The following is a 129,715-nucleotide window of genomic DNA, read 5'->3' on the forward strand; positions in this document are numbered from 1 at the left end:
TTGCTTGTCATCAGTATCTGTACATTTCTAAGAATTTAGATTAATAGAAAATCAAATAATATAAATAGTACAGCTAGAACTTGTCCTTGACTTTTGTTGCTCACTTCTGCAACAACTGTACTGCCTTTTCTATATTTCATCGTTGTTAATACATAAGTGTGTTATACAAGTGGATACAAACTCAAAACAGCAAGCATAAGGGGGACGCTAAGGGGTATTTTACTCACTAAAGCTGTCACATTAACTGTATGCAGTGCATGAAATTCTTCTTTATAATATTTAATCAGGCTAGGATTCTTCTATATTATTTAACAACTCTTTTTATTGGGTTCTTTTATTTGGGGTTAAGTACATTGTCAGAATAAGTGAGAAATAGATTTAACTTCTGTTAGACAGCTATCATACTGAATAAATATTTACTGTGAATGTATGCAAAAATGTATGGCATATGGCTGTCGAACAGAAGTTAAATTCATTCCTCACTTATTCTGACAATGTACTTAACCCCAAATAAAAGAACCCAATAAAAAGAGTTGTTAAATAATAGTGAAGTCACGTTGTAATAACAATAACTCATCTCTCTCGGTTTTTCTTTTTGAGCTTTGCTAAAAGCCACTGTGTCAAGTGTCCATCTGGTGTTGCCATCCGGAGTTGTCCAACATGGCGGACCCTCTCGCACATGCGCAGAACCGATCGGGCAGGGTGACGGATCGGGTAGTGACAGTGCACAACAACTTCTGGTTTTTCAGTATAAAACAGCATTTAAACTGACGGTATGTTTATGGTACTTTATGCCATCAAAACATTGATTTTAATTTCTAACAAGTCCCATTCAAATCCCCCGTGTTCCGCCACCTGCTGCACCTTTTAATTCTCCATTGTCCACTGTGATACTGCACTTTACAGCTAGAGTTTGCACTGTTTCAATAAATGAAACTAATTTTCTCACCACATCTTTTGATTAATTTTGTCCAGCATTTGCAAGCTGGAGACTCTCTGTCAGAGCCATATATTGTATAATGGATGCTTTCAGTTTTCAGTTGAATTAATTCAATCCAAGTCAATGGAACACTCACAAGATGTCACCAAAATCCCACTGTCCGTTTAAAATCTTTCAGAAAATGATATAAGTGTATCGAATTATATCGAATCGTATCGAATCGTATCGTTGGCTGAATATCGTGATATATATCGCATCGTTGGCTGAATATCGTGTATCGTATCGTATCGTGAGATTAGTGTATCGCCACAGCCCTACAAGGGACTGAGAGATGTCTCCTGGGGTTACACTCTTCTTGGGATCAGAGTGACGTTCCAATGTGAAGAAACAAGCTTATTCGTCAGCTGGTTGTGCAAACATTGCTTCTTTGTAGGCTGTGTTATGAAACGCCTGACTGTCATCTCAGTTTTCTGCATTTTACTCTGGTGATTGACTGTCTTTTTTTATTTCCACCAGCATGTCGAAATGTTCACTCAGAATCAATACATGGGCTGCACAGGTTGTCATGTCCGACTATCCCAAGTTGAATCATAATGAAAAATACGCCGGTAAAATGTGCCTGTAGAAAACAGCTTATGCCACAATAGGATTTAATAACAGCATGGTGATGCCAAACAGCGTCAATTCAGAGTGACACACATTCACATGGGGAATTGGGGATATGTATCAGCTGCTTGTGTGACAGTCAGACAGTGAATACTTCACAGCGGCCGCTGCCGTGTGAACTAACCCGGAGCTAATTAACGGAAGAATAAACTCCCATGGAAGAGCAGCACTGCAGCGGTCGGTGCCGCTGAAACACATTAATAAACAATGAACCACGGCACTCTGGAGAAAAGTATAAGGTTGGAGAAGTCGTTATTTAATTTAATCTGCTTCGTATGATTAAAAGCAACACGATCATCGACCCGACGCAGTCCCCCTTTGTTGCCCTATTAGAGATATCCTGCCCCTTAGCCTATCACCTACAATGTATTGGAGTGCTAGCCAGCGTGCATGATACATAGTGATGTTATTATGTCACAGAAAATACAAAGGAGTCCAATGGAGGCGTTTCATGCCGGGGGGGGGGGGGGGGGGGAAAGAGTCCCTTTTGGAATTTTAGTTTCAGAACATTTACATGCACACAAACCTACAACACACTACAGGAAAGGGAAAACCCCAAGAAGCATAATAGGGCCCCTGACTTTTACTCTAGCTCCTCCATGAGGTTGACATTTGTTGTTTCATATGAAACATCTCAACAAATATAGATGAATTGCCATAACATATGGCTCAGATATTTATGTCCACCTCAGGACACATTTTTAAGACAAACGTGCATTTTATTTCTCTTTATATAACCATTGTCAGTGTTAGTTTGTCTGATATTTGTTTCATGGCCAAACATATCTAAAATGATATTCTCATCAGGCAGTTTAATATCTTAACTATAAGCATCAATAACTGTTCGTCACTACAATAACATAAGATGGTTACTTTATACCTGATCAAAATCAGCATGTTAGCAATGACATTGTCACAAAAGAGGTTGCAGATTTAAATGCAGGTGTTGTTATGGCAACGTCAGTGGCCAAACAGCCAAATTTACTGCTGCAAATACGTTCAAACATGCTGTCGACACGTAAAGCAGTGGCAACTATGCCACCATTGCAGCTGACTTTTTCTCAGAAATACTGTCACATTTGCTCCTGTGGGTATTGTCCACAGTAGATGACCATTACATGTATGTATGATCTGTATGTGTAATGTGTATTTGTAACGCGCTTTGAGAGTCATTGATAAAGCGCTATAATAAATATAAGGATTATTATTATTATAACATCCATATATTTTAGTGCTAGGTTGATGCTTAGCTAAGCTAACTATGAAACACTTTAACTGACAGGACTCAGGATCAACTGTGTAATGTAAGGTAGCTTCTAGCTTCATGTCGAACACTTACGGCCCGTCTACACTACAGCGTCGAAAGCTCCAAGCAGCTCCAAGCTGCCCATTCATTTTCAATGGGATGACGTCACGTAGCCGCGCTTTTTCGCCGAACTGAATTGTGGGTAGCCGAGCGAGGCGTCTCAGGCGACCCAGGCGACCAGAAGTTGAACATTGTTCAACTTCTGGTCGCCTGGACGCCGGAGTAGCCAGCGCCAGCCAATCAAATCCCGTTTCCCAAAATCTGACAGCTGAAGCACTAGCCAATCAAACCGCGTCTAAGCTGGGAGAGATATCCCGCCGTTCATTTCTATATTTCAAAAAAATTCGGAGGAGAAACTAACTATCGCCGTAGCGAATCACCCGGTTTTGTATGACCAGACCCTCTTCACCTCCCGGGATACAAACCAGAGGAACCAGGCATGGAGGGAGGTGGCAGAGACAGTGGGGGAAACTGGTAGGTTTTCGCCTGTTTGGGGAGTTTATATATATATTGCTCGCATAAAATCCCCGGGGTTTTTTGCTTTGTATGTCGGGGGCGGGAGATTCATGTGATTGGTTGTTGGCCGTGTTGCTTGAATAAAATCCCCAAGCTCCAGACACGCCCAGCTCCAAGCTATTTTTGGAGCTGTAGTGTGGACGCTCCGTTACGGCCCGTCTACACTACAGCGTCGACAGCGTCGAAAGCTCCAATCTGCTCCAATCTGCCCATTCACTTTCAATGGGGTGACGTCACGTAGCCGCGCTTTTTCGCCAAAAACTGAATTGTGGGTAGCAGAGCGAGGCGTCTCAGGCGACAGAAGTTGAACAATGTTCAACTTCTGTCTCCTGAGACGCCGGAGTAGCCAGCGCCAGCCAATCAAATCCCGTTTCCCAAAATCTGACAGCTGAAGCCGTAGCCAATCAAACCGTGTCTAAGCTGGGAGAGATATCCCGCCGTTCATTTCTATATTTCAAAAAAAGTCGGAGGAGAAACTAACTATCGCCGTAGCAAATCTCCCGGTTTTGTATGACCAGACCCTCTTCACCTACCGGGATACAAACCGGAGGAACCAGGCATGGAGGGAGGTGGCAGAGACAGTGGGGGAAACTGGTAGGTTTTCGCCTGTTTGGGGAGTTTATATATATATTGCTCGCATAAAATCCCTGGGGGTTTTTGCTTTGTATGTCGGGGGCGGGAGATTCATGTGATTGGTTGTTGGTCGTGTTGCTTGAATAAAATCCCCAAGCTCCAGACACGCCCAGCTCCAAGCTATTTTTGGAGCTGTAGTGTGGACGCTCCGTAACGGAGCGTCCACACTACAGCTCCATGAATCTCCCGCCCCCGACATACAAAGCAAAACCCCCCGGGGATTTTATGCGAGCAATATATATATATATAACAGACAGCTAGTAATGTAGCATAATACCTTCGATCGCCTCCGACTCCCATATCTCTCGGCACTACAATATCATATATATTAATAAAAAAATATTATAAGTATAAGCATAATATATAACATAACATATAATACATGCACAGCTATCAAGCATAGGCAGTATATTTAGCCAGCTAGTAATGTAGCATAACATATAATATATATTAATATAATAATAAAAAAATATTATATATAAGTATAAGCATAATATATAATATAACATATAATACATGCAGAGGGTGTCGTTTTTCTCATACTGATATTCTGAACAATCTGTGTTGTTGTATTTGCTGTAAAGTGTCTCTACTGTAGGCTAATTTTATTATATGTACAGCACTTTGGCTCCACCAAAAATCGTTTATAAATGTGCTATATCAATAAAACTTGATTTGATTCACAGCTATCAAGCATAGACAGTATATTTAGCCAGCATGGAATGTAGCATAAAAATAGCATTCATTAATGGAGGAATAATTTAGTAAATTAACGAAATTCACTTTATTATTTATTAACTTTATTATTTCATTTCATTTCATTAGAGAACGTCTGCAAGAAAAGATGAAAGAAGTCTGCTGTGACCAATGGCCCAGCCAACCCCACCAGTGGTGGAGGAGGACGAGGACTTTCAATTCTTCAAGAGCCTCTTGCCCACCATGAGGCAGATGACAAAGGCACAGAGGGCAAGAGTCCGCCTCGGGGTACACCAGCTCATTTTTGCGGTGGACCAGGAGAACAATGTATAATTTTATAATTTGTTCACACATACTGATCCACATTACATTTTTTTACACTCATCACACACACTTCACTCATCACACACACTTCACTCACATTACCAAATAAAACATTATTTAAAGTATGTTATGGCTACACTGTGTCTTCACTTGTTCATGGGGTTTGTCAGTTGCAACATACCAGAAGCTTCATGTATGTCGGTATATATAATGTGCTTTCTTCTGTAATTGGTCAGTGAAAACCTGTTGAAGTTATGAGTGGTTTATCAGTAAAAACAGGGCTGAAAGAAAAAGGTTGTTAGTCATATCATAATATCATAATATCAATTAAAGAAACATGTTTATTAGCAATGTTTGATTTTAAAATGGCTCATTTGGAACATTTGCTCTTTAAAGAAAATGGGTAGCTCTTAAAAGAGCTTTTGGTTTGGAGGAGCCATGGCGACCCTACACCACGTTCTGCTGCCATGACACTACACCCTCCTCATTCAAATAGGAGCAGAAGGTCTCCCGCAGTTGGATGGATCGGCGTGTGGCGTTGTTGGAGCCCATCATAGGTGCATCGCGCAGGGTTGGAGCTTCATCACTCGACTCTGCGACGACAGGTGTGCATGATGACCTTCCTATTGTCTTCCTGCGGAGGACGTTGTGCAACACACAGGTGGCCTTCACACACAACTCTGTTACCTCCGGGCTGGTGGTGATGACACGCCGGAACATTCTCCACTGAGATGAGAGGATGCCAAACGCACATTCAACCACCAACCTGGCCGAGGTGGTAGTTGAACAGCCTCCTGTGATCTGGCGTCCAGGGAACGGACGCAGTAGGTTGTCCAGCAGCGGAAAAGCCTCATCTCCAACAAACACATGGGGGAGAAGGCCCAGCCGCTCTGCTCCTGGGATGACGGTGTCAGGCGGTAGCTGCAGACTGCCATCTCGGAGGTTCTCTCCAAATGCAGAATTCCAAAGGCTCCCACCGTCGCTGCTCCTTTCAAAACCTCCGACATCCACTACCCTGAAGAGGTACTGGGCATCCACTACCCTGAAGAGGTAATGGGCATCCACTACCCTGAAGAGGTAATGGGCGTCCACGACAGCCAGCAGTACCAAGGAGTGGGTGGACTTATAGTTGAAGTAGAGGGACCCAGAATGTGCCGGAGCCTGGATCACCACGTGCTTCCCATCAATGGCACCAGCGCTCCTGGAACCCAGCAGCGATGGCTCTCCAGTCCTCCGTCTGTGGTACCGGCATGGTCTCCTCGACCAGCGCGGTCCAGATGGCACCCGCAACCTCCTTCACGATGACAGCCACTGCTGCATGCCCGACCCGATAGCTGAATGCTATGGTCCTGTACGAGTCACCGGTTGCCAGGTACCTGAGAAAAAAGTAATATACATGATTTAAAAAAAAAAAAAGTTATACGCCACGCAGACACACACACCAGACACAGACAGACACATCACAGACAGACACACACACAGACACACATCACAGACACACATCACAGACACACAATTACACCACAGGCAGACACACACACCGCAGACACACACACATACCAACATACCACAGACACACACACCAACATACCACAGACACACAATTACACCACAGGCAGACACACACACATCACAGACACACCAACATACCACAGACACATCACAGACACACAATTATACCACAGGCAGACACATACACACCACAGACACACCAACATACCACAGACACACAATTACACCACCGGCAGACACATACACACCACAGACACACAATTACACCACAGGCAGACACACACACATCACAGACAAACACACACACCGCAGACACACACACAGACATACCACAGACACACACACACACACACCAACATACCACAGACACACAATTACACCACAGGCAGACACACACACACACACACACACCGCAGACACACAAACATACCACAGACACATCACAGACACACAATTACACCACAGGCAGACACACACACCGCAGACACACACACACCACAGACACACAATTACACCACAGGCAGACACACACACATCACAGACACACCAACATACCACAGACACATCACAGACACACAATTACACCACAGGCAGACACACACACACACACACACACACACACACACACACACACACACACACACACACACACACACACACACACACACACACACACAGGGGAGCAATACTGTGTTTACCTAGCTATCTTAATTAATGTCATCCATCTGAACTAAATCACAGACTTCATTCTTCATTCATCCATGGCATGCATTCTCTCTCTTTATATACAGAGTCATATTAAAGAAGTAGAAATACACAAAACGTACCGTAGGCAGATGGCGAGTCGCAGATGTGCTGAAACAGTACACCATCCAGGCGGATCTCTTGGACAAGAACGTGGTATTCCCCCCGTTGCAGACGTTTTCTGAGTATCGGATGTACCCAACAGCGACGCACTATACGTGGCCTCCTGCGAGACATTGAATAAACCAACGCTACCGTTGCTACAAAACCGGCATCCATTTTGGCAATAGTAAAGAAGAGCCGGGCTTTTTTTTGCTTTGTATGCCGGGGGCGGGCGGGAGATTCCTGATTGGTTGTTGGTCGCCTTGGGCGCGAGAAAGCGCCAAGCCTCGGACACGCCCAGCTTCAAGCTTTTCTGACGCCTGTAGTGTGTACGGGCCGTCAGGCGACCAGAAGTTGAACAATGTTCAACTTCTGGTCGCCTGAGACGCCTGAGACGCCTCGCTCTGCTACCCACAATTCAGTTCGGCGAAAAAGCGCGGCTACGTGACGTCACCCCATTGAAAGTGAATGGGCAGAGTGGAGCAGATTGGAGCTTTCGACGCTGTCGACGCTGTAGTGTAGACGGGCCGTAACAGACAGTAAGTCAACATTTCCCAGAGAGCTTTCTTTGAAATCACCAAGTAACGCTAAAAAACACAACATTTAGATTGTATGACAAAGTGTTTATTTAATATATCTGGCTAGCTAAAGCTACTTGCTAACGGTTTAGCTTACCCACGCGATTCAAAGTAACGTCAACGTGGCTATAATTTATGCTTTGCTTACATGTTGACATAACTTGTAAGTTTACTGACATTTACATACCTTGTTCACCTGGCTCAGGTGGTGGCTCTGGGGTTGTTGTGTGAGCCACCACCTGAGAATTGCCGTCTTTTTTATTAAAAAAAATGTCTAATGTCCATCTTCAGAAACTCCGCTTCCGCGGCTGAAAGTTTAAAGTTTAAACACTGTCACAGAGGAGAGGTCAGCCTGTCAGCCAATAAAACACGTTTATTTCCATGCAACTCTCTGATTGGTCTGGTGGTGTCTTGCCTCTGTTGCATTCACTGGACACGGGAAATTACATTCCTGCCGTCCTCGAGGTAAAGTACGGTTAATGTATTATATTATTGTGGGAGAATTTGTCCGGGGCTAAAGAAAAAACACATATGAGAAGCTTTTTCTACAACCAGTCAGGCACATCTTTATATGATCATTATATAGTTATTAAAAAATAAGAGAATAAAGTAAACAGGTATAAAATATTATATGACAGTAAAAAAAGGTTTGAAAGGGTAGTGATTTGTAAAATATCCATAAAGAAAAATAAAATCTTCTTACGGCCTGTCTACACTACAGGCATCGAAAAATGCTTTCAACGCTTCGCCCATTCACTTGAATGGGGTGACGTAGTTGATTTTGAATCTTCGCCGAACTGCATTGTGGGGAGCGGAGCGTGGCTTTGCTCGCATCGCGAGCATCAAAAGTTGAGCAATGTTCAACTTTTGAGGCTCGATGCTTGGCATCAGCCAATCAAATCATGCGTATGCAAATCTGACAGTACAAGCGCTAGCCAATCAAACCGCGTGTATGCTGGGAGAGTACCTAGGTCATTTCCTCATATTCAAAAAAATGGAGCGGTAGTGAATTTTTTCTTTTATTGCTCCACCTCTTACTTCTCTTTTTAACCTCTCCCTCAGCACAAATACAATTCCAAAAGTATGGAAGTCTGCTTATGTCTTGCCTTTACTGAAAGGAGGGGAGGCAACTATTTTAAATAACTATAGGCCAATCTCTAAATTGTCAGTTCTGGCTAAGGTGCTCGAACGACTTGTGAGTGAACAAGTAAAGGAGTTTTTATGTATAAATGATATCCTGTCTAAACATCAGTCAGGATTCAGAAAGAAACACAGCACCATCACTGCGACAATGAAAGTGGTAAATGACATTACTAGTATTTTAGATAATAAGCAGAGTTGTGCAGCTCTGTTTATTGACCTTTCCAAAGCGTTTGACACCGTCGATCATCGCATTTTAAAGCAGAGGCTACTCAGTATTGGCATATCCAGCCTTGCAGTGGGGTGGTTTGTGAACTACCTCTCTGAAAGGTCCCAATGTGTTCATTTTGATGGACTGTCTTCTGAGTGGTTAAACATTTCTAATGGTGTACCACAAGGTTCTGTTTTAGGACCACTTTTATTCTCCATATATATTAACAGCGTAGGTGATAATGTGGATGAAGCTACTTTACATTTTTATGCGGATGATACTGTGATGTATTGTGCAGGTCCCTCCATTAAGGAGGCTGGTGTTAAATTACAGGCTGTTTTTCACACTATTCAGACTCAGCTCTCTGAATTAAAGCTTCTTTTAAATGTGGATAAAACCAAGGTAATGCTCTTTTCAAAAGCAAAAAAGACACCAGAGCCTGTTTTAGATATTGTAACTATACGCAAGGAACAAAACTTGAAGTTGTTGCCTCTTACAAATGCCTTGGTATCTGGCTTGATGATTGTCTGTCTTTTAAACTTCATGTCAATAACCTGCTTAAAAAACTGAGGGTTAGGCTAGGGTTCTTTTTCAGATACAAATCCTGTTTCTCGCTTGAGGCCAGGAAAAGGCTAGTCACTGTGACCTTTTTACCTGTGCTGGACTATGGTGATTTGTTGTATATGAATGCACCTGCCAATTACCTGAGCAAATTGGATGCTGCGTATCACAGTGCTCTGAGATTTGTCACAAATTGTAAAGCACTTACACATCACTGTACACTGTATACCAAGGCAGGTTTACCATCACTCTCTGTACGGAGGCTCAGTCACTGGTACACTTTTATTTATAAAGCTATGTTGGGCAAACTCCCGTATTACATCTGTTCTCTGGTAAAGCAGAAAGTTGCGAGCAGCTATTGTCTGAGATCGCAGGATGTGGTCTTGTTAGATGTGCCAAGAGTGAGGACTGTCTTAGGTAAGACGGCTTTTATGTGCGCAGCTCCACTTGCTTGGAACAGCCTACAGTGCAAATTGAAATTGAGCAATTTTATTTCTCTGAATGTTTTTAAGGCACGTCTGCACGAGATGCTTTCTGACACTATGGGTGTTTGTAAGTGTTGGTGAATATGTAAATATGATGTCCTTTATTGTTTGTTTTTATGTTGTTTTTATGTTTCATGTGGAACTAAATTGATGCAGGTCTCCCTTGTAAAAGAGATCCATGATCTCAAGAGACCTATCTGTCTAAATAAAGGTTTGAAAATGAAAATGAATCACCCGGTGCTGTATGATCAGTCTCTGTTCATCTACCGGGATACAAACCGGAGGAGCGAGGCATGGAGGGAGGTGGCAGAGACAGTGGATGAAACTGGTAGGTTTTTGCCTGTTCTTGATTGGTTGTTGGTCGCCTTGGGCGCGAGAAATCGCCAAGCCTCAGACACGCCCAGCTTCAATATTTTTTGATGCCTGTAGTGTAGACGGGCCGTTACAGTTCTGTTTCATATGGATGTTGAGAGATGTATCCATAGATCTCCTAATGTTGCTCTCAAAGTGCACCAGATTGATGCTTTTAAAAAAAAATCTCTTCAGACCCCCCCACACTTAAATCATGTTCACACATTTGCACACATGTTGTGTCCAATATCTTTCTGTTTTGGTGGTCATGCCACAACCGTGCACGTGCATGCATGCGTGAGTCATGGTAAGATATGTGGATTAAGAGGTTGCTTTTTCTTTGCACAGCATGAAAGAAAGGCCAAATGAATGGGCTGTGATTTTAGTATTTTTAAGCAGAGGTCAATCATTTGTACGGCCCTCGGAGGAAGTTGGAAACATGTAAATGGCCCTTGAGAGGAAAAAGGTTCCCCACCCCTGATCTAGACGGAAGGGTGGGAATCAACTCAGTGAACAACAGATACGAAGGATGCTGGCTGATGAAGAAGACGAAGTAAGCTAAGTAGCCACTATAAGGCTTAGTCATCTTGCCAAATAGTGAGCCTGTGTTGATGTATGAAAAATATGTTAGAACTGGTTTATAAATGGTTCTTAATTATTAATAAAGTGTTTACAACCTAATTATAAACCCTTTATGAATCCTTTATAAGGCTAGTCTTATTGTAAAGTGGTACACCTTCTTTTCTGTAAAGTTACATTGCGCATCACACATAGGTATAGTCTTTTAACCCATGATATTTTGTATACTCCTTACCAGTGTTGTGCTAGTTACTGAAAACCAGTAACTAGTTACCATTACTAGTTACTTCATTTCAAAAGTAACTCAGTTACTTTACTGATTACTTAAGGCAAGTTTAGGCAAGGCAAGTTTATTTATATAGCACTTTTCAACGCAAGGCAATTCAAAGTGCTTTACAAAAAAAATGAAAGACATTAAGCATTCAAAAAAAAAGGTAATAAAATAAACATTAAGGAAAAATACATGGATAAAAGTTACAGTGCAGTCTAAAATATGAATAGTTCAATTAAACATTACAAGAAAAAGTACATGGATAAAAGTTACAGTGCAGTTTAAGATATGAATAGTTCAATTAAAAGCAGCGACAAAAAGAAAAGTCTTCAGCCTGGATTTAAAAGAAGTAAGAGTTGCAGCGGACCTGCAGGTTTCTGGGAGTTTGTTCCAGATATTTGGAGCATAATAACTGAACGCTGCTTTACCATGTTTAGTTCTGACTCTGGGGACAGAAAGCTGACCAGTCCCTGAAGACCTGAGAGATCTGGATGGTTCATAATTTAGCAGGATGTCAGTAATGTATTTTGGGCCTAAACCATTCAGTGCTTTATAAACCAGCAGCAGTATTTTGAAATCTATTCTTTGACACACAGGAAGCCAGTGTAAATACTTCAGAACAGGAGTGATGTGATCCACTTTCTTAGTGTTAGTGAGGACTCGAGCAGCGGCGTTCTGAATCAGCTGCAGCTTTCTAATAGATGTTTTAGTGAGACCTGTGAAGACACCATTGCAGTAGTCGAGTCTACTGAAGATAAAGGCATGGACAAGTTTTTCCAAATCCTGCTGTGACATTAGTCTTTTAATCCTAGATATATTCTTTAGGTGATAGTAGGCTGATTTAGTAACTGTTTTAATGTGACTGTTGAAACTCAGGTCAGAGTCCATGACTACACCTAGATTTCTGGCTTTATCTGTTGGTTTGAACATTGCAGACTGAAGCTCAGCGCTAACTTTTAAACGTTCTGCCTTGGCTCCAAAAACCATTACCTCAGTTTTATCTTTGTTTAATTGGAGAAAGTTCTGACACATCCAGTCATTGATTTGTTCAATGCACTTACTCAGTGTTTGAATTGGAGCATAGTCTCCTGGTGAAATTGTTACGTACATTTGTGTGTCATCTGCATAGCTATGGTAACTTATTTTGTTGTTCTTCATTATCTGAGCCAGTGGTAGCATGTAGATGTTAAAGAGAAGAGGCCCCAAGATGGAGCCTTGAGGAACCCCACATGTCATATTTGTCAACTCAGATGTGTATTTACCTATAGAAACAAAGTTGTTTCTGTCCTTTAAGTAGGATTCAAACCAATTTAGAACTGTTTCTGAAAGTCCCACCCAGTTTTCCAGTCGGTCTAGTAATATGCTGTGGTCAACAGTGTCAAACGCAGCACTGAGATCTAATAATACTAACACTGAAGTTCTGCCACTGTCTGTGTTTAAGTGGATGTCATTAAAGACCTTTACAAGAGCAGTCTCAGTGCTGTGGTTTGGACGAAAGCCTGACTGGAACACATCGAAACAACTATTTAAATGCAAGAAATTACTCAACTGTTGAAAAACAACTTTTTCAATGATTTTACCTAGAAATGGCAGGTTTGATATGGGCCTGTAATTGTTCATTACTGAAGCATCTAGATTATTCTTTTTTAAGAGCGGTTTAATGACTGCAGTTTTCAGGGCCTGTGGAAAAATACCTGAGTGAAGAGATTTGTTTACTATATGAAGTAGTTCTGAGGCCATGCAGGGCAAAACATCTTTGAAAAATCCTGTTGGAATAATATCAAGGCAGCAGGAGGAGGACTTCAGAAGTTGTATAATGTCCTCTAGGTTTTTATCATTAATCTGATGGAATTGTGTCATGATGTCTGAATTGATGTTAAGTGGACACAGAGACAACACATTTGCTGTTCCTGATGCAGAGGCACTGACTGCTTGTCTGATTTTCTGAATTTTGTCAGTGAAAAAGGAGGCAAAATCATTGCACGCCCTGGTGGTTAGAAATTCAGAGGCTACTGACACTGGGGGGTTAGTTAGTCTGTCGACGGTAGCAAACAAGGCACGTGCGTTGTTTTTGTTTTTGGTAATGATGTCAGAGAAGAATGATTGTCGTGCGTTTTTCAATTCCAAATTATAAAGGCCAAGTCTCTCTTTATAAATGTCAAAGTGAACCTGGAGATTTGTTTTTCGCCACCTGCGTTCAGCTTTTCTACACTCTTTTTTCTGTTTTAATGGTCATGGCCTTCTCCATGGAGATATTTTCTTCCCAGTCACTTCCTTTACCTTAATTGGAGCAATGGCATCTATAACATTTTTAATTTTTGAATTAAAATGATCTACTAGCTCATTTACTGAGGTGTTAGCAGGGGCAAGTGTGGAAGAAAAATTCTGAGTAAACATTTCCCTAGTATTTTCAGTTAAATATCGCTTTGTGGTTACCTCTTTTTGAACACTTGTGTGAACAGAAATAGAGCTCTCAAAGAAAACACAGGAATGGTCAGACAGTGCAACATCAGTCACCACAACCTTACGGCCCGTCTACACTACAGCGTCGACAGCGTCGAAAGCTCCAATCTGCCCATTCACTTTCAATGGGGTGACGTCACGTAGCCGCGCTTTTTCGCCGAACTGAATTGTGGGTAGCAGAGCGGTCCGTCTCAGGCGTCTCCGGCAACAGAAGTTGAACAATGTTCAACTTCTGACGAGTAGCCAGCGCCAGCCAATCAAATCCCGTTTCCCAAAATCTGACAGCTGAAGCCGTAGCCAATCAAACCGCGTCTAAGCTGGGAGAGATATCCCGCCGTTCATTTCTATATTTCAAAAAAAGTCGGAGGAGAAACTAACTATCGCCGTAGCAAATCACCCGGTTTTGTATGACCAGACCCTCTTCACCTACCGGGATACAAACCGGAGGAACCAGGCATGGAGGGAGGTGGCAGAGACAGTGGGGGAAACTGGTAGGTTTTCGCCTGTTTGGGGAGTTTATATATATATTGCTCGCATAAAATCCCCGGGGGTTTTTGCTTTGTATGTCGGGGGCGGGTGATTCATGTTGTTGGTCGTGTTGCTTGAATAAAATCCCCAAGCTCCAGACACGCCCAGCTCCAAGCTATTTTTGAAGCTGTAGTGTGGACGCTCCGTTAGAGATATTCAGACCCTTTGAGATAATTAAGTCCAGAGTGTGCCCCTTATTGTGCGTGGGCTCCGTCACATGCTGAGTCAGTCCATAGCTATCAAGAACACAAAACAGTTATTTTGCCCCTCTGTCCTGGGGGTTGTCAACATGGATGTTAAAATCACCAACAATGACTAGACGGTCAAAGTCAATACACACTATAGACAGCAGTTCAGTAAAGTCATCAAAAAAGCTTGCACAGTATTTGGGTGGCCTATAGATATTTAGGAACAGAGCTCGAGAGGAGCATTTCAGCTGAAGGGCCACATATTCAAAAGAATCAAAGTTTCCATACGATGTCTTCCTGCATTGAAGGGAATCATTGAACAGAATAGCAACTCCACCTCCTTTCTTATGCATTCTTTCCTGACTCATAAAACTAAAGTTGGGAGGGGTTGATTCGATAAGAACAGCTGCACTGTTATTTTGTTCAATCCAAGTTTCTGTTAAAAACATAAAATCAAGATTGTGCTCAGTGATAAAATCATTCATTAAAAATGTTTTTCCTGCCAAAGACCTGACATTTAATAAAGCTAGTTTAAGTTCGTTAAACACACTATCAGTCAGGTGTTTTGTAACTCGCTGTGGCTGACATGGAATCACTGCTAAATTAGATAAAGTGTTTCTAAGCTGATTCACCGCTCTTAATCTATGGGGGGGGGGGGGTGACGGGCGGTGGAGACTCCTCCGTGTGTCTCATAGGTCTCCCATAATCAGAACATTCCTCAGGCGGGTGCAGTGATACTTCTTCAGGGTTTTCTGCACGATGTGTTGTGTCTTTCCCCTGTTTTGATTCCTCTTACCGCTTGTCCTTGGCAGAGGGAACAGATTGATGACGCAGGCAGTTGAATATGTTAGAGATAAACAATTTCACTCCTGACTTGTTCAGGCAAACTCCATTTGCCTTGAAAAGATGTCTGCGGTCCCAGAAAAAGTTAAAATTGTCAATAAAATGAACAGAATGGTCAATACAGACAGTTGAAAGCCAGGTGTTCAGTGCAAACAATCTGCTGAATCTCTCCACTCCTCTTCTGACTGGCGGTAGAGGGCCACTGATGAACACCTCTGCATTTAGAGAGCTGGCAGTTTCCAACAGACATTTAAAGTCTTCTTTCAGCACTTCTGACTGTTGTTTCACAACATCATTTGTTCCAATGTGCAGTACCACATTCTTCACAGTCGGATGTTCAGCCCCAATATGCAGGATCTTCTCAGCCAAGTCAGAGACCGTATCCTTGGGCAAACAGAGTACTTTGGTGTTGTTCTTACTACACAGACCTTTTACATCTCTTACAGCAGAGTCACCCACAATCAGAGTTTCAGGCCCAGTCGTTAGCTTTCCCTCTAGCCTTTTACTTTTGGAGTAGCTATTGGTCCTTACCCTGCTGTGTGAAGAGGACGGGTTATGCAGGTCATCAGAAAGAGATCTCCGGCTCTCGGTCAGCGGAGCGTATCTGTTCTGGATTGGCACACTTGGTGGTTTAGGAGGATTTTTTGTAATTCTCCCTTTAGCAGCTGTCCACTGCTGTTTAGGGGTTGAAGAGGCGCTCTTCCTGGGTGATAACAATGCAGGCCAGCCGGTCGCATCACATATTTCAGAGTGTTGGGCTCTGCCTGTTATCCGTCCTCCCAAATCCCATGGAAATGATTTACTCTTCGGCTTTGCACCCAGAGAGTTCCAGGGAGGACTACCATTTGTAGATTTATTACCCGGTACACAGCCCTCCTGTTCCTTGGAATCCTTGTAGCTGCTAACTAGCTGTGAGTTAGCATACCCTTTTCCATTATTTTGCAACACTGGTAAAGTGGTATCATTCCCACGACATAGTCCATTCACTTCCACGTTAACTTCCAACCGTTGCATTTTCATTTCCAACACGGCCATCTTCTGTAGAAGTTTGTGGAAGTCATCTGTAGAGAACGGAGGCATTTTTCTACCAACTAGCTTAAGCTAAATAGCATGCAGTAGCCTACCAGGCTTTAGCTGTTGCTAGGCCACGCTACTGTAAGACTGGGGTCGTCGTAAAAATGTTGAAATATGGCTGAAAACCTCCGTCTATTTACGAAGATGAACTGTCCCAGTGATAAGTTAATGTCCAGGAGCCGCTGCTCGAAGTTTTCAGAGAATAAGAATAGGAAAATCAGCATAAAAAGTAAGCAGAGGCAGGAGCAAGCAGAAAAGCGTCTGCACTGTAAGAAAGATAAGACTTACTTACAGCAAAAAGTAACACGTTACTGTGAAAAGTAACGTTTTAGTTACTTAAAAAAGGGCTCCCATTAATGCCCTTATAGCCTTCATTTCAGTACTGTTATTGCATTGGAGAATAATACAATCTGTTGATCAACTTGACATGCATTGTGTGCAATCTGGATTGCATCGATATTAGCTGGCTTTCCATTTTTGTATATTCTTTCTCCAGGTAGTTGGAAAAAGTTTTCCGTCCCATATGCCGTGTGCCGCCCGGACATGGTATCATGCTAACTAGCTCCCTGAAAGCGGGTGACTCCACTGTAGCAATAGCCTGCATGTGTTCTACAACATACCGTGCAATGGCTTTATTGACTTTTCCCTGGCTAGCAGTCCCTTGGTTAAAATCTAGCCGCTGCTGCTTACGTAGGTGGAGGTGGAGTGGCGTTGGATGAGAAACAGTTCTCCTGTTTGTCCAGAAGTCTTCTCATCAGGGCTCTATAAATAAAGAATTACAGCAGATGTGTAATATTTAATGCAGCCGAACTGTGTATTACAATGCCGTTATGTGATGACTTCCAAAGAGAAAAGCAAGAACACTCGGAATAAAGTATTATTTTTTTTATTTTTTTCGGATATCATATCGCATTAACATCATATCCCAACATGCATTGCGGCTAAACATCCAATCAACGAGCATCAAGCTGAGGATCTTGGGTAATCTGTTCAGTGGGTTTGTGTGTATCCTCAAAATGTCCCTTATAGGCCTACGTCTGTTTCCGGTTACTTTATTTACAGCTAAAAAGCCCAAGATTATAGAATTAAACGAATAAATAAAAACAAGGATAATTGTGTGTTATTGTTGTGTAAATAAGGAAAAAAAGATTTTCAAAAATACAGATTTCAGTATTTTGAGGCTCGAAGCCCCATTTCTTTTCCTCACAGACGGGAAAAAAAGTCCGACATTAACACTTGCATGTAATTTACGTTAGAATAAATAGAATGGTTTTGAATAATAGATGAGAGTAAAAATCTACGTCACTTTACAGCCCCGCCCACTTTTGGCGAAACCAACGCTGTCATTTGAACGGCGATCAAGCCTGAAGCCACAGAGATCTTCTGTTACTGTCCTTTCTTCTTAGAGGAAGTACAGAAACACGTAACTCTGGATTTGTTTTAATGTTTGAGGTGCAATAAAAAACACAGCAGCTTTTCGGCATGTTAAAGCTATTATTTTCTGCCTCGCTCATGAGAGTAACAGCTGGAGAAATTACAGCCTCACCTACTGATTTAAAATGTGTGCTCTAAAATGATATTTATAAATGACTATTATCATTATTATAAGCAAGACAATAAATGGCAAAGATATGTAGAAAATAAACGTATTTAAGATACGTTCATAACGAATGTAACGTAGGAGAAAATATGCTTCTAGAAGATATGTAGAAAATAAACATATTTGAGATACGTTCATAACGAACGTAACGTAGGAGAAAATACGTTTCTTGCTAAACGTAATTGAGAATGCAGTTTAGTTCTGTGGGAACGTAATTTTTAGGAGACAGGGTTGGTTCAGAGCAGGTATTTCTCCTGCCGGATTTGGAACTCCCCCTATATCTTTCTCCAGGATAGTCACAACTTCATCAAAATCACACTGGTGCTTGCTGTCCCCTCTAGGTTGTGCTCACAAAAGCATTTTACTCTGGGCCCTGCAGGTGAAAAACTAAAGAGGAGCTTCAAAATCCGGCAGATCAGGTGTTGGTGCTGCCGGATTTGGAACCCCCCCTATATCTTTCTCCACGATAGTCACAACTTCACCAAAATCAAGTTTCTCTGAACTTTCGAAGCACCCTCGGGATACTTGCCTTTGGTTATGTTGTCAGCACCGTTTGTTAGCTTCATTACAACAGTAATGAAGTACAGGATCAAACAAAGATCCTTCCCATGTTCATATTTTATTATTCATTTGAGCCTGCTGCGCCTTTTACTCGCCGATTCTTCAACCCTCTCTTTCTTTTGGCTTCTCCCCTCACAAAGTCACAGCTGGCATCCATCAAACTGTTAGTGTAGGACACCGTGAGCTCAACACTTTTGTTTATACCCTCTGCTCCGGAGGATGTCACGTTGTGTGCTTTCGGGCTTTTATCCACACTGACTGCATAGAAGATTTCAGATTGGTGTGCGCAGGGTGTGGTGCCGGGTGCTGTTAAGATGCTGCTTTATGCCTTTTGAAAAGAGCTGCCTTTTTAAGTTTACGGACAAAGATAAATACAGACTCTTGTGGTTTTGTGCCAGAGCTCTCAGACTGATGTTGGATTAAGCCTAATGGGTTCTTCTGCCTTTTTCTGACTATTAAAGGCTTATTATGATAATCTGTCAGATGTAAAACACCACACTGTAGATATTTATATTCAGAAATTATGTGAGAATCAATTGGGTATAGTTGAAGTGTGTTTACTTCTGTTAAAAAATGTCAAATCTTTGCTCATTCCGTTAATTAAAACATGGCATCTTGGCTTCAAAGGAGTATAACCTTCTGGAGTTAATATTCATCAGCCAAGAAATTAATGGAAAATGACAAGTGACAAAGATTTTGGCTATTCACAGAGAAGTTTCACCAACCAGGGAAATGACATGGATTTTAAAATACAAACTTCTGGTGTCACTTTATAAGCTGCATCTGCAAGGGCAGAGATTAGCCCACGAAGGATTATAATGTCACCTGGGCCAAATGCACACTTTCATTTTGTAGCAACGATGACACGTTATCTGAAAAGGATGATGACATATAGGAATATGCCACAGAGAATTGTTTAATGATTTAATGTTACACAAAACATTTAAAAAAGAGTTAACAGTACAGATGAGAGAGTCTGTTGGGGGAAGAGATGATGCAAACATGACAACATTGTCCAATATATGGAGAACATTGGAGGCAGTGCTTCTGTTCTTTCTCTGTGTAGTGACAAAACAGAATCAGAAATGAAAATGCCTACTTGTTATGTTGGGAGTCAAGACGGGAGCTCCTGCATTGTTCCACAAAGCCACCAAGATTGTAAATGTTGTTGTTTTACCAGTTGCTTCTGGCATGCTGTCAAAGACTCGTTATATGTTAAGGGTTTGATTGTGCCAAAATGACTATTCTAAGTTGTTGCTATTCCCAAACCAGTAAGGATGCAATTTGTCATTCTTTTTAAGGTCATCTTTCTATGCAATATGGAAAAAACACTACATTCTCAGGAGTGTGTAAGAAGGGGTGGGCTATTTGATGCAGGGTCATTGGTGGCTCCTCATCCTGTCCATGTGTCCAAATGCCCTTAAGCAAAAATACAGAATCCAAAAATCGCTCACAATGTGTCTGTGGTAAGAATCTACAGCCATGTTAGTGTTTCTGTGTGGCTGTACTGAAGCACCACGTATGTGACAATGTCATTGCTAACATGCTGATTTTGATCAGGTATAAAGTAACCATCTTATGTTATTGTAGTGAAGAACAGTTATTGATGCTTATAGTTAAGATATTAAACTGCCTGATGAGAATATCATTTTAGATATGTTTGGCCATGAAACAAATATCAGACAAACTAACACTGACAATGGTTATATAAAGAGAAATAAAATGCACGTTTGTCTTAAAAATGTGTCCTGAGGTGGACATAAATATCTGAGCCATATGTTATGGCAATTCATCTATATTTGTTGAGACGTTTCATATGAAACAACAAATGTCAACCTCATGGAGGAGCTCGAGTAAAAGTCAGGGGCCCTATTATGCTTCTTGGGGTTTTCCCTTTCCTGTAGTGTGTCTGCAACTAAAATTCCAAAAGGGACTCTTTCCCCCCCCCCCCGGCATGAAACGCCTCCATTGGACTCCTTTGTATTTTTCTGTGACATAATAGGCTTGTTTGAGACACATTGCGGCTCGCCTCGAAAGTAGACGAGAGTAGCCGATCGCAGCCGGGGGAGGTGTCAAAAAGCTCGTCTTAAGTCGGACAGCTCGGACTCGGAGTCGGCTTGACTGGCTGGGTTTGCAATGGCGGAAATTCCATTTTACCCACTGTAGACAAAGGTGATCTCCATTGCTTTATATAGGTTTGTTAATTCAGTCATGATGATGAACCACACTAGTGACTGGGTTCCATAATTAGAAATGCTCCTCCCTCTTAATGTTTGCAAAAGCAAAACTGATAGGTGGACAGGCTACAAATGATCAGTCCCTTCAGATCCTCATACATGAAGCTTAATGAGCATGAATTGAACAGACCTGCTGCTGTGTTAATTCTTTAGCTGCCACTTTAAGCTTTATGATGTGTACAACATGGATGTAATTTGATTTAATCTTGCCATTTTAAATGATGTATTCAATAAATAAGGTTAAACCAAATCATTACATTACAATATATTTTATTTTAATGATTTGGTTTAACTTAAAGAGAAACTTTATTGTTATTGCACATATTACAGGTAGGCTACTGAGACAACGAAATGCAGTTTAGCTTCTAACCAGGTGCAACAACCAAAGTGGAAAGTAATGTCCACAATCTACAGAATAACATATCATGAATTGAATGATGAATAAACAGTGGGGTATGAATACACTAGATATCAGCCTGTGAGCAGTATGAACAGTGTGTATGAATATGCTAAGATATATAAAGTATGAAAACGGTAAGCAGTATAGTATAAAATATATAGATATTAATTTCATGATGATAAACATTGTGGAACAATGATGAAAAATGGGAATGGATGTGGCGACGTAAAACTGACACAAAACAACAACAAACTTTTGCCAGCCAATGGGAGAGTTTCATCAGCAGCACGTGGTAAAAACCACCAATGAGCGCTCAGCTCGAGATACCAGCGAGCCGTTTCCCATCAAGCATTTCGCTTCCGCAGCTCGTGGAGAGCAACTGCGCCAACTCGACTCGTCTCGCTCTTAAGGCTGCGGGCGTCTTTGTCCCGCGAGATTTCAAAGTCTCATGTGGGCGAGCCTCCAGAGCAAGTCGGACAAAATGACTAACCATCATGCAACGCACGAGCAAGACGTTGATCGCAACTGCGCAGGTCTTGCTTGTCTCAAACAAGCCTAATAACATCACTATGTATCATGCACGCTGGCTAGCACTCCAATAGGTGATAGGCTAAGGGGCAGGATATCTCTAATAGGGCAACAAAGGGGGACTGCGTCGGGTCGATGATCGTGTTGCTTTTAATCATACGAAGCAGATTAAATTAAATAACGACTTCTCCAACCTTATACTTTTCTCCAGAGTGCCGTGGTTCATTGTTTATTAATGTGTTTCAGCGGCATTTACCGACCGCTGCAGTGCTGCTCTTCCATGGGAGTTTATTCTTCCGTTAGCTCCGGGTTAGTTCACACGGCAGCGGCCGCTGTGAAGTATTCACTGTCTGACTGTCACACAAGCAGCTGATACATATCCCCAATTCCCCATGTGAATGTGTGTCACTCTGAATTGACGCTGTTTGGCATCACCATGCTGTTATTAAATCCTATTGTGGCATAAGCTGTTTTCTACAGGCACATTTTACCGGCGTATTTTTCATTATGATTCAACTTGGGATAGTCGGACATGACAACCTGTGCAGCCCATGTATTGATTCGATCTGATAGCTGCTATAATACAAAACAAAACGTCTGCCTGCTCTCCACAATGATCAATAACAGCGAACGGATGGTCAAAGTAAGGTACAAATAAACAGAATCACACTAAGCCTGGTTAGTGTTGCCTGACTTTATAAAGTGTGTTTATTTTGGGTGCTTGAAACTAACCGGATTCCGGAGCTTAGAGCGGCTCCGCTGCGGTGTAAACAGGATAAACCTTTTCAGGCTCTAGCTCCGAACCGGCCCTGGAACCGCGTTGGTGTGAAAGCCCCATAAGTGGTTGACATGTCACATCAGAGCCGGCCAGCTAACCAATCAGAGGAGACTGGGCTCTGGTTTCAGACAGAGGGTGGAAATAGGTGCTGCAGCACAGGCAATATGAGAAAAGAGCTTTGTTAACATGAAAGCATGTACACATTTCACAGTAGAGACACATAATACAAATATGAACCTGTAAATGAACATGATAGGGCCCTTTTTTTTTTTAAAAGATCCAGGAGCCATGTCTGTACAAGCTTTTAGATATTTCACTGGATAAGTGAACATTTCGACATGCTGGTGGAAATAAAAAAAGACAGTCAATCACCAGAGTAAAATGCATAAAACTGAGATGACAGTCCGGCGTTTCATAACACAGCCTACAAAGAAGCAATGTTTGCACAACCAGCTGACGAATAAGCTTGTTTCTTCACATTGGAACGTCACTCTGATCCCAAGAAGAGTGTAACCCCAGGAGACATCTCTCAGTCCCTTGTGTTTCCGAATATTTCCTAGTAAAGCTCCCACTGCAGCATGCCCGAGCTGGAAGTGAGAGCCTGATTAAATATTATAAAGAAGAATTTCATGCACTGCATACAGTTAATGTGACAGCTTTAGTGAGTAAAATACCCCTTAGCGTCCCCCTTATGCTTGCTGTTTTGAGTTTGTATCCACTTGTATAACACACTTATGTATTAACAACGATGAAAGATAGAAAAAGCAGTACAGTTGTTGCAGAAGTGAGCAACAAGAGTTAAGGACAAGTTCTAGCTGTACTATTTATATTATTTGATTTTCTATTAATCTAAATTCTTAGAAATGTACAGATACTGATGACAAGCAAAGCAGCAACATAGGAAAATATGTGTCTTTTGCCATATAGTTCTCATCATAGCCTGCTGTTTGTACGTCAACAGATTCCTTCTTCCTGCCTGGGGCTATGTCAATAAGATGGATACATTTAATGCAATTCAGACAATTATTCTGCTCTACAGACATTAGAAAAAGGTTGACAACACAAGTTGAACCAAGAGAACAAGAAACACACGCCCTGCCTTGCAAAAATCAAACACTGGTATGGCCTTGTTAGTGAGCTTGAATTGCTAATGGCTTATTTACATTTTGTCATTTAGACTCTAGAATCTGCATTTTCTCTTATTTATGCAGCCGTCTCTCCCAGACCGTCTTCAAAAAGTGCTTCCATTCTGTTCCCCATGAGGAAAACCCCCATTAATTAAATAGGAAAATATAGGCTGTGCTGCGACACTGATGTAATGAATCGGTAATGTTATGGTTCTCGTTAAATAATGCAGTATTCAGATGGTTCATTGAGAAAGATGTCATTAAAACATACATGTTTTCAATGATCGGTGAGGTGGCACAAATCCTCGATAGCTCAATTCTAATGCTAGCCAAGCTAATTATGCAACATCTATATTTTTTCATGACACTGCAAGAAAACAAGTTTTATCTGCGGAAGGCACCTTATGGAAGCATCATGAGTCAGCCAGAAGTTATCAGCCCTGCATAGGTGTACTTGATTAAACCAAACACATTTCAGTAAAGACGTTCTTCATTTTGATCAGCATAACGAATGAGTACACCATCTGATTGTTCTTATCCCCGTCCCCAACTGGGCATGAATCGGGCCAACTTCGGGCTAGAATCGTGCCAACATCGGGATATTGAGTGTCTGGGCTAACTGTTCCACCACCTACCTCAGTGGTTCTCAAAGTGGGGGGCGCGCCTCCCCTGGGGGGAGCAGAGGCATGCCAGGGGGGCACGAGAGACCAGGGGGAAAAATGGTTATACTTTTTTTATTTTGAACTTTTGAAGCGAGCAACGCCAGCAACGCTCCACGTCGCTTCCCAAAATGCAGTTCGGCTAAAAGTGACGTCACCCCATTCAAAGTGAATGGGCAGAAGCGTTGGAAGCTTCAACCCACGCCGCTGTGTGGACGGGCCGTAAAGGACTCTCTGAGTGTTATCTCAGTGGGTCTCAAACGTTTTGGTCACCATTAATGTAAACAATTATTTCCGAGGCACACATTTATATGATCATTATAGTTTTAAAAAAATAAGAGAATAAATGAAAAACAGCTATGAAATACTACTATATGACAGTAAAACAAGAATAAAGTTTAAAAGGGGAGTGATTTGTAAAATATCTATAAAGAAATAGAAAATCTGTTTCCAGTTCTGTTTCATATGGGTGTTGAGAGAGGTATTTAGATCTCTTCATTTTGCTCTCAAAGTGCACCAGATTAATGCTTTTAACTTCAAGATTGAAAAAAATATCTTCCCGGGGGAGCTTGCCCCCGGACCCCCCTAGGTTAGGTCCACACACCACCTATGAAAATAGCACTTTACCCCTGCTTACACCTATATGTCGTGAGCTGATTATCGAGCCTTCATTGTAACAGTCGCGGGTACACTGTGTATTTGTGTGGGAAGTGTTGCAGTAGAAAATTAAACTGTAGCGACCGGTACATTAATGGGAAACCCTAAATGTTTGAGCACCCTCTATGAATCGTCAAGCTACCCCACAGCACCCCAAAATACATCTCTGGCGACGCCAGTTGGGGGGGCCCGACCTTTTTTTTCTCCAAAGGGGGGGCCTGACAGAAAAAGTTTGAGAACCACTGACCTACCTGAACGTTTCATCCACAGAGGACAGTTTACAGCATGCCAGTCACTTGTGGATAGGACGGACCTAATTGTTGTTTTGCAATCAAAACACTCAGAAGTAAAACCGGAAGTCGTGAACATCTGTTATCAAAATAAAGGCTTAGAGCCAACCTGAATGGTGCGTGTGGAAAGAAACATGAGACAGTTGAGTCGGTTGCCACCTGAATTTGAGACAGAGAGAAGGAATAGACAGGGCTGGCTTGGTTTAGTGAAATTGCACCAAAACTATTGGTGCCAGAGTACCAGTTTCCCTAAATGTAAAAACACCTTGCTGGTGTAAACTGAAAACAGGTTACAAGAAAAATTGCTATACATAGGTCCTAGCATGAACAAAATCCTAGAATTTGTGTGCAACAGTGAGCATCAGCATGAACAAGCACCTTATATATTTATACATATAGTCTACACAATATGGGTGGAAAAAGAAAGTGTCAACAGAGTATTTACAGTTCCAACCTAAGCTATATTCTAACGTAGGAGCTGTTTATATGATGTTTACATAAGGTGTTTGCTTGTGTAAAGTATATAGTATTGAAAGTATGGATGGTCTACACATATTATTGGTGTTCTCCAGAGCAATATGGCAAACTCCCAAGCACTCAGGATGAGGTTTATTAACAGGAAGATGTTCACGTACAAGGGGATTTGCCTTAGTGTTTTGATATACAGAAAGAAACAAAGACAAATGAATGAAAAATTAAGAACATAAATAGCAAATAAAAAAACAATACAATTATGAAAAAGAGAATGTAAAAGAATAGCAAACCTATCGGACCTGTAGACATATTGTTAGTATGTATAGCCAACAGTCATAATCTTGGATTTGGAAAACAACATCTTTAAATTATTTAATATTGTTTTCAAATAATTTGTTTCAATGGATTTTATTTTGAAGCAGCCCTCCGGAAACCCTGTATCTTATCGCGTTCGCCTGACTCTGCTGCTATGGAAACGGTAGTGGGCGGAGCTTGCTGGTGCCACTGGACTCCGGGTTTGATGCGGAGATGAAGTCCTCGGTGACCAGAAGACAGTAGTCAACCCGACACGCTACTTTAGCGCACAACTTTTAGTGTCCGCTGCTCTTCCAGCCTGCTGTCATACCCGGCGAAAACACTAGACATTTTGCTCTACTTTCAGTCATTTTTTGCCTTTTTATCTGGGCCAGGCTAGACGTGTCGTGCGGTATCCCCAATACCTTTCGTGGATTTCCCCACCCGCAGCCCAAATACTGTGGTGCTTTGACGGGAAAAAAACCTACTTTGGTGGATTGTTTCCCTACCATGAAGAGGACATGTGGAAGAAGGTACGAACCGACTGAAGAGGAGTATTTCTGCGCCTAACACAGATGCAGTGAAGGTGCCCTGGTTGCGGTTCAGCCTGCTCGGTCACCGTGCATTTTTGGGAGAAGTCGTGTGGAGCACAAAGAGCTTTTTAAAGCCGAGGACACCACAAGTTTGGACCATGCACCCGCTGTGTTGACAGAAGACTGAGCTGAAACACTGACGCGTGTTTCTAACTGTTGTTTTCACCACAACACAAAGTTGGGCAATCCACAGAAGTTTCCAGGCTGTCCGCTTGCTATTTGCAGAACTGTACACGGGAAAAACGTGCTTTATACTCACATTAGTCTGAAACCGCTCTTAGCCAAAGTGTATTTTTACTGCAGTGATTTGACCACCGTGTGAGAGGCTCCTGAACTGAGGTCCACTTTAAATGCGGACTGGTTTGCGGTCGGTGAGAGCACCGCCAAGCTGCCAGTGCCGCTTGATTTTTAATCCAAGGCTAACCAGAAGTCGTTTATTGTTTTACTACTTAGCACCAACACTATGGAGCTGACATACACGAGCATTGTCCTGCTGGGGTGCTTCTTCCTGGACTGGTTTCTCCTGGCTTCTGCAGAGGAAGGTGAGTCTCCAGTTTCTCTTTTTAAATGCTGCCTGGACTTGTTTTCTGTGGTTACATGGCTGAGAGACATGTCCAATTGGTATTACATCCTGAACCTCACTTTAATGGAGTGCAGGAAAACCACACACATGTACAGTAGTGTATTCCATGCAAGGGTACGCAGGAACATTACCTAAATCTCAGGGGGGTAATCATAGACATATCATGGCAGGATGTGGTTGCAACCTCACTGATTAAAAGTACCTCATTTTACAGGCATAGTTTAATCCCAATATTAATGTCATCATGCAACTGTTGATACATTTATGATTGTTTCCCATGTATTCTTCTTCTGGATGTTGGCTTGTTTTTTTGAGTTTCTTCCACCCTGTTGCCAACAAATTGCTGCTATCTTCGGGAATTGGATTGTTAGACGTAGTCACTATTAGATTTCACTTTAGAGTCATCAAAGGATTGCACACTCACCCTTAATGAATACAACATTCAGTGCGTTTGGCTTGATGTGATTGTCTGTGGTTTGATGTAGAGATCTATGTGACACATTTAGCTTTTAGAAGAAAAAAAACATCACACACTTTGTATCAAATACACAATCTAGATCCTGAATTAATGTGTATTATTTTCTGGCAGCAGGCTTGACATTCACAGGAAATTTGTCCCGGATCAGCTTTGTGATCCCTGAAGGGGGGAAATAAGACAGTCGGAAATTAGCTGTCATAATGTTAAATAAAATGCTGCTTTTACAGGCGAGTATAGCTCGACATCATCAGCATAACAACAAGGCCGGTGTCTGGATGATTGGCTTAATGCAGCGTGGGAAGAATGAGTCCCAGTGACAATAAGTATCAACTAGAAGGCCTGGGTGTTTATTTTATTTGAATCTACTGTCACATATTTAGCTTTTCGCAACATTAATGGGAACATGTCAGTACTGGAGTGAACTAATTTGGCGTAGTTAAGAATACTGCTGACAGAGTCAACTTTCTGTAAATCCAGTGACAGAAAATGGCCTTTGGAAATAATAGGCCACTGTTTTACTGTGGATCAAAGGACCACAATTGGGTTTCTTGAAGAGCTGTTGAACAGTAGGCTTTGCAAAAGCACCTTGCTGCTGTGTAGGCCTGATGCTATTGTGTTCCTGTTAAGTCTACTCTTTATTCTCCATCATGCTATTCTTGGTCCCCACTGTTTGAGGCTTACCCACAGCTGCTAAAGGTGACATTGTAGGATTTTTTTTTTTAGATCATTATCCCTCACTTGTTAGCACCTCATTGTAAAAAAAAAAAAGGGAATTAACACATACACTTATTTCGACTCACATTGATAGAAAAGCCATTTCTCTGGCTACTGTCCAACTTGTAGGTATTCTGTGACTAGAAAAATAAATTCACCAAGAAAACATTGGGCTCTTTAACAATGAGACTATTCCCCCAGTATGTTCATACCAATCAATAGTTGCTGTAAACAGGAACACCATGAACATGCATGGTTTCACATACTCTGTGGCAGGAACGTGAATCTGTCAACTGCTCCTGGCTTGAGTCTGAACGTCATGTATCCGCTGGTACTAAATGCCTCTTCTTTGAGGGTGTTGGGGATGTTAAGTTACCGCAGACTGAGAGTCTGAATTGTTGCGGGAAGAACCTTGTTGACTCTGTATTTCAAGAGAGAAGTTTGGGATTTTTCCCAGACTTTAAACATTTAGTCTAACTTCTCAGGGAGCCAGGGATCAGACCATTAAAGGAACTGAAGCTTCTTCTTCATCTGGGGCTGCAGGATCCACAGCAGGGGCCCTACATCTGACCCAACTCTGAGTTTATCTCATTGGGACAAAAGAGATGCTTAGCCTTAGATTTAAGTGTGTGAAGCAAACAAATTAGCCGGTTTTTGGTGGCCGAATCATCAAACATGTCCCCTTTCTTTAGAATCAAGAGAAACCTCAGTTAAGATGGCTCCCATTCCGGTTTTTCTGAAGATGCTTGCTCCAAACCTGTGCAGCACACGCTCCATGTCGAGGACAGACATGTAGACGGGGGCTGAGGGGGTTGTATACGGTTTCGGAGACAGACTCCAGAACATCAGTGTGAACAAGATGTCTGGTTTCCATGTCTTGGGTAATGGCCCGCTCCACTGCCAGCACGCTCCGGATCATCCTCGCCCTTATTCTCCACCTAGTAGGGAATTCAGTAATGAACTGATGGGAGGGTAGATGAAGCTTACAGCCACCAAATCTCTCCTCCTTTCCCAACTAAAGGATAAAAGACTCACTTACACACACCACTTGCTCGTTCAGCCCTTGGATCTCTTATCCTTCTGTCTCCGTGAAGATTAAAACACAGACCTCCTTGATCAGATAATTACTTTGGCTGGAAATTAATAACAGGCTTTGGGTGAAAATTAGAAATGAGGATGCAGGCACATCTTCGCCACACACACACAGGAAAAACAAACACATTTTCGCCCCCGGAATTGGAAAATGTAGACCTATCATGAACCAATGCTTTAATCTGGAAAAAGGCATACGCTTTTATCCAGTATTAAATCCCACTAATGTAGTCCAATTGCGATTTTGAAAACACATTTTCTGACATTACAGATGTACGCTATAAATGTTTCTTATCCTCCCACACGCAGGCTCAACCTGTAAAGTACCCATTTTGTTTTCCTTCCGGCCCCTCGTTATTCCTAGCACATCCAGTTTTGCTCTCTTACCGATGGCACAATGCAGTCAGTGACAAAAGCACTGCAGTCTTTACCTGCTCAGTCCAGAGCCTAAATTATATTAACATCATTTTCTGTAGGGATGCAAAACTTGTCGGCTCTCATCTAAACTTAGAGGACAATTTTCCACCCTAGTGGGCGACGTACTCTCTCCTCTCCTGTCTATTGTCCACCACCCAAAGACATTTTATAAAAGCTAGTGCTACTGAATAACCTGTGTGATCATCTGAAGTCAAACAGCTTTGTAGACAGACACTCCTAACATATATGTTTAGATTTGTATCCGAATGTAGCCCACATTTCCACCTTGAATACATATACCCTGAAAGTGATAATTATAATTAATGTACATTTTCATCCACTTCTGTATAGCAAATAATAGATGACTGCATCAAAATAAACACTTATCATTGCGAGAAAATTATTTTTGAAACAAGCAAAACACAGAATGTTGCATCATCAGTCTAAGTTTAGACAACAGAAACAGGTTTTAGGACGCTTACAGTCTCCTAATGGCTCCAAAACCGATCTGATGTTTTCGTCTACCGCCATTTCCGTATAACTTCGATTGAGCTGAAGCTTCTGTGACGAATAAGTCAAACATTTTCTATATGTCCTGATTCAATACGTAAGTCTGTTTCCATTGCAGTTGGTTGCATTCTGTTTTTAATGAAACACCAATTCCTCCATCTCAAACAAGCATACACACTTTTCTGGTAATATTTCGATTTTCTTTATGTCCCATATTCCACTCTGTATTTTTCTCAGTGGAAATTGCTAAAAAGCACGTAAATTGAAATGCACCTTGTCTACATTCTATTACATGTGTTTGATTCAACATGACTCATCAGTTGTGTTGGATAAGTATCTTGATGTATGAGTGTCTGCTGAACATCGCTGTCATGTAAAGGCGCTGTCTCTTTAGCTAAATTGATTGTTTTTGGCCTGGAGGCTTTTACTGAGTGCTGTTTTTACAGCGTTGTAAATTCATCTTTCTGTATATTGGAAATCTCCTGCTACTGCAATATGTTACTGCAGCGGTTACCTCCCTCCATTTACAAATCATCTTTTCAAATAGCATGCAACAAGAGAGTGCAGCTGCCAGTGTGATTTGTTTAGCAGAACCCTGACTCGTTGAGAGGGTGAAAAACACTGAGAGCACTTTTTAGCCTCTGATGATGCATAGAGGGGTGTCATACTGTCTGTGGCAAAGTTTTACACACAGTAGGGGTTTGTCCCATTTCACCTTCTCCCAATCCGAAGCAAACCTAAAAAAAAAGAATTGACATTTACATATTTTGTTCTGCTGCCTTCATCCTGAGCACTAAGCTCACTCAGTAGATCTGCCAGCGGCCAAGTGGGAGGAATGAGATAACGGAGTAATAAATTCACACTTCCATTAGAGTTGCATGCTTTAAAACATATTGTAAATTTAAAAACAATATCTCCATACATATTTGATGCGGAGAAAGAATCATAAAAGCAGATGAATTTCCCTTCTGCAATGTGAGTGGGTTGACAGTGCACATTTCCCCACTAGCACAGGCTCACCGACATTTTCGTCAAGTGCTGGTGATTGGTCGGTCGGGTGGAAGCAGTGAGGAAAGCCAATCTGCAAAAAAGACTGCAACACTCACAGAAAAGCATGCTTGTTTACGTGGAATTTAAACATTGAAGGCTCATATTTACGTAACCGCTCTTATGTGGAAGGAAAGATCGACGTCAACCCACTAAAAACAAAAATAATCTTGCATTTCCTACACAATCTGTTTATTCTTTCGCCTCCTAAGCCCTCCGTGACATAACTAGCATGATGAATAGCATAATGCTTCTCAATCTAACTTAAAACTCAAACGCAGAAAGGATGTATCTGAGAGGCCTTCCTTGAGCCTCAATCCCTTCTTTCAGAGACATGTAGCCTTTTCTTTTGCTACTCTTTCCACGTCCTCTGTCTCCTTGATGTTTGACTGGTGCTATGCTGTTTTCTCTTGCTGACTGTCTCCCCTGCCGTGGAAATGTGGATCGTTTCCCAGAAATCCTTTTAAACGGAACCAAATTTTATAAGAAAGGGATTAGCATTTAAAGCAACCTCCCCCTCTCTGAAAGCCTGTAGCCCATCATCCTCAGTACCTCAATCCCATGATTAGCTTCCTCAAGAGTTAAACAGGCACCCAAGTGCCACAAGTACCCTCAGTCCGTGTCTTTTCTCCCTCACCCCCCCTCCTCTATCGCTGTGAAGGATGCATATGGCACCCGGGAATTGCAGGTGGATGATATTTTAGCTCGGTGAGAGGATTCAACCCGAGCCCATACATTCATGTCAGGCTTTCACTTTGGAGAGCCAGTCTCTCCTCCACCCACACGCTCCTCTCTGAGAGTGGGACACAATGGGGACAGGCTGCAGCAGAGAGGGAATGAGGCCACAGCCTATCAGCCAGAAGCACCAAGGAGAATGGCACTTTCAGAGGGATGGGGGCTCTCTTTGAAGTGAGTCAAGGAGAGATGGGGAGACCGGCGTGAGTCGACGAAATAGAATGAGCAAGTGCCGAGAGGGCAAGGAGGGTGCAAGTATGTGCACGCCTGCACACTGCATAATGAGAACAGTATGTATAGTGCCTATTTGCATTCAGTAATCAGACACACCTGGGGCCAGATATGCGAGATTTATGCGATGGGATGAATATGGGATTGTAAAAAAGGGATTAAAAAGGCGTTTAATTAGGAGACAACAAATGAGAAGGAGCTATTTATCGCCGGTCCATCTTTCTCATTTATCTCGCACGCCAATCACAGAGGAACACTGGGCATTGTGCGGCAAAACATCTTCAGTGAAGCGCCATTGTTGTCTTGTGCCGGTTTTTGTCGTTACATTCAAAAATAGAATGAAATCTTCAAGGGGAGTAAAAGCAAAACGGGGCCCAGCGACGAACCGTCAGAGGCTGGATGTGCGAGAATTGATTAGAAAAAAAGCAACCTTAATGTAAAATAAATCTCCGTTTGAAGCATCAGTGGGCTTGATTCGATTTCTTTGCGTATGGGACATTTTCATCCCTGCATCACAGGTTGACCTACATCTGGTGTTTGATATGCCCGTTTTAAGTTCAAATTCAATTCCCTTGGTTTCGACATCAACCGCAAGACCCTCGTGACTATTTTGCTTCCACCTTTATTCTGAATGTCTCCCAGGGCCTGCTTTCTTATACCAGCGGCAGAGACATTCCTGTGCGCTAGCTGCCCTCCTACTGCCTGCACGCAGCTCAGAGCTTTAAGGGGAGTCGTGCTCCAAATAGGAGTGGGTCAGTTCACATAAAGAAGCATTAAACACCTTTATTTGGCAGCTTGGTATCTTTATATATAAGTGGTGTTGCTCACACAATCTTCTTTCTGTCATGTTTTTACCATTTCTTCAATGATTACTGATTGCTTTCTCTGCTCGACTCCATCCAATCATTTGAAGTACAGTCTTTGTATAGTTGACTTCGGTCAATCTCTCAGAGACTGGACTAAAGTGTGGTTTTGAAATTCAGTGTCAGCGTGACCTACTGAATTCCCCTCCTTGCTTAAAACATAATGTAGCTTGCGGATGGAGGAAAATGATGCTCTATCACTGCTGAAGAGATGAATTCCTCTTTATCTGATATATATATATTGGTCACACAAACACCCAGTCGCAGGATATGGAAGAGCTATGCACAGACTGATGAAGAGAATTAGCTCTCAGTGCGCCTGTTCATGTTTGAATATTTAAAGGAATGGTATGCTCATGACACTCATTTTTTAAAAATTATCATCCGATAAAACAGACCAGTCTTTGCCAGTCTCTCTTTTTTTTTTTTTAATCCGATGACATTATCAGTGATTTTAAACTGATTGTATACCGAAATAACATCAACACTGTGGGCGCCGCCATTTCCCGGACGTGACGTAAACCATGCGTTTGGTTTTCGAAGACACGTTGATCTCCATGTTATTTACTGTAGTTTCTCTATTCAAATATGCCTCACTGTATCGCGAAATATTGCCATAATTCGGATAGGAACAATCCACGGAATGCTCGGTTCCATCTGTTGCCAAAAGGTAAGCATAAGAAGTACATTCGGAGGCAGTGGCTAGCGAAATGTGGCCGGCCCGAACCGAGAGATTTACAGGCTCATGTATGCAGCGAACATTTCACATTTCCGGACGACTACTCTGAGAGTATGATCAAACATAACATGGGATTTAAAGAACAACCATTACTCAATGGAGATGCAGTACCATCGGTCTTTCTGGTGTCATCACCGACCAGGACACCAGTTCGGCCAGTAGAGAAATCGCCCTCTGCAAGTGTGAAGCGACGGAGGAGCAGAAGTAGTGCTCGGAGTAAGAATAAGGTATGTTATAGCGCATTTCCATTGCAGCGGCTAGCCCCATTTTAACGTCCTTTAGCGTCCAGGCCAGGACAGTTTTTGGTGGCCTTTCCATATAGCGTAGTACCGGCTAGTGTGTATTTCCCCCCAGTTTTTCCGGCCCCATAAAATCGTGATTCTATGGCCAGGGACAACGAAGCTGAGTATGCTAAACTAGAGAGGGAATCGCTAGCAAGGGTGGTACTACATGCATACATATAGTATCTTATATCATCTTCCCATTATACACACATGCATTTCCAAACATTTGGACTACCTATGTTGCAAATGTATTATCTTTTCAATTTACACACGGCATCGATTGCACGTCTGTCCGTCCTGGGAGAGGGATCCCTCCTCTGTTGCTCTCCCTGAGGTTTCTCCCATGTTCCCTTTAAACTGTGGGTTTTCTTCTGAAGTTTTTCCTTGTACGATGTGAGGGTCTAAGGACAGAGGGTGTCGTATTGTCATACTGATATGTATGGCTGAATTCCCCCATCCAATCTCTTCACATTGGTCAAAACTTGTTCCTCTGCTGACGAGTCCGAACTGAAATACTCCACCATGTTTCCGTGTGTTGACAAAGTGAACGCATGGATGACGTCACGACCATCACGTGACTACTGAAAATGGCAAACATGGCGGCGGCCAGACGGAATATACAGGTCTTGATAAAAAAGAGCTATAAAATCATTATTTACCGGGGAATATCGCTGATTTCTTCAGGGTATGGTTTAAACATAACGTTTCACTAAATACTGAAGTTTTGATTAATTATCTAATGAGTGGACCATTCCTTTTAAAAGCGCGTCAGAACACAAGTGAAAAATTCTCGATGAGATTCTGTTTTCTTGTATCTCTACTAGATGTGTCAATCTTGAGATGGTTTATTTAGCTGGAGTCTGCACTGTTAGCTTCAAGCTGTCCACCACCCACTGCAGATTAGTCACTGAACGCTGTGTGTGTGCGTTTTCTGCTGAAAGATTTCCTTCCCCCCCCCCCCCCATTTGTATTATAGATTCTGCTTCAGTAAAGGCTTTGATAACACTGTTATAAACTACGGCAGTAGACATTTTTGGGGCTCATTGAGAGTTGTTAAATGCGTCGCAGTGATATATAGAGCTGTGTGGGTTTTTCATCAAGCCGGTATTGAAATAACATAGTTCACCTATAAGTTAATAAAATGTCTAGCTTTTCTGCTCTAATGGGAGTCAATTATACTGCTGCAACTCTATACCATATAATTCCAGCCCTGTATGTAAACACACTACTACGTATTGGAACTGATCCCAGTCCTTTCTGTTCATGATGAAGTGACACAAGACGTGCTAATAATTCATCTTTACGTGTCGTTTTCTAACTGGCAAACTATTTGGTGTGATGATTGGAAGACACGGTAAACACGGGGGTGGCAGAGTTCCCCGCTGCTTAGGAAGATCATCCCAGATTTCATCGCTGCGTGTTCCAGAAGTGTCCACCCTGCAGGGGTGCCAGTCTTTGACTCCCCCTGACCTCAGGCCCCTTCAGTGGACCGGAGAAAACAGGACGATGAATATATTCCTGAAGGATTGAGAAAGTGTTTGAAAACAACACATAACCTGCACTTTGTCATGGTGCTTGTGCTGCGGTGACACGGTTCTGCTCTCCGGCTTCACACACCATCAGCTTCCTTCAAGACTTCTTTGGAAGGGATGCAACTTGAGGCTAGTTGGTTTGTAGAGTGAGGGCAGGGCAGAGTGCAGCGAGATGATGTATGATGGCTCCCAGGCATGGAGCAGCGAAGAGTCTGAAGAAAGCTCTCAGACCTGCGTTTTGTTCAAGAGGGAAAACAAAACATATCGACAGCTTTCTATGTACGTTTTCTATCTATTTTAGTTCTATGGTATTTCCCTTCCACTTAATATGTATTTCACTGAAGGAGTTGCCTGATTTAGAGATATTTTTGAATTAGATGTATTTTAGTTTTGAGTTGCCTTATTTTCTCCTCAACTCTGTCAGCCTTTGACGGCATCTAAGAAAGTAAAGCATTTGACCAAAAGCATCAGCACAGAAATCCTCTTTTGAAATACTGAAAGTAGGGCTGCTCAATTAATCGTATTTGAATCGCAGTAAGTTGGACCCATTTCCGGTGAGGGTTGGCCTCCGCCAGGGCTGCGCTTTGTCACCAATCCTGTTTGTAATATACATGGATCGGATTTCGAGGCGTAGTCGTGGGGGGGGGGGGGGGGTCTGCAGTTCGGTGGACTAAGGATTGCACCACTGCTTTTTGCAGATGATGTGGTTCTGATGGCTTCATCGGTCTGCGACCTTCAGCACTCACTGGATCGGTTCGCAACCGAGTGTGAAGCGGCTGGGATGAGGATCAGCACCTCCAAATCTGAGGCCATGGTTCTCAGCAGGAAACCGATGGACTGTCCACTCCAAGTAGGGAATGAGTCCTTACCCCAAGTGAAGGAGTTCAAGTATCTCGGGGTCTTGTTCTCGAGTGAGGGAACAATGGAGCGTGAGATGGGCCGGAGAATCGGAGCAGCGGGAGCGGTACTGCAGTCGCTTTACCGCACCGTTGTGATGAAAAGGGAGCTGAGCCAGAAGGCAAAGCTCTCTGTCTACCGGGCCATTTTCGTTCCTACCCTCACCTATGGTCATGAAGGATGGGTCATGACCGGAAGAACGAGATCGCGGATACAAGCGGCCCAGATGGGTTTCCTCCGCCGGGTGGCTGGTGTCTCCCTTAGAGATAAGGTGAGAAGTTCGGTCATCAGGGAGGGACTCGGAGTTGAGCCGCTCCTCCTTCGCGTCGAAAGAAGCCAGTTGAGGTGGTTCGGGCACCTAGTTAGGATGCCACCTGGGCGCCTCCCTAGGGAGGTGTTCCAGGCACGTCCAGCTGGGAAGAGACCAAGGGGTAGACCTAGGACCAGGTGGAGGGATTATATCTCTTCGCTGGCCTGGGAGCGCCTTGGGATCCCCCAGTCAGAGCTGGTTGATGTCGCCAGGGAAAAGAAAGTTTGGGGCTCTCTGCTGGAACTGCTACCCCCGCGACCCGACCACGGATAAGCGGGAGAAGATGGATGGATGGATGGAATCGCAATTACGATTTTGGCTTGCAACGATTACGAAAACAACGTAATCGAAATAAAAATTATACTTAAAATTCAGGGAAATCAACTGTTAAAAATATACTGTTAAATTTTTTTTCAATAAATGGATGTTTTCAAAGTATTTCATAATCGTGATATCAATTATTGACCCAAATAATCGAGATTATGATTTTTGCCATAATCGAGCAGCCCTAACTGAAAGGCTACAATGTGTCTGTCCAATAAAGCACTTGCCTATCTATCTTGTAAAATCAAGGTTTCTCTAAAGGCCCTGTCACACTGTCCCGAAATTGACACCCAATGGACACACGAATATGGAATTGTGAATTTCGCACGAAGATGGCCCCGAACCACACACGAAGGCAACATTTACATTACATTTAAGACATACAACTGCAATGAAAGTACCAAGAACAATTATGTTACAGTACTATGATACTGTACTGATATCTTCAGACTTTGTTCTTTACTTTATCCGTCTTTATATGTAGAAAATATTACGCTTTCTCCGTAATGTTGTTTCCATAACAACAACAATTTCCTGTCAACTGTCCTTCAAAATAATATATTATATCCTTTTTAGTTTCACAGAACACAAATTGGGTTATTTACATAATATATTTACATGATTTTGTTGTGCAATAAAACAACACGATAAAGGAAATGTTCAAATTCGGCTGTGATCGTAGCAACATCGGGCCGTTCGTGAGGGCATCTTAAGCCTTCGTATGACCGCCGGTGGAGTTTCTCAGGCTCCGGCAGCAACTTCGTGAGCGGAGGCAAAATCTTTGGCATGCCAAAAAATTGCCGAAGGACCTTGCGAAGGTTCATTTTCGTGTTGAATTCGTGTGTCAATTTTGCCCTTCGTAAGGCTATCGTGAGGGCATCTTGTTATCCTCGGTGCCATCGGGCATTCGCCCCGATCAGAGTGAATGTGAATGCACCGATGATAACACGAAGATGCCACGATTTGACAAGATGCCCTCACGAGTGCCTTACGAAGTTGCCGCTCACGAAGTTGCTGCCGGAGCCTGAGAAACTCCACCGGCGGTCATACGATGGCTTAGATGCCCTCACGAATGGCCCGATGTTGCTACGATCACAGCCGAATTTGAACATTTCCTTTATCGTGTGTCCATCGGGTGTCAATTTCGGGACAGTGTGACAGGGCCTTAAAGAAATAATCCGTTTTTCAAGCTCATAAGTTTTATAATGATATATTCCCTTCGACTCAGACTCCAGCAGATGCATTTCTTTGCAGCTACATAATGATGAATATAGATGTGTCTGGTACTCCAATCAATGTGACCCACTTTTCTCCTCCTACGGAGCTACAGCAGCAGGTAAGAGAACTAGATGCATTAACACAAAAACATGTTGAATAAGGATTAAGGATAAGCAAAAGGATTGTTATAATTATCTAAAGAAACAAGTTTAAAAAATATATATATATGGAGGGCAGAGGAAAATAATTGTTTTAAAAGACGGAAGAATGAGACATGTAGGAGAGAGAATTTTAAAAGACAAAACAAGTCGTGGATAGATATGCTACAATTAATTAGTCGACGAATAAATCAGTAAATAACAGAAAACACCTCGTGGTTTCGGCCTCCCAAATGTGAGGATATAATCGCACACAATAGTAAATAAGATTGTGTTTAGGCTTCTTGGTCTGCATTATTTCCCATGTACTCTCTTTTTATATCCTTTATTTAAAGACGGCATATCTTGGGGAAAAGCAGAGGTCTTAAAAAGTGCGGTATACCCTGCTTAAAAATACACTGAGCTGATAAAAAGTCTTTTAAACTTTCCCTTTGTAATTCATTCCTCCTCCTCCCGCTCCTGATAGGATTCTGTATCAGGAAGCCACCAGGGAGTTGGTGTAGCCTGCAACAATGTTCTCAAGAAGCCTTTCACTTTTTCACAGAGTCGGGTTATTTTTGAAGGGGGATTGAGAAAGTGGTACCCGTAATTGGAAGTAGCGGGAGGTGAATTCACTCGGTGCCAGATCGATATTCCAAAGTAGCTGAAATGTGCTGTAAAGCAAGGCAAATGAATCAATCGCGCTGTATGAGAGATCCACCGAACGATGTGTTTAAGGCTCGGAGTTCTTAGAGGCGTCTACTTAGAACTGAATGATTAACAATTTAACAGGAATACGTTTTTGTCCTTCTTCCTGTCGTTAAATAAATAGTCAAATCTATTGCTTTCACTTCTTCTTGCCAATATTCGTCAGTTCCTGCTGAGCAGATGTCCAACAGAAAACACTTTCTATAATTACACGCTCATCTATTTCCAACCAGTCATAGATGTCACCTCCCTGAATATAATGATCATTTTTCATCCGCTGCAGTCTCTTTGGGAGTATCTGTGGCCTCTGAGATATGTTGTGGATTTTGTTTGTCCAAGGGAGGGAAGCAGTCCAAGATGCACGCAATGTTCAGCAGCTGACACTGGGTCAAGCCTCATTACTCCGAGGCAGTGATATAAAAAGCCACAGCACCAAGTCTTTGTCTCATATGCTCTGAACCTTCGTACTTCATTTTGTGCAAGGGTCAACACTTTTAATACCAGCGTGTTTAAAGTAAATATTCGCTTTGAACTTGTGCCACTTTAATAATGCGACCGTTTCCCCCCCACTTTACCGCATTTAATCAAAAGGGAATGGCAATGAATCGTGGATGTACCTTTGGGCCTGCTTTAATCAACATTTGTTTTGTGTTCCAACACCGGAGAGAAGCTTGTTTTGAAATCCTTACCTCTGTTGTGGTTCATGGATGTATTCATATTTAACACTGAGCTACAATTATAAAAGGTGATTAGCCGAGGGATCAGAACGCATGTTCGGCTTGAAAACGACTAACTCAAAAGAGTCTCAGTGCTGTAGTGAATTAATTATGAAGAGCTCCGCGACGGATTGGGGAAATCTGTGTCCAGTGAGTCTGTGATGAGTTGTACTTAATCCTGAGTGCTTTGGGTCAGTCGGTTTCCGTCTCAGCAGCGTCACATCTTTGGTTTCTGTCCAAATTGAAACTCCCTCCCTAACTGGGTCACATCCTGTCCTGGGACAGAGACCAACCACAACACTTATTGATATGCGTCCCTTCAGACAAGAAAGAAAACAGTGTCAAACATTAACAGCTTTTCTTCGTCTCACTCCTTTCATCTTACGTACTTCATGACAAGCAGTTAAAGTCGCTGAGCTCATCAGCAGGTCAGAAGGAGGCTTTTGTTATGCAGGAAACAAGGGGTTAAACAGTGTGCATGTGAGTGATGTGCTTGTTGGCAGCCGTCCCCCAACCAGAACAGGAGACGGGAAGGGGACAGGAACTACAGGAAGCCGAGGTCTAATCTCAGTAGACACAACTCTGTCAAAGACACACAAACGGAGCATAAGTTGTTATGTTCACGTGCAAACACCAAACCAACGCTGAAAAGATCGTGAAGGGAAATCATTTTTGCCATTTGCATTCTTCACGTGCTATTTAGTAGATAACCTGAGTGCCAAGGACGTCCCAAATTAGCATTTGTATAGATTAACCGGCGTTATTCTTTGTTACGTGTAGGGTTGGGTATCGTTTGAATTTCCACGATTCCGATTCTACTTTTCGATTCCGGTTCTTAACGGTTCTCAATTCCGATTATTTGAGGGGCAGGGTAAAAAAAATGATTAAGTTCTTGTTGAGAAAAACAAGCATATCTGCCTTCTCAGTTCTCAGGCAAACCAGGAAGAAATGTTTGAACATTTTAAAGCAAAATGCTTCAATCTGGTGCACTTTAAACATAATTACTAGAGACTAGATCTAGGGGGTACATAAACACCCATATGAAAAAGATCGGTTTACATTTGAATAATTAAATAAGTATGTGAGCATAACCAATAACCTACTATAGCCAATAACAAATACATGTAACGCATTTTATGTTTGTTGTTCATTCATATCTTATTTTACTATTTTATCTATGCATATTTTTTTATCTCTCCAGTTTAAAACGATATGTCTGGTTTACTGTCCTATAGTATACATTGGAATGATTTCAAACCTGTTTTATCCCAATAATTATAAAGGAGTGCCTTGGAAATATGTGTTTACATAAATTGTGATCAAAACGTTTGAGACCCACTGAGATAACTTGGACTAAAGTGAACTATCTAAACACTCAGAGTCCTTTACCTCGATGAGATGTAGTTATCAGCCTCAGTCTGACTAGAGAGGACTCTCCCTCCACATCATTGTAGACACATATTATTCTTCCGTTAGAGCAGCTAGCACCAGATGCTAATAACAACAGCGCCGGTTCCAGTGCACCCTCCCTTTCTCCCTCGCTCACTCGCACTTTGGCTGTGAGCTGCGGGTGCCAGATAAGCCAACATCCCCCATTTTCATCACTTGCAGCGCCCATCGTACAGGGCGAATGAAACGTGTAACCGGGGTGAAAAAGGGTGTTACATTTACTTAATTATGAATGTTGTTACATCAAGGCCAAAAATTAGGATGAGCACCAACAGTCAAAACATTTGTTTTCCCTCCCAGAGCTGTCAGCGCAGCGCCTCCACAGATCTGGCGCCCTAGGCAAACATAACGCCAGTGCAACGGGCCGACCCTGGTCTCAGGTTACACTGTAGAAAGTGTAGGTACAACGCTACATTTCCTCAGGCATCGAAAAGTGGAAGCGAAATTCACATTTCTAAATGATGCCGTTGGAATCGAAATGTTGGAACCGGTTCCAAACCTGGAGGACGATCACTCCTATCATATAATTAATGTGATAATCTTCAGGGAGGAGTGTTTGAATACTCCAACAAACCAAACAAACGCCACTGACTTTTCTAGCAGAATCCATCAAACTAATGTCAATACAGACAACCTCATTAATGATACCTAAAGTTAGCCCTGTGTGAATATTGGCCTCACTTGGAAACATCTGACTATGTTAATATGAAGAGAAAGTGACCTAAATGAAAGATTGTTATAAGAAATAGTTATTTATTTGTCTTCTCCCCAAGATGGAGAATCCTGTTTGTGTGATGAATATCAAGCTACCACAAACAGGCAGTTAGCTTAGCATGTAATAAAGACACTAACAAACCTAAGCCAACGGTCTTTCGGTGCTATAATTAGCTAACGGTACAGAAAAGGGAGAAGTATTGATATTCTCATCACTCTAGGCATGAGGCAAATGAGCACAATTCCCAACTTGTTGAACTACTCCTTTAATAAAATGGCGTATAACATGTGGGTATTAAATTGCCCGAGGCATCAGAACATCCAATAAGCATGTCAAATGTCAGGGTATTGACTTTGGAAATGTTCAAGCAGAACATGAGGTTCTGAGCTTTACCTGGAGGACATTACGTTTCCTCACGTTGTGACATATGAAGCGGCTTCAAGTCCCAAACCTCCAAACAAACGCACGCAGATGCTTTGCTAATCAATTCAGTAATACATTAAAATACTTTACATCCAAATATACCAGGCTAATTTACTGATAAGAAAACAATGTCAGTGTTGTTTAGGTTGAAATAAATAAGCCGAACATGTGGTTCATATAAATGGTTTCTTTGTATAGAAGTGTACAGAAATGCACACCATGTTTTTATCATGGCTTCATGTTAGCTGAGATTGAGTAGATAGCTGTAATATTGGCAAACACGCTCGTTTTTATACATTTGTAAATCCTTTTAACATATTTTCCCTTTTCACATCCCCCTTTTTCATTATCCCAGTTCTTCCCCTCTGTCTCCATTTCTCTCGGTGTATGAGGGTAATTGGCACTCTGTTTCTTTAATTAAAATGAGGTCTAATTGTAGCCGAAGCAGGGCAAACGTTCATAGGCCTGTAATTTCCCCATCTCACTCCAAAGCCACAGTGAAAGTGTAACAAGGGGCATATAGGGATGGAAATTAACACAGAAGTGTAAAATGGGTTTCAGTGAAAATGGGTCCTGGTCTCAAATTGGATGTCGGTTTTCTAGACCCTGAAGACAGCTCTAAAGAAAATAAAGGTGTCATATTTGTCATATAGCCACTCTTTGTGAAAAACACAGGGTCAGGTTTTACATTTCAAAGAAAAACCCTCCACTGTTGTCTGCCTTTCATACAGAAAACGCAATACCTTCCCATGGCGGTGTGTTTCTGACACGGTTAAAATATTTAAATAAAAACTAAACCAGGCTCATTTAAATCTTCGTTAGACATGCCTTTTTTGTGCTTCTCCCGTGGTAAAACAAGTCAGTGTCTATAACAAAATGATGTTTCAAATGTTCCATAATTGTAAATCCACGGATCAGTCCTAGTCTTCCTGCCAGCGCCACTATCAGTTCAGACGTGTCCACTGTCTCCTAATGTGGATGACTGTACTGTAATTACTGTACAATTGTTTGTTTTGGGTGTTAAATAAGGTTCATGACGAATTCTCATTGTTCCTTTGGGCAATTTCCCTGCCGCCGCTGCTGTAAGAATGTAGGGGAAAAGCCAGCTTCCTCCAGCAGGGCTTAAAGTCGGCACCTTCAGCAGGGGAAGGCAAGGCCGTGCACGCACATAATGCACACACTCGCCATCTCATCGAAACACTCACACATCCTGCCTCATAAACCCTAATGATAGAGCTGTGATTATCCAGCCTGGGGTGGTGGCGTTCCTCTTCCACTGCTTCAAAACGTAAAGAAAAAAAATCAGCATATGAAACGGAGGCAGGTGTGCATGTGATAGGTGGAGACATGGCGGCCTGCGTATTATGAAGGTGTTTCTTTTAATTATGCTGGAGTGAACTCGAGGTAGACTAAATTGCGGGGAAAGCACCGGCCTGAACTTTGTCATCCAATTATCCTCCTCAGCCACCTCTCTCCTTTCTTCCACTTTATCGCCTCCGATTGTTGTTGGAAAGCTGCTGGGCTCCTGTGGATTTTTGAAGTAGTAGAGGGAGAAATGGTATCTATGCGTGTGTGTGTGTTTCTTTACGAGGAGTTTGCACACAGAGAGCGTGAAATGAGTAGATTGTAAAATAGAAACGGGTAATTGAGTGAAGAGACATGTATCTCTCGGTGTAATTTCATGACAACCCTGCTGCATATGCAACCCCTAATAATAAGAGGTGTCAAGGCACACTGGAGGAGACCAGTAGAAAGATTTAAATAATGGGGCCGTTCGGCAGTGAGAGTGGGGTCCAGGAAGGGAGGAAGTGTGTGTGTGTGTGTGTGTGTGTGTGTGTGTGTGTGTGTGTGTGTGTGTGTGTGTGTGTGTGTGTGTGTGTGTGTGTGTGTGTGTGTGTGTGTGTGTGTGTGTGTGTGTGTGTGTGTGTGTGTGTGTGTGTGTGTGTGTGTGTGTGTGTGTGTGTGTGTGTGTGTGTGTGTGTGTGTGTGTGTGTGTGTGTGTGTGTGTGTGTGTGTGTGTGTGTGTGTGTGTGTGTGTGTGTGTGTGTGTTGTTCACAGTGGAAATATATTAAATTAAAAGGGGCTTTGTGAGCAGCAGTGGGCGTGATCGAGTGATCATTGAAATCATTATGAGAAAACGAGGATATAAAGAGGCAGATATTTATAGATGACACCGGACACTCGTTCTTTTTCTGACAATTAGTCTGTATTCGTATTTGTAATCTAAAGAAGAAGGAGGAGAAGTAGCAGTATCTTTTTAATCGCAAAATTAGGACTTCCCTGTAGATGTAGGATGTTTTATAAAAAATGTAAGGAACATTTATAATCGACTTTATCAATCATGGTTGAACAACAAACAGATTTAATGTGAGGCTGTATACTTATCATATCCAAATGTGTATCTATGTTTGTTTAAACATTGGCCGAAGTTGTTTAGTTTGACTTTGAAATCCAGAGTCGGACTCTGAGTTTTTGTGAATTTCAATGGGACGTGGGTTGCTAAGTGCTGAATGTGATTGCCTCTCACTTTACTCAGGTTCACAGAGATTAGTAACTGTAGGCGTTGCTGTTATTTTTGTAAAATACTACTAAGGTTGGTGTTCAAATATATTCATAGAGCACAGACAGCCTTTAGAACTTCATAATGTTCTCAACGAAATATATTCCAGACATCCTGTTCTCCTGTATTATTAGTCACAGTTGTTGAACAGACAATTAAAGTAACTTCAACAATTATATAATGTTCATGACTCTGGTGCTAAATGTCTAGAAATTGACATTTGAACTATGAGAGATGTGGTTACTTGTTTGTAGATAATGGTTTGTTTGCTGCAACTAACGGTTATTTAATATTGAATAATGAATTAAATTATTCCAAGTAGGGAATGAGTCCTTACCCCAAGTGAAGGAGTTCAAGTATCTCGGGGTCTTGTTCTCGAGTGAGGGAACAATGGAGCGTGAGATGGGCCGGAGAATCGGAGCAGCGGGAGCGGTACTGCAGTCGCTTTACCGCACCGTTGTGACGAAAAGGGAGCTGAGCCAGAAGGAAAAGCTCTCTGTCTACCGGGCCATTTTCGTTCCTACCCTCACCTATGGTCATGAAGGATGGGTCATGACCGAAAGAACGAGATCACGGATACAAGCGGCCGAGATGGGTTTCCTCCGCCGGGTGGCTGGTGTCTCCCTTAGGGATAAGGTGAGAAGTTCGGTCATCAGGCAGGGACTCGGAGTTGAGCCGCTCCTCCTTCGCGTTGAAAGGAGCCAGTTGAGGTGGTTCGGGCACCTAGTTAGGATGCCACCTGGGCGCCTCCCTAGGGAGGTGTTCCAGGCACGTCCAGCTGGGAAGAGACCAAGGGGTAGACCTAGGACCAGGTGGAGGGATTACATCTCTTCGCTGGCCTGGGAGCGCCTTGGGACCCCCCAGTCAGAGCTGGTTGATGTCGCCAGGGAAAAGAAAGTTTGGGGCTCTCTGCTGGAACTGCTACCCCCGCGACCCGACCACGGATAAGCGGGAGAAGATGGATGGATGGATGGATGGAATTTCATTGATACATGTCCATCACTATATCCCAGAACACACTCTGTCTTCAGGGTTGTTACATAGCCTAAATATGTTCACAATGGTATGAAGACATCAGGAGCATTTGTTGAATTTCAATGAAACAATTCATTAAGTTTAATTTCACTACTTCTCAAACTTTTCATTAAAATGAAGTGCCAGACAATGGGGAAACAAACATTTTCAGTCGAGGTTGTTTCATTCTGTTTAAAGCTCAGTTCAAAGAAGAAGAAGAATGAACAACTTGGTCTCTGAAAAGGAAGACCTGTAGCCATTATTAGAAGATAAGATAAGCAAGAGAAGTCTGATTTGAGATCAACAGGCGCATCTGATCCCACATATTGATAACTACAGACTGAACCACTGAATCTGTGTTTAAAAGGACTCTGAGACTTTATTTTGTCGGGTATGAATTTAGAGCAGATGTTTGGGACAACAAAGCTACATGTGAAGCGAGTAGGGAGTGGAAACAATAATGAACAGCTGAGAAAAGCAACACTTTGGCCTCATCCAGGCTTCATGCCAAAATAAATATGTGAATAAACAAACGTTTAAATGAATGACTGTTTTAATGCAGTTCAGGCGCCATCGCATTACTACTGAAATAATTATTGGAAAACTTGTAGAAACCAAAATTGTGGCTGGGTCATAGATTGTGTTTGAGAGTGTGTATTAGTGAGGTTATGGGCGGCCAGACTTTACTGCGGAGCCTTTATATGAGGAGCCTAATTCAACAAAACATCTTAATAACCCCAATGATGAATTCACCCTGAAACCCCCCGTTTCCACAGACTTCCATTTTCATGCAAGTGCTCGCCTTGATCATGGCACACAGGAGAGCCGCATTAAATCCTGTTTATTGGTAAAACCAAACGACCTCACCCTTGAGATGAGCCTCTGTGGAGAAAACACATGGCTCTAAAAACCCGGTCTGTGGCAGAAACCTCACCCCATCAGCATGAACACTAGTCACAATTCAGCAGAGACAATCTGCCAACACAGCTGGGGGGAGAGAGATGTCCTCGCATGAAAATAAATGTCTTCACCTTAACCAAACCCTGCGCCAAGTTGCGTGCAGTTCAAGTCAGGGGTTCTATTGCGATACTGAATCATAGCTCCGATTGTGTGTGTGCTGGCAGCGTGCCCCTCAAAAGATTACAAGAAAACCAATTCTATTGTAATCATAGATCGTGACTGGAAGGGCTTAAATCTTTTTATTTCTGTGAGTGTGTACCGAGTCTGGTCTGCTGCCTTGTTCACACTTCTTGTCTTTACTTCCTCTGGACAAAGACGGACTCTTTTGAGCAGGTTTAGGGTGACCACAGGCATGGTGTGTCTCCGAGAAACACAAGGGACGTGGCGTGGGTGGAATGAAAACAAACATGAGGAAAGACAATTTTAGGGTAGTGGGAATGTTTTTGAAGATGTAATTGACTGGTGAAACTCCTTCTTCTAGCGTAATCCCAATTTAAGCCATAGCTGATACTTAGCGGAGAGCTCGGACTCGAAATATGTTCACTCTTTGATTTTAAATTCACTTGTGTGTGTTTCCCTGAATGTAAATTAGTCGTATACGTGTCCTTTTTACTTTTCCTGCTGTGTGATATAATGTGTTTTATTTATTTTCCACAGAGGTCCTGATGAACACTAAGACGGAGACCTCTGATCTCAGATGGACCGTCTTCTCACATGCCAAACCCGAGGTATGTAACCCGAGCTCCACTATGTTATCTGTATTACTAACACAGACCGTGTGGTGACTGTGGATGTTGGGCTTCCAGCGGGTCCTTTGTTACTTTGCTTATAAAAGAGCTCCTTATATGGCAGGTAACTGACAGAATAAAGGAAACGCCACAGAGAATGTGGTTCTCTGGATTCAGAGTACATTGAAAGCAGATGCCTTCAAGATATCCCATTAACCTTGGAGTTGAAGTTAATGGCTGCCCACAATTTTGAATACTGCAGCCAGAAAAAGACATATTTGTAATTTGATCAGTTGAGGAGTAGTTGCTAGGGCATTTTTGCCAACAGCGTCAGTGACCAAAACTGCTCAACTTGCTGATTTCTCAGAAGGAAAATGGTTCCAGTGATGCTGGCAAGGACATTTCTGAAACCAGACCGAAATACTCAACAAATGTGTATGCGCCCTTTGATTAAGATGCAAGACTAAACAGGCGAACAGTCTCTATATAGCTTGCACGGAGACATTGTTTTTTAAAACTGCTTGTCAAAAGCTTTGCATTGTCAACGTATGGCAACACTAACTTAACTCTATACAACAAAAAACTGAGATTTTATCTGTAATGACATGCAGCAGCAGCGAGGAGCTGCCATGAGCTGTCTGCATCAAAATGACAGATGTAAAACAGTAAATATATAGCTATTTATTTTTAGCATTAAAGGATTATGATTCCCTTATAGTTGATGTTTGTGGGAAATTCTCCTCCTGTCAGGTATTAACGCTGGCTCCTCTATTCCAAAAACGCTGTTGTAAACTGTGAGTCGTTGCATTTACTTTAAAAAGAACAAGAAATAAAGCGTACATGTTATACACAGGATTAACCCTGCAATGTGTACTAAGTTAAATGTGTCTGCATAAAACACCATTTGTATGTGAATATTCATTTCAACCTTGCATTATGAATACTTCTGTGTATTTGGACAGCTCTCTGATTCGCTCTCATAACACATCTTTAGCAGATTATTTCAATATTTTTACTGACTATTTGCTGCCAGAGTCCATAGTATTTATTTAGTTTTGATGAAAAGAGAAATGTTCCCCTGCCTGAGATTCAAACCAGGCTCTCATTGCTTTGCTGCACTGTAATTCATTCAGACTGGTATCCAGCCTCACTCAACACATCATCTGTAAATGGGTTTTTAAAGATATTATATACATATTTACATAACTGAATTTCTGAGCCGCAAATCTGCTAAATTCTGCCCTGAGTATGTTAATGTCTTGCTTGTTTCCCGCTCTTGGAAGCACAGTGATGGTGAACATGTTTGCTGTTGACTCTGAAGTCAAAGATTAAAGCCTTTTCGGCTCCCCAACAAATATCATTTTCTTTGGAGGGTTTTTCGCTTCATACATATTTGTGATGTCCCCTCTGTTGTATTTTAGTCTAAAATAGTGTTTGAAGGGTGGAATCTGTGTCTGTCTCGGCTGCTGTGTTCGGCAGTGTGCTCAGTTTGACAATTGAGACTTGTATTCCCACTAGCCGGGCTGCAGCTCGGCAGGAGGAATGATTTAACAAACCACATTCAAATGTGGGCTGAATCTTAAATCCACAGCAGGCCGGATGTGTCCCCAGGGCCTCTGACAGGTGCAGTGCAGCAGAGGGCCAACAACAAATCTCAACATTATTATGATGAATAGGACTTTTAAAGGGATCCCTTTTTTAAAGACCTTAGTGGAAGCCTTTACAGGGGAATTTAAAAAGTTTTCTGGGTCAGGTGTCATTTTCACAACCTTTGACAACGCTTTGTTCTCTGCCCTCAGTGGGAGGAAGTAAGTGGTTTGGATGAGGAGAACAACAGCGTGAGGACCTATCAGATCTGTCAGACTGACAGCGCCTCCAGCCATTGGCTGCGCAGCGGCTTCATCCAGCGGAGAGGAGCTTCTCAGGTCTACGTGGAGCTGCGCTTCACCGTGATGGAGTGTTCCTCCAGGAGCATCCACCACCGCAGCTGTAAGGAGACCTTCAACTTGTACTACTACCAGGCCGACTCCGACGAGGCGACGTCCTCCTACCCGCCCTGGATGGAGAACCCATACACCAAGGTACGCCCCCCCCCCCCACTCTTTATGGGACACTTCAATCCCATAACAAAGAGTGCATAAATACTCTTTGTCACGGGATATCCTGTCAGTATTAAAGCACTTCTTTTCTCTCTGTGGTTGTTATTTACTGAAAACTACTCCACCTATTTTACACATGAAGATCAGTTCAATTGTTTAGAGTTTTAACATAATAAACTAAAGGGTCGTAACTAACAATTAATTTCATAGATGAATGCTGTTTATTTTCTCAATTAAGAGAACTCGAGTTTGGTTTAGAAGAAAAAGCTAACTAATTTGTGACTAATAATTTGTGCCTTCAGTAATGCTTTTAATTAGCTTTTTTAACAACCTTACAGTCAAGAGCATAACATATTCTTCTGGCTGCATTCTGATGTTCATTGTATTAACACAAAATTAAAAAAGCAAATCCTCTCAATTGAAAAAGCTGGAACCATAACCTGTTTTTCAGCTTGGAAACGTATCAGCTTTAATGAATAATTAATTGTAAGAACCTGGATGACATAATACGTCTTGGATTAAGCTTTTAATTGTAAAATTCTCAACAAAAAGTGTATCTTAAAAACTAGTGATATAGGTGTTAACCTTGCAAGAAGGGCGCAATGGAAACAGGTTATTTAATGGTAATAGTCAATTGCACTTTACAATTTCCCCTGATATACCCTTACAAAACATTCATACACCAATGGTCCCTTGCAAGGCTAGGGAATAAAACTGGTTGATTTTTATATTTATTTAACTTTTTTAAATGGGTTTGTACTCCATGTATGACTGAAGTATGTGTACTTTACTTTTACTGACTTCTGACAAAAGCCTACCTCCACACTATCCAGTAAACCACTGCCAAACATGTATAGGAGTGAGCTAGAGTTGAAGTTTTCAGACTGACCTCTATTTTGCAGTCTGCACTCAATTATATATTTACAGTCATCCGCTTGCAGAGGCATAAAGGTTGCTTTATGTAGTTATTACAGTCGACTATTAATCACTTTTATATTCTGTCCAAGTTTTGTTATCGTCTCATGCGATCAAGTACTCTCCTCGTAGCTGCATTCAATCTGTTTCTCAACCTGCATGTTTGCTCGGAGTTCATCTCCTGGCTTTCATTTTCCAAACGCACAGCTTATGATTGAAGTGCATTTCGGCAGCTCGTTGTCAAAGCTCAGATGTTGCAGCGTCCTTGAACACACCGCCAAAAAGAGGGTTTCAGAATAGTGCCTTCTACTCGACTTCATTACTAAATAATGTAACTTTGACAGAGAAATAAATGTGATGAACTGTTCATTGTGATAAATTGCCTTTCTCCCAAGCGTGTTTAAAGTCCCCGCAAGTCGAGGTTCAAAGTGTACTGTAACAAATGGGAAACAATGGCTGCCAGGAAGGTAGGAAATCAATCTGAAATCACAGTGGTATGCTTTGGAAAAGGTTGAATAATGTAAAGCATATGTGATGCTTGGTTAATGGGCTAAAATGTATAAAACATGCAAAACCGCCAGTCTGGTCCCTCTTAAGACTGAATCCAGAGCTGGAACCGGGCCATCACATAAAATCTGTTCTCTCTCTTCCCGTCCTAGGTGGACACAGTGGCTGCAGACTTTCTACGGAGGAAGGGCGGGGAGAGGAAATTCAATGTGAAGACCTTAAGGCTCGGCCCTCTGTCCAAGAGAGGTCTCTACTTGGCCTTCCAGGCTCAGGGCGCCTGCATGGCCCTGCTGTCCGTCAGGGTCTTCTTCAAGAAGTGTCCCCCCCTGGTCAGTGCTCTTTCCTCCTTCCCAGAGACCGTCCCCCGCACCCTGGTGCAGGAGGCCCAGGGTGTGTGTGTGGAGCACTCCGCCCAGCAGGGGCCTCGACCTCGGCCCCCGAAGCTCTTCTGCGGGGAAGACGGTCAGTGGGTGGGCCAGCCGACAACTTCCTGTGCCTGCATGCCAGGATATGAACCCTTCGAAGGACAAACCAGATGCACAGGTAAGAAGGAGGCAAGGCTAAGACGCTTGTACTAGTTTGTTTATAGACTACACCCGCGCAGGCAGCAGAGCAGGCAGACTAAACAAGAACAAACAATGGTAAGATGAGGGTGGGGTTCACCGAGGAGAGAAACGGTGAGAGGAAACTAATGAGGCAGCGGAGCGGCAGTAACCCGGAGTGGACAGAGAGAGGTCAGGCGGAGCAGCACTTATCTCTGAGAGGAGGAGCAGGGTCAAAGGCTTACTGCTGCCACAGCTTCAGAACTTAGAAGGAGCACAGGGGGAGAGGAGAGGTGAGGGGAACGAGAGTGGGGAGGGAACACTCGGGGGTGAAGATCATATCACTTTGAGAACATCAAAGCAAAGCAGACAAAAAAGAAGAAGAAGCAGGGTGTTTCTCTCGGGAGCCGTGCAGCAGCTCTGTCTAATGAGTCCAATTAACAAGCCTCGTGTATGAACCCCTTCCTTTGCACACACACACACAATTACTCTGCCTCACACCAACACAGATACATGTTGACATAGAAACACAAGAAGAAATGGTTCTTTTTCATCAGTAAGTGTGTCGTTGCATCTGTGTGTGTTTTTGAAGGTAGGATTCAGTTTGATCTCTGTGGGAGGTATAATGATTTTTCATCACCAAAAAAAATATCATTTCCGACATTTTGCTTCTAGTGAAGTGGGTTTGGCATTTCCATCGTTCTGTTACTGCAGAGAGCTGTGAGGAAAGAAACACTCATCATAACGAGAAATTACCTTTAGAGCAAGATTGAAAAGGTAATTTGCTTCATAGGCCAGCCAGTTAAAAGGTGAAATTGACATCTACATTTAAAATCAAAATACTTATACTGTGCTATAAATGTTGTATATATATTTTTGAATCACACACAACCTTTTATCATAAAACGTATGAATGCTGTCAAGTTGATATAGTGTTATATTTAAGGTTGATAAGAATATTAAAACAATTTGTTGAAGTGAATCTCAATCAGGCTTTACATATTGTTACATTGAGAGAGATATATATCAAAGTGCCAGTAAACTTGAGCTGTACTAATGTTATATTATACAAATGGTGACAAGAATAATCATCATATCCATAACATCCAAAGTGAAAAGAATAGTATTTCGATAAAGTGGTTTTTACTCAGACAAAATAATCACTCATATTGGCGTGAACTGCAAGTGCTAAACAGTTTTACAGCTGCAGTCATTGAAAAGCACTGTTTTAGTGAACAATAGAAACAGGCTGTAAGTGTCCTTTAGTTGGGAAATAAGTGCTCCAAAAGTTGTGTTTCATAATACTGTTCGGTGACAGTCACTTGCATTTCATCTATAAATAATATATTTCAACAACCTTCAACAGGTGAGACATGCATCAGCATTCAGCACATGTTTCACATCATGGAAATTCCCGCAGGCAAAGTGTGACTTGGCAGGGATCAGAAAGAGTGTGTTGATCCTTTAGAAAGGCTCCACTTTGTGTGAAAAATGATTGTTTTATTATTTATCTGACTCAGCTGGAGCTGCATTCAAACAGCCGCACTGAACACTCATCGTAAACACTGCATGGCTGAATGTGGCGTTACGAGGTGACGGATCAATAGAAAATGGGTTCAGACCAGGGCAAATATATACATTCACAGTGATACAAAACAGAAAAGCAGTAAATCCTCGAGGAGCCAAACCCAGAGAAAGTGTTAAACATTTTCAAATCAATTGGGAAGATTGTTGTAAATAGATTTTCTGTCAGTCAACTCATCGATGAATCAATATATCCTTTCAGCACTTGTTCAAAGTCATTTAAAGCCGTGAATTCCACAGTGCAGTTATTGGTTTTACAAGAGCACAGAGAGACGGTTCTTTGTAAGGACACCAGCGTTATGCCTTCTTACTCAGATATGGTCAGGTAAAGTCAAGGATCAGCATCAGGTCAATATCAGTCAGGTTTAGAAACTAAATTGACCATTACTCTCTGCTTCATTCCTGTGATTGTCTTCAGTTTATAGCCTCATCACATGGTTCTGTCTGTCAAAGGGTAGCCATCTGGCATCTGCGTACAATGACGCCAAAAGAAAAGGCAATCTGACCCCCAGGGACACAGCAGGTTTTAAAGATTGGGGCCAGTGTTGTTATCTCCTGAATCGTATTGATTTGTCTTCTCCTGTCCTCCCCAGCCTGTCCTCCAGCTCAGTTCAAGTCCTCCGCAGAGGGACAGTGCAAAGGCTGTCCAGGTTTCAGCCAAGCCACCATTGCAGGGGCCTCAGTGTGTGCGTGTCTACCTGGATACTTGCGTGCAGAGTCTGACACTCCTGACACAGTGTGCACAAGTAAGTATTATACAGAAAAGTTACAAAAACTGTGATTCACTTTGCCTTTCCCATCTTGGGAGCTAATTCTCTTTTGCCTTGGTGTCATTTAGCCAAACTCCCCTAATCTGCTTTGTGTCCTTTGTCCCACTGCTGGCCATTGAGATGCATGACTTTGGTGACAGGTGGTTGGGGGCAGGGCGTCCACTCCAAAGTGGAGTAGGCCTTGATGGGCTCAAGTGACACCTCCATGCAGATTCAGGAATTTCAATTCATCCACATGTTGGATGTGTGAATGGGAGGGACCTCTTAATGAGGCGCACTGGCCACAAAGTGGATGTGAAACTTGGGCGGGATGATGGCATTTCCTGTCCTCTGCAGGTGTGACAGCCTGGAACTACAATTTACATCCAATTGTATGATTACTGATAACTTTAATTACAAGGGCTTTATCTTAAATATTAATCACTTAATTAGGCCTTTCCTATTATATATGATGTTATTGTACTGGATTGCCTGCACAGTTCTGAATATCACTTTTATTTTCAATTTGTCTGCAAAATTGGAATGGGGACCTTTTCCATGAAATTAAGCGTTTTACCACACTGTGGCAGCCATGGTGGCTTGAACAAAGTGGATTCTGATTGTTCAATCATAAAATGTACCATCACTATAGAAAAAAATCTCCAATCCAAAATCTTGAATTCAGAATTTATTCATCCAGATTGTCTATGAATCTGCCCCGTTTGGGTTTCCAATAAGAGCACTATTAGCTCTTAAGTTAGCTGCAGGCTCAGTGACAAAGCTCTGTCTCCTTGGCAGGAACAGAAAGTCATTCGCAGTGGCTGAGTGGTATTGCTGTTTAGTTATGCTTGGCTTAAGGCAACAGCTATCTTCTTACAATTTTCAGACGTGATCATTATCATCCGGTTTTAGACAAATGTAATTGCACCAGTTAAATCCCGCAACACATATGCTCGTGCTGTGATGCAAAGCCACAGAAGGACCCTCGCTCTGCTTCGTGACTACATGGGCTGACTGAATAAAATGTCTTCAGCACATATGAAAAAAACTTAAACAAATGGTCTTTGTGGGTCATGGAAAGTAAAGCAGCAGTAAAATGATACAGAAGAGATTATAGTTTGATTTTAAAGAGACATTTCTCACACTATGATTGCATCAGAGCTAGGCAATGCCTGTATTCTGAAATGAAATTACTCATTTGACAGAATAATGTGACAATTACTAGTGCTATCCGTCAAATGAAAAGACCTTTCAAGATCAATAAAACTGTCTAATGTCTGATAATGGAAGCTACAGCCAGCAGACTCTTATCATAAGTAGCTTAGCTTAGCATAAAGAGGGAACATGGCTAAATCTAAAACTAAAAAATATTCATTCACTTTCATCTATAAGGAACACTTCAACATTTGATGTCCCCTTTGTTCAATCTACTTGGGGCCTCTTCTCTTTAACATCTGCATGCTACCACTGGCTCAGATAATGAAGAACAACAAAATAAGTTACCATAGCTATGCAGATGACACACAAATGTACGTAACAATTTCACCAGGAGACTATGCTCCAATTCAAACACTGAGTAAGTGCATTGAACAAATCAATGACTGGATGTGTCAGAACTTTCTCCTATTAAACAAAGATAAAACTGAGGTAATGGTTTTTGGAGCCAAGGCAGAACGTTTAAAAGTTAGCGCTGAGCTTCAGTCTGCAATGTTCAAAACAACAGATAAAGCCAGAAATCTAGGTGTAGTCATGGACTCTGACCTGAGTTTCAACAGTCACATTAAAACAGTTACTAAATCAGCCTACTATCACCTAAAGAACATATCTAGGATTAAAAGACTAATGTCACAGCAGGATTTGGAAAAACTTGTCGGGACGGGTGGCGCAGTGGTCTGTGCATCTGATCATCAGATCAAGGGGGGTGCTGGGGAACTCCAGTTTGAAACCCGCTCCTGCCGCCACTGCGTCAGGCCGTTGTGGCCTTGGGCAAGACACTTCACCCGGATTTGCTCCTGTGGGTATTGTCCACAGTACATGTATAATATCAATGTGTACTTGTAAAAGCGCCTCGATGACTTCGAGGCGTGAAGATGGACGGTGTGGCGCAGTGCGCTGTGCAATGATCATCAGATCAAGGGGTGAAACCCGCTGCTGCTGCGTCTGTAAAGCCGTTGTGTCCTTGGGCAAGACACTTCACCTGAACTTGCTCCTGTGGGTATTGTCCACAGTACATGACCATTGCATGTATGTGTAATGTGTATTTGTGAAGCGCTTTGAGCATCTGGAAAAGCGCTATAATAAATATAAGGAATTATGCCTTTATCTTCAGTAGACTGGACTACTGCAATGGTGTCTTCACAGGTCTCACTAAAAAATCTATTAGAAAGCTGCAGCTGATTCAGAACGCTGCTGCTCGAGTCCTCACTAACACTAAGAAAGTGGATCACATCACTCCTGTTCTGAAGTCTTTACACTGGCTTCCTGTGTGTCAAAGAATAGATTTCAAAACACTGCTGCTGGTTTATAAAGCACTGAATGGTTTAGGCCCAAAATACATTTCTGATCTTCTGCTAAATGATGAACCATCCAGAACTCTCAGGTCTTCAGGGACTGGTCAGCTTTCTGTCCCCAGAGTCAGAACTAAACATGGAGAAGCAGCGTTCAGTTATTATGCTCCAAGTATCTGGAACAAACTCCCAGAAACCTGCAGGTCCGCTGCAACTCTTACTTCTTTTAAATCCAGGCTGAAGACTTTTCTTTTTGTCGCTGCTTTTAATTGAACTATTCATATCTTAAACTGCACTGTAACTTTTATCCATGTACTTTTTCTTGTAATGTTTAATTGAACTATTCATATTTTAGACTGCACTGTAACTTTTATCCATGTATTTTTCCTTAATGTTTATTTTATTAGCTTTTCTTTTTTAATGCTTAATGTCTTTCATTTTTTTTTTGTAAAGCACTTTGAATTGCCTTGCGTTGAAAAGTGCTCTATAAATAAACTTGCCTTGCCTTGCCTTACTGCAAGCTTTTTGTAAACAATGTTTCTTTGGTACTATTACTTGGCTTGGAGTACAGCTTTCCTGGAGAGAAGAGTGAGCCAGTCACTGCACCTGGTGAAGAACCAGTCCCGCACATAAACCCCTTAAAACCACAATTGGTTACCTGGATTGTTTTGGTCTTAATGCTGAGCTAACGGGTCTTAACTTTAGAGCCTATTAGCATATAGACTTTTGGGTGGTTTCAATCTTTTCATATATCTCTGGACAGCAAGTGGGATAGATGTATTTATGGCTTAGTATTCCTTTATGACTTGCTAGATTAAAAGCTTGAGGGATTCTTATTTGACTGATTAGCAGTATTTACAAAATCTGAAATTCCAAATCAGTTAATCTTATCCATTTCTTTGTCACTGCAGGACCTCCCTCAGCTCCGCGCACCGTCCACTCCCAGATCAACGATACCACGCTCAGCCTGAAGTGGAATGAGCCTCTGGACAACGGCGGCAGAACAGACCTGAGCTACGCCATCAGATGCTCCTTCTGCAGGTCCCCTAAGGGCCCCTGCCTGTCCTGCGGGGACAGCGTCAGCTACCGGCCCGAGCAGCAGGGCCTGCTGGGTCGCAGGGTGGAGGTGTGGGGCCTGCTGCCTCAAACCACGTACTCCTTCACAGTGCAGTCTCTCAACGGGGTGTCTCATGTCAGCGGCAAGGACCCTGCCAGTGGAAGTGTCAATATCACCACCAGCCACAACGGTAAGGGAGGTAAAGCTGAAAGGTATAAATAGTCGGAATTTCACCTGGTATTTATATTTCTTCTTCCATCTGTGCAGTGCCGTCGCTGGTGTCTCTGATTCGGAAGAGTGACTCCACAGAGAGCAGCCTGACTCTGCACTGGTCAGTCTCCGCTCAGCTGCACTACACCATCCTGCAGTATCAGGTCCGCTACTGTGAGAAGGTGAGCCCTGACAATACCCCTCCACGGTCTGCATTTTAATGATTTTATCCTCGGGTGTACTACGGCTTAGAATATAAAAAAATCACACAATGTTTTGCGAAGAAATGTAGACAGGATAGCGTGCTAATATGGATGTCCTCAGAAATCCTAAGACATGCAGGTCAAGTGTAATGAAACCCAAATTGTTTGTATGTTGTCTAGACAAACAATGACCCAGATAATTGACAGTTGTATTGATATAAATTGCAGTAAATCAGGTTAAGACAATTCCACCCTACCCTTTAGTGTCGCATGTAACAACTGTGGAGGCAGTATACAGTACACGTGTGTTTACGTGACACACGTGTGTGTTTGTGTTTTTGCTCTGACCAAAACACAGGGGAACCTGATTCAGAAGCTCGTACAGCCAAGACAAGAGACACTTTAGATATAATTTACATTGTGTAAAGATGTTTAAACTGCAATTGGATTGAACAAGTTTGAGTCAATTTGACTTTATATATGATATATATGTATTTATAAGTGTTTAATTAAGTATTAGGGCAAGGCAAGAAGGATAAAAAGATTTGGATGAAGATGTTTGTTTGGTTTTGCATTTCAAGAATGAAGTCAATGAATGTCATATATTTAAAAATAAGTAATAAATAATAAATAATATAATCATAAATAATATATATATAAATAATAAATTAAATCAAAAATGAATCAACCTACTAACCTTTCCCATTTACTGAAAGTTCAGCTTTATTCTAAATATGTATACTTAATACTTGAATCATTCTCCCTATCTTTTCTTCATACTTGGCCCTTATATGCTTTAGTAAATGAAAGATTGGATATGTGAATTCCTCTAGAGATGACCGAGTCTTTCTGTGTTTTGTTTCTGGGCTGTCAATTCCTCCCTAATTCACTTTCAGTCCTGTTAACTCTCCCTGTTTTCCTATGATAGGAGCGACGTAGTGAGGACCAGTGCCACTACACAGAGAGCAACAAGAACCAGGCGGTGTTGACGGACCTCCGCAGGGCGACCCAGTACGAGGTTCAGGTTCGGGTGCGCACCATTGGCGGTTACGGCAGCTTCAGTCCTGCAGCCTTCTTCCGCACGCTGCCTGATAGTAAGTTTGCATATTCACACATTTTTCAATTCCTTCTCGAGGGTTCTTCAGAGCTCCCTGTAAAATGTTTTGTTAAATGCATGTGTTGCTGTGCCCTTGAGTTGAATAAGTGTCCTTGCATCTTTAATATTATAAATTCCTGTCATGTTCTGTCTTTTTCTCTACTCCCAATGTAAAACCTCCTGTCGGGATTTCTGTCTTATGGCACGTTTCCACTGCAGCCCTCGCTCGGCCTCGCTCGGTTTGGTTAGGCCTTATTATGCCCGGCTCACTTTAATGCTGCGTTTCCATTACAGTTTAGGAACTGGGGCAGTAACTATAGTAACGCAGTGTAGGCGGAGCCGTGACGTAATCTTCAATGAGCGCCCCAAAAAACAACACAGCCGTTAGCTCTTAGCACTCAGAGCTCACAGCTCTTCATATCTGTTCAGAAACTAGACAAAAGTTAAACAAGTACAAACCACAGACTGCCTGTGTCATGGCGAATACAGTCGCTGCTTTATTTATGTCTGTATAGGCCGTTGCTGTGAGTGTGGACGGTCGGAGCATATACAACGTTAGCTTAGCCAAGCTACATTTAGAAAACACGCATTTTAAAAGGGTTGTTCGCCTGCCGTCTGTCTGCAGACTTGTCAAAGCATTAATTCATGGTTTTTACTAACCGGTATCAGTATGTTGTTACTTCGGCATCATTTTGAAACGTGTATTATAATTAAATCACGGTAAAATATGTTCATCATGTTGTAGTTGTAGCCCCCTTGCCAGCGATCCTCTCTCTAGTTTAGCATACTCAGCCCGACTCAGCCTGGTTGTTCCTGGTTGTGCCCTAGAACCACGATTTAGTCGGGCCAGAAAAAAGGTGAAAAAGTAGCCCCGGGCCAAAACTAGGCCAAGTGGAAACGCAACCAAAAATGGGCCCCGCACGGCTCGGCACGCTTAAAGCGAGCTACCCGCTGCAGTGGAAACGCGCCATTACACTCCTCTAACTCTCTCTCTTCACTCCCTCAGGTCACGACTCTGCCGCCCAGTTCCTAGTACCTGGCATCCTTATCGCTGTCGGGATGTTGCTGCTTGTCACTTTCGTCTTAGTGGCCGCCTACTGCATACGGTGAGAACGAGGGAAAGGGAAAGAGGCAGAGAAAGAGATATGTATGTGATGGGAAAACGCTGACAGAATAACAGGAAACGGGCAAAAAAAGGGGAAATTGTAAAGTAATAACAACAGTGACCCCAACTTTACAGTCTAGCACCACTTTGTTCTTTTGTTTATAAAGTCATATCTTATCAACAGTGGATTTGCACTCTGTTACCCACACCATCTTTGTGTGTGTGTGACGCAGTTCACACACAAAGCAACGATCTTGATGCCTTTCGCCTACACAGCTAAAAGTTATCCTGCTCATTAGAACACTTTCCTTAGGCTTCATTGTTTGGGTAAATAGTGCTTGATGCCGTGTGTGTGTGTGTGTGTGTGTGTGTGTGTGTGTGTGTGTGTGTGTGTGTGTGTGTGTGTGTGTGTGTGTGTGTGTGTGTGTGTGTGTGTGTGTGTGTGTGTGTGTGTGTGTGTGTGTGTGTGTGTGTGTGTGTGTGTGTGTGTGTGTGTGTGTGTGTGTGTGTGTGTGTGTGTGTGTGTGTGTGTGTGTGTGTGTGTGTGTGTGTGTGTGTGTGTGTGTGTGTGTGTGTGTGTGTGTGTGTGTGTGTGCGCGCCCGCGCGTGTTTATATGTGTGTGTGTGAGAGTTAGTGTCGGTGTGAGAGAAAGAGAGAGAAATTACGATAGAGGTAGAGGGCAGGGAGACAGGATGCAGGCGTCCCAACCCTGTTTCCACAGGACAGGAGAACAATAGCCGTGACCTTGTGACACACACACACACACACACACACACACACACACACACACACACACACACACACACAAACCAGAGGCAGAGACCCAGATCTGCCACTAACCGAGGGTGGTGCATTACTGCTATTTTAGGCTTATGAGGTGGGAGCAGGAGAGAAATGGAGGATGGCAGAGCCCCAGTAGCTACAGGCTTGTTACAGTCTTACAGGGATGAGTTTTCGCCAGCTGAATTATAACGGAGCGGCTCGAGTCAGAGAGCGGAACCATAGAGGTTGGCTCAGGTATTCACCAGCACCACGAGCCGCCCTGTGATGTTCGTTTGGGATCGCTGAGGCCAACAGGCAGAGTTTTTATATAAACCCCCCCCCCAAATGAAGGAGGTGTTTTTGGAACAGACACACTATCTCTGTTGGCTGCAGGGTGTTACTCTATAGCTGAGCTGACCTCTGACCTGTCAGTGCATGGGGCTGAGGTATCACAATATTCTCTGAGGGGATTACAGAATGATGTAGTATAAGCAGTGTTTTATTCCACTGTACAGTATTTTATTTTAAATTCTGTTTCGATGTTATCTTATTGTATCTTAAAGAGGCCCTTTTTTGCTTTTTAGGGGATTACATGCAGGGTTGTTTGCATGTAAATGGTCTCCAAAGGCAAAATTCCCTCCAATGGGAGTTTCTCTCCCACACACTAAATATATAATGTTATATAATAATATAAAACAAAAGTATTCAACCATTGTGTTGTTATCAGGCTAATTTGAGTTATTAAAAAGTTTATATTTCATTCCCAGAAGCATCCTATTACTGTTATTGCACATTGTTAATATGCATAACATTGGGCTGATAAATCACTAGCAAAACATGAAGTTTCAAAACTTTTCATCAGATAAATTGTGTTGCCAATTTTCTCAATAATTATTCTGTTAATCTCGATCTCTTCCCACCTGCAGCAGACAAAGCCGAGTAAAGGATCCAGAGCTGAGCGACAAAAACAGCCAGTACCTCATCGGCCAAGGTAAGGACACACACACCAAAGCTCAGATGTGATTTACAATTTACTCACGTCAGGAAAATCTTTTTATAATGTGACGCAGCTGATTGCTGCTCATAGCATTCTAACATTTCTTCTTTTCCTTTCCCACGACTCTGTTTGTCTTTTCTCTCGCAGGGGTCAAGGTTTATATCGACCCCTTCACCTACGAGGACCCTAATGAGGCCGTGCGAGAATTTGCCAAGGAGATTGATGTTTCCTTTGTTAAGATCGAAGAGGTTATCGGTGCTGGTAAGCCCCGGCATTATACTTCTCCCATTATTCACGAATATGTAAACTTTGTACATGTGAACTGTTTCTGCAGACTCAGAATTGTTAAGCCGGTCCTCTTTTGAAATGAGATCATTAAGAAGAATATATCGAATTTACTCAGTTAAATTAATTCTGTGACATTTAAAACCATTTGTCGCTACTTTCTTTATTTGCCAAAATTCAATATGGACTCCTAAATGAATCAATTACCCGAGAAATATGTGACTATACTACCAGCCCTTATTCAAACAAAGAGCACCACTAGCTGCAGGCGAGTTTAGCTTTGCTTATTGTTGTCCTCCTAATGTGGTAAACACCTCTCAGAGAGAACAGCCCTAATGTGTGTTTATGTGTCTGCGCTGCAGGAGAGTTTGGAGAGGTGTGTCGAGGGCGGCTGAAGGTCCCGGGGAAAAAAGAAACCTACGTAGCCATTAAAACACTAAAAGGGGGCTTCACTGACAAGCAGAGGCGGGACTTCCTGTCTGAAGCCTCCATCATGGGTCAGTTCCAGCACCCCAACATCATCCACCTGGAGGGCATCATCACGGCCAGCTGCCCCGTCATGATCCTCACAGAGTTCATGGAGAACGGAGCGCTGGACTCTTTCCTGCGGGTGAGTGTTGTAAAGAAAACTGTTGGGAAAATACTGAATGCACTCTTTCAATATCAGAGTAGCACATGATGTCAAAGGCCCAACCGTAGCTGTGTACGTAATAGGATGTATGATTACCTGGAAGAGCTTCAGGACACACTTTTTTTTAGACATACGATAGCTATGTGACAACGATTAACATGATGATTCAGCCTCTATGGAGATAGACATATTCTTATTCTTTAGTAGGATCCCCATTAGCACTAGCATGACATTGGCTATTCTTCCTGAGGTCCTCACACACACAAATCATACATAAACATACATAAAACAAAACAGCTCATAATTTCACGCAATTTACAGTGCTACTGTATATGAAGTGAAAACTAAAATGGTGATCCAATTTTAGCCATCATAAGGCCAAACAAAAAAATATAAATAATTGTACATAATAATACATACATACCCACAGGCACAGTTCAATTTTACTTTATAATACTTTATAATTTCTTTGCAACCTTTTGCAATGTACTTGAGATTTTTCCTGAATGATATAGACCGGTAAAGAATTCCAGCTGAACATGGCTCTTTTGACAATCATGATAATCTAGTTTTAGCTAATCTAAACTAAACATTGTACACAGCTTTGAACCGGTATTCCTCCATCTTGTGACTATGTAACACCTCTCGTGTATATAAGCATGTGAAGGACACTGTTCAACTAGTTGTACCACATGACTACTTCCATTCTTGCAAGGATAATAAATACATGTATCCTGATTATTGAAGCTCAAGCCGGTGACGAGTGATATTTTTCTAACAAAAACCCAAGCTGTGACCCGGCCATTTCAGGGCTTCTCCAACTGAACTGTTCCTCTTCTCTGCAGCTCAATGACAGCCAGTTCACTCCCATCCAGCTGGTGGGAATGCTGCGTGGCATCGCCTCCGGCATGAAGTACCTGGCAGAGATGAGCTACGTCCACCGGGACCTGGCTGCCCGCAACATCCTGATCAACAGTAACCTGGTGTGCAAGGTGTCTGACTTCGGCTTGTCGCGCTTCCTGCAGGAGAATTCCTCCGACCCCACCTACACCAGCTCTCTGGTGAGATCACGCCTCAGAAACGATTCAATTTCACAGTATATACACCTGTCATTTAAAGATTTCTGTATCAAATCATACTCGCAATATTTCATCTAGAAAAAGACATTCTGTAATCATCCAAAAACATTCAATTTGAGGCTCGAGAATATGAGTTTTAACTTTAAAGGGGACATATGATGCTAATCTGCAGGTTCATATTTGCATTTTGGGTATACACTAGAAGATGTTTACCTGCTTTAATGTTAAAATAAAACACTTTATCCTCATTTGTGACCCGCTCTATCGAAATCAGTCGGAAGTCGCAACGGCTCATTTCAAAATAAACGTGGATTTGCGTAAAAAAAATTGTTTTTCGGGGTTCGGGTGTTTTGTTTGATTTTAAATAGGGCCGGGACTTTAACGCGTTAATTAAGATTAATTAATTACACAAAAATTAACGCATTTTAATCGCACTTATTTTTGCACAGCGGAACGTTTCTCACTGGATCAGTTTCAGGCGTACCGATTATACTGGAGCACCAACTAACGTTCATGACTTCAGCATGGGACTTCAAACAACAACAAACCACGATGATCAATAGTCAAACATGAACGAACAAGCTGATGAGACCTCTTTGGTCGGCCCCGTGGATGGGACATTTTGTTTTAAAAAAACGGACGGATGGAAGCGTCGACAAGAGCACGGTTGTGTGCAAATTATGCAAAAAAGAATTTGCATATCACCGCAGCACATCAAGCCTAAAGTATCACCTAAATGCAAAGCATGTAGCAGCTAGCGTGGACGTTAGCCCGACTCCGAGTGCAAGGAACCACACCCTGACCCAACCAGATGACTGGTTTCAGGGCCCGGATAAGTAAGTCCACGTCTGAGAAAATAACCAACTCCCTGGCTCACTGGATTGTCACTGGGCTCGACATTAAGGACTGCCCGATGGCCCGGGGCCATCTAGTATTTAGCTCAGGCAATGAAGCCTCACCTGCTGGTTGCCCGATCGGGCAATCTATTATGCCAGTATCATGCAGCTCGCGGATCCAGTAATGAGTGACCCGACAGTAAAACTAAACATATCTATAACTAGTTTAGGTAGTTTGAGAGGTAATTAAAATAGCTACGTGTGATATTCTAACCTGAAGTGTGTGTTTTGTTCCGCTCACCGCTGCATGTGCTTATGCAGAGCTGCGTGTTGAGTCTCGACTCGTCAGCAGCAGCTGATCTCTCTCCCGTCAGATTAGACTTCACTCGCGTTTATGTCCATATCGATCAGATCCAGCTAGTTCTAGCTAATGATAGGACTACCTGCTTATTAAAAGACAACTACACAATAAGTGTCGCTATGCAACTGGATGAGGCCACAAAGTATAGCGCAGCATTATGCATGTGTTTACATGCCCACCGGAACCCCGAGGCATTACCAACAGATCAACGCACAATCAACCTATACAGGACATCTCTTTCTCCGCATGAAGTGTTAGACATTAGAGTTGACTATTCTTGTATGTCACATACTCTTCTTGTCTGTCACATAAGTGGCGCAACTGAAGCGGTATTGCTCTAAAGGGAAATTATTTTGACCGAAGATATTTAGATTTGCCGGCTCACGGGAACTCTGACGTGTGCTTCGCGGATGCGCTCGGCTCCTCGACTGCTGCTCGGGTCTGCTCGGTCAGCTTCCGGATGAGGAGGCATTCGTTCGACCAATTTACAGTAGTTAACATTACAAACATTTTTAACAGGGGCCATAATAGTGTAAATAATGTTTGTTTTGGCAGTTATAACTGAATGTAATGTTTTCTACTTTTTTCCATCTGGGAAGGCATTTGCCTTCATCAGATGGAAAGTGTTTTGACCAACAACTTAAGTATTTCTTAAAGCTATGCAGGGCATGCAAGCGAGCAAACACAAACAAGAACAAACAAACAAGTGAAATGAAGAATACAATTGAAATTGTACAATATAATATTGTGGTGGTTCATCTTATAATTCAGTCTAGAGAATGCACCAGACAGCATCTAAGACCTGCAAAAATTAAAAAATGTCTAGGGGGACGGAGGCCCCCCAAACCCTTCGTGCCATTTCGCCCGCATGCATTTTTCAGGGCAATCTCTATTGGGCTCAGGGCCATCTGTAAATTAGCTTAGATGGCCCTGTGCTTAAAAATGCGATTAATTTCGATTAATTAATTACAAAGCCTCTAATTAATTAGATTAATTTTTTTAATCGAGTCCCGGCTCTAATTTTAAATAAACAAAGTCTTGGCTTTCAGAATATGAAACTTTTATTTCCAAAATCACACGATAAATACATTTTTGAAGCTTGTAAAGGGAAGATGACAGCTCTCACTCGCCTCTCTGCTGTTCCGCAGCACCGCTCCCCCTCCCTCCGGCTGAAATTATGAATGTAAGGCATAGTAATCATAGATAACACAGCAGGGTCTGTTACAGTTTGTTTTCATCTGATTTAAATGAAACAAAGTCTTGGCTTTCAAAATATTAAACTTGTTTCGGCAAATTCAGATGATAAATATAACGTTGAAGCTTGTAACGGCATCATTACAAGCGGAGAACGGAGTAACTTGACGTCACAGCAGGCATAACAACAGCCGGTGTTTCTCGTGAGTGTTTTCCCCGGGAAACAAACACAATACACACAAATGCAAAAATACACAAACACACAAACACGTATACACACACACACTCGCGAGCTTCCCCCAGACCAGTAATCCAAACGAAAATATTTTCCCTCCGTAGTATTTTGATCATTTGCTCCGCTAATCAATCAGATCGATGGATTCCAGAGAGGAGGAAACTTTGAAGGCCTTTTTTGCAAAGTAACTACTCGGTGACAGTCATTATATAATGTGACATGTTTTGCTTAATATTTGGAGAACAAAAACAATCCTGATATCATTAGAACGCTAGGAATCTCCTCTTTCCAACAGTGTATACAACTCAAAATGTGTCTTCGGGTCAATGCGACTGATTTCAATAGAGCAGGTCACATATTATCCTCTGTCTGAAATGCTCTGTTTAAGCGCCCGTTTCTTTAAGCCCCTTAAAAATCTCAAGACTTACGGCCCGTCCACACGGCTGCGTGTGTTGAAGCTTCAACGCAGCTTCCCATTCACTTTGAATGGGGTGACGTCACGCTTTGCCGAACTGCATTGTGGTTCCGTCGCTACTCTTTGCCTCCGTTGCTCGCTTCAAAAGTTGAGAAAAGTTCAACTCTTCAAGCTTCGACGGAAGCGTCAGCCAATCAAATCATATGCCAGTACAAGCTCTAGCCAATCAAACCGCGTGCTTGTGTGTCCGGGGCGAGAGATTCATGTGATTGGTTGTTGGTCGAGCTTCAGACACGCCCGACGGCAAGCTTCAACGCACGCTGCCGTGTGGATGCTGCGTTAGAGATAAAAAATGTAATTTGCTCACACACTGTATATTTGTTGAAATATTATATCACAGCTGTGAAAGTTCATTATTTTGCCTCATTAACTTGAAGTTATTATTTCACTCTTGCCTTCGCTTGGGAGAGCCCTGTCTGCTCGTGTTTATTGGAACTTCTGCAGTGCTGACTGATTTTCTTTTCTGTGCAGGGAGGTAAGATCCCGATCCGCTGGACAGCACCCGAGGCCATCGCCTTCAGAAAGTTTACCTCGGCCTCAGATGTGTGGAGCTATGGCATCGTCATGTGGGAGGTCATGTCTTTTGGAGAGAGGCCGTACTGGGATATGAGCAACCAGGATGTGAGTAAACAGCCATGATGTGCAACATTCACTAGGAATTTCAAGGTTTTGAAACTGAGAATTTGCAACATGAAAATAAATAATTTGAAGTGCTTGGAATAATGTACAGAAGGAGTTGAAACTGTCAGATTTGATCACTATGGGGGAATTCAAGTCCATCTTAAAGGACAGAGAACAAGAAACCATTGGTCGATGTGATTGCACTTATATCCCATAATTGAAGTCGTTTTAAAATGGTGCCAGTTTTTAATGTTTATAATAGTTTCTTTTATTTGCATATTGACTGGTTAATGTGCCATTTCATTTGTATTCATCTGCCTGTATTGTTTTGTGTTCATTTGTTGTAACCTCTTGGCCAGGTCGCTCTTGAAAAAGAGATTTGAATCTCAATGAGACTTTTACCTGGTTAAATAAAGTGTTTGAATCATAGCGTAACTATGAGATTACCAAGAAAAACTCGTACAATGGATTTCCTATCTTTTTCCTTCTTATTGTTTATTATTTCTTCCTGTCTGTACCCTCAATGCATATCAAGCCTTATTGAAATACCCTTTTTGCATTGGTTTAATAGTGTTACCTTTTCCACCAATCAGGTTATCAATGCCATAGAGCAAGACTACCGACTGCCCCCCCCACCTGACTGCCCGACCCACCTGCACCAGCTGATGCTGGACTGCTGGCAGAAGGACCGCTCGGCGCGCCCTCGCTTCGCAGACCTCGTCAGCGCTCTGGACAAACTGATCCGAAACCCGGCCTCCCTGAAAATAGTGGCTCAAGAGGGAGCAGGGTGAGTGACGCTGTGTTTGGGTGATTGACAGAAAACCTGCCTGATGGGGTTAGAATGACAGCAAATCAACAGCTTAAGAAAAGGAAGCATGTCAGTCATTTCATGATGTCCCTTTCTGTAGTCAAGGCATTTAACATTCCCGGGACAGACATTACCCCCCTGCTGCCCGGTCTTATGTACCACCTTCATGTCCTGCTGGGACCTGTCAGCCTCTTGCTGTGTCCATTTCCCTTCCTCCACTTTCTGCCTGTCAGCTGGTTGCATACAGACGAGGACACTCCACCCCTGACAAATCCCATTGTTTGTCCCCGTCAGTCACTCAGCCTAAGATTATACCTTTGCCTGTCTCCTGGAATGTTACTGCAGGGTATATATATAAGCTCCTCGCGGCTGTTTTGGTGACGGTGTGTGTAAATGATTTCATTGTTACTCCCCTCTGTCCCGCAGGCTGTCTTACCCCCTGCTGGACCAGCGAGCACCTTTATCCCTCTCAGCCTGCGCCTCTGTGGGGGAATGGCTGAGGGCCATCAAGATGGAGCGCTACGAAGACAGCTTCCTGCAGGCCGGCTTCAACTCGGTGGACCAGTTGGCCCAGATCAGCACAGAGTCAGTACTGTCTCGTGTCTCCTTTTCCGAACTGATGCTTATCTCTACAGGAACATTTTCACATTTCATTGCAAACTCTCATAGTACTAGGTTGGGATGTTAGCCCCTTAGCCTTTAGTGTTGGTAGTTCCTAAACAGACTTAATTACCTCTCGAAAACTTTTTTTTAAATGGCAAATAGCTATTACTTTCATTGTCGCAGCAGTCAAAGATGATGTCTTTAAATTAATGCTGTCAAAATTATCGCGTTAACGGTGGTAATTAATTTTTTGAATTAATTAGTTAAAAATATTTAACGCATGTGCAAAATGGCCCGCCCCATACATCCCACCAGTGGCAGCGCCAGGGTATGGCTGGGGTAGGCTACACCCATACCAAGAAATGGCTTAGCCCCACCATGAAAAATGATGTTAAAGTAAGCAAAATAAAGTCTGCCAACTCGCGCGGAGTAAATTGCACAGACAGCAGTTAGTAAGATTGATTTCAGCAGCCACTTGTCTGGAAATACCGAAGACCAGAAACGGTTTTGAAAACTTTTGTCACGCAGTGATCGTCTTCTCAATAGAACATCTTTGATAATGTCATCTGGCCAATCAGAATCAAGATAACGGCGTGGTGTTGTTGCAGGAAGTCCTGACGGAGAATACTTTTGCTGTAGTACAGGGGTACACATAACTGGTATGCAGGTTATGTGCGTAATCTGAAATGCGTACCGTCACTTGTGTCACAAAGCGCATTTGCGTACCGACGTACTTGTGAAGCTTTTCCAGAAGGCGGTTAGATCACTGGACGACAGAGTCGGTCTCCATGTGCACAGACAGGGAGCTGTTAACGTCGGTCTGTACAACGGACTTGAGCCAAAACTACGCCAACCGGCTGCGGAGGGAGACTCCCCCCCATTCACTGGAGAACTGCGCTAAAACAGCTGATCACAACGTTCACACTCTGTGGCTTTCCTGAAGTACTCCCCCGTTGATAGAAATCAAAACGTAATGAATTAAGACCCCACGGTTTGATGATTGATAGGTGTGTGGGCTGTCTTTCATTTTGACACGCAGAAAAATGTTATAATAAACATAGATACTGTATGTTAAATGGATATATCCGCCTTCATTCATTTATCTTTCCATTCCCACAACAATATACATAAAGAAATGGCATATTTTGGATATAGTTCGAATGGTGATTAATCATGATTAATTCATTTTTAAGCTGTGATTAATCGGATTAAAAATTGTAATCGTTTGACAGCCCTACTTTAAATGTCATATTGTTTTCTGTCCAAAACCCAAAGATATTTGGTTTAATGTTATATTAAAACAGTGAAATAAGGAAACGACCAATTTGGGAGATAATTTTGAATGAAAAATGACTTAAACGATGAACCGCTTACTAAAATAGTTGGTGATGATTTTTCTGTAATTTTTTCGGTCGCCTAATCGTCTCGACATCGACAGCTAAAATTGTGTTATATCTCTGTATTTCTTAATAAATTATATTTAAAAAATAATAATTTAAGATAATGGAAGCTCAGAGCGCACAAGTATGACTTAAATGTAATCAAAAATGCCATTAAATAGCTTTTGAATTTTATTTCTGATCGTCTAATTTGTGTTTTTCAGGGATCTGCTGCACATGGGAGTGACTTTGGCCGGACACCAGAGGAAAATCCTCTCCAGCATCCAGACACTGACCTTTCGGAACAAGAGCACTGCAACCGTGACCTTTTAGCTCACCTGTTGTCAAGCCTGGACTCCAACCCACCGGTGCAGCCATGTACCGAGAGCACTCTGCTCCCTCTCTGAACACGGACTCCAAGGGAAACTGGCAGAATTTTATAATGACCAGGGAAAAAAGACGGGGAAAAAAACACTAAAAATGACTTTGTGATCACGATGTCGGACACAGTGACGTTTGGACAGTCAACGTCGTGCAGACCTGACTGACAGTGCTACACCAAGAGGAGATTATGATCAGAATTCACAGTTTCTGTAGTATTATGTCAGTTGACTGGTTTGTTGTTCTGAGAAAAAAATCACTTCACAAAAAAAGCCCATATCGTTGTGTAATCATGAATGAGAACTGCTTTCACCCTGGGTGTCTTGCCATTTAATCCATCTGGGTTACGTTACAACATAGACGTTTTTCACATCAAGAACATTTTAACTGTGGATTGTCCTTCTCTGTTGCTCTTTGACTTCAACATTACCTCCTCTTTACTCAGGTGTGATGTGTAATGCAAACTTTGGAGAGCGCTGTACTCGTCCTAATCAGACGTCTTCTTCTTCACGGGGCAGAGAGACACATCAGCACTTTTGTCGTTTCAGAGTGAATCTGTAACTCCATGTAATTCTCTTGGAGTGCGGTTGGTTATATCTACTGCCTGTGTTTCGGGCAGCTCTGTTTTATTGTAATCAGACTGAACAAGTGTGCACTCAGAGACCAGAGAACACTGAAGAGCTGGTTTTCTTTGTAGACATTTACCATGGAAGCTGTCTGGCTTAAACAAGTTTTTCTTGATATAAATGGTGCATCTTTAATTCTCTTCCTCTGTATTCTCCATCTTCCGGTGCCATTCAGTCGTCTTTGTGGACTTAAATGCCAATTTTTATAAAGCAGAAGTCTCATGGGTGATTCTTGTCTCATTAAAATGCACCTCAAAGGGTTACTTTGACATTTTGAAGTTCAGTATTTTGCAAATGTTCCTGCCTTTTGCCTCAAAGCTACACAAAATATGTTTCCTACAATTTAGCACAAAAGAAAAGCACATCTACCAGCTAAGCTAACGTGCTAGCTTGCAGCTTGCGGTATCCATTGGTTTCAGAGGGGAATGCTAACACCACTGCTGTTTGGTTAGCACACCCCCACATGTTAAGTGTATTATTTTCTTTCATTAGATGCTGGTTGTGTGGTCAGCAAACATTGTTAAGCATTTAGCATTACAAAGCTAACATGCCATCTTGCAGCCAGTCGTTTCCTTTGGTTTCAAGGTGGAATGCTAATGCGCTGCTTTTTGATTATAAGTGTTTGTTGAAGAGGGATAACAGACAGGAGTTCAAAATGTCAAAGTATTGCTCAGACTTTGCATCTCTCCTAGGATAATACCAGTCTTTTGACATTAAGGCCTGGCATCCTTTTCTGCACTAAATTAGGTTTTAACAGTGTGATACAAAATGCCATGATTGCTTTTCTAAGTGATTTAACCTAGGTGCCATAGAGCCCTTTTCTAAAATATAATTTCTTCTTCATGATTTGGTCATTTTAAGTGAGGGCGATTTGGGTTTCCTTCTTCATTGGACTTTCTATTTCGATCATAATTATCTAGGGTTTCAAGAGGTTTAATGTGCAATATACACACATTTTAAAATCCATTCAAATCTGATGTTTAACATAAATTGAAGTCCGCTAAATACACACCAAACGATGTGTAAAAGCCACATGCTGAGTGGGTGTCAAAATGTCCAATGTGGGTGATAGGATAAAATCATCGACTCTTAACCAATGTGTATATTGAGCCTTAATCAAAAAACTGGTATTGTCACGCAAGAGTTTGAGAGAATCCTTTTAGGATTATGGGAAATGTGATCTTCATATTGAAGATCTCAATAAAACCAACTCTGTAATAATGAATAGATAAAAGTATGTTTTGATTACTGTCCTGTGTGTAGGCTAATCTGTATTCAGTATTCATAATAAAGATACACACCAGTGTTTACCATCCAGCCTCATTCCTCTGATTATTAACTCGGCCTCTGCAGATATACATCAGTAATTCTCCCGTCAACTGGAGCGTGACATCTGTATTAATACATGTGGACGCCATCTGATGGACGTCAAAGGAAGTTGCTATCTGATCGGAAAGTGAAAAGCCTTATCATTCACCTGATGACTTGTGTCTCGTATCAGAGCAAAGCCGCTCCACCTTTGCCGACACGCTGAATTCTCCGGATTAGTTTGAACCTTGTATTCTCTTATTGACTATGCTTTCTTTGCTCACAGATGTTAAGCAAACAAATTGTTCTTTTGTTTTTCATCTTTGCTTAGATAATGCCTCTTCTGATCTGTGTAACATCACAGCAGAAATATGCGAGTGTAATGGGGGAATGTTTTCCATCTCCTTTGTGGCTCTTGTTGCAAAAATGCCTCTCATCTATCCCATCGCCCCGTTTTTTAATAATGAGAGGGAAACAGGAGACTGCGTGAGCGAGCGTTGAGTCTACATTTCGCTGCTTTGCTCTTGCCTTCTGTTCCCCTGGAGAGACTTCACCCCTCCAGGGCTGGGAGCTTGTCCTCTCCTATGTTTCCCTTCCTGGTCCTCAGCCCTTTTTTCTTCTCCTTCGCCTCGGGCTGGGAGCAGCTTAGAGCGCCGTATAATCTTAAACTCTTACGCTCACACTTTCTTTCTCCTCCCATCTCCAAAGCTAACCAGGCGAAGCTGCCAGGGCTTCAAGAACTCGTTAGGTCCATTGATTCATGTACTTTGATTATCTCTGTGTTACTGACTCATGCCTCTAGTTCTACGGCTCTCGTGTGTCCCTCAAAGTACCGACCTGTGCATGTGGAGCTTCCATGTATCGGAGATAAATAACAATGAGTAACTTTCCTTGTAAGTATGCACTAAAAACTGTGTTTCGGGTTGTTTGTATCTCTGTGTCGGTGTGATTCAGTGTTAGAAAGCGAGAGACAGGCATTCATCTCTGGTTTCTACTTCTGTCAGTGCTTTGCGTGACCTTTGACCTCACTGTATAGTAGAAATCTACCCTAAGCTTTGTCTGTGTATCTGAATGGCCATTCATTAGGTCTGCTGTTGAGCAGAGAGTGGACCAGGCTGGCCAGGTTTTAGCGGATTGTGTCATTCCCCTCGCATTCCTGTGTGCATTCAAGTGTGGACTGTGTGGTGTGTGTGTGGTGGGTGGGGGATAACTAGTGGGACAGGTACATCTGTTTTTTCCAAGCAAGGGGGGCAGGGAGGGAGAGAAGGGGTAAAAGATCATCTGAAATTGTTTCTGCGGGTCTAGCAGTAAACACACAGAAAGTAATATGTATTGTTGAACATGTACTATTGGTGCATTTTCATTAAATTTCAGAAACAAGAGACATATTTGTAAAAAACATAGAAGAAAAACAGCCACATTTGAAACAGCTGGGGTCAGAATTTCCTCAATTCTAGCTGCTACTAAGGGTCAAGCTTTAAAAACACCGTGTCCTTCTTTTCCCATAATGCAACTCTATAACCTCGTCTGTTAGACTCGGCCTGCCCCCTGTATGCCCTCTTCTCATAAGCCCAAAACCTCCAGTTTGTCGTGCAGGCTCTCTGTTCAAAGCCCCAAAAGTCTCAAGCCTAATCCTGAGATAACAGATGATAAATAACTCTGATAACATCATCACGCAAGAAACCTCAACCCCCCCCAACAACGTAATTTAAAGCGGGAATGTGTCCGACAATTGATGTAACTTTAAGCGAATGGCCAGGTGTGCAGAGATAAGAAAGTATGCAGGGTTTGAACCAAAGAATGTAAAATGAGCAAAAAAAGCTTAATAAAGCACGTCAAAAAGTAATTAAAAATGTAATTGTACATTATGTCAAAAAATAGCCTTCCATGAATCAACCATTATCCAGCTGCCACTCAAAGTGTCTATGCCCATAGTAAGGCATAACCACGCTTTTATATCATTTAAATGTTTGAGTTATATAAAATTCATTACAGTTGTCATGAAGGGTTCATTTCTGCTCTAAATGTTGACATTTTGAGATGGGGGTCTGTGAGGATTGACTCGCTTATGAGCCAGCCTGAAGTGTTTTTGACTCCTTTAAAGAGGACATATTATGCCCAATTTTAGCGTTACATTTGTATTGTGTGCCTCTACTGTTACATGTTCACATGCTTTAATGTTCAAAAAGCTCTTCATTTCCCTCATACTGCCTGTGCTGCAGCACCTCTTTTCACCCTCTGTCTGAAACCAGAGCCCAGTCTGCTCTGATTGGTTAGCTGGCCGGCTCTGTTGTGATTGGTCAAACACTTAGCGGTGTCCTCTTAGCCTATCAGGTACAATGTGTTCAAGCACTAGCCAATAGAAGCGAGTGTGTTACTTTGTGATGTCACTCTCTCCTAATGATCAAAGGCAGCTTTTCACCATGCATTTGAGTGACCTTTTGGCCAAGCTAGGAAAAGTTTTGTAACCTCTTCAAAGAAAATGTGACCCAAAAGAAGGTTCAAATGTGCAGATTGGTGTGGGCTGCCTTTTTTTAAACTACATACATTTCTGGAAAGTACAGAAAAACTTTCCATCACTTTTCTTTTTGGATCGGCATTTTTTTTTTTTTTTTAAATCAACAGCAGGAAATGGAAAGTCAGACGTGAGATTGTCATCTTCAGGTTCCAGATATCCTCTCCAGGATGGCTCGCAGACTATTTGATTGAAATGGCCCAATATTTCTGAGCAAATCCAGCGAGCAGCCAGCTAAGATTATTGTTCACCTGTGTACGCAGTGTGATTGCGGTGGAAGATGGGAGGCACAGTTTGCGGCTGAGCGCCTCCACTCTGTTTTGTATTAAGTCTGATCGCAGGGAGAGTCGCCCCCCCCCGCTGCTCTGCAACAGTTGTGTTGACTCTGCCGGAGCTTCTGCCAGGCCATCGCTGTAAATAAGTTTGTTCTTCGCTGATCCACCTGGTCAAATAAAGGTTGTAGGAATGTAATTATACGTCCATGCTGTAGTACAGTTTGGTGTGGGATTAGTATTGTACTTTTCATCATACACTTAATCCAGTAAATCAATTTAAACCTTCAGATTACAGGCCCCTGCTGTCCCCTTATTATTATTATGTGTTGTAGTAGAGTGTTATACTTCTAGGCTGTCAACTCCAGAAGGAATATCATTTGGTTTTATCTTAATTTAAGCCCAAATAGTTTTCAGATACATTTTCCAAAAACAGCCATAACATACATATAAATATACATCTGGCATCCACGCCTCGTTCACCAGACTTCAAAGAGCAGATGGAGGTGTTAGTGGTTTGAAGAATGCAAATGTGAACACCTTCAGAGTGGCCTCTCCAAAGGTGTTTGCAGGTTCCTGCTCTGTCTCGGCTTTCAATACACACTCAGCAGCCGTCCATCTCCCCCGTGGCGCCCCTTTGTTTCCCTCTCCGCTAAGATGTGCTCGTTGCCTTCTGTGAGGAAATGAAAGGAGTAGGACCTTCCCCGCTTCTTATCCTCTCTCCGTGTGAATCACCCAATGCTCTGAAACTCAATCCACAAGGACCACTATGCTTGGGGGGAATTAAAAGTAGGGGGAAACTATCACATTGCTGTGGAAGTCAGAAGAAGGTACAAAAAGGTTTGTAAGTGAGATTCAGAAATGGCAACCATCTCCTGTTAAAGATGTTTCTGATCAGCGTCTCTTTTGAACTCGGTTTATGGAACTCAGATTGATGAGTTTAGTCTTCGGCATTGTGCTTAACCTCTCACACGTGCTTCACCTTCGTGTCCTAACTCAGGCTAACTCCTCCACACCTCTGAACCCAGTAACAATAAATCTCTCAGCTCAGAAAGGTGCATCCCCTGAAAGGAAACTCCTCACAAACTGAGACACCCCAGACTTTTCCTACCACCGGGACATTTTTGAGGTTTCAGGAGACAGATGTTTAGGATTCGGAGAAGCTACCAAACAACATCAGTTTAAAATGTTTGTTTTTGTGCTGCAGTGAAAAATGTCCTGTTTTTCATGATTACAGCGTACCCTAGTCCTTCTGTTTGCATTGTGGTGGCACATGTTTACCTTAACTGGATGTTTCCCCCTGTGTTTCTACATTTAAATTACACAGTTAGCAACCAATCACCTAACTGAGCTATTTTAATTGATGTTTATAAAGCGAACGAGCGGTAAACACTGAGCAGTTGGATAAACATGTGAGTTACTGCATTGCAGAACTGATGTTGCTCCTATATGAAAAGTCTCAACCTACTTTTCTTTTGGTCTTGCGTGAATGCAGCTCCTCACACAGCAGGCCTTCAGATTAATGCACCCCCCCCCCGCCCCGTTCCCCTGGGGCCCCCAATCCTACACCCGCTGCTCCAGCCTGCCGCGGATAAATGACAGCTCATCACAACTGTTGATCATTATACTGTAAAAACATGACCACTCACGTTCATCACTGACCCCAAGAACAAACTGTGCTTCCTGGCCTCGCATTGTGACGGTCTGCAGGGCGTGTGTGTGTGTGTGTGTGTGTGTGTGTGTGTGTGTGTGTGTGTGTGTGTGTGTGTGTGTGTGTGTGTGTGTGTGTGTGTGTGTGTGTGTGTGTGTGTGTGTGTGTGTGTGTGTGTGTGTGTGTGTGTGTGTGTGTGGGTGAGTGAGAGAGAGAGAGAGAGAGAGAGAGAGAGAGAGAGAGAGAGAGAGAGCGAGAGAGCGAGAGAGAGAGAGAGAGAGAGAGAGAGAGTCACCTTTGTTCACCATGTGCAGAGCCCACTTACTTAGAAATCTGAGAAAAGGAGCATATGGTTATGATTTAATCCGCATCTGGATGCAATACACTGCAGGTTTACAGAGTATGAAGTGTGTATGTGATGTGAATGAATGTGTGTAATCTGACTACAGGACTACACACATCAAGTAACTGTAATCATGGCCTGGATAAACTAATATAGCCACCAAAAGAGAAGACATAATTTCGTGTGCTGTGAGCACCCTCTAGTGTGCCGGAAACCTGATGTATTTTTTATAATAGAAAAATAGAGAAGATAAAAAATAATTGTGCTACCTCATACATGCACTGGTCGGTTTTACGAGGAAAATTGGGTTGAAATAGGAAAAATATGCAGACTTTGTTAATATCGGACATGGATGAGCTATTTGTGCAGAGAGAGTTGCTCTGCAGTAGCCTACTATTGTTATATTTTGCTCCGACAAACGTGTCCAACTTCACAATTAGAAATACCAGCTGTCTGAATCGATACGCTCTTGTCACCATACAGCACCGCGTGTTAATGCCCGGTTATCCCTCCTGTCTGCCACAGTGTGTCCGCGGCCTGAACCACGGTGTGCAGCTGCGCCATCGTCTCCACATGTCTGGGTTTGACTGAAATCAGGACACAGAGCAGAGACAGCAGTAAAAACATTAGATATGACACATTCCCCGTTTTCGTACATTAGAGGGGTGGGTCGTGTACTGTCTCAAAATGTATTGAAATTGAGCATTTCTTTTTTTCCTTAGGGCAACTTTGTGTCGATGACCAGACTTCAGTGTGTCCATTTGATTTAGCCGCGATGCTCTGTCGCCTCCTAGCGGGGAGAGGAAGGTGTGGCACCCTGCAAGAAAAATAGGAGTCATGTTCCGCTTGAAATACCACAGTTAAACACACACACACACACACACACACACACACACACACACACACACACACACACACACACACACACACACACACACACACACACACACACACACACACACACACACACACACACACACACACAGTTGTCAGCAGCTCCCACCTTCCCTTTATTCCAGATCCTAACTGAAAGCGCAGTTAAGAAAATGTGTACATTTGTTGGGTTTGTCGAAGCCAATCAATTGTTTAATGTTTACTATGAAGGTACATTTTGTAAGTGTATGTACACAAATATATGTATTTTAAAAAAGATACATTATTACCTTTAAGTTGACAAATACCTTAAAGGTGGGGTAGGTAATTTTGGAGAAACCAGCTCGAGTGCGCTAGAATTTGAAAATACACAGCCGGAGAAAATCTGCCACTTCTTTACAGAGCCCCTCCTGATGGAAGGCTGACAGGCAGGTAGGCCATCCAGTTATTTTAGCTGGGCTTGCTCAAATGATTGGTCGTGCTTTTTACGGCTTCCACAGATGACATTTGTTTGTATGGATTTTTTGTCAAAGCACTTAAGATATTCATTGCTATCGGGATGTTAAGAACATTCCATGGAATATAACAAAAAGCGTATCTCGAGCCGGTTTCTCAAACTTACCTACCCCACCTTTAAGCAAGTGTAGTAGGCTATGGGTCAACAAAGTATTTCGGGGCATGTGGTTTATTGTTGTTTTTTGTTTCCTAAAGACAATCAACCATGTTTTTCTTTTTGAAATAATCATAGTTGAACCCTAACATCAACAAAAAAGGAATAATTCTGACATCACTATGTAACACTTGCACTTCTATTGGCTAGCTCTCGAACACATTGCACGTGAGAGGCTAAGGGGCGGGACATCTCTGAGCTGTTGACAATCACAACAGAGCCGGCCAGCTAACCAATCAGAGCAGACTGGGCTCTGGTTTCAGACAGAGGGTGAAAAGAGGTGCTGCAGCACAGTATGAGAAAAATAAAGAGCTTTTTGAACATTAAAGCATGGGAACATGTGACAGGAGAGGCACACAATGTGACAAATATGAAACTGGAAATTAGCATAATACGCCATCTATAAATAAGCCTAACCCAGTAAATCTAACCACACCTTAACCATGGTTTGTCACATAATTAAACTGATTTATTTTTAAATAGTGATTTATTAAAGGTTTAGAAGGATCAGGCTGATTATTTTGTCTTGCTGAAAAGGGCTTCAAATCTTCAAATTCCTATTGGTTCTGTTAAGCGCATGGATAAACAGCATTTTGTTTTATTTGGAGAAGTTGTTGTATCATTTTCATACAGTCCCTTAATTTGGTGCTGTGATTTGCCGCAGACCTTTATAGAGTGTTTCCGCTCCACCTCTATGTTGTTAAAGTCAAATGAATCTGATAACCATTGGTGCATCAGTGTCGGAGCTACTGGGTGAGAAACACTGGAGCAAGGCAATGATCCTGAACAGTGCTGGCAAGATTTCTGATTGAAAGTAGTTTATTTCTGCCTCCATCGGCAGAAAACAAACACAAACAATTGAGCTCGCCACCCTCACACTGTATGTAAAAGGTGGTATATAAATATCCCCACACAGTGTTGTGCATGCAGTATATTCCCATGTTACTATCCTCAGACTGACTAAGTCTCTCTTTGCACAGTTATGCAACAGTTTACTAAATACAAACTGTTCTAACCCAGATATCTGACAGCTATACAATGTTGACACACACGAATGCGAACATATATCTTTCCCTCTGCTCCTACAATAATCCCAATACATGGAAATGGTGGAAGTATATTTTTTCCCTCTGCTACTTTTCCCACACCTCAGAGAGCTGGTGGAGGTCATCAAGCAACGTGTGAGGCTCGGAAACATTTAGGGTTGTGTTTAACACCGAAGATCAAGACTGACCCTTGGGAGCCGCCAGTGTGACTGCGGTCAATGGAAAGAGCGATTATAGCAGCTTAATCCCAGATGATCTGTGCTATTAAAAGCTACTGCTGCAGAGGAAGGGCGGAAACACAGTTCAGGAATAGCGCCTGCATGGCGGCTGGAAGATGTATGAAAATAAAGAGAAAAGAGTGACAGATGTGTGAATGGATTCTCAATCAGTCAATGAGCTTAATCCACTCAGTGATCCATTAAGTCATTGATAGTGTTTTCAAGCCAGACTTTGACCTACTGTCTACGTGTGTCGATGTGAGCAATTATTTACACTAATTTAAAAAAAAAAACATGGCTCTTTTGATTGTTTTCTTTTAAAACGAAAAAACATCTGTTTGTTAATGGTCGAGTGAATGACTTTCTTTTTTTTTTTTAATACTTTAATACTTGTTGCTATGCGGGCAGGAGATTGTTTGCATACACCCTTGAATATCAGTAATGCTCTCGATAAGCATCAGTGTGTGGCAGACGGCAACCTTCTGTGTGTCCATGTGGTCTCATGGCTGAGTTTATTTCCTTTAATTTAATTACATTTTAATACCCATATGATATCCGATCCATTTTTATGAACAGGACATCAGTTGAAGGACATTTTATGTCCCTCTCCAGTGGAAAGAGGTTCACACATTCTGTGCTATTTTATGCTTTGTGTGAACATCAGGCACTGGGGGGTTTGCACACTAACCCATGACCCCACAGTAAAGCCGACCTGAAGCTGCTGCCAGGCTTTGGGAGGAAGCCACTGCATTTCTGTTTGAGCCAACAGGATCTGAAGAGAAGTGACTGGTATTTTGATAGTCTGCAGATACACTTTTCAACTCTAGATGTAAATAGAAAAAAATATTCATTAATACTCAATAGAGAAGAAAAGGTCGGTGAGCTGAACTCTCACCGCCTCTGTTGCATCAGATTATATGGCAGCCACAGAAGTACAGATAAATCATCCGGGCTCTTAATCTGAACAAATGTAAGCTGGTGGGGCTTCAACCACAAATCCCTCTTTTAAAAGATAAAGGGAGAAAGATGCTGATTGCTTTTCGCATTCATTTTTGCTCCAAGAAGCACCTCACGTCAGCAGGAGTCATTGTCTGTGACTGGGTGTTGCCGCTGAAATGTTGGGCGTTGATTTATTTTAGACTTAGACTCCACAAAGGAGCAATCAACACTTTTTGATACTAAAGTTCTTGTTTCCAGGTGTTTGATGTCTGACATCCTCGGGCCGGATGTTTGAAATCTTCATGAATCTCTATCAAAATAGCTCTGCCTTGTTGTTTTGGATCTAACTCGGAAGCAGCTTTCTCCTAAAGTGGACGTAGCAGACAGAACTGAACAAAAGAGAGGAATTTTCATCAATTTGCTGCGCTTGGTACCAGAAAAACAATGTTTGCCAGCCGTGGTGGAGGAGGTAAAGGAGGCAAATACTCAGTGGAAGACCTCTATGGCATCAGTAAGAAGCCCAAGGCGTCGTCCTCCTCTGGGAGTATTGTGGCCAAATCTGGAGCCCGGAGCAGCAAGACCCCGGACCAGAGGAATGAGTCCGAGGCTCTGGCTTCTCAGATCCTGGAGGCGGCGCACAGGCTGGTGGAGCGCCGGCGCCTGGAGCTCTACCTGAGGGAGTGTGGCCTCTCGCTGGCCGAGTGCGAGGCCTCTCGCTCTGCCATGACATACAGGTGAGAGGAGAAGAGGCTCAAAGAAGCACAGGAGGAAGTTTTAAGGTAAACCAACAATGCAATTTCATTTTTGAGCATAAAAAAGAGGACAAAAGGATGTGAAAAACGTTAGAACCCCAGACCCCCAGATGTGTGGAATTCTTTGCCGAATTATTTAAAGAAAATGTTTATGTTCAAGAAAATGTATAAAGAAAGCGTAATTAGACAGTATGAAGTTGACTTTTGATTGTGTTCTGGTTTTATGTTTCAATATTTGTAAGCAGCTGTGACTGAAAGAATATTGCTTTTATTTTACTTTTTTATGGTAATTTTTGTAAGAAGGGGCAAAATAAGATGTTCTTCTCCCTGTTCCTTTCCACCATGCACTATACAAATAAACAATCAGTATAAGTGTACATGTTTTGTAAAGTGCACATGTTTTATGTTAAAATAACTGCCATGTGTGGAATAAACAAATAAATAAAAATAATGAAACGTCTATGTTGCATTCATACAGACAGATGTAATCATTATATTTGCTTCTAAGCCGTATAGAGCCTGCGGGGCAAACTAAACATTAAAGAGATATAAAGTCAGACCATTCTGCACACTGGATGATCCTTTTGAATAGCACAATTTATATTTTCCCAATATATAACTAATGCGTGAGTGTTTGAAAAGGACTGCAATTGAAGGCGGTGAATGGGTGGAAAAAAAGGAAATATATTTGCAGTTTTTAATTTATTTTCCACCAGTGACCTAGAAAGAAATATCAAGCGTTTGATGAGATTTCAAAGCACAGCAGAGCTGAATGAATGTGGCTGGACTGCGGAAACATCTGCTGGTTTGGGGATCGACAACATTAATGCCAGATACGATGACTTATGTCGGACGTTTAGCTCAAGTCTTCTCCAAAGGCGGCTTTACAAAGTCAACAGCAGTGGGGCATGTGTTCAGGGTTAATGATGCATGATTCTGCAGCAGGGGACACAGACTCTGTTGTTACGGTGTTTGTAACTTTAAAGTGCTTATAGCTGAAGTATTTTGAGATGATATTTGGTTGCCATATATCTGTTTCCACTGAAAAATGGAAGAAAATAGAATAAAAACACAAAAACATGGAAGATAAACAGCATTTTGTTGCATATTCTGTCATTGCAGTGGTTTGCACATTCAATATCAGGCTTATTTGTGAATATCATTCATATCTTATTAGCCTAGTAGTAAATATACAGTACATGAATGCATATATTTAGCATCACAGTTCTCCTGTCACAAGGTGTCATTGAATCTCATTCTCACACAGCCATTAATAGTCCAGCAGAGTTGCCTCTAGGTGGCAGCGTCTCTCTGGTGTGAAGACAAGACTACCCTGTGGCACAAAGACACAGAACCAGAGAGGGAGAAACATCATCTGCAGCAAAAAGAGGAACATTTGTACAAACAAGAGAGATTTCTCATTGATTCTCTGATCTATTTGCAGACTTTTCTATCAGCATACATTTGATAACTGATATTAATAAACTACAAAGCAGTTGAATAGTATCTTCCAGCTCTGCTTCTCCATCCCTTTAACTGTGACCCTCCTCTAACACGGCATGTATGTAATGGCAGCAGCCTCTGGCTCCGAGCATGATGCATTACATTAAAACTCCCTCATGACTCAAAGTCATTACTTGTAATCAACACAACAGCTAACAATCTGTGCCGGCGTGCTGTCTAATTCATCGGATTTGGTGGAAACACCCATTTTCTTCTTCCGCTGGTATTGAAATTTGGGAAATGGATACTTACAGATTATGAGGGCTGAAAACATAATCTTGTCATTCACAAAAAAAATCCTAAAGGTTAGAGTCTTACATTAAAATGTGTCTAATGGATTCAGAAATGGGATGGATAATCCTACTAAAAGCGTTTGATAATTGTCCTCTGACTGTCCTATTTGGGACAGGCTGGATTGTTTCAATACAAACAAAAACCACTCAAAAAAACAAAATGTCCGAGGCATCACTTCAAAGTTCAGGGAGGATAAATCCCTTCAGCTTTGCTAGACTACATGCACAATTCATGTAGAGGCATACCACAAACAATTTCCAGCTTTCATTATTCTACTTCAATCCAAGAAAGTCAGTCAGCTATGATGATCCCTGTTGCCACCAGAAACATGACACAGTTTTAAAGGTTTCTTTTCTCCAGCTCTGGAAGATTGTCCATTTGAAGACAAGCTATTTGTTATACAACTTTATTTTGTACCAGTTTATACTGCACTTGTTTTTATATGACAACTTAGCATTAGATATATAGATAGATAGATAGTTCAAAGACCCACATTTAACACACCCTTTACTCATGCCAAAATGAATTGATGTATCTAAAGCAGGGCTGGTGAGCTACTTTTGAAATGACCAGCTCACCGAGGTCTACCAACCAAAAATAAAATCCCAAATTGCAAGGGTTGCTGAATAATACGTTTTATTTATACATGGGATAATAGGGCTGCAACAAACGACTCATTTGATAATCGATTAATCTATCGATTAATGAAACGACTAATCGACTATTCAGACTATTACTGTATGCCTTCCTCAATTTCTCAAACGCTCTTATTTAGCCATCAACTTTTAGATTTAGCTTGAGGTTGTTTTAGGCATGTGGAAACTAACAATGAAGACAATAAAGATTAATACTTGATTCAAAAATACATATATTATTAAATTAACAAATTGTTTACAAAATTAACATTGCTTTTTATTTAAATAAAATAAATAATATTTCACATCAAAAGAAACAACAATGTTTTAATAAATCGTATTAAATAATCTGATGACAGAACTGTAAACAGAATAGCTGAAACTTTAACAAAATAAAGAGTAACTCTGTTACCTCTAATCATTAACCCATGTTTGTATAATTGAGTTAACTCCGTGTGTTGCTGCTAGCATACATAACACCTGACGTGGAAACGTTACTCGCGGATGGGGCTACAGAGCTACTAGAAAGACAGTGGAACCCGGTGCCGTCTGAATGCGGAGGTGTTATAGTGATTTACCGCACGGGTAGACATTAAGGGTAAAATTAACACATTTGTTGCAATAGTAGCCTAATTTATGCACTAACTACATTACTACTTGTACTACAACATTTTAATCATCAGTTCTTCCTCATTTTCCTCAATTGTTCATATTTGGTTTATTAAAATAATGATATTGTGGTCATTGTTAAAAAATGTCTGCTATTATTATGAGTAGGCTATTATTATTTGTATAATGTGCATTCTGCCTTCCTGTCATTAGGAGTTAGACATGTAATGGATATGTAATTGATTTGATTAGAACCTTCATTAAACTGCTGGGACATTTCGCCAATACCTTTATATTGTCTACTCTTCACTTACTTGTCAGCATAGGTCGGCATTGATGTACAGAGCCGACAGGAAACCTTGTTTATATTGGCATCATATTGAGAGGTGCAGCCAGTGACGCGTCATAAAACCAGGAAGTAAGCTGCTGGTTCCCTCGACAAAAAGCAACGGGATTTATTTCTCCACAGGGAAATAAGGTCTGTGGAAAACAAACCGGTTTGATAAATGCACGTTTTGTTCAGCCGGATAATATCCACATGTCTACCCTACTTTTATAATTTTCGAATCATAAACCTAATCGATAGACTAAAAAACGATCCATTTGTCACTTTGCTGTTAGCAAATAATGTGGGGCTCCAGCTAACAGGAAGTCACTCAAGTGTCACAAAGTAATTTAGCCTATGGGTAGGTCAACAATCTAATGGGTGCTGGCCATTGGCCTAATCATATCACCTGTGTTGGCTCTATGTTTTTGGTCAAACATTTATTTGTTTCACATTTTGCATTATTTTAATAATAATAATAATTTTCGAAAAAAAAACAAAAAACATATTTCTTGGGGTGCTTAGGGGGTGCTTTGGCAATCCTGGGGGGTGCTTCAGCGCCGCCCCTGGTCTGTAGTGAAGGAGCGCGCTCCCGCTCACGGGAGCCTGGCTCCGCAGCAAACAGCTGTTTGCTTTTCACCCAACAACGACAACCGACTCACGTAACGCTATGTTGTAGCGTTGATAAACGAAACAATTTAACTAAATTGCTAGTCAAAATACCAATACCACAGGAAAATTTTTAAAAAGTAATATTTGTAGTGGCCCGAGCGGGCAAGTGGCAAGTAGCCTACGTTATGCTGGCCCGGGGTGTCTAAATAGTGCTTCCGGGCCAGCGGGCCATTTATAATGTCGAGCCCTGCCGGTTACCGGCCGGCCCACATCGTCCGACCGGCCCACTTCAGTACCGGCCCGGCCAGTCCGCCCCTGCCTTGGAGCGCTTCTCTCCGCCATCCCCGCCGTGTGTTGCTGCTTGTAGCAGCCGCGTGTGTGTAAACTGCCACCCCCTCCTCGCACACACAGGCGGGGGAGATATCTCGTCTGGATTGGAAAGGTCGAAAATACACCGACCATAGACCATTTGTTTGTCTTTTTGCATGTTAGAAACGAGGTGGCGACACTAAGACTGCGAGATAATATTTGTGTAGCAATAATACATGACCTTTCTCAACTCGCTACTCGGAGGGAAGTCGCTGTCATATGCCTTGTGAACACTCCGATAATGCCTCCACGTTACCTTTCTTTGGCAGAGCGACGCTTGCTTTACAAATAAGGCAAATAACCTTTGAATGTGACATCACAAACAAATATTCTTCCTCCCATTCTGGGTGGAAGTGGTATGTCTTTAGCTTTTTGCTCGGTCCCGCACTCATTTTGTTGTTTGTTTCTTGTTTGTCTCTTTAACTTAATTTGAGTTTTCCCGGCACTTGACTGATTTTGTATCGCTTTGCATTCTGGGTTAACAGACTGGAAAGCGATAGGTCGCTTTTTCTGTCAATCAAGTAAACTCCTGAATTAAGTGGCAGGGAGGCCAAGGGAGGAGGGATCAAAACCTGTTTTGTCTATTTTAACGGAACTGGATTTTTTTATTTTATGAATGACTCGCGATCTACCAGCATTGCCCCCGCGGTCGACGTACTGGGCACCTCTGATCTAAAGGCACTCACCTCTGTTGAATATGGCACTTCAACCTGCAGTAGCTGGTGCTCTATAGTGAAGATCCAAAGTGTTGGTGAGCCATTAACTTTAGTGCAACTGGGACAGGGTTTACAGTTGCATTAAAGAGATGATGATGAACATTGTTGGAGTTAAGGTGAATGTCAAGACATTATATTCACGTAACGTAGAAACAACAGAAAAATGTGAAATGAGAGAAATGTGGCTTCAACCTCAATATATTTGTGTCTGTGTTACGGAACAAGAGATCATTCATCAATCTTCTCTTGATATGTCCTTCTCATTTGCTTCGTGAATACTGTCCATTCCCAACATGTATTGAATGTCTCTTTAGAAACAGCTGATTTTCTGCTGCATGTTGTTAGTGTGCTGATTGCTGACTGCAATCTGCTCTGGCATCATTCTGGGACTGCAGATTGCTCTGAAGCAAGATTTCATTAGACACACAAACAACTTGACAGATATGATGTTAGTTTGCGTGCCTGCATTTTTTATTTGCACAAGAAAGGTGTTTTAGCAGATTTCCATCCTTTGTGTGAGCGACATCTGAAACTTTCTGGATTGACGTATATGGCAGCATCATTTAGATTGTGCACACGGCCTGGAAGCAACTGTTATCATTGCCTGGTCACCAAATAACACATCAGTTTAATCTGAACATGATGTGATGCAATATGATTTGCCATGCTGTATTATGATGTGATGTGAGGGGACTTAGAAGCCATGAATCTGCTCTTTGTTGCGAGACTATGATGGCACAGTGTTGCAGGATGACATCTGGCATTATAACAGCTGATTCAATATGTGAGTGTAGAAACATGGGTGTGGTGGAATAGAAAAGAGAGAGCCCTGCTTGTTGAGAAGGAGAGAGGCGTGTGAAAATGGTGCTCTCTCGACCTTAAGTGGAATTTGAAGTGATGTTACATCAATAATGTGACAACAGGCGTTTTTTGAGTGATTATTTCAAAATGTTGTGTTAGCTCCACTAACACAATATGACGCTGTGAGGAAATGTGTGGTCATCCGTGTGATGAAAAATGTAGAGCTCACACCCGCGAGAGAGAGAGAGCGCGCGCGAGAGACAGAGAGCATCTCGCAAACCCCCACATTGCGTGTGTCGTGAACATTTTGGAGCCTCTGGAAAGGGAAAGAAGAATAAATAAAGTGGGTCTGTGTGCTGACAGGATGGGACTGAGGGAGGGGGCGTCGCGCGTGAGAGATGTCTGATTTTGGGGCCAGTGTGCCGGCGTTATTTTTCAAATCCGTGCCCCGTGAGATTTTGTCGAATAACGGGAGAGCTGCTCATTTTCTGCCGGTATGAGCGACTTCACAGACTGAAGGTAATAAAAAAACCCGGCTCGGTGTTTGCTCCTGCTTTCTGTTTCCTCTCTCTCTCTTTATCCCTTTGCATCAATTTGATGCTGCGTGAGGCTGCTGGGCTATGATGCATCAGTGGGCTCTGACTGTGTGAATACGCATCATAGCAAGTCTATTTCCCATTGCTCGGATTGGATTCCTCGGAAATGTAAATTCGAGCAGTTTTTTATTTTTTTTGCTGACCCACCTTGCGACAAAAAAACAAATTATGTCTTATTTCGACGCGAGGTGCGAGGATGCCTGTAGCTGTGGTTGTGTCATTGCTGCGGCACACTCCGGAGCTCCTCGGCTCAAGACACACAACCTCAGCTGAAGAGAAGACAGAAATCCATCAAGTGTTTTACCAGCCAACATAAGCTATAGGAGCGCGTGCATGTATGTGCGAGGAGGCCGTGTTGCTGACACTCTGGAGGGAGGCTTCACGCAGGTTTTTTAGGGGGTTCCCAAGAACTGCCACATCCCCAAATCCGTCTGAGGACTGCTGTGAGCTTACAAGCCGCCTGATCGTTTTTGGAAAGCAGCCCTAATGCATCTTGTGAGTGTGCAAATTCAAAGAGCCCTTTTGCCAGGTTTGCATCCCCAGACAGGAGACAGTGCAGATGGTAACTCTGTGTGTGTCATGTTAGAGGCTGGACTCTTGCCTGCACCCTCCAACTCTCAGCCGAAATCTCTGCCCTGCCCTGTCTGAGCCCTTTTTGTATGAGTGTCAGTGCTTCGCCACAACAATCAGCACCAACAGTGTGTGTTATTACCCCCGCCCTCTTCCCTGAATCAAAAATAAAGAGCCCCCGGAAACCTGGGTCAGGATGCAGGTGTCTTTCGCGTGCACTGAGCACAACCTCAAGAGTCGCAGTGAGGACCGGCTCTGTGGCCTTCGCACTGCTCCACCTCCAGGAGGAAGCAGTGGAGGAGGAGGAGGCGGTGGAGGAGGAGGTAGTGGACAAGGGAGTAATGGCAATTACATGTCTCAAGGCACGGTCAAGACCAGGGAGGGTCCCGGGTCGCGCCAGGCTCCACACGGCCATGCCCACATGAAGGAGGCCATCGGGCGCCACACCAGCATGAAGTACAGGTGAGTATGGAGATAAGGAGCCCCGGGGGTGAAGGGTTAATCCACTGTCACACTGGTTTTAATTTCTCTATGATAACCACGGCATTCTGACCCCCAAGATTATCCCACAGGTAGTAGATTATCATAATGAGCATAAGTGGCAAATCCCAGGGACGAGGTGATTCCATCTGCACATCATGAAGCTCCACCAACCAGCTTTCTATTTCTATTTATATCCATCTATTTGCTGAGATGTGAGGTGAATTTAAGGCTAGCTTGAATTTTCACCAATATGCATCCTGGTGCATATTTTGCAGGCTGCCTAAATGCAGAACATCCATTAGCGAGGATGTAAAGCACCTCATCAAGTGCACATTCAGCAGTGATTTCACTGACATCATAAAAAAAATGGCATTAACGCCTGAAAATGCTTGCTCTGATAGATGTAAAAATGCTTATACAATGCATACCGAACAGCTATAACGTTATCACAGTGTAACAGGCATTATGCATATATATAGGAGCATTGGCCATATAGGCTTGGGTGCTTTATGCTAATTTTGCCCTGGCTTCTTGCTCTTTACCACAGATGAATGGCCTCCAACAATAACAGCTTTCCTTAATGCACCACCAGAGCTTTTTATGGAGGTTTAAAAAGCATTAAGGTTTCATAAAATAGTGGTGCAGCATGATATGCACAGAATACTGCTGTAACGGTTGCACATACCTGGTCTGAGTCATAATGTAGGAGGGAAACAGACCAGATAAACAGCAAAGGAAATAATGTTGGTTCTTCTCTTTTAGTATGATTAAGATCCTTGAAGGATCAGAGCTTCAGTTTGGACAGTTGTTCATGCAGCCTCTACACCGCAGTGGATTTATATAAAAATGCTTATAGAAACACACTGGAATATATAGGACCTCTGTATGCTACGTTTCCTTCCGTTGTAAAACTCATTAACTGAAGGTTTTGAATGACTCGATATCCTTGTAATCAGGGTGATTGAATTGCCACCTTTCGTCAGTTTTCATTAAATAGGATGTCTAAAACGGGAATGAAGCACAAGATGAAACCTGGATACCTCCACTACGGATTTATCTTCCTAGAGAATTGCATCTTCTGATTTGGTTTCTTCTCATGCTCCGTCTCTGGTGTCACTAGCAGGGTGTGCAGCAGCACAATAAGTCTATACAGCATATGGCCAACTCCAGTTGCTAGTGGCAACACCCCAGGCATTGCCTTTAGTTTGTGCCTGTCTTATTTCCTAATCAGTCAGAACTGCTGTCTCTTATCAGCCCTTCTCTGTAAACCGAGTCCTCTGAAAGCCCACCGCCCGGACGCAGACTGTGTTTGTGGCGGCACAGCAGCCAGTCGCACATTCTCCATTTTCCACTGCTGTCACACCACACTGAGGTCAGGGAGGAACCAGGATCTGCATTAAACATGTACGCTGTGATGAGTCGGTGTGTCCGTGACGAGAGGAAACGACGGAGATATCTTGACACGATGGACTGAGGCCTTATGAACATCACATTAGAGCAGAAGTCAACAGTTACACAAATCTGATCTCCAGATGGTCGATCATGTTGCAACTATCTGGCCTGCTTGTGTGCATTGTTTTAATTCCCCTGCCATCACATTAACCTGAATATTCATAACTCACAGTGGCACCTGCTGCCAGTTCGCAGCCTTTGCTGCCCCCTCTGTTTGAATATCTCTATCTCCCCTTTTTCATCCAAGTCTTTAAAAAGGCAACTTCAAAAGGAAAGATGTGTGTACGTGTGTGTGTGTGTGTGTGTGTGTGTGTGTGTGTGTGTGTGTGTGTGTGTGCGTGCGTGCGTGTGTGTGTGTGTGTGTGTGTGTGTGTGTGTGTGTGTGTGTGTGTGTGTGTGTGTGTGTGTGTGTGTGTGTGTGTGTGTGTGTGTGTGTGTGTGTGTGTGTGGTTCATCAGGGTAGTAAAAAGGGGACAAATGTGCTATCAGCGTGAAAAACAGACACATGGCTACTGTCTTGCAGATTCTGTGACGGATTTCACAAATTTCCATTTCCATACATCTATTTTTACACATTATGTGTTATGCATTTAACGTACAGTACTATCTCAAAATAACTGGGTTAATTAAGTATTATGATTATTGTGTGATTAAAATAACTGTGTAACATTCATTCCAACATCAGCTCATTTTAATATATTTTTTATTTCAAAATAAAATCCTTAAGAACATAGTTATATCAGCAAACAACAGCAGCCATTGTCTTTTATTTTTTCGAGACCTGTGCAGGTGAGTCTCGGCTGTCACTCAGAAAATTGTCAGTTTCTATGGTAACAAGGCCTCCTCTTTTCTTCTCTCCAATGCAACCCGGTAAGCAGGTCAGGTACACCTCCAGGAAAGATTTATCTGCCACTGTTTCTGACTTTTCCTCATATATTTTTGTATTGCCTGACCTCGGGGCACATTGTATCAGTTGGAGGCAGCTGGATGCATCTATCTTAATGCATGATTGAGAGAGAAAACATTTAAGTAGAGTCTTAAAACAGTATAAACAAACATTGTTCATGAGGGTTTCAGAACATTGCACGGTCTAAAACAACTTCATTGAGAGTGGGAGAGACAGGGAGCTATTGGCATCATTTTCATTATCATTTAAGCTCATACAATTATGTTTGGGAAATACTTAGCAGAGAATGAGATGATAATATCATTACCACACTAAGCAAGAGATAATCAATCTTTTCTTGTGACTAATTCTCACAAATGTGGACACAGCTACTTACGGCCCGTCCACACAGCAGCGTTAAAAAATCTTCCAACGCTTCTGCCCATTCACTTTGAATGGGGTGACGTCACGTTGCCTCGCTTTTCGCCGAACTGCATTGTGGGGAAGCAAAGCGAAGATTTCCAGGATTTCCAGGATTCAAAAGTTGAGCAATGTTCAACTGTTGAAGCTCAGGTGGAAGCGTCAGCCAATCAAATCCCGTTTATGCAAATCTGACAGTACAAGCGCTAGCCAATCAAACCGCGTGTAAGCTGGGAGAGACATACCGCAGTTCAGACATTCCCTATGACAGGGTTATATATCACATACAATGACAATATTACCTCCTCAGTTGCATTTCTAACTCTAGAACAATGCTTAGACCATTTGCATTTCTATCAGGATTCTACGTGTCATGACATTGAGCCATTCAGAGAAGTGCTGTGCTCTAATAGAGTACACTTGAACAGTGAGTTTTGAAAGCCTGAACTCTCAGTAGCTGATGGAGTAACAGTCAAGTTGATGAACAGGATGAACACCCCTGTCAAGTTGTACGGACACATGGTGGCTACGCGTGCAGTGTCTGGTTAAAAAGGGTCTGTTTGTAAGAGGCCCGTTGCTTGGCCTTCAGTATTGCTGCTTGCTGGTTGTGAGAATCGCTCATTCAGATTTGATATTCCACACTGAGAGAAATACACTTGCAAAGACCTAATTGCAACCCTTTTAAATGTTAGAGTATACACGTCATTTGGGTGCGAAACCTCACACAAACGTCGACAGAGAGCAGTCTGTACCCATCATGCTGTTTGGCGGTGTATCAGTGAGTCTTGGTACCTTGCCAAAACACCACACATTGCACAAAACGCACAGCTGAAAAATATGTCCCATAGATCTCAAGAGCTCGCGCTGGCCAATGGACATCCAGCAGTGATGGGACCAAGTCATTATTTTGCAAGTCACAAGTCAAGACTGACAGTCCTAAACTTTAAATGTTGAATCCTAAAAGTCAACAATATGCCCTTCCATAATGTTGCACGTATCTCATACTGCCATTTAGTTTTGTTGTCAACTTTCAACTGTTTTTGTCTGCATACAAAAATGATCTTTGGTATTATTTCATCTAATTGGTGCTTAGTAACAAAACATTGTTCTTCATGATTTCCTCTGCAATTGAATGCTTTTGAGTTGATTTAAACAAAGTGGATCAGGGGAATTAAGAATCAAATTGCCGGGGATACATAGCATTAGCTTAACAGGAAATTAAGTGAAATAAATTGATTTGTTGAACGTTTCTTAAAAACACACTTTTTAATCTCTGGGTGTGGGGGAATGATCAAGTATTTCCGAGTCAAGTGGCTCAAGTGCAGGTGGAGTCACAAGTTACCGGTAAGCAGGTTCAAGTGGAGTTGCAGGTCTTTTTAGATTTTGTCATTTCAAGTCTGAAGATATCAAATGTGTGTCTTGAGTCTGACTTAGGTCCAGGTCATGTTACTCAAGTCCACACCTCTCATCCTCAGCTACTTGTTAGACGCTTTTATCCAAAGCGACTTACATACTCAATACTGTGGGCAATCCCCACAGGAGCAATTTGGGGTGAAGTGTCTCAGGGACACAACGACATGCTGACTCCAGTGGGGTTTGAACCAGTGCTCCCCTGATCAGAACACCAACGTATTAATCCACACGCCTCCGTGTACAACTGCCAATTATGAATTCATATAAATACCAAAATGGTTGTGGTGAAAATACAAAAAGAAAACATATAAACTCCATTTAGTCTGATTACATAAAACCAGCCTAAGATTTTTGAATTGGCAGCTTCAGTTTGTTGATGTGATCTCTTACCTGGTTTCAGAGTTGCCTCATACAGTCTCAGTCAGAGCTGTAGAAAAGGGTTAACAGAGCAACATATTCTCAGTTTTATAAAACCCTATGGCCGCCTTAATGAATACCAAACAGTGATCAAATATTGACTTCACAGAGTGGAGTTGTGATGAATGATAATAAAGTGATAACTAAATGCTTTGGCCTCGTTTTGTTATCAGGGAAAACAATCATTGGAAACAAATGGTTTGTGTGGCAGGGAGGATAAAGAGGCAGCGCTGCAACGACCTTGACCTTTACATTTTCTCTCGCTGTGTTTTTGTATTTTCCAGTTGACCGAGCAGATTAGTGACATCACTTTGAAAATGTTAGGTAAAGGTTCACTGTATATTCCCTAGCTTGATTTTAAAGAGGACATAGTGTGCTCATTTTCAGGTTCATCTTTGTATGTAGTGTCTCTACTGTGACATGTGTACATGCTTTAATGTTCAAAAAGCTCTTTATTTTTCTCATGCTGCCACCTCTTTTCACCCCCTGTCTGAAACCAGAGCCCAGTCTGCTCTGATTGGTTAGCTGGCCGGCTCTGTTGTGAAGTCTCACCCTTTAGCCTACAATGTACAATGTGTTGGAGCGCTAGCCAAAAGAGGCACAAGTGTCTTGGCTCCTAATCAAATCTGTTTTTTGCTGAGAAGTGGCAAACATCTGGCTATTTTTTTTTATCCGACACCTAGTAATATGTGTTAACAGGTTGCTAAATGTTATAATTATAAAACATGGAATTGTGCCATACTCTATTTGTACAGCTGCGGATTGGAGACGTTAAATAGACTGCACTTTAACCGATAATTGCTGGGTCAGTGTTGTTTGTGACTTACACTTGTCAATATTTGCCTGTGGACTGAAGTGCTGGCAGCATCAAGTGACATAATCAGGGCTGGAAAATCCACGTCACGTCCTCTGAAAAAAAAAACTGTCAGAGTCTGATATGGTCTATTGGCTGAGTGTCGTCATTGCATGTCATTATGTAAGAGCAGGAACACAGCTAAATGAAAGAATCACAGAAAAGTCTCAAAAACTATACAAATATATATTCTAAATGTAAGATATTTTTGTTTTAAAAATCTTCTTAATTGACCCATTATATTTAAATGTCTTGAACATGGACATTTTAAAAGCAATTTTAGTTTGTCTACACCCTTTACTAGCTAATTTACAGAAACACACAATAACCTACTCTGGGGGACAGCATGATGCTCAAAAACATCTTAGTCTTACATTTCCATTTTCATGAGCACATTGACATTGGGACTTTTCAAACACTAAATGTCTTTAATAAACTATTAGTTTTACATTTTTAAACGATTCAAAGTTATCTAGGCTTTTGAGACATTTCTGTATTATTTCAAACACATAATCTGCTAAATGAATGCAGTCCATTCACACAAACATAAAATGCTGCTCAATAAAATGTCACAAGTAACATAACCCACATTAAAGGGGAGCATCGGACTGTGTGTGTCTTTGTCTCACTTGCTCCGCTCACGGCATGTGTATTTTATAATTAGGACAGACCTACTTTCAAAACTGTTTTAACATAAATCAATTAAAAAAACATTACATTACATGAACAGTCTGTTGTTTAGCCTATTTCATTAATAATATGTGAAAGAGAAATTAGAGCACTGGCCGAATTACACTGGCTTCTTGTCCCGTAGAGATATAGACACAACAACACCACATGTGTTTTCTCACTTATAGTGGTGTAGCAGCACGTGATTCTTTCCACAATCTGAGATATCTATCTTATAAATAAACGGAATCTAGTTTGTGCTGCTGAAAGCTTTGACGACAAATATAGAAGAGGGATACAATGTCCCTGAACTCACTCTCTATCGAGTCCTTGGACCCTTTTAACAGTTATTTGGATTATCTAACAAGGACACACACAAAAAAGAAGAATTTGTCAGTGCCGTAAGCACCGAGAAAAAATAATTTAATTATCCACCAACGTACAGTATTGAGGCAGAATAAGAATTGTTCTGAACGGGCAAAAAGAAGGTAATTTTGGTGAACTGACCCTTAAAAAACCCTCAAGCGGTTTATTAAGCTTTACTGAAAGAGAACAGACAGTCCAGCATCTTTCCACAGTTTGTGCTCAGAAAAGGTGAGAAGAAGCACACACACACACACACACACACACACACACACACACACACACACACACACACACACACACACACACACACGCACGCACGCACGCACGCACACACACACACACACACACACACACACACACACACACACACACACACACACACACACACACACACACACACACACACACACACACACACACACACACACACACACACACACACACACACACACACACACACACACACACACACACACACACACACACACACACACACTGAGGGGTGTGTTATTCATAGGTGTTCTTCCCTCCGGAGAAAAGCCTGCTCAGCATGTGTGTGGCATTTTATGACAACTGCAGAAAAAGAAACCTCGACCATTTGCACCTAGCCGTCTGTACAGTGTCTTCCTCAGCGTCAGGTGAAACTGGAAACTGTGAATGTCAGCACAGGTTAAAATGCTGACTACACTATGACGGAGCACCCTCTCTCTCTCTCTCTCTCTCTCTCTCTCTCTCTCTCTCTCTCTCTCTCTCTCTCTCTCTCTCTCTCTCTCTCTCTCTCTCTCTCATTAACAATGTATGCCCAAGTCAACCTTGTTTAGAGTTCATGATGTATGGAAGGAGAAAAAAACATTAAACGGGGGGAAGGCCTACTTATAAAGTAGTGTTTCTGTGTGGACTATTCACGTGCGCATTCATGCGTGACCGTATGAATATTTGTGCCGGAGCTGGAGTGTAATTCTCTCGGAGCGTGAACGTTCGCGTGAGAGCATTGGATCACTGACGCCTCACAGTATAGATCTTGTTGTTGTCTTTGCATAAAGCCTGCCAAATCAATGTCAATATTTGATATAGGTTGAGTGTCGGTACTTGTGCATGTATGTGTGTGTGAGAGAGAGAGAATGTCGTGAGGGAGATCGTGAGAAGAAAGAGAGAGCATGTGTCTCTCTCCAGACTCACTGATAGTAATTCAGCAGACTGCAGCACTGCAGAGAGCGGTGGAGTTGAGAGGAGGGGGGGGGGGGCGGGCAGTTGTCACACAGAGCAACAATGACATCCTCCATTGCCCGGAAACAAAATAAAAAAGGTGTTTTATGGTGCAGAGCAATCATGAAACTCACCCACTAACGCACGCTGGTGTCTCTGTTGCTCCTGTAACGATGCACCAACATGTTAAGCTGTCAGCTCTGTGCTCTGTTTTTTTATTGAATATAAGCTAATTGAAACAGAAAAAAACATGCGTTTGTAACAGTTGTGGATGCTACCGGATGCTTGACATTAACACAATGCTATGTTGTAGCTGTTGCATTTTTTATTTGTCACATTTAAAATGTGTAATATAACACTGTAGTTATGCAATGAATGAAAGACTTTGTGTATACCTCCAGCAATGTTAACTATGTTGAAGCACTTATTTTAACTGATATTATACATATGTATTATACTCTTATATAAGATGTATGTAGATAGTATAAGAAATGTGCAGAATACGACAGTTTAATGGTGGAGGTAAACACATATTGAAAGATGTCTTGTGATGCACTGTTGAGGAACCTGCGACCAAAGTTTTTCATCTCCGGCCTTGTCAGGTATTGAACAATCAATAAATAAAGAACACAGAATTATTAAATATAAAACACAGAATTTGTGTGATTATACACTAAATGATTTACAAATAAACACCACTGCATATTTACAATTGTTACACATGCTGATGTTACGCAAATGTTTCCAACTTGGGATCAATAAAGTATATCTTATCTTAAGATGATCGATGGCTACTGCCATATTTGCAAAATGTGCCTCTGAACCTTGACAAGTGCATGTTTCAGGCTCATCAATGAACAACAGGAGGGGTCACAGACATAAGACCAGCTGTTAAATAAAGCTCTTCTGACCTTAGCTGGCATGTGGGTAATGCTGCCCATTATGGGCACAAGCAATTTTCACCCATTTATTAATTATAGCCTATGTTTTACATTTGAGTGTTTCCTATCCCCTAAACCTCCAGGGATGTACACAGTTTAATACTGGCCACTTCTTATTATGGGAAATACGAAAACGTCTTTTAAAACTACAACTCCCAGTAGAGACGTGCCATAGAGCATGTTGCAAACACAATAGCCAGCATGTGTAGTTCTGGGCACGGGGTGGGGGAGGGGGGGACGGGGTGGACCCGTTCAAATCCAGTTTTGGACAGTCTGCCGTGGTTCCATCCCATTTCAAGTGCTGTTCGACGCTCGGCACACTCTCCAATCACAGAGCTTGAGGACTATCACGGGGTTTGTCAAGCGAAGCGGAGAGAATACTTACTTCCGGGTGTAATATTCTGTAAAGCAAATGAGCTGCTCCGACCCTCAGTCCTGACAGACTCCAACTTGTGTTTATTAATCAAACAAATAAATAAACACAAGGATAATTATGTGTTATTGTTGAGTAAATGGAGAATTGCACAGGGGAAAATAACGTATATGCCACCATTTTAGATGCGGATTTTGTTAAACTAATACGTTTGCGCTGTGGACCAACACTATACATTGATGGGGAAGGGGGTAGCAATAAAGATAACACCATTAAACAGTTACACAACATAACAGAAATAATATCGATAGCAGCATCCCTAGCAACCACCTTGGTAACAATGAAAACATTGTATTGACACAATTTCCTGAATTAATCTTCGTAATAACTAGCAAACTAAAGATCATGTGCATCCACTGCACACATAATCTGAAATAACAACTCATATTTCTCGCATCAAATGACATCAAAACGCATTTTAATGGCCAAACTAACTTTAAAATAGGCATTTTCCACCGAGAATAAAACGAAGTTCGGCCATTTTTATTTTTTTCTGCAGGGAGAAATTTGAAGATCACGTGACATAGACGCCAGCCATTGGAATGAATGGTGGAAAAAAACGTAGGGATCTTACAATTTCAGAGGCGTTTTTGTAGAAATATACGTCCTATGTTGTGGACCAAGGCTTTTCACAGGCTACGTCCTGCTATAGATGGCAAAACTGTTTAATTCTGAATTTTAGTTAAAGTATAGGAAATTACTGCACAAAACATGAATATACAGATTGAGGAAAAAACATATTTACTATTTGATTTTTTAAGCCACAAAATTGTCATTTATAGCCTCTCGTGTGCACTGATGTATTTGTATCATAGGGGATTTTGAGTTAAAAGCTGCTATCATTGACACATTTCAATGCTTTCTGTTTTGTTTTTAAGCTGAGGATGGCTGTTTCAACTAGCAGGGAATATTTTCGGGTTACTATTTTTTGGTCCAATCTTGTCAAATGATGCAAGAACAAAAATTCATTGAACCTCCCCCTAACTGAGGATGAGGCAAGAAGGCACAATTTGATGTATGTCACCAAAAAATACCAGTAAAGGAGAACAAATAATCCAACAAATATTTAAATGTTTGATTTGAAAAAGCATCTGAAGTGTGTTTTCCCCATGTGCCTCATTTATATTTACTCCCAGTGTTCAAAGCGACTCTCAGCGTGTGAGAACAGGCCGAGCTGCCATTGGTTGACAAACGAGACGAGAGACATATTACCATACAAGGAATCATCACCATCAAACGCCCCTGACAGTTTCTTCCTCAGTGAAACAATCCCGACCTTCCACCTGTGTGCTATTTTGACAGAGTTTAAAAGGAATGAGAGGAACAATAAGCGTCTCCCACCCACAACAATGACGCCCCCACAAACACGCACACTGTGGGGCACAAGTGCTTACATATGCAGGAATCTAAAAATAGCTTTAGGTCGAGCATTAAAAATAGACCAGAGAAAATAAAAGCAGGACTTGTTCCAGTGAGTCTAAATGCTCTGACAGTCTGTCTTCCTGCATTTGGCTATTTGTGGCAGACGCAGGCAGGCAAAGAGGGGAGAGGCGCTGGATGAAAAGACGGCAAGTTGCTGCAGTTCTTCTCCAGCTGCCTCCCCAGCTAATTAGAATGGGGGAGAGCGCGCAGAGGAGCAGAGCGAGCGCTAAGCCCACATCACTCTCTGCTGTACATGCTCCTGTGGTCAGAAATGCAGCTCTCAGTGCTCGCCCTTCAAAACTCAGCTGTCTGGATAATCAGATGTGGCACGCTGGGTAATTGAGTCCTCTTAATGCTTATGGAAGATTTTGGGCCGTTTACAGTCCACACAAAAGAAGCGTTCGCCTCTCTGAGATGAGCTCGGCTCCGTCCAGCTGTTTCTCTGACCCACTGCGAGACACACTGATCTGTTAACATACGAAAGGATGAAAGGTCAATTGTTCAGAGATAATTAGACCCACGCTGTAATTTAACCACGGGCGAGAAAGACTTTCACTCAGCAGCTGTATGAAGTCCAGGATCACTGTGAAAATCATTAACATTTAGCATTCATGTATTACATCCTATTAATGAATTATTGATTCATTTGTTATGTCTTTGTGTTCTCATGCTTCAGGTGAAAATAAAAAAATGTATTGAGTTTTTTAATTATCTTTCTAGTATTTTCAAATCAAATCAAATCAAGTTTTATTCATATAGCACATAATAAACGATTTTTGATCGAGCCAAAGTGCCGTACATATAATAAAAAATAGCCTACAGCAGAGACACTTTACAGCAAATACAACAGCACAGATTGTTCAGAATATCAGTATGAGAAAAACGACACCCTCTATAGACCCTCACATCGTACAAGGAAAAACTTGCAGAGAAAACCCACAGTTTAAAGGGAAAAATGGGAGAAACCTCAGGGAGAGCAACAGAGGAGGGATCCCTCTCCCAGGACGGACAGACGTGCAATAGATGCCGTGTGTAAATCGAAGAGATAATACATTTTACAGCATATAGACCGAATGTTAGGAAATGCATGTGTCTGTAATAAGAAGATGAATCCACGAGGATGTCAGCTACAATCCTGTGGAAGCCATCAGGGAAGCAGCATGACGAGAAGTACGATACAACAGTGACAAACAGCACCAAACCAAAATGATTCATTAGTGGCCCTATAGTGCAATTATTTTAGGTTCATATTTGTATTTAGTGTCTCTACTGTGACTTGTTAACATGCTTTAATGTTCAAAAAGCTCTTTATTTTTCTCATACTGCCTGTGCTGCAGCCCCTCTTTTCATCCTTGTCTGAAACTAGAGCCCAGTCTGCTCTGATTGGTTAGCTGGCCGGCTCTGTTGTGATTGGTCAACCGCTTAGAGATGAGCTCTAGCCAATAGAAGTGCTAGTGTTACATAGTGATGTCATTATGTTACCGAAGTAGATAAACGCATCCAATATGGTGGATCATATATATTTTAAAGATAACCATATGTTTGGTCTTTAAAATCCCAAATTGGTGGTGACATGTAAATGTATTGGAGTAAAAAGAACAATATATGCCTCTTAAATGCAGTACAGATAGCATAAATGGCAAAAAGTAAGTACCTCAGATGAAAACTGGGTGTGGCTCCTGTCCCTCACTCGCATCAGTGTACCGTATGATGGGATCTCACCTGCGAGTGTTTGTGCAATCGTATTTTGAAATAACCTCACATCATACCATCATATTTTCTTTATTCCTTCACAGGAACCTGGGGAAGTCAGGCCTGCGTGTTTCTTGCCTCGGGTTAGGTGAGTTGGTTTGATGCAGGATATTATTCATCTCTGTTTCCCCCGCCTCAAACTAAACAGACGTGTGTCTCTTCTCTCCCTCAGGCACCTGGGTGACGTTTGGATCTCAGATCTCTGATGAGGTGAGGGCTCTGCCGCACGATACGGCAATACTTTATTGTGAGATCAAGTCTGACATTTTTCCTGCATCACAGCAGCTCCATTTGTAACATCAACAAAGACACATAAGGACAAGATGCATTTACAATAACATTACAACCACTGAAGACAATATGTTCAAGACCCTTTAACGTACATTGAGATGCACAAAAGGATGCTTCAGTCCAACCTTATTAAATCGCTGTCTCTCTATTTGTATGATAAGTCCATTCCCCAGGACCTGTGCTCATATTGCAAGACAACACTACAACTCTCAGTGTTTGTAATCATACAAATATTTCTAAATCCCACATCTGAAACAAAAGTATCTTGGTGAGATATTAGATATCGTCTCTACTATATTAACCTCGCTGCATCGTGTCCTTCACGGACGACCTCTGTGTAATTGAACATTTGTCCACCGCCTACGTCTCACAGTCTCATATTTTCTGTTTTCGCAGATGGCCGAGAACCTGATGACCATGGCCTATGAGAACGGAGTGAATTTGTTTGACACGGCAGAGGTGTACGCCTCAGGAAGGTCAGGCTTCACTCCTTCCTCCAAGCATCGATTTTAACTTTACAATTTTCTTTTAACTGTATTTGTAGGTGTCTTCATGTCTTCTGATGCTCATTGAGTCCAGTCAACTTATCTCAGTTAATTATGTGTTTCTCCACAGAGCGGAGATCACTCTAGGGATTATTATCAAGAAGAAAGGGTGGAGGTGATTTTACTCATTTTTTCAAACTGACTTCGGAGCATGTGAAAAGCTTTATTATTATTATTACTATTTTTCTTTAATCCTTCATAATCCGCTTGCTTTTTAAATACACTGCTTGCCCACATGTGTTTTGTTGCTGTTGAAATAGGCTACCATTAAATGATCTCAAGGGAAATTCATACTTTTTAAAGAAATGAGGAGTTTAAGCCTCAGAAAGACTAGAAAAGGATTAAAATGTTACAGCACGTGAACATACACACTGGGGGCTGATTTGCCTGGCTGCCAATCCTCGAGACACCTGGGGAAAAATACAAGGATGAATAAAAGTCAAACTTGAAATCAAGAATATGCAATCTGTCAATAGTGGTCAACAAAGTCTTTTTTTATAGCAAATAGAGAAAGGAAATTCTGACTCTTGCACACTGTATTGATATATTAACTGTCCTCCTAACCCTCCTGTTTTACTACCAGGCGTTCAAGTTTCGTCATCACAACAAAGATCTATTGGGGAGGCCAGTAAGTACAACTCTAAAAGAGTATGTGCTTTCTTTTGTCTAATTTAAGTTATTGTTTTAATTTATGCTCTCAATAAAACATCCGTAACTTGTGTTTTCATTCATCCACAGAGCAGAGACAGAGAGAGGACTCTCAAGAAAGCACATTATTGAAGGTAAAGTGACACATTTTTAGAGTAAATTTACTTTTAAAATCAGAAAAAGGATCAATTCAGTTTTGTGTATTATTTATTACTACATTTATTTTAATTTTATTTAAGTTCAATTTAGAGACTTTCCTATAACCGTATATGACATTTCTCCCAGAGTGCGTTAATTCTACCCCTCAGCTCACCCTGAGTTGTGATTAGTCATTTGATGATGCTGTAATCTTTGCTCAGTTCAAGCCACTCCATGTCACAATGATACATCAACATAAGAATAAAACATGATTCATAACAGCCGAAGTACAAACAAGTATGGTCCTTTGCAGCATATCAAAATGGTGTACTGGTAGATAAAGTGCATGACTTTAGCATTAAGAGTGTTGAAGAATGGAAATGCAGATTGAAATCATATGAGCTTGGATGTTTCCGTGGACCAGGAAAAGAAAGAGATTAATTTTCTGTATAAAAAAAATCTCAAGGTCACCAGGACTGTCTTTCCAGCCACTTAACTCGTTCCTCCTCCTACAAAATCATTCTCAAAAAGACTAAGTGCCTACTGGCCTTGTACACAACAACTTCTTTGTGTATGTTGCAATTAAAGTAGCCCTGGGGCGGCCATTTACCAAGGACCTGAATATCTCGTCATTGTGATGATGTTTTTGATTTGAGGTGAATATGTGCAAGGACAATGCTCATATTTTGACTTCCTACTCTAATACTATTAACTCGTGACTTCAACCTCTTAATTATATTGGCAACATACCCCAAGGACACATTTGAGTAGAAGAAAAAGACAGCATTACCTTTCAATATCCCACTGTAAAATAATATAGGTTTAACTTGAGTAACGCGCTGTTGCACATTGTAGTAAATCAGGAATCTTGCATAGATGCCGATGGATTACTACCACGCTGACTTGGTTTTAGCCATGCTAACGATGTGGCTCTATGGACGGCATCTTTGCTCTGTCTTTCCCACAGACAGCTCCAGAATGATTTATCTCAGCAGCAGCTTTTGGATGGATTGCATTCAATTGTTGACAGTCATGGTGGAATAGCCCATGAATCCTTATGTATTTCCTTTCACTCTTCATCAAGTGAAATCAACAGGTCAAGTTTTGGACCATATCTGCAGGACTAAAGACATTTTCCTTGGCTACATGATATTTTCACAATATAAATCAACATTGTATACATGGTGAACAGTATACCAGCATTCTGATGTTAGCATTTAGCTTAGTGAAGCCTTTCAGAGTCGCTAGCTAGGCTGTTTTTGATGATAATGTCTGATCTGTGACCATTTCTAATGACAGGTTTGAGAGGATCCTTATCAAGACTACAGCTAGAATACGTGGACATCGTTTTTGCCAACAGAAACGATGTGAACAGTCCGATGGAGGGTCAGTGACACGTTTGAAATTATTATTCTTGTTTGCTGCGATCAATTGCCTTAAATGATCAGGAGAGTGTGATGTAACTATGATGCTTTATACTGTTATTCACAGAGATAGTACGGGCCATGACATTCGTAATAAACCAGGGTATGGCGATGTACTGGGGAACCTCACGCTGGAGTGCCATGGAAATCATGGTAAATGCAGATCTCACACTTTACACACCGTCAGGTTATGGCAGGGGTGTCCAAACTTTTTTCACAGAGGGCCACATACAGAAACATATATGAAGGGCTGGGCCACTCACTAGAGATGAGGTATATTGCCTCATGAGTTAAGTTATATGTTAGCAAAATCAATCAAATTGTGCTTAATACTTGAATATGCTTTAAGAAAAACAACAGCCTACATCTAGCTCTCCAGAGAGTTTCATTTAATTTGTTAGCAGCTCATTCCTTAAAACAGGAGCCCCAGGTTGATTATCATAAGAGGGAATGGGAAGGGTTTATTTCAAGCGTGTTATGAAAGTAAGTTCACTAGCAGGAACCATGCCACAACAATGTGATGTTTGTAAGTTTATTGAAGTAACATGTGAATGATATGAGGGGGGTGAAGAGATGATCTGGGAGGACGAGCTGTGGTCCGTGCAGTGGGAGACTCAGAGTGGGGGTTCCGTCTCCGGCATGATCTGCGTGGGCTGATTACGGGCCCCCCAGACGATCACTGGATTAGGTGTTAGTAAACGCAGTATATAACGTGCACCGTTTAAATATATAATGGTGACGGGCAGAGGGATGTGGGATGAAGGGATGATGGATGGAGGGATGTAGTGATGTGAGAGATGGAGGGGATGAAGGGATGAGGGATGGTAGGGATGTTAGGGATGAGGGCATGGAGGGATGTAGGGGATGAGGGATGGGGATGGGGGATGTAGGGATGTTGGGATGAGGGATGTGGATGAGGGATGTAGGATGTAGGGATGATGTGGGATGAGGGAGTTGGGATGAGGGATGTTGGATGAGGGCTGTCGGGCTGTGGCTGTCGGCTGTTGGGATGTCCGGCTGTTGGGATGCGGGTGTTGGGATGCGGCTGGGGATGTGCTGGACTGTCGGATGTTGGCTGTCGGCTGTTGGGCTGAGGGCTGTCGGTCTGCGGGCTGTTGTCTGCACGGGCTGAGGTGTGTTGGGCTGCGGCTGTCGGGATGCGGGCTGTTGGGTTGCCGGGCTGTCGGGCTGTTGGGCCTGCCGGGCTGCGGGCTGTCGGGCTGCGGGCTGTCCGGCTGTTGGGCTGCGGGCTGTTGGCCTGTTGGGCTGTCGGTCTGCGGGCTGTTGGTCTGCCGGGCTGCGGGCTGTGTGGGCTGCGGGCTGTCGGGCTGCGGGCTGTCCGGGCTGCGGGCTGTTGGGTTGCCCGGGGCTGTCGGGCTGTTGGGCTGCCGGGCTGCGGGCTGGGGGGCTGTAGGGATGATGGATGAGGGATGGGGGGCTGTAGGGATGTTGAGGGAGGGAAGAAGGGATGGATGGATGTATCGCTCGGTGTGAGTCGGAAGGGGAACTGTATGGGTAGAAGGGAGAGGGAGGGTGGGTTGAAAGGATGGAGACAAGCAGTGGCCGGAAGTTTTGCCGGATATAAATAGGGGTGGCCGTGGTTCGAGGCAGAGTTTTAGGCGTGGCCATGCTCCTGAACCTATGTTAACAATTTAACCTCATTTATTGGGCTTTTTTCTTATCAACTTAGATTTGATAGAAAATGTTTTCAACTTTTGTTGACTGAATTTGTTTGAAAAAGTGGGCTTCTTAACACATGAATACTACTGTGTAATATCCGTTTTCATCTATATTTAAGAAGTACAATACAAGACAAGCACAAGTTTCATTTGTGGGCCATACTCCATTATACTTTCTGAATTTGCTAAGGGCCGATTCAAAATGACCCACGGGCCGCATTTGGCCCCCGGGCCGTAGTTTGGACACCCCTGGGTTATGTCATAAAATGCTCACCATTAACCTTTTTGTTTTGCTTTCTTTGGCAACAGGAGGCTTACTCAGTGGCACGCCAGTTCAACCTGATACCGCCTGTGTGTGAGCAGGCGGAGTATCACTACTTCCAGAGGGATAAGGTGGAGGTGCAGCTTCCTGAGCTCTACCACAAGATCGGTCAGACTCTCACCAGACTCTCAGCACTTATTTATCTTTATTTCTTGTTATTTAAGGTTCACCCTGTTTTATTTCAATCTCTTCCCCTATCCCAGGTGTTGGAGCCATGACCTGGTCTCCCCTAGCTTGTGGATTAATCACAGGGAAGTACAGCGATGGTGTGCCCGAGTGCTCCAGAGCAGCAATGAAGGTCAGTTTGATTTGACTAGCCCTCCCTTGGGATTTCTCTCACTAGAAATCAGCCTCGATGTCATTCTCTCCCTGATCAGTGGGGGAATTGAAGTGTGAAATCAGTACTGTATCAACGCTTGTCTCCATTTCCCTCCCGGTGAAGGGATACCAGTGGCTGAAGGAGCGAGTGAACAGCGAGGAGGGCCGCAGGCAGCTCGCTAAAATCAAGGAGCTCCATCTACTGGCCGACAGACTGGGCTGCACCGCGGCTCAGTTAGCCATCGGTACGACCAGAACATATCTACCAGAGCCTTGCTTTCTTATTGTTGTGTGACTGGAGGTTAAACTTTCTCAGATTTACTTTTTTTCCCAATCTTAAATCTTTTCCATGGTACAAAATGATTGATTCAGATATTTGTTCAAGTGCATTCATTGATTGTGTTAAGAGAGATTAGGCAACCGTTTTAGTGCTTTACATACATTTGTCCTGTCTGACAGTGGGCATCCACTATATTGGTCAGTTGCAATTACAACATTACTTTCCCCCATTTTTCCGTTTGATCATCAGTGTCTATTTTTCAGTCCACTAATCGATCATTTCATTTAAAAGACAAATCTGAAAAAGAAGGTTTCTCCACAAAGAATTTCTGCAAAAGCACCACTTTCTTGAGATGTGCTCAAAAAAGGTATTCAGCATGGAATAATTACTTATTGATTTAATAAATCTTAGTCCACTATTTAACTAATAGGGCAGTTATTTTTTTATTTTTATGTGAATGTGAATTTGTCCAGAATGAATGCTTGCCTGTCTACTATAAAATGTACTGATTTAGGTAGTAGCCCAAAGTGTATCTGATCAGACCTCGTACTGTTTTGGTATACAGGTTGAATTTGTCCATTTGACACAGTTGTTATGCTGTATCTCTTTTGTACAGCTTGGTGTCTGCGCAGTGAGGGAGTCAGCTCAGTTCTTCTGGGTGTTTCTAATACAGACCAACTACTTGAGAACCTGGGTGCACTACGGGTATTACTTTTCTTTTTTCCTTCCATATTTAAATATCTAACATGACAAACAGAGTATGAAATAAACTATGTCTTACTTGCTCTGTGAAAAAAACAAAACTTCATTGCCTTTTTTTTTTTCTTCCTCCTTGCAGATCCTATCCCAAATGACCCCACAAACCATCGCTGAGATTGATGGCCTGCTGGGAAACAAGCCACACTCAAAGAAGGAGTTGCGCGCTTGAAGATGCAAAACTGAGTGACAGTTTATGTTTTTTCGAAAAGATGAAGAAGACAATGACATTGGGAAACATCTATTTTTGCTCTGCTGTATACTCAACAACTTGCATGTCCTCAGCAACATTATGCTTCCAGTATGTGCGCATATCCATTTTGCGCAGTACATTGTATCATGTATACAAAAAAATAAGATCTCTCAATTGTGAAAAAAACAGGTCATATATTGCTCACTGCCGTGTAAGACTGATTATTTTTACAGAGGTCCATCCACAGGGACAACGAAAGGCTGAAAGATTTGACTCTTGTTAATCAATTGTTCTTAAATAGAAACAAACACCTATGTGCTGAGATGCAACTTTAAAGCGGGAATGGTGCTTTCATTAGACATGTGAGTCTCCTCCCCTCGCAGCTGCCTGTTAATCTGTATGTTTATTACCCAGCATTCAGAGAGCCAAAGGTTAGTACTCATGTGTCTAGCCTGACGTTTCCCATCATAGTGTGCATGTGACTGGTCTGCCACGCCCACTGCTTCACAGGGTTGGGAACAAGGGATTACTTGTCAAGAAAAAAAACTAGAAACAGATCACATGCTTTTTCAAAATCTGGAAAGTGATGTATTACTTTGAAATGACCAAATATTTGTTGCGCATTCTGCAATGATTTTGGCAACCAGCTCAAATGAATAGATTACACTGCAACGGTGACTGATTTTTGGATTGGAGTGCATTATGTTGGTTAATACAATCTAAAATTGTCAGTAGTGAATGAGATTTTGAAAGTAACTTTCCCAACCCTGATGCTTTCTCAGCAGTCTTTTTGCCTCTTCTGTTTGTAAACTGTGCGCATGTCCCTTTAAGAGAGAATATCCCTCACACAGGGTGTAAATGTGGCATGGCTTTTATGGCTTATGTAGATCTGCAGTGCCCTTAAGCCATTTTTTTTTACTCTAAATGGTCTGGCAGTTTGATCCAGGATCTGTCCTGACGGGCACTCTTGCTTTAAAGACTCTCTTCAGTCTGCAGTCACGGCCGTGTGTCTACGTATAATCTTTGTATTGTCCTCAACTGTATCAAAAACATGTTGGCATCACTTCCAACAATGTCGTTCTTGTGAAGAGCATCCTTGTTCCAAAATCAGAGGTTTGAGGCAGTTGGACTTTTCGGGAAGGTCACTGAGCATCTGAAGATTTGGACACACTGTGTTAAAATAGTAGTTTTCAAATGATAGGACATATGAAAAGGCTGAGTTTATCACATGTGATAATACTATTGCCACAGTTCACGTGGGGTAAGATTTAGCAAATGTAACTTTTTTTTGGTGGAAGCCTAAAAATATAGCTTCTCTGGGAGTTGTCTATCTCTGTATATAATTTGTTCCCTTGAGTCTCGCTCCCATGCACAACTGGTTTTTCTAATGTGCATTTTATGTCCTTTCCTTTTAGTTTTGTATTTAGTTCAATTCTTTGTAATGTGAAGGCGGCGGATTTGTTCCTTTTGTGATTCTCCCATGAAAGCAGCACCAATCTCCAGAGCGGGGTGTGTGTGTTTTGATACATGAATTGTTTCAGTTGGTACAAGGTGACATTGTACTGTAAATAGGCTTATCTGTTTGAGATGGCGAGATAAAGGTTAAATATATGAACCATGGAAGAATGTTCTGAAGGAGCGGCTGAAGCGTGGCTCCTCTGTGACTGTGATGATGTTCAGTTGGACCGGGTGTAGCTTCCAGTGTACATAGATACTTCAATCAAACCTTGAACATGTAACTCTGCCTGAATGACTTATATTTTGTCTTGCAACAAAGAGAAAACAAAACAGAGAAGAGACAACTCATTCTGAATGTATCATGTCTGTTGCTCAAACCTTTTCTCATCTAAAGGGACAACGCACATGTTTGAAAGGTATATTTCTTAATGTGTCTGCAGCACCCGTAACATAACAACCTGCAGAGCTGTCGTGCACAGAAGGACTCGGACAAAGGTTATCTGTACAAAAGCTTCCTGCACACGCACACCACACTGAGTCAAAATGTGAATAGAAAGTGAAATAAGATTTTGTATTCGCTATTCATCACCTAAAGAAATAGAGTGTGTATAGCTATAATGTTAGTCAGCTACCATTTGAAATAAACAGTTTATTTGTGCACATGCAGGAATGTTAATTTATGAGCTGCATATAAACAACATATCCCAAAGACTCTAAATAAAGCACATTACCCACAATGCCCTTAGTTTTAGGATTACATTTGCAACTTCCATTAAAAAGATACCGTGTGCTAGGATGTTCTTTCTCAACCTTTAATCGCTCAGATTCAAAATGTTTTTGTAGCAGCTCCGTGAACTCTGCTGCTATGTCCTCATTTTATAAATCTCTGCACTCATAACTTGAACAAGCAAACAGAGACAGATAACTACATTGAACCCTGAACAGGTTTGGTTGCTTTATTTCTACAGCTAGTGAAGCTCTGAATGCACCTTTTGGTCGGCTTCCTGGTGTTAGGCAAATCAAAACATTGATCATCTCCGGGGCTCTGCAAAAACGAGAACTACAAGGAGCTACTTGTGAAATCTCCCACAGACTACTGTTTGTGTAAACGAATACATAGAATAAACCGTTACCTTAATATAACTGCATGTTTCTCATTCTGGCTGTTACAAACTTTTAGCTTTCTTGTATATTATTTTGTGACAAACAGCTTTTTTTACAGACTCCCTCATTATACTGTATGTTTAACAAGGGCTGAAACATACTAAATATCTGATGGCAACATTGAATTGTTTACCATGCGGACATATTGCATATACAGAGCATATAGGCAGGTACCAAATGTGTCTGACACATGTACATACAGTAGGATATATTTCGAAGAATGGTGAGTTGGTTATTAAGAAATTAAAACAATTCTAATTAACAAGGATTTCCTAACTATCAAGTTGGATCAAATTAAATCTTGACCTGCAATTAACTCTTCCTAAAAAACGGTAAGAACTACCAAACCATACAATATCTTCACTGCTTTAGAAAATCAAAATGGTACTCAAACTGTAAACTAAATGGACTCCTCCATAATGTCCCTCGGGCCCCTGAGTCATTCAAATGGATGTTACAGGAACAATGTGAGAGCTGTGAGTCCAGCGCTGATATGTGCCGAGTCCACTGGGACAACACATGCTCACCACAAACACAAAACATCTGCCAGCCTCTCGTTTCTCGACTCCCAAATGTCATCGGAGTGATAAAGGTAACATATGTGTTTATCACCGAGAGCCACCCTCTGATAAAGATTATCATATGTGCTGTAAAATATTGGATTTGTCACCGCCAACACTGTCTGAGATAAACAGGTTTCACTGCATGATTCATTTTTTTCTGGAGAAGCTGTTGGACAAGGTGATGGAAAACAGTCAGAAAGGATGAAGCTGGCCACATATCAGATTTACGAGCCCCAACATTGAATGAATACAGTTTCCTGCCTAGTTGTTGCTTTTATGCCAGTTCATTGATTATTTGAATGGAGACCGTATCTGATGCTGTGTACCAAAGGGTGCATACTGTATGTTTCATTACAACTATAGTATTGAAATGAAGCAGGCCAATCTGTCAGTATGAGTTGAGTGCTCACAGTCAGTGAAGTTCAGGTATTTTATTCCTCTGAGCTGTCCTTTCGCCTCGATTGTTGTCGAAAACACTTAAACACACGCATCAGTGTCAGTGTCAAGCTTAATACTTGGTGAAATAATCCAGAGCTGAAAATAGTCCCAGAGATCCGCAGCATTTACTTCTGTTTGAGGAACGTTTGATAGTGTCCAGCTGTTCCACTTGATTGAACTTACTAAGCCTTAAAAATGTAACTATGTGTTCATGGCCTGTTATGTTTAATAAACGTCTTCAGTAGGAGCACATGATGTCTGGAGGGCGTAAAACAGTAACATTTAATAGTATTTCCATTGGATTTGACAATAATAACATTAACATAACGCTTAACCTTTGAGGTTGCAATACGATTTGTGAGAACTTGCAGTGTACCCGTAAGAGTGGTATTAGTGAATTTTCCTTTGTCAAAGCACTCATTTTAAGCATGTCATGACACTGCTAGTCTCATTGGTTAAATGCAATTTAGCAAACACTACCACTTTCCTAACAGTAGAGGTATCATGTATTTTTTGTGGAAAAAAATAAAGAAAATCCACATTTATCCGCATCTAAAAGGCTCCTTCCTGTCCTTAATTCAGTCTGGCTTTCAGCACATCTGCTGAATCCCATTCCATTCCCCACCGGCCACTATATAACAAAAGTCCTTCACATCACTTTGACATGTCCTCCGTCTCCTTTAGCTGCTGAGGGAATCCAATTATCCCTTCAGCCAATAAAGTGTTCTTCGAAGCTGCTTTTTAAAAACACACCCATGCTGTATATTCTCTCCCGATTCCTATATGATAGTTGATAATTATTTTAAATGTTCTTCTTCCCTACATTCAGTTGTTAAAAGCAATAATAATTACACTATCAGATTAGAAATAGTACAAAAGCAAACAAAAGATTAATTGCTTGATCACAGTAACTTTTATTTTCTACTAAAACACATGTTTCATGCAGGATTGGTCACTTTCCACAACAGCCAACAAAAACACAATGAAACTAGTTCAGAGCCACCTGGAGGCATTTGGCCACACAACATTAGGCAAGATGGACGCAAGGTTGAGTGTGTGCACATTTCTAGAGGGATTATAAATATAGTGAGTCTTCTTCTGCTGTTTCATGCCGTTACATGCTTTCATTTGATAACCAACAGCCAGCCAATCATACCTGGTCATGACACTGCATTAACTTTATGATGCCAAGGGGGAAAAAAAGGTCTGTTAAGAGCACAATAATAAATGCACCTGAAAATAAATAAGAAAACAAAAGAACCAAGTGAAATATTGCTTTGGAAAATAATAATATCTATGTACAGTACAAAGTAGCGCAGAAACATGCTTTTGACAATAAACTCATAGATGTGGTACAGTTTGGTTTGTCTCCTTATTGATTACGGTTGGCTGTGTCAATTAAAGGATTTTAAAAATCTTTTCTGTCTATTTTTGTATGCCAACTTCGCAGCGCGCACTGCGACCTACACAAAGGGCTATGCACTGATAGGCTGCAGCACAGCTTAAGTTTAAACAGTGGAGTAGATAGAAGGCATATGTGAATCAGAGTATACTAAATGTGAAGGAGAGGCTGAGCACGCAGGAAAGTCTACGCTCTACTATACAAGGCCTGCTATGATCTTCATATGAAAATAAAAGAGGTAGGCTGATTCTCTCCACTGCTCAGGATATACTGACAGTTTAATAAGATGCAAAAATGGGCATTGATGTACTTGTCAAACATGCTACACACAAAGCCTGTTGCAAAGATGACAGTCCAGCACAGCATGCTTGAAATCAGATGCCCAACCGATTAAAAATAGTTTTTCTTTTTCTTACACACGCTGCTTGCATATCAATACAATAAGACTTGGATTATTTTTTCATGTAAACGAGGAGACAACAAAACACACGACTCATGCATGCTTTAATCTCCTGACTGTAGAACAACAGTAAACACAGACGGATGTTACTGCACAGAATATTTAGTAGCCTTTGCTTGGATTTTTAGGTTGCAGGAGAATGTTAAGAAAGCTTTGTTGATAGAGAAAAAAAAGCAATTCAGCACATTTTCTTGTCTTTCTTACTGCCCGTCTGCATGACATCATTGAGGTTAAACGACATGAACGCAATCTGCTCAAGTTCACTCTCTTTCCCGCACTCCATCAAGCACGAGAACTGATCCTTGTCTCCGTTGTAAGCCAGGTCTGAGTATCCGCTGGGCCCGCTGTGGATGATCCTGGGCCTGTCCCACCCTGATGAGTGCAGGGGGGATCGGTTCAAATACACACCCATGTCCCTTCTACTAGACTTGTTGGTCGGGTGGATGAAGAGGAGCCAGGTCTGCGTGTCTGGAGACAAGAGCGACGTGCCACAAGCTTTGCTTTCAGCGTCATCGTTGGGGACAAATTCGGGGGCAGGGAAGCCGATGACGCTGCCCTGACAGCCTGAAGGCGGCTCCACCAGCTCTGGAGCAATGTGGGGTTTGTCAAAATACACACCGCTGTTTTCACTGAGGGCCTCACACCTGTGGCCCCCAGTGTTACGAGCATTGCAGTAAAGATGACTCCTGCCCTCGTGGTCTATGATCTCTGCCATTTCACACTCACATGACTTTTTTCGAAGCATCTTACCTATATGCCACGTCTGGCCAAAGTCCTCGCTATAAACTGACAGTGCACGTGGGTAGACTGTGAAGGGAATGGGGTAGGAGCAGCATCTGTAAGGGACGTAATAGGCGTACGCTGGGATGATCAATCTGCCGTTCTCCAGCTGAACACCGTGGCCCGGGCCCACAGCGAACGTGGCCCACTTATGGATCGTTTCACCAATCACACTTTGTGTTAAGTCTCTCGCTTGACTCCAGGTTTGCCCGTCATCGCTGCTGCTAACACAGCAGAGGCGCGTCTTGTTCTTACCTGTGAGAATCTGCCTCAACTCTGTGGTGTTTCCCAAGATACCGATGAAAAATAAAAACAGTGTTTTGCTGTTTTTTTCGTATACAGGGCAGGGGTTCATAGTGCGGTGGTTTGGGAGGCATGCTGTTGATAGCTCCTGACTGGACGACCACTGAAAAACATTACAAGACAAGAGTTAGAAAAGATGAGCATAGATCACGTTACCAGGTATCAGTATTTAAGCAAAGGTTAATATGCAAGTGAATAATAACCTGAACAGATCCATCATCCTTCAACATTCCTCTTCTCATAACAAGGATTTTGGCATCATGGTCACAGGGTGAGGATCTTTTCTCTGCAAAGGCGAGGAAGGTGTGACTGTGCCTCAGATAAATGAGAGCAGGGATTCTGTATGTTATCCCACTTGGCTCCTTTTCAAACAAAGTTGTTTTGACTGGTTCATCTCCACTGCGACTCTTTGATGGTGTATTTCCCATGGTGGATCAGATTTCCTGCTAATTGAACATGTGCCAAATAATATGAAAAGTGTTGGTTTGGTATAACAATGTTGAGACAGAAAGAGTTCACAGTCCAACAGCTCCTCATAGACACATATGACAGCGTTGTGACAAATTGCACATAACGTATAGTGTGCATGCATAATAAAATGCTCACCTTCACTTGTCACTCTTCACATTTGACACCCTTGATCTTTTCGTTAACGGCATTATACCGTCTAATATCACGCCATGAAAGAGACCTCTAATTTTCACGACACTGATGCTATGGGTCCATCTGAAAAGAAGACAGCTCTAAAGCGAAACATACACTCTCTGTTACTTCCGGGTTCGCTCAGACGTCTTGTTTAAAAATACATACGTAAGCTAGAACTTTAGTTTCAGTTTTAATTCAAGCATTCCTCGCTTACTCGCGCTTTCACATAACCTAAATGAGATATAAAGTGGCTACTAAGTATTGGAAGACAGGAGTTATCAGAAACACGGACTTATTACGGTGTCCTGGCTCACGCATGCGCAGTGTTGTCAATTCCGTTACGCTAGCTCGCTAAACTGTGTAAAATGAACAGGGGTCGATCGTTTATCCGTCTTTGTAAGTCGTACACCGCGTGTTGTGCATGAAAAACGATGGCATATTCATAACACTATACGTGCAATGTTTTAAAGTACGTTCGCCTGCATGGGCAGACCGTTCTTATTATACATCTGCTGATGCAGACCTCTATCTTACCAGTGAAGTCAATCTTTGACTAACTAGTCTCGCCATGTTTTCTCTTTACCGCCTCCTGCCGGACGGGAGGACGGCTCTCATCTTACATGCTGTTGCTAGGATACAGAGGACTACAGTGAAGCTCCAGACCAAAATATTTTGAAGTATTTATAAATTACCTCGCGAATAGCCTCATTAACACTTACGTGCTAAGTTGTTTGCTGATAAATGGATATCACAAGCAAACAAGATGACTGCAGCGTCCTATAAATGTGATAATGGAGAGAAGAATCTCACCAAATGTTTTCCCACCCCGGACATTGCTCAGCCGGAGGAAAGAAGGTATGTTAAAAACAAAGAAGTTACTTACAATATACATGAAGGCTCCCATACTACAGATTTACACACCCTTTGCTGTCCAATGAAATGTCAAGTTTTTGTTATTGGGATTGTTTGTCATAAATTAAAAAGTGTTTTTTTATGGATGAATAAAAGTATCCTACTTCTTAAGCTAAATATTCAAAACCCCTCTTTCAATAGAAGTATAAATGCACAGTCACAAAGATGAAAACAGGGCTGTTGTTCTAAGCTCATTAAAAGTTATTTTCAGAGAAACATGGTTGTTGTTTTTTTTCAGAAAAGCAAAACTAAAAACACTACTACTACAATATTATATTATTTTATAGAATATGATGTTTTGCTGAGGATTAAACTACCAAGTACTACACCCGGGAGTTAAAAAATAGCACAACATCACAACATTAAAATGCAGCAAATACATTTTATGCAGTAACAATATATATCCAAAAAAGTAATAATAGCAAATTACTGATGAGGCAGGATTTTGACTTTAAAGGAGCCTTTTCACAGTGTGTACTTTGAGGGAAATAACGGATCTGAATAGCCTTTTTCTTCCCCCACTGACCACTATGGTTATTAATTATACATTTGTAAATCTGCATGTAATGTCTGCTGATTATATTTCAATTCAACTTTCCTGTAGCGGCTGGACATTTGCTTGAATATCACAGAACGACAGACGAGCAGAACCACAGGAATGTGCGTAGAAGAATAAAAGAGACTCATGAAGAATGTGGGAACAGCAGGGGGGCTGAGACTCCTCATAACACATTAGATGGGATTTTACTGGTAAGGCTCTGAAACATATTATAGATGTGCTTATTTGACAAAATTGTAGCAAGATGTTTTTTTTCTTTCGGTGACCACAAACAATCACAATTTTCTTTTGTAGCTCCAGTTACATTGTGTTGGTAATCCGTCTGAGCTGTGCTCCGTTGACATCAGTGAGCAGAAACTGAACTCTGTAAGAATGACTTTTCACACATTTTAACTGTTTGAAACTCAGTGGGTAAAACACATTTAATAAGTGTTTCTTCATGTGCACAGGTCAAGCCAGAAGAGCTCAAGGTGTTTGACAATGTAGTTCACGTTGATGCATCTATTAACTCCCTTTCTTTAGGTGATTATTGTATACATCATGCAGACTTTCCTTCAATAAGACGTTGTGCCTCTTGCAAACATGTTTCTTTAAGACAAAGTGTTTTTACAGGGTCTTTCAGCACTTTTGTTTCTTTAAGGCAACTCAATGTGTCATTAAATGGGATCAGCAACATGACGTTTCAAGCTGCTGACTTCCCTCATCTCGAGGTAAGGGACTTTCTCTTATTTAATAGACCACTATTACGTTCTTAAAATTGTATATTTGGGTTTTGACCTGCCACATGGTTAACAATATAACTTTACATGCCCATTTAGTCAAACCATGATATCTAAACATTATATATTCATCCAAAATGTGTTATGAGCTTGTTTCACCTCTGCATTGATCTTAAATAGTGAGAAACAATGTTCATTGCACATGTAGGTTGTGTATATCTATACCTTTATATTATTAAAATTACAGCAACAAAAAATTACAAGGATCGGCTATAATTTGTGTCAAATATCAATCATATTTCCAAATGAAATATTTCAGACCTGTACGCTGCGCATGAGCAACAACTTTACCTTACAATGTCTTTAAATCATTACAGGTTTTGGATTTGTCCTACAACAGTTTGTCTGCAGAGGATATTGTTTCCTTGGGTCGGCTTCCACATCTAAAACGCCTTCACCTGACTGGAAATCAGCTTCGTCATCTTCCTCCTAATCTGGGTTCCTCCAACCATGACCCGTCCCACCTGTTCGTACCTTACTTTTCATTGGGCAGGCATAAAGGCATCATGAAGTGTCAAGTTTATTCTTAACATGTCATCTTTATCCTCAAAATGCCCAACACATCTCCCTCCTCTTCCTCTCCCCCCTTTACCTGGCACTATCACTCTTTTGTAGAATAGGTATTGAGAGTGTCAAGATATTATATTTTATTTAGAGCATTCACACTCCTTACTTAACAAATCCTTCACTTTTGAGCAGATGATACTGTGACAATGCAGATGCTACATTTGTTAATAGTGTTACTGTTTACCTGTTTAGTTTGATTTTACATTTATTCTGGAAAAAAATGTCAAAAGCACAAGAAGATAATTGATCATATCTTGCCAGAGTGGGATTGCTTTTCTGACGTTCACTTCACAAACAGTCAGCTCTGTCACACACAGCTCTGTGTCTTGGCTCTTTTGGGCCTACTTTCCATTTAAAAGCTATTACAAAAAAAAACCTATTATGTGAGTCATGGAAAAGCTGGCAGAATTAAATACAATTAATCTGCTTCAGTGTTTCGAGGACAAATAAGTATCTCACAACATGATGCTGCATCCAGTCTGCTTTTTAAATCTATTATTGCAGAATGTACTTTATATTGATGTTTTGAAGCATATAGGCTACAATATCTTATATCACAATGCCTTTGTGGTTACAGTTAAGAGTATGCAGTTATTCAACTAATAATGATGACAATAATAAACAGTACAAGGGTATGGTGGTTTTGGCGCAGTGGTTAGAGCGTAGATCAAGGGGCGTTGGTGAACTCCAGTTCGAAACCCGCCTCGACCACCACTGCGTCAGGCCGTCGTGTCCTTGGGAAATAAACTATACCCGCATCTGCTCCTGTGGGTAATGTCCACAGTAATGACATTTACATGTCTAATATGTGTAATATGTAATTGTAAAGCGCTTTGAGCACCTGTAAAAGCGCTCTAAATAAAAAATGTAATCCATTATTATTATTATTATGATTTCATAACACAACAACTTGTCTTAAGCGTTACTTACTGTACAGAGAGGCTGCAAACTGCAATGCATGTATATAAAGTTTTCAAATTGACCAAGAGGGGGTGCACAAAATGCTCCAAATTCACACTCCTGAATCTAGTGTAGCAACTGTGGAGACATCTGATACACCTGCTGCACAGCCAGGTTCATACAGAGCAGGAAGTGGTGTGCCCACTAACTGTATGTCGTATGTTACTGTACACATGCATGCATCATCAGTGTGTGTGTGGAAGTCATAGTCTCAGTGAATTGTGTGGCTTGTTCTGTGTTTACAGGCCAGGCGCACAGTTTGGAGCTCTTGAGGTCCTGATGCTGGACGATAACAAACTGTCCTCTGGAGTCTTCAACAGTCTGGCAAACCTTAAGAGGTCATGATGTGGTTGAGGTATTACTCGAGGCAGTCTCTAATGTCACAATGCGTAAACACATCTTATAATGATCTTTTACAGGCTGAAGTATCTAAACCTGCAGGGGAACCATATTTGTGAAATTACATTTTCGGAAATGGAGGGCTATTCCAGGCCTTTTCAGACTTCTGTTGAAGAGCAAACAGACAAAGAGGGTTTTGGTAAATGCTTGATATCATTTATAAATAACCTAACAATGGACCTGCATTAAAAAAAAAAAATCAAAAATCTCTTTCTTCCTTGATCCAGGCCACACTGAGACACATCCTAGTGCTGCTGAAAGATCCAGCTTCCCACTACCTGAGCTTCAGTTTCTCAATTTAGCAAACAACAAGGTGTGTTGGATCAATTGTTCTAATATAGCAAATCCAACCCTTTTTAAAATCAGCTAACATGTCTCATCAGCGTTTCTTCATCAGATCTCTGAGGAGGAAGCGCTGATGGCGGTCGCTCTTTTCCCGATGCTTCGAGAAATTGACATTCACTCCAACCCTCTGACCACACAGAGGAGCGGTAAGGCTTCTCTCCTCCGGTAAGAGTATCTTTCGGAATACTCAATGTTAAAATTGGCTTTATGTCTTTCTTGGACACAGGAGATCCTCCCCTCCTGACCTATTACCTCAACGCGAAACTGGGGATTAGGATCAATCGCAAAAAGACCCAAGAGGCATTGCAGCTCTCACCGAAGGTGTCCACTGACCCTAAATGGAAGGTAACATCCGTTCTGCTTCGATTTTTGATTGTGACCATCTTTACGAGAGTCACTTCATTTGGCGACATCTTTGCGTCACAGTTCATAGAAAGACCCCCCAAAGTGTGGAAGAAGCCCCTGTTGATGGAGGCACCCTGTCCCACCCAAACTCATGTGGAGAAAAGCGAGTCGACTGCAGAGGAAACACCAGAATCTGAGAGCGGGAATTGCAGAGACGACACCTTCCAAGAAAGCACAGAGCACTTCTTTGTTACTCAGGTATGTGCATGTCCAGTTTTTGTGTTTTTTTAATATCCTACCTCTCAAATATGCCCTCAGTGTTATTTCATGTTCAGGCAACACAAGGTCCTGAATTTGAGTGTGATCTTCAAGCTGATGAAAAGGAGATTTCAGCGAACAAAGCCGATACCATTCCTGAAAGATTCTACGAAATGTTGATGGACACAAAACCGAATCCCGATGTGGTGGCGCCTGTCGGTGAGGGCGGCACTTTCTCCTGCAGCTGTTTATTTGTGGACATCTTTCTAAAGCCTTTAAACGTTTGGCTTTACAATTCCCCCTTAGTTTAGGGGAATATTCATGTTTCTTCTTTCAACAGGAATTCAAACAGCTGTTCGGATGCTGGAACACAAACTGAAGAATCTGAATGTTTACAGAGACTCAAAACCAAAACTTGATAGCATCCAGATGCCTTACAGCAAAAGAGAGAAAAGGGTCTCGATATATTGCATTCACCCTTAATATTACTGTCAAGTTGAAGTAAAGGGGCGATAAAGAATAAAAGACGTCGTTATCGCCTTTGTGTCCTGACTTTTAAATCTGTTCACAGATTAAGGAACTTCCGCCATTGAAGCCGATAAAGCAGCCAACTGAAAGGGTGGATAGACTGATAAAGGAAATGAAGGAGAGTACAACGATCAGAGAAGTCCCCTTAAGTATGAACATTTCTGATACAGTGAATGTCCGCTAACTCTACGTGTCATGGCCTTTCTCTATATAACACTCTGTTCTCTGCAGGCAGGGCCATACACGGCACCGGTGTTAACAAACAGGAGCAAAAGGAAGCTCTGTCGCTGCTGAGGGACATTAAGACAAAGCACAAGATGGTCCATAAGGAAACTATGGAACGAGCAGCCAGCATAGAGTCTGAGAGAAACACCAACCAAAACGGAGCTGAACCCCCACCTGTACAGACTCTCTAATACATATTCAACCTCAGATTAACTGGGAATGTCTTTCTTCCTTTGATAACATTTCCTTGATGTTGACATCACAACTGGTGTGAATGGAATGGGTGAGAAAACCAACCTTGTGTGAAATTGTAAGTGCTTTCATATCGCTTTGCCTTTATTAAGATTGATGGCTCATAGCAACGATGAAACTGAGAAGCAAGGTGGAACAAAATATTGTCTTGTGTTTAGACTTAAAAAGGACATGTTATGCTCATTTCCAGGTTCATATTTGTATTTTGTTCCTCTACTGTTTACATGCTTTAATGTTCAAACAGCTCTTTATTTGTCGAGCCTTTGCAGACCAAGTACATGCACAGAAACCTTTATAGCAGGAAAGGAGAACCCCAAAAAGCATAATGGGGCTTCTTTAAGTGGGAAAAAAGATTTTGAAGGAAAATGTAATGTTTCATCTGTGAAACAGATTGGGGAGACATGTGCCTTTAATGTGCCGTTTCATTTACTTCACTTGTTAATACACGTAATGGCCAAAAGTAGATTTTCTTCAGCTGTTTACACATTAAAGTTACTCAGAAGAGCCATTCCTCCTGCTGTTATGTCATAAACCACAAATAGAAAACTATTTAGAGAAAATCCTGATACTTTTTTTCTCTAAAAACTATTTTAAAGAGAACATTTATCAGGAGACTATTTATTTTGACTTGCCTTCCAGGAAATACTGTAATACTTAATACTGTAGGCAAAAGTTCATTTGAAACAACAAACCTATTGTCTAGCAAGGGATCCTTATGTCGAATCCTTTTGTTGGATCTGGCTGTGAACATCTGTATTGAGCAGGAACAAGAATATTTAGTTGTTTGTAATCTAAGCAGACCGCTTCAGTTCAATATCTTTCAATATCAAATCTCTTATTAACCCTATGGTTGAAAGGTCATGTGTGACATCTCCTGCAGGCTTACAATAAAAACGTCATTTATTTCTGGTCATGTTCTGTTCGTTCCCCTTGTGACTTCAGCCTCCTCTTACATATGATTTAAATTCTGCAGAGCAGCTTGCACATGTGGAATGCAGCTTCAGCCCAGGTGGAATAAATCAATACGCACTCTGCAGATATTTCATGGGAATATACATGATCATATTCATGTCTGCTTGTTTTCCTGCTGCTGTTGAGTATCATATATAATTCATAGCAAGAAAATGGCTCTGTGTACGCAGCCAGCAGATTATATTTATACTTTATATAGGCTGTCAACCGGTGATATTTATTTACATTTTAAAGATTTGTTCTCCAAACATTTTGCAATATCTTTTTGTATCTTCTCCTTTTAAAAGACTTCATATTTCATCTGCATCAATTTCCAAATTATTTGCTTATCATTTTTCCAAATAACTAACCAGATTAAAACAAATGGCCACGCTTCTAATGACACAAATAAAACTGAAAGCAGTAACTTAGTTAAGATGGAATTTGTTTTCTTATGTTAGGTTACCAAAAGAGGACCCTGAACAATCCGAAATATTAGAAGTAAAATATTACAACAACATATTTGATCTAAGAGTACGGTGACATTGACATTTGACCCTGAACAGTGTTTATTTGGTAAATAATTTCATTTTTACATTTAAAGACAATCTCCTGAATCAGGCACACTTAGCCTTCAGTCTGTGGGTCTGGTTGGGATGTTTTCATCTTCATATGATGAATGGTGATGAGGACAATGTGCCAAATAACAAAGAATAGACATGCTGCAGAAATACAACTTTCAAGCTCTACACAGCAGAGCTTATCTGTGTTACAAAAATATCCCACAGTGTCTGACGTCACAGGTACTAAAAAGATATGATGCTTAATGTAACATTTATTTTTCTCATAATAGCTGTATTTGTTATGCTGCATACAGGCTCGCTCAAGTGCAACTCAATCCTCTTCAAGCCAAGTCAAATGTCCTTCTTCTAAGACTTGTTGTTGCTGCCAGTGACATAATGGAGTTGTTCTTCAGCCAGTGAGTCCTGCCATTGTTTTCCCAAAAACAAAACCGCTGTTACTAAGTCATTTTAAAGTGATAATTCAATACTTCAGGTTGCATAAGTGCAGTGTTTTCATTCAGCACTTACATCATTCTAGAAGAAAATAGCCTTTTGTTTTCAAAGTTTCATCCAAGTGAGTTTTCCTCAGTGTTGGGCAATGATCGGTCACAGGAGCGGCTGTTATATTTCAGAAGGGACTCACTGACTTCAGCACAGACTCATAAAACTTGTAAAAAAAAAATCTGAAACCATTTTTCCTAACAGAAACACGAGATGGTGATAACAGTGTTTGGATGAATACCTTTCTGGTTCTGTCACCAGCTATGTTGTGATGAATACACCTTGTTTTGTAGCTTGTGGTTATTGCTCTCCCTCCCATAGTTACATTTTCTGTGTCATTTCTATACATAATTAATACCAGTTGATCATTTGTTTGAACTATAAAGTAATCAAACAAAATGTGGGTTCTTAGCTTGCATTATCTTTTAATGCATCACATTACTCCTGGTCACAAAAGCTCACCTCTACTTTTTCCCTCTTCTCTTCAACCCTGCAATTACTCGGCATTACAGACTGTATAGTGAATTAAAAATAATCAACAACAACAACTTCCCTTTTCAGTCTTACCGGGGATGAGGTGATCATCTTTAAACACCGAAGGAGCCATGTATGTTTATTGTTGGCATGTTATATTATTTTGTTTATATTCATCATGTAACACTTGGTGAAGATGACAAGCTGCACGGGGTGTATAAATAGGGTCTGGTATTGTACAACCGCTTGATAAACATCCAGCTAAACTTCATCCAACGTCAGGAAAATAATATTTTTTTAAGATTGCCTTTAAGACTTTCCTGTGTATTAATGGCAACTGCAAAGACGATATTGAGACATGTAAATTGCCATTATAAACACCAATTTTAAAGCTGGACTCCAGTGCTTGTGTATTGCACTTTCATTAAGTTGGGGGACTCAAAAGAGACAGAAATATCCTGACTGTAACTCCCTTTTGTTCAAAACACTGGATCCTACACTTTCCACGATGCAACTTCCATGAGAATGTTTCTGTCTGGTATCATATTCAGACTTTACACGTCAAGACTGCAACACAGCCCTAGATGTTATGACTATGAAGTCTCTATATCCAAGCCAACATATCCCTGAGGATATCACCGTTTCCTCATTAGTTCTGACTTGATGATGTTGTACAACCATTTCCATTAAGTGATGTGAACTCTAATAGTAAACCGGAGGTATACTCCTTCACTGTTACTTTGATTAACTTTTTAAAATGTAACAATGTCACGTTCTTGCTATTCAAGCAGAAATCGGGCCTACTGATATTTTTGAACTTATAGATTTCAAGCATGCTTAACAAATGAAAACAATCTATTGATGTGACAAATCTCTTCAAGACTGACAATTACTTCACAATCCACACATGGCTGCAATTCGTTTCCTACACATATGTTCATGTTCCAGAGATTTCATTGAAATGATCACAAGGTTAATTCTAGAGTGAAGCCAATAGAGATACATATATGAAGCTCAGCGCAAGTTCAGGCAAGAAGACCTATCACTCCGTATTGCTCGTCATGGCAATACTCGCTCCCTCCACTAGATGACAGGGAGCGCCACTCCTTAGCTAAACCTATCACCTCCCTCCATTCACAAGCCTAATTATCGCACCTGTTAATCCCTCTATATATGCTCTCCCTTTTTCTATCAGCTGTCTTTCAGGTGTCAACGCGCACCCCTCCTCCACCCCTTCGCCTCCTGCTTCCAACTCAGGGCCAAGCTCAACCTTCTCCCTTCCAACCGGACCTAACCACCACCACCACCAGGTCTAGACCCAGGGGGGTTCATCGGAAACGGTTCTTTCCCTTCCCGAATGATGTCCTACAAAACCTGGGCCTAATCGCCAAAACACATTTCATTTCTGTTTCTGTTATAAACTGTCATCATTATGTTTCATTTATATAATGTGACCGATAATAAACATGTATTCCATACATCACGTCTCTCCTGATTGAACTACTATTATTTGTACCGGACCCTTCCTCACAATAACATCAAAGCAGAATAAACAGCCACAAAGGCTCCTTTGTGTGTTCCCCATGTAACCTCTTTTGTTCTTGGAATAACAAACTGATGAAGTGAGTTATTAACTGAAAACACATTTTCATGCTCTCAGTGATATACAGACTCTGGCAGGAGAGGAGAGATACCCTGTCCAAGAGGGGGAACGAAGAAAGAGACGAGGAGAAGGCATAGATGGTCTGCTATGTTAGGCAAGACGGATTGTTGTTTATAAGGTTGGTTTCTTTGTGTACTATATTTCAACGCAGCACATTCTCACATCTGGAGCAGTCATCGTTACAATAAAGCCTTTAGAAATGTTTGTGTAAAATGTGTTAGACTCTCAAAATGAGGGCCAACTGTTAAGCCTGGATAAAAACCCTGTGGAGGCTCAGGCATCACATTTGGCTCAGGGAAAAATAGGCCTGACTCAACACTCCTCATTAATCAGTGCCAAAGAGTTCACTGCGGACCGGACCTATTCATTAGTTCTTTGTGATGGGACAATTGAACTGTAACACACTTATCATGTAATCCTGGAAAGGGCTTGAATAATGTGGATGGCATCTGAAAACGAGGACATTATTTGTTACAGATCATAACCGTTGTTGTTGTTTCATCCCGTGAAACAACAGATCTCACTGTGGTCTGTCTTTAATGGCTTACAGTCACTACGAGCATGTGTTGTGAACACTAAACTGAGAGTAGGTGACCAAGCTTTTAATGACATGTATGCTTGTGTTGTCCATGTTCTTTTGGCCTGACTCCAATCTTTGTCTCAAAGGATCAAGGCCAACTTAATTAATTAGAGTGTGAGGGTGTAAAAAACGAGTTTTCTTTATAGATTTCGGAAGTATTTCCATGAACTATAAACTCAGGGGTTATGATGGGCGCCTTAATCAGTTATGAAAGCAAAACATCTATCAGACTTAATTAACTGAACACAGTGTGGCTCCCTTTGAATCAAAAGACCGCCTGGTTGATTTGGAATGCTTCAGTTCCTCTCAAACACAGTATGCATTAGAGACCTGTTGCAGCACATTAAACATTAATGTATTCAATAATACTTCCTAATACAGTGTGGTTACCACAACGTTGAAAGTAAAGCTGTTGGGAAACCCTTTAAAGGGGCCCCAAAAGGCTAATTTTCAGGTTCATACTTGTATGTTCTGCCTCTTCTGTGACATATCTCCATGATTTGGGGGTGTGTGGCGCAGTGGGTTGAGCGCCGTTGGTGTTCGGATCAGGGGGTAGGTTCAAACCCCACTGCAGTCAGCATGTCGTTGTGTCCATAGGCAAGACACTTTAACCCAAATTGCTCCTGTGGTGATTGTCCACAGTATTGAGTATGTAAGTCGCTTTGGATAAAAGCGTCTAATGTTCAAAAGCTCGTTATTTGTCTCATACCGCCTGTGCTGCAGCACCTCTTTTCACCCTCCGTCTGAAACCAGAGTCCAGTCTGCTCTGATTGGTTAGCTGGCCGGCTCTGTTCTGATTGGTCAACCGTTAAGAGATGTCCCGCCCCCCATGTGTTGGAGCGCTAGCCAATAGCAGCACCAGTCTGTCTTACATAGTGATGTCACTAAGTAAACTAAGTAGTCAAATGGAGGCGTTTCAGGCGGGGGGGGGGGGGGCACATGGATTGTAGTCCTTGCAGATCACTTACATCCACAACAAGCTACATAACACACTACAGGAAAGGGAAAACCCCAAAAAGCACAATGGGCCTCTTTAACACTTAATATAAATCTTTCCTGTGACATGCATGGATGATGTTCTGCGACGTATAAAACACGATGCGTTAATATCACAACAATGGCTCCGACGCGCCTCAGATACTGGGCAGAGTCATGACCCAGAGTCTCATATTCTATGTCTCACTGAACCTGGGTTACAGGGTGGGGGGTACACACACACACACACACACACACACACACGCACGCACGCACGCACGCACGCACGCACACACACACACACACACACACACACACACACACACACACACACACACACACACACACACACACACACACACACACACACACAGAGAGAGAGAGAGATGACCGACTGCATGATGATTTATAACTACCGACTGCCCCAGCTGTTACAATTGTTGGAGCCAAGATTAAGCATGCATGGCTGAATTGGCCCATGAGACAAATTCAAACATCCACAAAATGAGGACTGATTTTCCATCAAAATAGAAAGAGTCATATGGAAATATGCAGCGCAGAATGCAGCATGTTTGCTGAAAAGCAGTCTTGTTTTAAATCTGGACACTGGATACTCATCATTAAATGAGCTGCATGGGAAAAGGGCAACGAGAACATTTTAATTTAAGTTGGCACTTGGCAGCAATAAAGTAGAACAGACCTTTCTCACCCCTTTGACGTGATTATCCGCTTTGAACTAGAGAGGCTGTAATAGTCTGCCAGGCCCAGCAGCTTACACAGAAATATGACAGCCTTTGAGTGAGAGTAATGAAGGCGTACAAGGGGAGTGCGGCCGTTTCAAAATATTGTTTCATGCCTTTAGTGAGAGAGCTGTCTGGCGCTAAGTGTGAAAGAAACACAATGAGTCATTGTGAAGGGGAGGGGACAGGGAGAGCACGTCGGGAGGTCACAGAGAAGGGAAGCAATATTAATCTGAAGCCCACTCAGTCTACACAAATCTGCAGTTGCACTCGAGCTGAGTCATGGGAACCGCAGTGATAATTTGACACCTGTTGACCAAACAGGCCTCCGGACAGACTGCACACTGTGCTGCTCGGGAAAAGGACTCATAATCATGCTTACATCATTATCTCCATGACATTGTCTCGTATTATTTAACGTATTGCTAAAATGACAATGTGTAAAAGGGTTAAAGATGCAAAACAAAAACAACAACACCAAAATCAGGCACACAGTGGTAGCCACATATCACAAGGTACCCTGCCGTATAAGACACTAATCTTTAGTGTATTTTGTGTCTTTTGATTGTGTATATATAGGTATATAAATGTTTTTTATATATTTTTATTTTTGTATTCGGGATTGTGGGAAATGGTATTTCGATCTCTGTCTGTTTACACAAACTGAAATATTGACAATAAAGTTGACTTTGACTTAGATTTTCTTAAAAAGGGACAATAATTTGCAACATTGATTCAATAAACTCATAAATATATATTGCGGTAATAAATCAAGTGAGAAGTCATGTTATTTTCTCATAGACTTCTATGCAATCACGTCTCTTTCTGCACCAATTCCCTTCTAGAAATGAGAGGTTTAG

General features: G+C 41.9%; 4 protein-coding genes across 7 annotated transcripts; 3 read left to right on the forward strand and 1 right to left on the reverse strand.

The window, feature by feature from the left end:
- The first annotated feature begins 26,497 nt into the window (after positions 1-26,497).
- On the forward strand, positions 26,498-73,459 carry LOC117458205 (ephrin type-B receptor 4a-like). The gene is made up of 17 exons (XM_034098521.2): positions 26,498-27,451; positions 48,224-48,294; positions 50,094-50,375; positions 51,968-52,358; positions 54,535-54,687; positions 58,109-58,444; positions 58,522-58,646; positions 59,596-59,761; positions 60,770-60,869; positions 62,558-62,622; positions 62,776-62,889; positions 63,276-63,523; positions 64,390-64,605; positions 68,196-68,345; positions 68,939-69,132; positions 69,580-69,738; positions 71,360-73,459. The coding sequence occupies exons 1-17, from the start codon at positions 27,373-27,375 to the stop codon at positions 71,466-71,468; spliced, it is 2,958 nt and encodes a 985-aa protein (XP_033954412.1). The 5' UTR covers positions 26,498-27,372; the 3' UTR covers positions 71,469-73,459.
- Positions 73,460-82,412: 8,953 nt separating this feature from the next.
- LOC117458457 (voltage-gated potassium channel subunit beta-3) lies at positions 82,413-111,182 on the forward strand. 3 transcript variants are annotated; one of them, XM_034098940.1, is made up of 14 exons: positions 82,413-82,711; positions 102,517-102,560; positions 102,645-102,682; positions 103,160-103,239; positions 103,379-103,423; positions 103,892-103,936; positions 104,047-104,090; positions 105,394-105,480; positions 105,586-105,671; positions 107,507-107,627; positions 107,723-107,817; positions 107,962-108,082; positions 108,734-108,822; positions 108,956-111,182. In XM_034098940.1, the coding sequence occupies exons 1-14, from the start codon at positions 82,422-82,424 to the stop codon at positions 109,043-109,045; spliced, it is 1,275 nt and encodes a 424-aa protein (XP_033954831.1). In that variant the 5' UTR covers positions 82,413-82,421; the 3' UTR covers positions 109,046-111,182. The 3 variants fall into 3 exon arrangements, with proteins under 3 accessions (XP_033954831.1, XP_033954829.1, XP_033954830.1); XM_034098938.1 differs by lacking the exon at positions 82,413-82,711 and adding an exon at positions 88,847-90,221; XM_034098939.2 differs by lacking the exon at positions 82,413-82,711 and adding an exon at positions 96,834-96,946.
- Positions 111,183-113,579: 2,397 nt separating this feature from the next.
- On the reverse strand, positions 113,580-116,420 carry LOC117458459 (sialidase-3-like). Of its 2 annotated transcripts, none has more exons than XM_034098942.2 (3): positions 116,241-116,420; positions 115,838-116,077; positions 113,580-115,737 (listed from the first exon to the last, which is right to left on the reverse strand). In XM_034098942.2, the coding sequence occupies exons 2-3, from the start codon at positions 116,060-116,062 to the stop codon at positions 114,730-114,732; spliced, it is 1,233 nt and encodes a 410-aa protein (XP_033954833.1). In that variant the 5' UTR covers positions 116,063-116,077; positions 116,241-116,420; the 3' UTR covers positions 113,580-114,729. The 2 variants fall into 2 exon arrangements, with proteins under 2 accessions (XP_033954833.1, XP_033954832.1); XM_034098941.2 differs by having other exon boundaries at positions 115,838-116,080.
- Positions 116,421-116,926: 506 nt separating this feature from the next.
- xrra1 (X-ray radiation resistance associated 1) lies at positions 116,927-123,317 on the forward strand. Its single transcript, XM_034099520.2, is given in 17 exon segments — positions 116,927-117,096; positions 117,098-117,134; positions 117,796-117,941; positions 118,045-118,116; positions 118,200-118,272; positions 118,363-118,460; positions 118,847-118,995; positions 120,302-120,394; positions 120,476-120,594; positions 120,683-120,768; positions 120,853-120,946; positions 121,027-121,145; positions 121,227-121,403; positions 121,481-121,622; positions 121,744-121,859; positions 121,975-122,080; positions 122,163-123,317. Coding segments are annotated over 17 exon segments (1,866 nt in total). The 5' UTR covers positions 116,927-117,042; the 3' UTR covers positions 122,348-123,317.
- The last annotated feature ends 6,398 nt before the right edge of the window (positions 123,318-129,715 follow it).

The sequence above is a fragment of the Pseudochaenichthys georgianus genome, chromosome 14, assembly GCF_902827115.2.
Source record: "Pseudochaenichthys georgianus chromosome 14, fPseGeo1.2, whole genome shotgun sequence".
In the NCBI taxonomy this organism is placed as follows: domain Eukaryota; kingdom Metazoa; phylum Chordata; class Actinopteri; order Perciformes; family Channichthyidae; genus Pseudochaenichthys; species Pseudochaenichthys georgianus.

Coding starts and splice junctions, on each gene's coding strand:
- LOC117458205 (XM_034098521.2), top strand. CDS start 27,373: ATGGAGCTGACATACACGAGCATTGTCCTGCTGGGGTGCTTCTTCCTG. Junction 58,647..59,595: donor AGGTCCGCTACTGTGAGAAG/GTGAGCCCTGAC, acceptor TTCCTATGATAG/GAGCGACGTAGTGAGGACCA. Junction 62,890..63,275: donor CGAAGAGGTTATCGGTGCTG/GTAAGCCCCGGC, acceptor TCTGCGCTGCAG/GAGAGTTTGGAGAGGTGTGT.
- LOC117458457 (XM_034098940.1), top strand. CDS start 82,422: ATGTTTGCCAGCCGTGGTGGAGGAGGTAAAGGAGGCAAATACTCAGTG. Junction 102,561..102,644: donor TGTTTCTTGCCTCGGGTTAG/GTGAGTTGGTTT, acceptor TCTCTCCCTCAG/GCACCTGGGTGACGTTTGGA. Junction 105,481..105,585: donor TGTGAACAGTCCGATGGAGG/GTCAGTGACACG, acceptor TGTTATTCACAG/AGATAGTACGGGCCATGACA.
- LOC117458459 (XM_034098942.2), bottom strand. CDS start 116,062: ATGGGAAATACACCATCAAAGAGTCGCAGTGGAGATGAACCAGTCAAA. Junction 115,738..115,837: donor AGGATGATGGATCTGTTCAG/GTTATTATTCAC, acceptor AATGTTTTTCAG/TGGTCGTCCAGTCAGGAGCT.